We start from the raw sequence: 121,896 nt of genomic DNA, 5'->3' as shown, positions 1-121,896 counted from the left end.
TTGGGACCTGACACTTAAAGTCTCATTTCTAATCGCTATTACATCAGCGAAGAGAGTCTCAGAAATGCAAGCCTTGCTAGTCAAAGAGCCGTACCTGATGATCTACCCGGACAGGCTAACCCTAAAGCCTTCGGATCGATTTATCCCAAAAGTCTCCTCTTCATTTCACTTTAACCAGGAGATTGACCTCCCGGCCCTTGTCACGGATCAGGGCGCTCCTCATCCACTGGATGTCAGGGGTAATGTTTTGCAGTACCTCTCAATAACCAAGCAGTTCAGAAAATCTGAAAACCTTCTAATCATCCCACACGGGTTTAGAAAAGGCCAAGTGGCATCTGCCCGTACCATCGCCTCATGGCTGGTGAAAATTATCAATAAGCCCTACTCCTTGAGCACCTTGCAAATTCCAGAAGGCTTAAGAGCACATTCTACCAGGGCAATGGCTACTTCATGAGCAGCTTACTGCAGAGTCCCAGCGGAAACCATTTGTAGAGCGGCCACCTGGTCCTCCAGAAACACCTTCATATCCCATTATAAAGTGGATGCTGCACGCTTATCAGCAGTAGAATTCGGGAAGGCCGTTATACAGGCCAACTCTTCTATTTCTTGTCAATAAACTTACTTTGCATTCCCACCCAGTCTGGCGAGTTACTCCCCAACGTGTATTCTGCCATGATGCGACAGAAAAATGGAAATTTGTATACTCACCTTTCCGTAATTTTCCTTTCCTGTCGCATCTTCATGGCAGCATACAATCGCCCACCCTTCTGAGGTGACTTATATATACAGAGAATACTGGGGCGGGTGCCTACTAATTAATTTATAGCTATGTGGTCCTATCAGGTTGTGGAGGCGGAGTCACAACCCAACGTGTATGCTGCCATGAAGATGCGACAGGAAAGGAAAATTACGGAAAGGTGAGTATACAATTTTCCGTTTTTTTCCATAACCAAGGTATTTCCCATGTGTGCTATCCAGGATGCCACTGAGGGCGAGGAGACCGATTTCCAGCCAATCAAAATAATTTTGAGTGCCTGGAACAGTGCACTGGAGAGTGCTATTCTAGTCACCTCCTCTGGGACAACTTCCTCCAGGACCTCTAGTATGCAATGAATTGGATCTAAGGGGACAGTAGTCTGGAACACTTGATTAAGCATCCCAAGCACCTCGCTCCAATACCTATGGAGTTTTGGGCATCTCCAGAGTAAGTGAATGAGATCACCTTGGTTTCCCTCGCATCTGCTACATAGAGAATCCGACCGCCTACCCATTTTATATAATCTAAGTGGGGTGTAGTGTACTCTAAGTATTAAATATAATTGAGAGATCTTTTGAGCCACGTTGAGAGAGCATATATTGATTGATTGCATGACTTCCTCCCATTGGTCTCCTGTAAGTGGACCTACATCGTTCTCCCATAGGGCTGGTGCCCTAGTTGGGTGACCTTTAAATAAAGCATCAATAGCATCTGGTAGCAATGTGAGATAATCCCTTTAGTTTCCGCGCTGGTCTGCAATAAATGAAAGATGGGGGTGCTCGACATAGTCCATTGGGTAGCGCTTCCCTGTGCACCCACCGCATGTCGGAGCTGGAGATAAGGGCAGTACATAGTAGGAGGTAGATTAAACCTGGCTTGTAATTCAGGGAATGACAGTAACTTGCTGTTCTGGAATATATGCCATAATAGAGTCACACCAAAGGGGCGCCATCTAGGTCCCTGTTTAAGTTTTGATAGTTCGAAATAAGAGAAATTCCCCCTTATCAGACTATACTCCGTGAATCCAGTCACCTCTTGTAATTGTCTACCCAAATTTTCTGGATTAAAGTGAAGGTGGGTGTCAGTTTGTTAGACTTGTGAAACATCTGAGCCTCCAGGCCCATAGGAATAGTCTCCACTCCAGACCCAATCAGCTGCAGCCGCACCGACGAGCCAGCTGGATCCTGAGCCATGGAACCAATCAGGTGCTGCATTTGGGCCATGATATAGTACAGCCAAGGGTTGGGCACTGCCAGTCCTCCACAGTCTTTAGGGTTCTGCAGCTGTTCTAATTTAATTCTGGGGGGGCCTGTGTTCCGCAATAGACGTCTAAAGAGGGTGTTGACCACCCTAAAGATTTTTAGATGAATCACAACTGGTGAGTTGTGTAGGAAGTATAGTAGCTGTGGCACCAGTCTCATTTTTATTAAATGTGCCTTACCCGCCAGCGAGAGTTTAAGATTGTTCCAAGTGTTAATTTTGTCTCTAAATGTAGACAGTAAGGGGTGTATATTTAAGTGGCAATATTCCGCAAGTTTAGGTGATATTTGTATTCCCAGGTATTTGAATGAGGTCACCACTGGGATTGGGCAGGAATCTGGTAGATGCACTGTTTGTTCCCCATCTAACACCATCAGGGCTGACTTAGACCAGTTGATCGTCAGGCCAGAAAAGTGCCCGAATCCTGAAATAATGGAGATCACCTCAGCCAACGAGGTGGTGGTGTCCCCCAGGAAAAGCATCATTTCGTCGGCATATAACATAATCTTCTCATGAAGGTCACCAAATTTAAATCCTGTAATCCCTTGACTTGCCCTCACCACCGCCGCTAGCGGCTCAATAGCGATGGCAAAGAGCAGGGGGGACAGGGGACAGCCCTGTCTTGTGCCCCTGCCCAAAGCGAATGCATGAGACATCCTGACGGACATCCGGATAGTCGCCTGCGGGGAGGCATATAACAGATTAACCCAGGCAATGAATCGGTCTCCAAACCCAAACCTGGACAGCACCGCCCATAGGTATCGCCAGCTAACACTGTCAAATGCCTTATTGGCGTCTAGGGACAGCAAAGCCCTGTTTCCCCCATTGTCTGCCTGCAGCTGCATGTTTAAAAACAGGCGCCTAAGATTAGTGGCCGTGGATTTTTGCGGCATAAAGCCTGCCTGGTCAGGGTGTATGACAGAAGCTATGATCCAGTTGACCCGTAGCGCCAAGACCTTAGCCAGGATTTTAACATCACTCTGAAGAAGAGATATAGGCCTATAGGAACCTGGGTCAACCGGATCCTTCCCGGGTTTCAACAACAGAATTATATTAGCTCTAGTCATTGAAGGCGGCAGACGTCCCTCCTCAAGGGAGGCATTAAGTACTTCTAGTAAATGAGGCATTATCTGTTCACCATATTGAGTAAGGACCTCCATGGGGATGCCATCCTCCCCCGGGCGCTTTACACGTGGGAAAGGAGCATGCCGCACTTTGTAGCTCCTCCAGGGTCAGAGGGGCCTCCAGCTGCTGCCTGGCCTCTTCCGACAGAGAGGGCAACTCAATCCCTGACAGATAGGTTTCAAGATCAGTATCCAAGTAGCAATCCCTCTCCCCGTAGAGGTCTTTGTAGAAGGATGCCAGCTCAGATATAATGTGTTCTGGGTCATTAACCACCCTGCCACTGGCAGCACGGATCGCTCCAACTGCCGGGGATTGTTGTTGTGACCTAGCTATTTTTGCCAGTAGGAGTCCCGTTTTCTCCCCTTCCTCATAAAATCCCAACTTGGTAAAAAACCGCTTGTGTTCTGCAGCGGGGGATCTCAAGCGGTCCAGAGAATCCTGGGCCGATATCCATGCCTCCCTTGCAGAATCTGTAGGATCCATGACATAAAACAATTCCTGCTGACGCACCTGGTCCCCCACCTGCTCCAGTAGAGCTGAGAAGTTTCTTTTAACTGTAGCTATCTCTGCAATAAACACCCCCCTGAGATAGGCCTTGAAAGTCTCCCATTTTTGGATTTTATCCATACAGTGACTGTGTGATTGAAAGAATCGATCAATTTGGGTTGCTATGCGCTCAGTGGAGGAGAAAAATTTGAGCCAGAATGCATTAAGTTTCCAAGGTGCCTTGGGTAACAAGGTGGGGGGTTGGGTATTCAACCAGAGAACCACCGGCGAGTGAACAGATACTCCACGGGGAAAATACTCCACCCTGGAAGTGTCAACTATATTGGGCGTGCCTATACTAAGGTCAATACGTGACAGTGATCCATGGGTCTTGGAAAAACATGAAAACTGTTTCGTGCCTGGGTTACAAATTCGCCATATGTCTGTCCAGCCCACCTCCGCCAGTAAGCAGCTCAACGCAGTACCCCTGCTACCCCTAGGGAGAGAAACCAGGGGATGTCTATCCAATTTAGGGTCTAGATAGCAATTGAAATCCCCCATAATCAGCACTGGGACACCAGGCTTACCTGCCAGGTACGTCAGCAACAACTGTAACACATCCCGTGAAAACAGGGGTGGGATATATATAAAAGCTATCAGCAGTGTTAAAGTATATAATTTACAGTAAATAAAGACAAATCTACCAGAAGCATCCACCATCGAATCAAGTTCCTGGTATACCAATGCTTTGTGTATCAATACACTCACCCCACGGGAATACGCGGAGTGAGTGGAGTGATATGACTTGCCAACCCAGGCGTATTGCAAACACCCCACATTGTCTCTGAGGAGATGAGTCTCCTGAAGGCCAATGATGGCAGGGTGGAATTTGCGCAAACATGAGGAGATCATGGTCCTCTTCAGGGGGTCATTCACTCCCCGGACATTCCACAAAACAATAGGTGTGGACAACATTGCAAATAGTTAGAAATATATTGAGAAAGGAACCCTTTGTAAGCCAACCAACTCTAATGACCCGTACACACGATCGGACATTGATCGGACATTCCAACAACAAAATCCATGGATTTTTTCCGACAGATGTTGGCTCAAACTTGTTTTGCGTACACACGGTCGCACAAAGTTGTCGGAATTTCCGATCGCCAAGAACGCGGTGACGTACACCACGTACGACGAGACTAGAAAAGGCCAGTTCAGAACCAAGCGCTGCACCCTTTGGGCTCCTTTTGCTAATCTCGTGTTAGTAAAAGTTTGGTGAGAGACGATTCGCGCTTTTTCAGACTCGTGGTTTTCAGATCGTTTTCTGCTGTTCAGTTTGTGCTTGTGGGTTTGTATCTGCTCTTCAGTGCGTGCAGCAAGTGATGCGTGACTCTTGTCATTCTGTTCTTGTTCGTTCGTTACTGTTTTTCAGGTCGCTCTTCACAGGCCGTGCTGTTCTTCAGTGCGTTCTGTTACTTCGTTCTGAGCAGCCGACCGTTTTCTAGCCATGTTGCGTATACGTACTCCTCGTAGAGTTCGTGCTGTGCGGGGGCTTGGTGTTGGGGTCCTGACCTTGACACAAGTCCAGTCCATGAACAGGGTGGGGAGGAGTTCATGGACCAAGAATTGGTTGCTTCAGCGTGACCAGTTCTGTCATATGCCTTTGCTCCCTGAGATTCGTGAGAATAATCCTGATGATTTCAGGAACTTTCTCTGGATGACGGACCCCGTATTTCACCGTTTGTTGGCTTTGCTGACCCCCTATATCAGCAGGCAGGATACCTGCATGAGGCAAGCCATCACTCCAGAGCAGAGGCTCGTCGCCACCCTGCGGTACTTGGCGACGGGGAGAAGCCTGCAGGACCTCAAGTTCTCAACAGGCATCTCCCCCCAGGCTGTGGGTATCATTATCCCAGAGACCTGTTCTGCCATCATCCAGGTCCTGCAGAAGGAGTATATTAAGGTAAGATTTTTATCCTTTAATATCACATTTTATTGTATATGTTTGATAACATATTGTATTTCTTTCCTCATTCCCTAATTACCATGATTGCAATATGCTGTGAATGTCCCCTTTGTCCTCATGCATGCTTGATATTTTTGTAATTATTTTTGTTGTCCTTCATACATATTTGCCTTCACTTACCTCCCCAGCATGCTCTCCTGGCCCTACATTCACCTCATGTAGTCACTTAACAATGTATTTTATCAGCTCCATAGTAGTGCTTTACCCCAAACACCCCTAAAATGTTTTGAAATGTGATGTGTGCTTTAAATTCAGGCAGAGTGCCAGAGGCTTTTTTTGGGGGGTCCCCAAATCATTTGGAACCCTCCCTTCCCCCAACTGCTAAGTCAGCTGATACCAATTCTCTATCTATCCTCAATCATCTATCTGCTGACTTTGCCAAACCCATACACACTATACCCATCTCTTTTGTTGTCAGATGTATGGATGAATTCCCCAAAGCATGTAGTGCAAGGGCCTGCCTGTATACTTTCAAATGGAACTGTTTAAAGTTTTTGTATCCTATTATTATCTTGATAGGTAATAGCAGAATGTCCAAATGTGCTCAAATGTGTACAGTGTGTATTTATATCTTTGTATTATGACACTTCTTACCTGTCCAGTGGGCTGCCAATAGTGTAACTAAGGAGGGGCTGTTCAAAGTAATACCCATTATTTAGGCATTCATCTCTCAATGAAGTGGAGAGGGTTACCTGTCCAAGAGTTCCCCCCCCCCCTATAATGTTAGAAATGGCCCATGAGAGGGGGGGGGGAATATGATCGGTGTACCTTATACTTTGGTCTTTAAAAATTCCCATAAATAAATGTTATCTTGATGTTGGCCAAGAATGTTTGTGTCTAATCTGCTTTCCATGTTTATGTGCAAAAAGACTAATATTTTTTTTGTTTTACTCCACAGTTTCCTTCCACGCCACAGGAATGGCAGACTGTGGCCTCCCACTTTGCCCAGCGGTGGGACTTTCCTAACTGCGGAGGGGCAATTGATGGGAAACACGTCCACATCATCCCACCACCCAACTCGGGGTCGTACTATTATAATTATAAGGGGTTCAATAGTATTGTGATGTTGGCGGTGGTGTCGGCTACTTATGATTTTCTGTATGTGGACACGGGGAAGAATGGCCAGATGTCCGATGGTGGAGTTATCGCCCAGACGGAGTTCTACAGGCATCTCCAGAATGGCAGCTTGGACTTGCCACCTCCAGAAGACAATGTGGAAGGACTCCCATTCGTCTTCGTTGTGGATGAAGCTTTTGCGCTGGGGGACCATCTTATGCGGCGATTCCCGATGAGGACCCTCACCCCGGACCAGAGGGTTTTTAATTACCGGCTGGTCAGAGCCAGAATAGTGGTGGAGAACACGTTTGGAATCATGGCCAGCCGGTTCCGCCTATTTCTTACACCCATACATATGGCGGAGTACAAACTGAATCACATTATCCTGGCGTGCTGTGTTCTACACAACTTTTTACGGCAACATTCTGCCAACTATGCTGGCTCAGTTGGGCCTGAGGCCAGAATTCAAAATGAACCAACCCTGACGGCGCTTGAAAGTGGCCGTCCTGGCTTGCCCCCCCTGAGTGCCCGTGATGTCCGGCTACGATACCTTGAATTCTTTGCGGGTAGGGGCTATCAATATGCCCGACAATGTGTAAAACCTTTTTCAAATAAAAAAAAAAAAAAAAAATGAGCAAATCTTTGGTGACATTTCCTGCTTGTGTTTGTTTTAGCTGACCCTGACAGAAATGTGGTGAGTCCTGAAAATGGCGTGATTGTGTAACCTTACAAAGCACTGTTGGGTGTTATTTACTAAAGGCAAAGACACTTTGCACTACAAGTGCACTTGAAACTGCACTTGTAGTGCAAAGTGGATTTGCCCTTAGGAAATAACACCCATTGTCACAGAAAGCAGCAATTAGAGCACCCCAAAAGTGTTGTAGCGTTGAAACAATAATCCACACATTCTTGATTAACAATCTAATTTAATACCTGCACAATCACATGTGCATTTAGAAAAGGTTTTTTAAAACAAACCAACATGTTTGTTGTATAACAATTTTTGGGGTCACATTAGAAAAAGTAGAAATGTCCATTTAGGATAAAACAGGCATGTTTAAAACCAAGAAAGACACAAATCTTGAACTTACAAAGTTCACATTTGGTAGAAATTGAAGGCAATATCAGACATGAGTATTTAGAAACTGTGTTTGATATTGCGTTCAGATGGGGTGAATCACCCCCGGAAAAGCCAAATTTTGAAGATGCACACAAATAGCCGAATGTCAACATGTGCTAGCTGTCATCATGGGGGATCAAGGGACGTGTTTTGGGGGAGCAAGCCCTTCCTCTCAGCTACTTTATTGAGGAAGGGGTTGCACCCCCAAAACGCGTCCATTGATCTCCCGTGATGGCAGATAGCACATGTTGACACACTGTGTGCCTCAAAATTTCAAAATTTGGCTTTTCTCCAATTTGACAAAAAAATTGTAGCACACCATAAAACAAAGGGGTTTGGAAGGGTTTTAAACTCTACCCAAAACTTCAATGATGTTCTTATTTTTTTGAAGAACATTATTGATGTTTTTCTTGATGTTTTCCAAGTCCCTATTACACCCCATGATCTCCCCAATCAGGATCTGTGCACTTTCCGAGGTGAAAGGATCTGGATCCACAACATCACGATCACCTAAAAAGATAGAAACCAAAAAAAAACAAGTATTATAAATATGCCGGCATCCACCTCTTACCTGAGCCTGTGGTCACAGACACTCACCTGTTGTGGTGCCAATTTCCACCACGTCTTCCTCCTCCTGCTCTGCTTGTCTTGGTTGGATTTCCCCTTCTTCCAGAGGTGGGGGGTCTCTGGTCTCCTTAAGGGGTGTCCTCCGAGTCTTTTCTCCCCTATGTAAAAAAAAAAAAAATGGTATACTTAGCACACAGATATTTGAGGGAAGAACTATAAATATGAAACATTGCTTGGAAGTGGGGTACAATTGTCTGTTTTGGCAGAGTTCCAAGATTTAGAATTTTTAGTGTCCTTTGTTAAGCTTCAATACTTTACCTGTTTTGTGCAAGCTTCACAGATGGAGACACCCCTATAGTATACACTGGAGCACCTGTGTGGGCCCCCTAATAAAAAGGGTGTTCTTGTGTCCCACACTAGTGCTCCAATGTCCAGATATCTAAACAGCTGCTGAGTGTCCTCTCCTTACGCAGAATCTAGTTTGTACTTCATTTTATTAACAAACCCATCTACACAACCAAATTATTTTCAGACAAGTAGGCCCTAAAAAATGTGGGCAAATGCATATGGCCAAAACAATGGTGTTTTCTAGGCCGAAAGAAAAATGTTTGATACGAATGAATAATGTGCCCATGAACATGAAAGTTGACATTTTAAACTGGATAACAGTTAAGAAAAGCACATGTCATCTGCTGCTTTCCGGATCTCTGGGACTTCTGGACCAGACTGCACTCCCTTAGATATGGACTCCTCAGCCCACCAATTTTGCAGGAAAAGATTTGATGTGTGCCCTGGGGGTCCAAGGCTTCGCCAATCTCTGATGTTTCTCCAGCGTTGCCTCCCTCTTTGTTTGGTTCTGAGCCCTTAATAAAGGATTTTTTGTTTCAATTATACTCGCCTATGTGTGTTTTCCTTAAAAAAGGACTGTTTGTTTGTGAGGATTCAGGTACATTTCAAAAATACAATGTGAAATTAACAAAGGACACCAACACCAAGCAACCTTCTTGAGATTAAATAATACAAGATAATAATGGTGTTGTGGTAACTTGAGACACAAAACACACACAAAAATATTATGGAGTAAAACTAAAAATAAAATAAAACAAAGATCAGCCTTGAAAAAAATACAAACCCCCAAAAAATAAAAAAAAAAACAGCCTTGAAAAACAAAAACAAATGAAACAACAAAAAATACATTTTGTCAGATGTGACAAATCTAAATATATTAAGGGAATCACGATAAATAATAAAGAAAGAAGTTTTTGAGAAGTCTGTGTGAATATGAGCAGCAAAACTACTTCATTCTTCTCACATTATAAAGAAGAAGAGAGTGCGCTGTATTAAACCATTTTTTACATTGCAGCGTGACGAAGGTGCTGTACCCATTGCAAACGCTAATTTTACCAGACCGAGCTGTTCCGTCTCGGAATTTCTTCTGAGCATGCGTGGCACTTTGTGCGTCGGAACTGGCCACACACGGTCGGAATTGACGCAATCAGATTTTTTATAGCCTGCTCTCAAACTTTGTGTGTTGGAAAATCCGATGGAAAATGTCCGATGGAGCCCACACACGGTCGGAATGTCCGACAACACGCTCCGATCGCACATTTTCCGTCGGAAAATCTGACCGTGTGTACGGGGCATAAAAGAACAGATTGACTTGGACTGTACAACAGCTCAGGTGTAATGAATCATTTTGCATCAAAAAGTATTTGCCCTGCATGGGGGCTGCGCATTGGAAACACAGTGTTCGTAAAAAATGAAAAGTCTTGCGCAACTGCGCGGCAAAACAGGTGAAAACAAAACAAACTGAAAGAAATGAAGGCCTTGGGTCTATCCATGATTAAACGCACATAACCAGAACCGTACAGGGGCTGTAGGGTATGCGATCCGTTCTGTCCTTTTATGCCAACTGGGCATTGAAACAGTAGCCATATAACCAAGGCCTTCACATAACTCACAAGCACCTTACACGGTAACATCGCCCGTGTGGGCCATTGCTAGTGGTGAAGATAGTAAACAATGAGAAAAAATAATAAAGATAAATAAAAGATATTTTTTGGGCGTTAGTCACTCGCTGTGCGATTAACATGTAAAGTTCCTCTTCAGAATGGTGAACAAAAAGAAAAAAGGGAACTTAGTGCCCCATACTTTCCATTATGTCAACTGCCATACAAGGTCTATCCTGCTCCATTTTCTCGGTCTTGGCAACGGAGATCCTGCTCATTGCAATCAAGCCAGGCCGCTGCTTCTTGTGCATTTTCAAAGAATTGGTGTTGTCCTCCGGCCGTCACCCTAAGCTTTGCTGGAAACATCATTGCATATGTTAATTGCAGCTTTTGTAGCCTTTTCTTGACATCAGCAAATTTTGATCGCCGGCATTGCACTTCCGCGGAGAAGTCCGGATAAAATGAGATTTTGGCTCCATTATGTGTGACATTGCCCTTTTCTCTAGCCAGACGTAGCACCACCTCCCTATCCTTATAATTCAGGAGTCTGGCCAGTATCAATCGTGGAGGGTTGCCAGGCGGAAGGGGTCGCGGGTGCACCCTGTGTGCCCTTTCTACAGTGTAGATGGGGGAAAAAGCTTCTTTGCCAAAAACTTCTTGCAACCATCCTTCAATAAATGTTGTAGGATCTTGGCCTTCCACCTTTTCAGGGAGCCCCACTATACGCACATCGTTGCGTCTCAGACGGTTCTCGATGTCGTCTGTTTTACTGAGAGCTTGGAAGGCGTTTTGAGCGGCCATTCTGACATCCCTGTGAAGGGGGGGCAACTGGTCCTCCACATCGCTCACCCTTCCCTCCACAGCCGTGGTTCTCTCCCTGATCTTTTGAAGATCTTGACGCATGAGAGATACTGTTTCCCTCAGACCTCCAAATTTCTCCTTTAAATCTTCCACAGAGGCAGTGCACTTATGCACAGCGTGCAGGATCTCACTCAGAGAGGGTTGAACACTATCATCAGAAGGGGAATCAAATGGGTCAGACAGGAGATCATGCTGCATGTCTAATGGCACTGTATCATCCAGCATGCTTGTGTCTTCCCTGCTCTCCAGCTCAGAGGAGCATAAGGGCTAATGGTGAGACATGCAGGGGGGAGTCAGAGCGCCCAGCCAGCTTTTGAGTGTAATACAGCATGTCCCTGGGTTGCTCTTTAGATTTCAGAGGCTTGTGTGACTTACCCCCTGCTCACCGTTTTTCTCCAGGCCGCGCTCTGGTTTAGGAGGATGAGACTGTCTGGCGCCATCTTGGCCAGCTTGGGGCTCCAAGGCCGTGGCCTCTGCTCAATTCCCCCCTCGATTCCCCCGGGTCATCATCCACACGGATCCAACGGCCAGCAGTACTGGACACTTCCAGGAGGTAACAGGCATCTGTGTTAGGCAAAAACAGGCAAAATCTATTGCAAGGAAAGGATGAAATGCAGGATCATCAGCGGGAGCTCTGTGCAGCAGGTCCGCTCACATGCCTCATCAGGCCACGCCCCCCAACTGGGTCCTTGAACACAGAATCATCCTGTACAGGGGCTGCAAGCATCTTGTTAACCAATTTCAACCTAAGCCAATTCTGGCATTTCTGTCCTATATGTAAAAAATCATCATTTTTGTTGCTAGAAAATGACTCGGAACCCCAAAACATGATTGTGTGTATATATACACAGACATATACACACACTGTATATACAGTGGGGATGGAAAGTTTTTTTTTTTCCATTCAAGAACAGTCACAGAGTTGTTGTGAAGCCACTCCTTTGTTATTTTAGCTGTGTGCTTAGGGTCATTGTCTTGTTGGAAGGTAAACCTTCGGCCCAGTCTGAGGTCCTGAGCACTCTGGAGAAGGTATTCGTCCAGGATATCCCTGTACTTGGCTGCATTCATCTTTCCCTCGATTGCAACCAGTCATCCTGTCCCTGCAGCTGAAAAACACCCCCACAGCATGATGCTGCCACCACCATGCTTCACTGTTTGAACTGTATTGGACAGGTGATAAGCAGTGCTTAGTTTTCTCCACACATATCACTTAGAATTAAGTTCTAAGTTCTTAAAAAGTTCTATCTTGGTCTCATCAGACCAAAGAATCTTATTTCTTACCATCTTGGAGTCCTTCAGGTGTTTTTTTTAGCAAACTCCATGCGGGCTTTCATGTGTCTTGCACTGAGGAGAGGCTTCCGTCGGGCAACTCTGCCATAAAGCCCCGACTGGTGGAGGGCTGCAGTGATGGTTGACTTTCTACAACTTTCTCCCGTCTCCCAACTGCATCTCTGGAGCTCAGCCACAGTGATCTTTGGGTTCTTCTTTACCTCTCTCACCAAGGCTCTTCTCCCCCAATAGCTCAGTTTGGCCAAACGGACAGCTCTAGGAAGGGTTCTGGTCGTCCCAAACATCTTCCATTTAAGGATTATGGAGGCCACTGTGCTCTTAGGAACCTTAAGTACAGCAGAAATTTTTTGGTAACCTTGGCCAGATCTGTGCCTTGCCACGATTCTGTCTCTGAGCTCTTCAGGCAGTTCCTTTGACCTCATGATTCTCATTTGCTCTGACATGCACTGTGAGCTGTAAGGTCTTATATAGACAGGTGTGTGGCTTTCCTAATCAAGTCCAATCATTATAATCAAACACAACTGGACTCAAATGAAGGTGTAGAACCATCTCAAGGATGATCGGAAGAAATGAACAGCACCTGAGTTAAATATATGAGTGTCACAGCAAAGGGTCTGAATACGTAGGACCATGTGATATTTCAGTTTTTCTTTTTTAATAAATCTGCAAAAATGTCAACAATTCTGTGTTTTTCTGTCAATATGGGGTGCTGTGTGTACATTAATGAGGAAAAAATGAACTTAAATGATTTTAGCAAATGGCTGCAATATAACAAAGAGTGAAAAAATTAAGGAGGTCTGAATACTTTCCGTCCCCACTATATATACTGAAGCACCTTTGATTTTATTACAGCACTCTGTCTTTTTGGGTATGAGTCTATTAGCATGGCATATCTTGACTTGACAATATTTGCCGACTCTTCTTTGCAAAAACACTCCAAATCTGTCATATTGCGAGGGCATCTCCTGTGCGCAGCCCTCTTCAGATCACCCCACAGATTTTCAATGGGATTCAGGCCTGGGCCATTCCAAAACTTTAATCGTCTTCTGGTGAAGCCATTCGTTTTTTTTTATTTGGATGTATGCTTTGGGTCGTTATGCTGAAACATGAAGTTCCTCTTCATGTTCAGCTTTTTAGCAGAAGCCTGAAGGTTTTGTGCCAATATTGACTGGTATTTGGAACTATACATAATTCCCTCTACCTTGACTAAGGCCCCTGTTCCAGCTGAAGAAAAACAGCTTCAAAGCATGATGCTGCCGCCACAATGCTTCATGGTGGGTATGGTGTTATTTTGGTGATGTGCAGTGTTTTTGCGCCAAACATATCTTTTAGCATTATGGCCAAAAAAGTTCAACCTTGGTTTCATCAGACCATAACACATTTTCCCACATGCTTTTCGGTGACTTTAGATGTGTTTTTGCAACATTTAGCCAGGTTGGATGTTGTTCTTTGTAAGAAAAGAATTCCGTATTGCCAATCTACCCCATAGCCCAGACATATGAAGAATACAAGAGATTGTTGTCAGATGTACCACAAAGCCAGTACTTGCCAGATATTCCTGCAGCTCCTTTAATGTTGCTGTAGGCCTCTTGGCAGCCTCCCTGACCAGTTTATTTCTCTTCTTTTCATCAATTTTGGGGGGACATTCAGTTCTTCATGATGTCACTGTTGTGCCATTTTTTCTCCACTTGATGATGACTGTCTGTTCCATGGTATATCTAAAGCCTTGGAATTTTTTTGTACCCTTCTCCTGACTGATTACTTTTAACAATGAGATCCCTCTGGTTTTTTTGGAAGTTCTCTGTGGACCATTGCATTTGCTGTAGGATGCGACTAAGAAAATCTCAGGAAAGACCTACTAGAACAGCTGAACTTTATTTGGGGTTAATCAGAGAAACTTTAAATGATGGCAGGTGTGTACCGACTCCTATTTAACATGAGTTTAAATGTGATTTCTTAATTCTGAACACAGCTACATCCCCAGTTATAAGAGGGTGTGCACACTTATCCAACTGTCAGGGCTGGGCTCAGCCCTTCCTTCTCTAAGCTGGCCGCTCAGCTGTCCGCTAATTGCCAGCTTCTATCTCTCCACAGTGACTCACCTGTTGGTGATATCCTGCTTGTCAGTCCTGCCTACTTAAGCTGTCCAGTCCAGATGATCTCTGCCTTCGCCTTGGTCACATTTCTAGAGAGTCCTGTGTTCCTGTCAAAGACTTGCTTGGCTGACATTCCTTCTGGCTCCAGATCCTGCTTGCTGTTCTACTACGCTCATCTCTGGCTTCCTGATGTTTTGGCTTGTCTGACTATCGGTTTCAGTTCCTGAACTCTGGCTATGTTTTGACTAAAATTTCTCTGTTTACCCTTTTTAAATTATTATTAAACAAGTGTGATTTAACTGTACTTCTGTCTCAGTCTGATTCATGGTTTCTTATCGCAACCACATCATTTTAGTTTTTTATTTTTACTTCCCCCTCCTAAATGATTTCAGTTTGTTTTTCAATTGAGTTGTACAGTTTATATGTCACATAAAAGGTGGAAAAAGTTCAGAAACTATTTATCTTTGTCTTTTCAACACAGAAACCTGACATTTTAACAGAGGTGTGTAGCAGAGACCCTAGGGAATAAAATGCCGGTCGGTGCCATTTTTTACGTCACACAGTATTTGCGCAGTTATTTTTCAAATGCAATTTAAGAAAAAAAAAAAAAAATACACCTTAATGAACTTTAAGAAACCACAATAGACAACCAAATTTTTAGGTAAAATATAAAGGATGATGTTACGCCGAGTAAATAGATACCAAACATGCAACGCTTTAAAATTGAGCACACACGAGGAATGGCGCCAAACTACAGTACTTAAAAATCCCCATAGGCGATGTTTTACATTTTTTTACAGGTTACCAGTTTCCAGTGACTGTGGAAACTTCACACTGGACATCATGCAACTTCTGTGCCTTTCCACTCTTCCTCCAGACTCTGGGTCCTTGATTTCCAAATGAAATGCAACATTTTCCACAGTCCATGATAATTTGGGCAGCCATGTCATCTGCTGGTGTTGGTCCACTGTATTTTATCAAGTCCAAATCCAGCGCAGCCCTGTACCAGGAAATTCTGCTGACCAGCTTTATGGAGATGCCAATTTCATTTTCCAGCAGGACTTGGCATCTGCCCGCACTGCCAAAAGTACCAATACCTGTTTAATGATCATAGTATCATTGTGCTTGATTGGCCAGCAAAATTGCCTGACCTAAACCCCATAGAGAATCTGTGGGGTTATGTCAAGGGGAAGATGAGAGACACCAGACCCAACAATGCAGACGAGCTATGGATGAATTTTCTTTTTTGCACTTATAGCACTTTATTCTCATCAGTGTATGAGCACTACATGATTTTGATTTTAATACGTTTGAGTATATTTACAGCGCAACACATTTTTTTGGTTGCTATGGTAAACCGGCAGTGCCGCCGCTGGATCCATTCTTCGGCTCCCCAAACGCACGGGAGAGCTAGAAGTGGCAGGGGGCGTCCCCTCACACCGCCTGTAAAAAGCAAGCAAGAGGCTAAACAGCTGTCAAGATGGCTTTTACACTGTAGGAATTCGCTGGCTGAAAAAAAAAACAGTATATGGATGATGCCTGCAGCTGCAGGAATCATCCAGATATCTCCAATCAAAGTAAATGACATCATATGATGTCCACCTGGAGGAAGTGGTTAAGACAAGAGATAGCAGGATCCACTGCAGGGATTTTTTTTTTGCATGTAACTGCCCTCAATAGGGTGTTACAAACAGCTTTTTACGGTGACACCAGTCATATAGGATGGGCTCTAACAGCAAAAGGATTAGAAAGATCTAAGGCGGCTAGTTGTACTGCGGCAGAATGGCACGGCTGGGTGAAACAACTTTATGTAACGTCGCTTCGCCCTGTGGCCCCTAGGGGCACGCGCCCCCTGCGCAAATGCGAGTGCCCGGCAGTTGGGATCACCACCGGGCTCCCACGATCGCTCGGGACACACGGAGAACCAGGATCTGTGTGTGTGTAAACACACAGTCTCCGGTTCTCTGAGGGGATAAGTGACAGATCATCTGTTCATACAGAGTATGAACAGCGATCTATCTCTTCCCCTACACAGTCCACTCCCCCCTTCAGTTAGAACACACACTAGGGAACACAATTAATCCCTTGATCACCCCCTAGTGTTAACCTCTTCCCTGCCAGTGACATTTTTACAGTCATCAATGCATTTTTATAGCACTGATCGCTGTAAAAATGCCAATGGTCCCAAAAATGTGTCAAAATTGTCCGACGTGTCCGCCACAATGTCGCAGTCCCGATAAGAAATCGGAGATCGCCGCCATTACTAGTAAAAAAAAAATAATAAAAATGCCATAAAACTACCCCCTATTTTGTAGACGCTATAACTTTTGCGCAAACCAATCAATATACGCTTATTGCGATTTTTTTTACCAAAAATATGTAGAAGAATACATATTGGGCTAAAAGGAGGGAAAAAAAATTGTTTTTTTTATATATTTTTGGGGGTATTTATTATAGCAAAAAATAAAAAATATTGCATTATTTCAAAATTGTCGTTTTTTTTTTGTTTACAGCGCAAAAAATAAAAACCGCAGAGGTGATCAAATACCATCAAAAGAAAGCTCTATTAGTGAGAAAAAAAGGACGTCAATTTTGTTTGGGTGCAACGTCGCATGACGCTCAATTTTCAGTTAAAGTGACGCAGTGCCGAATCGTAAAAAGTGCTCTGGTCAGGAAGGGGGTAAAATCTTCCAGGGCTGAAGCAGTTAATGCTAATTAGGAACACACAGCATCAATAATGGCTTAAGTTTGATTGAAATTTCAGCTGAATGCGACACACCTAGATCTGATTTTTTTTTTAGGAGAATGGGGAGCTTCTTTATGTAACTCCTCAGACAGACCCATTATCTAAGACCTCTAAAAGGACTGAAACTTTGCCTATGATATCAGATGTTGGGTCAGAAAACTCATAATATATATATATATATAGATATATATATATATCTATATATATATATAAATAAAATACACACACGAGGAAGGCTGTGCAGGGAGAGTGAAGTGCCCAAAAGAAGGCATTGAATCAGACTAGGGTAAACAGAAAGTGCTAGGGTCCCGTGGAGAGGCAGCAGGGAATCTTGATAGGAGAATCAGCCTAAAGAGAAAAAAACAAAACAAAAACTCCATAGGAAAGAATGAAATTTATAGCAAAGGTTAGGTTTTTTTTTTGTTTTTTTTATACAACAAACATGGTATACTGCTGTGCTTTGTGCAATGGTTTTGCACAGAGTGGCCCCTATCCTCCTCTTCTACGGTCCCCGCCGGCACTCTAGGTTCCTCTTCTCTTGGGTGTGCTGCCATAGGTCGCACACATGCAGGCTCAATTCTGAGCCAGGCTGTGTGTGTCTATTGCTAAACAAAGTGTGGCTTGGTCCCACCCCCCCTCTCTCCTCACAGGATTTGATTAACAGCAGCGGGAGCCAATGGCTCCCACTGCCGTTTGTCAGTCCATATGAGGAGAGAGAGAGAAGCAGATCAAAAAATCTCTGAAAAAAGACTCTGCTAAAGTATGGGGGGGGGGGGGGGGTTAGAACATGAAAGGCATTACCTTACTGCAGAGAATGTATTACGGTAAAAAAAAAAAAAAAAAAAAAAGTTGGCCTTTACAATTATTTAACCACTTGCCGCCCGCCATATAGCAGAATGACAGCGGCAAAGTGGTTTCAATATCCTGACTGGGCGTCATATGACCCGGGGGCGCGCATCGCAGCGATCGTTGTTGCAGGGTGTCAGTCTGATACCCCACAACACCGATCTAGGTAAAGAGTCTCTGATGGAGACTCTTTACCACGTGATCAGCCATGTCCAATCACGGCTGATCACGATGTAAATAGGAAGAGCCGGTGATCGGCTTTTCCTCACTCGCGTCTGACAGACGCGAGTAGAGGAGAGCCGATCGGCTGCTCTCCTGACAGGGGGGGTCTGTGCTGATTGTTTATCAGCGCAGCCCCCCGTCGGATCCTACCCAGGACCACCAGGGAAGCCGCCCAGGACCACCAGGGAAATCAGCAACACTGGACCACCAGATATGCCCCCTAGACCCCCAGGAAGATACTAATCAGTGCAAAGGCAGCTGCCAATCAATGCCCAGGCAGCTGCCAATCAGTGCCCACTCCAATGCCTACCACTGCCAGTGCCACCAGGGATGCCTATCAGTGCCGCGTATCAGTGCCCATCAGTGCCACGTATCAGTGCCCATCATGCCACATATCAGTGCCCATCAGTGCTGCCTATCAGTGCCCATCAGTGCCGCCTATCAGTGCCCATCAGTGCCGCCTATCAGTGCCCATCAGTGCCACCCATAAGAACCCATCTTTGCAGCCTTTCAGTGCCCATCAGTGTCGCCTATCAGTGCCCACCAGTGCCACCCATGAGTGCCCATCAGTGCCGCCTATCAATGCCCATTAGTGCTGCATATCAGTGCCACCCATCAGTGCCGCCTACCAGTGCCCATCAGTGCCGCATATCAGTGCCCATCGTCAGTGCCCGCTCATTGGTGCCACCTCATCGCTGCGGCCTTATCAGTGCCTGTCAGTGCCATCTTATCAGTGCCCATCAGTGAAAGAGAACTTATTTACAAAATTTTTAAACAGAAACAAAAGCAAAACATATTTTTTTCAAATTTTTTTATTTGTTTCGCAAAAAATAAAAACCGCAGAAGTGATCAAATACCACCAAAAGAAAGCTCTATTTATGGGAACAAAATGATAAAAATTTAGTTTGGGTACAGTGTAGCATGACCGTGCAATTGTTATTCAAACTGCGACAGCACTGAAAGCTGAAAATTGGTCTGGGCAGGAAGGTGTCTAAGTGCCCTGTATTGAAGTGGTTAAGCATCTCTGAGTAGAGAAATCTCTCATAGAGGTCCCCAACTAGGAATGATGCTTTGTTGGACCTGGTAATCTCAAACCATGCAGAGCTTATTACCAATATTCATATAAAAGAACCTCTGGATAGCTGTGACCATAACATGATTTCATTTAATGTTAGCTGTAAACAACAAACATGTATTGGAAAGTTAAAAACTATATGTAAACACAATGCAAAATATATTACCATGGGAAAATGGGAAATACGTTTAAACCACTAAATATAAAACCTATGTGGCTCACAACCAAAGTTTAAAAAGCTATAAATAAGAAAGGAGCTTTTAAAAATAAAAAAGAACACTATCATTGTTTAAATGTTACAAAGAATTTAACAGAATATGTAAAAAGGAAATCAAGGCAGTAAAAATTCAAAATGGACTACAGATTGCAAAAGATTGTAGACAAACTCCCCCCCCCCAAAAAAAAAAAAAAAAAATCTTCAAATATATTAGTGTAGAGTGGGTGACTGGGGACAAAAAGAAGGCACATTTACATTTATTAAATACTTTCTTCAGCTCTGTGCATATAAAAGGAGCATGAGGGAGTTCATGTCCATAACGGGGATGGTATTGACACAGCCCCAAATGAACCGCAATGGCTCAAAATGTATATGGTCCAGAAATATTTAGACAGAATAAAGGTGAATTAAGCACCTGGACCAGATGGCATACACACACGGATTCCAAGGCTCCGTTCACATCTCCGCTTTTCAAATCGTGGGCGGAATCGCGGTCCTGGTGTGTTGCACGTCGATTTCAATAGCACCCCAAATGCGACGCAATTTTCCAGCGATTAGTCGGGCGACAATCACAGTACGCCCAAAAGAAATACAGAAGCTTCTCTTGGGCGATGGGCATCCTGCGATTCTATTGGCACGTTTTTACCACGATTGTCACCCCCATACGCCCAGATGTGAATGGAGCCTAAAATAATTGAGCTTTGTCATTTTAAAGCCAATGTTTCTAATTTTTAGGGACTCTTTAATGACCGGAATAGTACCACTGGATTGGTGTAGGGCCAAAGTGGTGCCTATAATTGAAAATGGATCAAAGTGAAAGATACTGAAATGTTAATAAAAGACCATATAGATGAGTTCTTGTTTTAAAAAAGTATTTTAACCAACAGACAGCATGGGTTCACGAAAGACAGGAGTTGCCAGACAAACCGGATTTCTTTTTATTAGGAGGTAAGTAAAACTCTGGACAGAGGGGTGGCGGTGGACATAGTATACTTAGATTTTGCAAAAAAGTTGGACACCGTTCCCCACACACGGCTAATGTGTAAGGTAAAGTCTACAGGCTTGGAAAGGTCAGTTTGTAAATGGATAGAAAACTGGCTAAAAGACCGAATTCAGAGATTAGTGCTAATGATTCTTACGCTGAATGGTCTAGGGCAGTGGTCTCCAAACTGTGGCCCTTTGGTTGATTTTATGCCCTTGGGGCATTATTGCCCCCACTGTTAGCAACAGTGGGGCATAGTTCCTGCCACTGATGCCAACAATGGGGCCTTCCACTTAAACCAGTGATCTGGACTGTTCCTCCTGACACCAATCATAGGCAGGGCATGATTTCTCCCACTGCCACCAATGATGGGGTGTTTTCTGCCACTGACACCAGGCATTTTTCTATAACCACTAGCCAAAATCTGACCCACCTAAAGTTTGAAAGACAGTAAACTGGCCCTTTGTTTAGAAAGTTTGGAGGCCCCTGGTTAAGGGTTATCAGTGGTGTACCCCAAGGTTCAGTGTTGGCACCCTTACTTTTTAACTTTATAATTGACATAGGGTCTGGGATTTAAAGTACCATTTCAGTCTTTGCTGATACCAAGATATGCAGTGGAACAACATCCTTACAAGAGGTCTCCAACTTGCAAGCCGACCTCAATGCGCTGTTTAATTGGGCAACTATGTGGCAAACGAGGTTTAGGCTGGGTTCTCATTTATTCTGGATAAGGCTCGCACAGCAGGGGTCTGCCACATCCCTGTTTAGTTTCAGGGATGAAACAGGCCAGAATTTTTGTCTGAATTCAGACCTGAAACGGCACCAAAGACACACAGAACCCCTGTGGTATCCGCTCTGCAACCTCCCCGGAAATAAGTGAACCAGCTCCATAGAGCCAGTCACAGTCTCCTGTCATGCAAATTGGATGTGGGGAAACCCTTGTCCAATTCGCATAAGTGTGAACCCAGCCTTAATGTTGATAAATGTAAAGTTATGCACTTCAGGGCTAAGAATGTGCATGCATCATACATACTAGGGGGGAGTATAACGGGGGGATCATTAGTGGAGAAGGATCTGGGGGTTCTGGTAGGTTTCTTCAAAGTAAGAGCTGTGAAAATGCGGAATAAACTCCCTCAAGAGCTGGTTCTGTCCAGCTCAGTAGATTTTTTTTTTTTTAAAGCAAAGACCTGGATTCTTTCCTAAATGTACATAATATAACTGGATACTATCAGTTATAGGTAAAGTTTATCCAGGGAATATCTGATTGCCTCTTGGGGGAATCAGGATTTTTTTTTTCCCTGTGGGAGCAAATAGGATCATGCTTTGCTTGGGTTTTTTGCCTTCCTCTGTATCAACTGTGGGTATAGGATTGTCATTTTTCTTCCCTTTTATTTGTTGAACTAGATGGACTTGTGTCTTTTTTCAGCCAGACTATGTAAAAAGATCCATCACCTAAGGACATAAAAAAGGCTAGCTGAGAATGGGAGGGGTCATGCAGGGAGCCATCCCTACATATTTCTTTTTTGCCAGTGTCCAATCATCTGAATGTAACTACATACAAGCCATGATTAAAGACTAAAGAGTCCTTTGCTGTACCACTAGGAAAATGCATATTCTTGTCAATGTATATTACAGTGGTTGAGGGATACACTCTTTTTTCCAATGGTGTTCTAGTGAGCATATCAAAACAGTCCAATGGTCCCTGTGGTATTTTCCCATAGACATAGTTAGAGGACTATAAAGCAATAACTTGCAGAAGCATTGGAACGTATACGTTTGTTCCAGTGTTTTCTGGAATTTCCTCTGCGACCTCTGCAGACCTCTGCAGGTCTTCAAAATTTTGTAGATTTCTGAATGTTGTTCAACCAAATTTTCACCTTTGAGGAACTTCCCTGTTCACATGATTAAAGGAAATCACCTCTTACAATGCTAGTTGCCTGTCACACTAATTTAAAAGTGGCAGTAAAGACTTTTTTTATTTATTTAATTTATATCTACAGGTAAGCCTATAATGAGGCTTACCTGTAGGTACAGTAAATATCTCCTAAACATACACCACCGATGGTACTGTGCGCATGCCGTCCATAGAGAGCCGTACCGCGGTCATGACTCCCACTCCCAAGTGTGGGAGTGATGACATCGTAGCTCGGCAGAGGCGGCTCTCTAATTAGGCAAATAAGGCGGTGGCCTAAGGCCCCGCGCTCCCAGGGGCCTCGCGGCCGCCTTATTTGCCTGATGTGCGTGTGGAAGAATGGGAGGGGATGTCCCCAGCCAGTGTCCCCAAGGTGGTAGGGTGAGCGGGCCGGGATGGTAAAGCGTCACAGTCTTTAGTATACAGCGCTGCTGCAGACGAATTGTAGAGGAGGCGGAGCCGCCGCCCACTGCTGAACCCACCAGGAGGTAGGGGCGGACTGGGCAGGGGGGCCTCGTAAAAATGGTGCTTGCTCTGCACTGCTGCTAAATCTGCAACAGAGTGGTGCGAGTATGCTATGGGTCCATCCAACTGACACATTAACTTCCCTGTCAGGCGGAGTGATCTCCGCCCGACAGGAGCTTCCTAGTCCCGCCTGGCGTGATGTTATTCACAGGCCGGGAGGCGGGATGAAAAGGCAGAGGAGAGTGCTGCGAGGAGCCAGTGAAGCCCCATGCAACAGTGCAAGTAAGTTTGCAGATGGTATTTGTAATATGCAGCATGGAGGGGGTTAATGCATTACTATACATTAGTGACCAGTGGCAGTTAATGAACCCCTTTGTGCTGCATTAGTGGCAACAGTATCAGTGTTAATTAACCCCTATATGGTGCAGCATGAAAGGGTTCATAAACATTGATACTGTTGCCACTAATGCAGCACAAAGGGGTTCATTAACTGCCACTGGTCACTAATGCATCCGTGGTGTATTTGATACTACCCCCACCATACAATACCTCTCATATACATACTACCCCCCACCATACACCGCTCTCATGTACATACTACCCCCCACCATACACCGCTCTCATGTACATACTACCCCCCACCATACACCCCTCTCATGTACATACTACCCCCACCATACACTCCGCACCCCTCTCATGTACATACTACCCCCATCATACACTCTGCACCCCTCTCATGTCATACTACCCACCATAGACTCCGCAACCCTCTCATGCACATACTACCCACCTCCATACACTCCACACCCCTCTCCTCTACATACTACTTGCCTCCATAGACTCCGCACCCCTCTCATGTACATATTACCCGCCCTCATACCCTCCACTTTCCTCTCCTACTCAAATTTACCGCCATTGCACAGTAGGAGCCTCTACTAGGGAGATGGTTACCCGTGGCATACAGAAAAAAGTTAGTGTGGATAAATTATGCTACCTATTGGGCATGGCTTTTTAGTTTGATTAGAAATTTTAGGGTTTTTTTTTATATTCTTTACAGTTTTTTTTTTTTTACAATCTTTATTTTACGTTTTTTGTGAGACTTTTTGGTTTCTTTGGTGAGATATCAGGGGTCTAAACGGACCCCTGAAGTCTCACTTTTGAGACAGAGAAAGGAATGAGGAAACACATTCTCCATTTCCTTTCTCTATAGCGTCAGCTGCACTGCAGATGAATGAACAGGAGACAGAGGCTCCTGTTAATTCATAAACTAAAGCATAGTATGCTATGAACAGAGTGAGTGATCAATTCCAATCACTCACTGTGTTCTTTTAGAAAAGGTAGGGGATGGTAAATGTAATTTACCAGAGCCTTTTCCCGGCCTCCATCCTGAAGCTCCCCCCCCCCACAGTAGTCAGCTGGAGAGCAGAGGAGGGAAGACGGCAGGGCTGTGGGGGGGCACACTGTTATTTTTTATCGCTTAAATTATTTTTCCCATTATGGGCATGAGTGGGGCTTCATGTCTAAGTTTTGCCTAAGGCCTCACATAGCCTAGAGCCGCCTCTGAGGCTCGGCCATTCAAATGGATTAAGCCCATGAACCCAGAAGGAAGACCAGGTGAAGATGCAAGCCCTGTCAGCAGTGAAAGTGTGCTGCTGGAGGACTTTGTTTTCAGGTAAGTCTTTCATAATGTGCTAGTATGTGATGCACACTAGCACATTATGACATTAATTTTCAGGGATTTTTTTTTTTTTTGCTGTTTACTACTGCATTAAGACAGAGTAACTGATCAAGAACAAGTATGCAAAAACAAACAAGTATAACAGATTTTTTTCAAGTAAAACAGATATCCTTGCACTAAATCAGCGAATCAATGTACTAAAAACTCTAGTCACCGGCCAAGAATTTCACTAGCCTCTGGTCTCTCCAAGTCTAAACATACATTTGCTGCCCTAGAAATGGGCCCAAATGATTAAACAGCTTTCATTTAACTAGTTTTTACTTAGCAATTTATTGGTCATATATACCATGTCTCACTGCAATCCTTAAACAACTGAATGCAGTTTGAAATAAATGGCTTTATATTAGGCTGTATCTGAACTTTAATGTAGCAGTTCTGCATGTACAGTTGGCCCAAAGGGGCATAAATTACCTATTAGTTTGGTTCCACCCACCCTCCTGAAACGAGGAACTCCTTATTTTGGTATATTCTGATGGAATTGAGACATGCAGATGACTTGCGTTTTAAGAAGGCTCTATTTTACTGCTCGCTGTTTCAGTGGAGGGCTTTTTGGTTCCTTTTGGCTAACCTCACCATCAACTGTCTGGTCATACGGTCTCATTGGCCAAACACATTATCCCAAATCCATTAACTAAAATGCATGTTTATACTTCTAGAGAATGCATTCAGAGTTTATGATGAGTGTGCAGTCCATCTAATAAATATTTGTCTTCCTTTTTTGTGTTCCTTTAAATTCCCTTGACATAGAATCCCACCTGACACAGCACAAAGATCAGGAAGCCATCCAATGTCAACATTGCTCTGAGCAGCTTTGGGGCACAGTGACATTCCTGTGCCTAATCTATCCTCTCCATTTAAAGCAAAAGCCGGTTAATATTTAACATTACTGTCAAAGTTTACAAGTAATTTCCGAGAAAGTTCAGGCTATTTTATACATGTAAAGACAGTTCAAGCACTAGACTTAGTAAATCAGCAATGGTTGACTTAAAAATATTAACCACTTTAGCCCTGGAAGATTTTACCATTAATGACCAGGCCATTTTTTGTGATATAGCACTGCGTTACTTTAACTGACAATTGCGCGGTCATGGGACGCTGTACCCAAATAAAATCAATGTCTTTTTTCCCCATAAATAGAGCTTTCTTTTGGTGGTATTTGATCACCTCTGCGGTTTTTATTTTTTGCGCTATAAACAAAATTATATATTTTTTACTTTCTGCTATAATACATAAAAAATAAATAAATAAATAAAATCTCTTCATCAATTAAGGCTAATATGTATTTTTCTACATATTTTTGGTAAAAAAAAAAAATCCCAAGCGTATATTGATTGGTTTGCGCAAAAGTTATAGAATCTACAAACTATGGGATAAATTTATGGACATTGGGTTTTTTTACTGGTAATGACTGCGATCAGTGATTTTTAGCGGTACTCCGACCCTGTGGTGGACAAATCTGACATTAAGTGACACTTGAGGACCAGTGACACCAATACAGTGATCATCAGTGCATTTTTTTTTTAGCACTGATCACTGTATTGGTGTCACTGGCCCCCAACAAGTGTCACTTAGATGTGTCCGCTGCAATGTCACAGTCCCACTTAAATGACACTGGCAGGGAAGGAGCTAACATCAGGGACAATCAAAGGGTTAAGTGTGTTCCCTGGGAAGGTTTTCCTACTGTGTGGGGGATGGACTGACATGAAGAACAGAGATCCCTGTTCCTGCTTACAAGGAACAGAAGATCTGTGTACTTCCCTGTCAGAACGGGGATCTGCCTATGTAAACATCTGCCTCTTTCTGGAATGATCGCAGGTGGCCAGCGGACCCGCTGATAGGCTCCCGCTCCGTACAGCGCACGTGCGCCCACAGTATCTATTGCACGAAATGACATACAGGTACATTGTTTCGCGTAATAGGGCCGCCCTACCACAGTATATATGCGGTGGGCGGTCTAAGTGGTTACAGCAGAACTCAAGCCATAAAAAAATATATATAAAAACAATAGTGTATATATAAAAAAAAAAGTTATACGACAAACATGATTCTGCCTTAAAGTGATTCTAAAGGCATTCTTTTTGAAACAAACATGTGATACTCACCTGCCCTGTGCAGCACTGATGAGAACGGAATTCTGATATATAAGATTTCAAAAGTGTGCCACATCCCATAGAGAACAAAGAAAAAGAGAACACCTGGTTGTGGGATTTTATAGGCACTAAGACAATTCAAGTAAAAATTATAGTTTTAATTCATTATAGAAAAATACATAAAATATTGAACATGGTCATGAATACTGAAGAATCAAGATATGCAAAATGAAGATACAGAATCCTATACCCAACACGTTTCGGAGATGAGTGTTGTCTCCTTCATCAGGGATAACAGGAAAAAAATAATCTATAAAATTCAAATAAAAAAAGAAGTCCGATGGACTCAAGCAGCGCTTATGAGTATGATTGTTCATAAACCATGAGCAGTCAATGTAATATGAGTTCATTCGTTGAAGTCCATAAAATCAATAAAATCAATATAATCAGCACATTAATTGATAAAAACGAAAAACGGGAAAGTCCTTTTGGAAAAAAACCCCTTTGGATGGAAACAGTCTTCTAAAACAAACTTTTCAAGGAGAACAGCTGTTACCAAAAAAGGAGTCCAAAGACCAAACGTGCTCGGATAAAGAGGGGGGGTGTGCAAGAGAACCCCCTCTTAGTGAAACTCTTACCAGACAAGAGCTTGATCTTAGCGTGTATGTCATCCAAATCAGTGGAAATCGCCACGAAGAGAGATCGTTCCAACGTCCATCAGAACCAAGGTTCAAACTTTTGACTTAAAAACAGGAGACTAAAACAAGAGCCTTCTAACCTTGGTTCTGATGGACGTTGGAACGATCTCTCTTCGTGGGGATTTCCACCGATTTGGATGACATACAGGCTAAGATCAAGCTCTTGTCTGGTAAGAGTTTCACTAAGAGGGGTTCTCTTGCACACACCCCCTCTTTATCCGAGCACGTGTGGTCTTTGGACTCCTTTTTTGGTAACAGCTGTTCTCCTTGAAAAGATTGTTTTAGAAGACTGTTTCCTTCCAAAGGGGGTTTTTCCAAAAGGACTTTCCCGTTTTTCATTTTTATCAATTAATGTGCTGATTATATTGATTTTATGGACTTCAACGAATTAACGCATATTACATTGACTGCTCATGGTTTATGAACAATCATACTCATAAGCGCTGCTTGAGTCCCTCAGACTTCTTTTTTTATGTTTATTACTGATTTCTTCCATTTAGATTTTTTTTAGGCAGCAGCTGTTGCCATTCAGTTTAGCTGGTAGAAAATACATTGGTCTTAGATAAGTTTATTTCTCCTAAAGCGCTTGTTGTATAAAGAGACAATAGGCCTAGTCTCATTTATATTTTATTTTATAAAATTCAAATACCAATAATCAACAATAAGTTAGTACATTCATCCCGTAATAAATAGCCAAAGGTCAAAGGTGCTGGTAACTTACATCTTGTTCAACTGCACATACATGGGATCATCCACATTCATTTTAAAAGAAGGACACTGGCACATGGAGTCTTCCAACCGTCCTGCCCACATTATAGCTGCTTAAAGTTAACCTCTATCATAGAGGTATCTCCAGCCCAAAGCATGTAATGGGGAAATATAAGGACTATACCCCAGATCAATAGAAAGGGGTTTTCTCCCTGATTGTAGTGAAGCCACGTGTACTGGGGCCTACAAAACGGGAATCCTAGGGAAAAGCAGATAATGTGATGAAAATATATAAAGTAAAAAATAAAGACATATGAACATGCATCCATGGAACCCAAAACGTACCTAAAATGTGGGGTCATATCAAACACTGGCAGCCAGGCTCAAGAGGACAAAAAGATCAGGAGATGCTGTAGAGTCATCCACTGAGAAAAATCACTATTGTAATTTGGACTGTATAAAGTCCCAAATTAGAAAAACGAAAATAATGCGTGTCAATAGCCACCTCTAAAAGTGGGGTATTTTAACTACAATGGCAATAGAAAGGAGATCAGCAAGATCCCCATATTACTCACTGTGAATGTATTCAATCTCTCGCCAGCATCTCCGTATACGTCTCCCTGGTCGCCATGCCTGTCTGCTTGTGATGCCTGAGTTTTTATACATATATTGAGGTCGGCCGCACCGCCCACCAAATAGGCGACAGTGGCCGGAAATCACCCAGGGCTCCAAAAAGGCCCAGAGTCGTGCTCGCTCCTCCCCACCACACATGTGCGATGTGACGTCATACGCACACACTGCAGAATGATGCATCATGTTCGTGTCCCACTGGCACGGATGTGTCACCAGGACACAGCACAGTCACCCTGGAAACAAATAGGAGTGGCAAGTATAGATGGCAAAACATGTCACTCCTTAAGAGAGCTCAGAAGGGAGCTGGGCACATGTGATTCCGCCACATTGAATGGTAAAAAAATTTAAATAAGTAATAGCCGAGGGCTCATTTTGCAATGGAGAAGGAGGAAATTAAGATGGCGTAAAAAGAGGGGAGATATAAAGCTGAAGCAAGCAATAAAACAGTCGCAAAGTGACCTAAAAGTGACCTAAAAATCCAAGTACTAATAAGGGCATATAACAACCAAAATAAATCGTAGCCAGGATGGTCAAGACTGCATGTGACAGTGTTGACATTGAGAGAGCAGCAAGAGAAAGGCATGTGCAAGGATTAAAATGAAAATGATGAACAAACAAATTCAATACAAATAAATTACAAATCAAAAAACAGTTGAAAGATTGTTGAATTGTTCAAGACCTATGTAGACAAGGGAACAAGAAAAACAGAGAAACAGAAAAACAGAGAAGCAAATGATGTACGAGTTCCACTGTCAATCTCCAGTGATAAGGCCAAATATACGGCTACTTCTCCATCCCTCAAGAAAGGGCTTGAAGCAAAACACCTCATTGAGTCCCAGGGGGAGGTGAGAAGTGTAGATCCAGCGCAATGCAAGTTGGAGGAGACTCTTGTTCCAGTCTCCTCCACTGGGATTAGGGTGGATACGGTCTAAGATTAGAAATGTGATCTTCGGGAATTTACCCTGGTGGACAATGGTGGTATGTATTCCCAGGGGTAGATCAGGATTACATGTCTGCATGCTCCTGATAAGCTCGTTTCCAAAATTTGAGCTTCGTCCTACCAACATAAAAGCAACCACAGTCACATCTTAACATATAAATCACACCAAATGTCCTACAGTTCGCAAAATGTCTAGGTGTGAAAACTATCCGGGAGGACTGTTTTTTTGTTGGTATACATTTATTTATTTATTTATTTCAGGTACTTATATAGCGCCGTCAATTTACGCAGCGCTTTACATATACATTGTACATTCACATCAGTCCCTACCCTCAAGGAGCTTACAATCTAAGGTCCCTAACTCACATTCATACATACTAGGGACAATTTAGACAGGATCAATTAACCTACCAGCATGTCTTTGGAGTGTGGGAGGAAACCGGAGTACCCGGAGGAAACCCACGCAGGCACAGGGAGAACATGCAAACTCCAGGCAGGTAGTGTCGTGGTTGGGATTCGAACCAGCGACCCTTCTTACTGCTAGGTGAGAGTGCTACCCACTACACCACCGTGCCGCCCCATGTACTTGCAAGTAGCCACAAGAGCCACACATATAAGTACCTCTGTATTTGCAATGTTCGACACCCAGGTCACCTTTAAACTCACTTTTAACTAATTTGGAGGCAATGGAGATTGCGCTCCTAAAAGTAAAGAGGGGGGGGGGGGGCTCAGGAATCAAGCAACCCAAAGAAGGGTCCATTGTTAAAACATGGCAAAATGTGGAAATGATTTTCCTGATCTCGACATGCTGGTTGCAATATTTAGTGAGAATTCTCAAAGGGTTATCTTGACCTGGGGGTTTATGAGAATACAGAAGATCCTGCCTCGTACGTGAGGTGGCGCGTCTAGAGGCCTTCTTAAGCAATGTGTGGGAATAGCCCCTCTGCAACAGTCTGTCACGCAATTTACCAGCCTCTGCTACAAAGGTGTTATCATTGGTGCAGTTACGTCTTACTCTGAGGTACTGACTGTAAGGTATAGATCTAACTAAAGTCTGTGGGTGAAAGCTTGGGGCGTGTAATATATTATTGCCAGAGGTGGGCTTACGGTACAGACTGCTGCAGAGGATGCAGTCATTGCCTCTCGATATCTCAACGTCAAGGAAGGTGATCTTGCTGGCATTGGAAGACATGGTAAATGTCAAATTAAATTCATTTCTGTTCATTCTTTCCAGGCATAGACAGTTCCAGAGGGCAATCCCATACGGCAAAAACGTCGATCTATCTAAACCAAATCAAGAAGTGGTCAGTATATATCGACAAGGCCTCGTGAGAAACATGTTCTCCGCCAGGTACAGGTTGGCATACGATGGGGCACAGCATGTCCTCGTCGCTACTCCCTGCACCTGGAGTTAGTGGGAGCCAATAAAAGTAAAAACGTTGCGATGTAAAATATAATCCAGAAGAGACAGGATGAACTCATTGTAGCCCCAATCCTCATCTCCTCTTTGATAAATGATGTTTTACAGCTGCCAGTCCCTTGTCATGAGGAATGGAGCTGTATAAAGCTTCCACATCAATCGTCACAAGATAGGCATTCTCTGGAATTATCAAGTTGTCAATGATCTGAAGGTAATTAATTGTATCTTTCACGTATGTTTGCAAGCATGCAACATGCGGTTTTAAATGCTCGTCAACTAGATGACTGCCATTCTCACTTATTGATCCTCTGCCCAATATACTCAGTCTTCCTGTGGGGTTTGAGGCATCCTTGTGGATTTTTGGGAGAGTGTAGAATGTGGGTACAATTGGAAAATTAGTTATAATGTATTCCCATGTGGTTTTGTTGATCAAATTATTAAAATATGCAAGATCGACTAGTTGATAGTATTCTTGATTCAATTTTTCTACTATATTGGTCGTGATTTTTCTGTACACATTTTTGTTCCTCAAGATTGTATTACACATAGCCGTGTAGTGAATATTGTCCATAAAGACAATATTACCTCCCTTATGCGCTGGCTTGATTGTGATGGTAGAATTGTTAGTCAGTTGTTTAAGGGCCTGCTTTTCTTGAATATTGAGGTTTGTTCGTTTGGGAGAGCAAATTTTCAATCGATCAATTACCCCATTTATCCAACCCCAAAAAGGCAGAGATGTTGGGGTTCCAACTGGGGGCTGGGAACTGGCCCGATTTTTTTTCTTAAGTTTAGATCCAAAAGTTGTGCAGGACTGATCCTCTTCTTTTTGGGGCCTACGATGGCGCTCATGGCTCCTGCCTCCTGCCCCCAGAGCAAGCAGCTTGCATTGGGTCACCCAAGCAATCTTGTTCCCGAGCTGCAGCTCTGAATGGCCATTCACACACAAAGCCATGACTTGCCCCCCTCCCTCATTGGCGATGCATACTAGCTCATTATGCCTTTGCCTTACAGGTTTATAGTTTTTTTTTGGTCGGGCCTACAACTGCTTTAAAGTGATATTTAACGACTTCCCACTTTGAGTTGGGATATCTGAATGATGCCTGCAGCTGCATGTCCATTCATACACAGAGCCACGGCTCCCGCTACTGTCTCAGCCAATGAGGAGGGAAAGTCCCTGGAGAGCAGAGGCTCTCATGCTGGATCAAGATGGGGCTCAGGTAAGTATTAAAGGGGGCTGGTGCAGAGGTTCTTTTACCTTCATGCATAGACTACACGAAGGTATGCCCTTGGAGGACCAGAGTGACATCTGATGTCACTTCTGCATCTCGGTCTCTTTTTTTTTTGGCAAAATGTCGTTTTTGCTTTTAAAGGGTAAATTAAAGACCTGGGGTCTTTTTGACCCCAGATCTCTCAATAAAGGAGGACCTGTCATGCTTAAAAATTAGGGTTGTCCCGATACTAGTATAGGTACCAATACCGAGCATTTGCACGAGTACTTGTACTCACACAAATGCTCCTGATGCCTAATACGATACCTGGGATAGAAGAGAGGCGGCATGCAACAGGAAGTCAGCAGGCGGAGCGGAGAGAGAGTGCTTAAGCAGGTAAGCTGGCAGGGGTGCAGCCGCATCATCCATTGGGATCGGTGACTGGAGCTGTCAAGTCGTTAAATGAAGTGATTGCTCTGTGTTGCCGTCAGTGCTTGAACATCCCGACGCCCATCTTGGTACAACCTGCACTCAGCCACATTAAGTCAGCAGCGGAAATCTTGTTACACTCAGCCCAAACTATATGGGCTGGGTGTAACAAGATGTCCGCTGCTGCTTTTAGGCAGCCGAGTGCAGGGTGTACCAAGATGGGCGTCGCAGGCAGCATAGCAAAAGAGTTTCCTTTTTTTTCCCGCTCATGTCATTTCAGTGCCTGCCCATCAGTGCCAGCCAGCAGTCAGTACACATCCATCAGTGCCAACCAGTGCCCATCAATCAGTCCCAGCCATCAGTCAGTGCTTGTCAATGCCCAGCCAGTCAGTGCTTGTCAATGCCAGCCATCAGCCAGTGCTCAGCAGTATCAGCCAGTGCCAGCCATCAGCCAGTGCTCGACAGTGCCCATCCATCAGTGCCACTACCAGCCCCTCAGTCAGTGCCACCCTATCAGTGCATCACAGGACATAAAAAAAAAAAAAGTATCGGTAATTTGTATCAGCGAGTACTTGAAAAAAAGTATCGGTACTTGGTCTTAAAAAAGTGGTATCAGGACAACCCTAGTAAAAAAAAAAAAAGTTTAAAGTGCCCCGTCCCTCCGTGCATAAGAGGACGCATATGTAAGTCGCACCCACAAAATACACGTGAGGTATCGGCGCGATCGTTAGAGCAATAATGCTAGAACTAGACCTACTCTAGCTGTAATCAGGTAACCTGTAAAAAATGTTAAAGTGTCGCCTATGCAGATTTTTCAGCCCCGTAGTTTGTTGCCTTTCCACGAGCGTGCGTAATTTTAAAAAGCAAGACATGTTACATATCTATTTACGCGGCGTAACATCTTCATTAAAGTGTATTTTGCGTTTGAAAGACCGCTGCTCAAATAAAGTGCGACAAAATATTGCAACGATCACTATTTTAGTCTCTAAAATATATATTTGGGGGTGTTAAGGAATTTTCTAGCAAAAAATACAAAGATTTAAAGTTCCAGAAAAGGCCTGGTCAGCAAGTGGTTAAAATAAGGAATACGAATTATACTGAAAATATTTAAACGTACACATGTAAAAATCCTTTTCTTTGAGTACATCACAGGACACAGAGTGAGGCTATTATTCCTTACTGGGTTATACTTCATCTCCAGGTGAATGGACACTGGTAGACCAAAAGGTCTTTAGGCAGGAAGTGATCCCCTATATAACCCCTCCCATACAGGAAGTACTTCAGTTTTGAAGCAAGCATTTAATCATCAAAAAGAGGGGTGACACCTCTGTGTCCCGTGATGTACTCAAAGAAAAGGATTTTACAGGCAAGTATGATGAAAAAATCCTATTTCCTTTATCATACATCACGGGATACATAGGGTGGCTATTATTCGTTAATTACTAGGACCTCCCAGAGCAATAACCTTGAGGGGAGGGAGACACCCTGCCAAAACAATAGCCATCAGACCTTTACGGCAGCCTGCAGTACACTGCGGCCAAAAGCCGAATCCTCGGCTGCTCGAATATCCACTTGATAAGATTGTGTGACTGTATGCACTGAAGACCAGGAGGTACCTACACCCCTGGTAGAATAAGCTCTCACCCTAAAGGGAGGAGCTCTACGTTTCAGACCATAGACCTGAATATGACCACCTGGTGGACCCAAATGGCAATGGAGGATTTGGGAGCTGCCTGCCCCTTCTTGGGTCCTTCTGGTAAAACAAAAAAAACAAAAACAAAAAAAAGTCTGATCCTCAGATCTCTGCTAGACAAACTGACTGCTCGCACTACATCCAAGGAGTGCAGAGTATTGGTAACTGTAAGCGCAAACACACAAGTCCATATATAACAGGAGATATAAAGGGCTGAGCAACTTAGTCCATAGGGGACAGGCTGGAAGTTCAAGGGTTAAATGGTAACCGGTAATGTAATGTTTAAAGTAGGCTGGTAGGCTAGGTGGCTGCTGTCCTCAGAGAGCTGGCTCTGTGATGGATGAGAGAGGGGTAGAGAAGGAAGCGCCACCTGAGTGTAGTATTAACAAATGATGTTTAATGACACCAGGTAAAAACACACTTACAGGATAAAAACATATAAAAGGCTCATCTGTATAGGTATGTGGTTCTCGGTGTTCCCTCTGATCCTGTGGTGGTGACGCTGCAGGGATGCTGGGCTGCAGAAGGTGGATTACCAGCCGGGAGCTCCTTCTGTGGCCATCAGGAAGAGACTAGGGGCCGGCGTGGAGTGCACGTGGAGCGTGCATGACGTCACAGGTCGTCCGTCTGCTTCTGGGTTCGGTATCCAGGGGAGGGATCGTCCAGGGAGGAGGGCTAGCAGGGAGGTTGAGAGAAGGCTACGCGCTCGGAGCCACTGCTCCTTCAATAGGCCTAATAGGGAGGTGTCTGCAATGTGCTTTTATATGGCAGTGCTGTGGGATAACAGGTCCCAGCGTCTGTCAAAAGAAAGCACAGCGCCACCTGTGGGCGGGAGGGGAACTACAAGGTAACATAATATACACAGAGAAAAAAATGAGGTTATATAATAGTCAGTGTCATGGAAACATATATATATAAAGAAGAATAAATAGAATAAATTTAAATAAATAAAAAAATAAAAATAAATGTGAAAATAAGAACAAAAATATTATAAATATAATAAAAATATTAATATTAATAATTTAAAAAAAATTATATATATATATATATATATATATATATATATATATATATATATATAAATAAATAAATAGGTAGCGAAAGGCAAAAAAATGGTGAAAAAAATTATGGTATAAGAAGTGGACATGGATAAAGCATGCGTATTGGGAAAACACAAGAAACAGGGAAGCACGTATCTGTGCAGGGTTCTTAAAGATATATATATATTGTAGCAAGGCTACATCTGTAGGGGTGGTCTCATGAGGAAACGGGGTGGCTTAAAGTAGTGTGTGCACCTCAATATCCTCGTTCAACCCCCCAGGTGCTAAAGGGCCCAAAGAGTAGATCCAGTAAGTTTCTTGCTGGCAAAGACGTTTATACCGCTCAGCGGCAGGGTATTTGGCCGGGATTGATTCAATGACCCACACACTGAGGCCAGCTGTAGATCGGCCGTGGTGAGTCAGGAAGTGTTTAGGGACGCTGTGGTGGTCACGACCTTTTTCAATAAAAGCGACAGTGCTCCCCAAAACGTGCCCTTAGGGCTCTGATGGTTCTGCCGACATATATTAGGCCACAGGGGCAGGTGAGACAGTATATAACGAAGTCAGTTGAACAGTTGTAGAATTCTTTTAGGGTATAGTTTTTTCCTTTGACAGTGAAGGTTTTCTGACCGTGTTGTATGAACTGGCAGGTTAAGCAGAGGGGTTTATTGCAAATGTGCAACAAATGTGGAAGGAGGGGGGGGGGGGGGGGGGGGGAACATAAAACCAGGGAAAACTGGTTCAATGGAACTACTAGAGCATCTGCTCAGATTGGCAGGGTATCCCTTGTTTAGGACACAAACTGCTGTAAACTTGTTGTTGAACCTGGATGCCAATAGATCAACCTCTGGCCATCCCAAATGCTGGCAGATTTCCCAAAACATTTCTGCCTGGGGACCATTCCCCGCGGGCAGATCTGCTGGCGGCTGAGATAATCTGCCTTACAGTTCTTTACTCCCGGGAAATGGACCGCCGATAGAAACGGCACATGTCCCTCTGCCCAGGTTATTATGTGGTTCACCTCCTCCTGGGTTGAATGGCTCCTGGAACCACCCTGGTGGCTGATATATGCCACTGCAGTGGCATTGTCGGATTGAACCCTGATGGGGCAGTCCTGAAGCTCCACCGTCCAGGACCATAGGACCAGACGTACCACCCATAACTCCAGGATGTTGATGGGCAGGCTCTGCTCTTGACCATGTCCCCTGAGCTGTGAGCCCCTCTAGGGTCCCTCCCCAGCCCAAGAGACTGGCATCTGTGGTCAGTACTCTCCAAGACACCGGGTAGAAGGATCTTCCCTTTTGCAGGTTCCGATCCTGCAACCACCAGCTTAGGCTGGTGGTTGTAGGTTAAGTGTGCCCGGGGAGATAAGGACATAGGGTAATCCAGGGCTTGTCCTGTCCTGTTCCAAGCTGACAAGAGGTCTTGTTGTATAGGCCTAGAATGGAATTGAGCGTAGGGAATAGCCTCAAAGGAAGACACCATCCTTCCCAGAAGACTCAGAGCCGAATAGAGGGTTGCCTGGTGCCCCTTACCTGACGCACCTGATCCTTCAGGGCACAGATCTTTACGGGTGTCAGAAATTCCTTTGCCTGGACTGTATTTAGGATCAGACCTAGATACTTGAAACTCTGAGCTGGTCTCAAGGCTGACTTTTTGGTCTTTATGACCCAGCCCAGGTTTTCCAAATACCGCACTGTGCCAGGGTCTGTAGTGAGTGATCTCTAAGGAGGTCTCCGAGCACCAAGATCCTCTGGGCCCCTAAAAAACCCAGTACAGGTGCTAGGATCTTTGGAAACACCCCAGGTGCTGTGGCAAGCCCGAAGGGCAGAGCCACAAACTGGAAATGACGTTCCTCTACTGCAAATCGCAAGAACCTCTGATGAGGCTGAAAGATAGGCATGTGTAATTACGTGTCCTTGAATCGATGGAAGCTAAGAAGTCTCCCATCTGGAGCGAGGCTACTACCAAGCAGACCGACTCCATCCTGAAAGATTGGTTTAACAGATGTTGGTTCAGGGATCTTGGGTCCAAGATTGGCCTTATGTCCCCATTTGGTTTAAGAACCGTGAACAGGTTCAAATAAAACCCTGTGCCTCTTTCGGACACCGGAACCTGCACGATCACTCCCTGATGGACCAACTGCTCTAGTGCTTGAAACAAGAAGTTTCTTTTTGGAGGATCCACAGGAACATTGGATCTTAAAAACCTCTGAGGAAACCTCCCTAATTACAGCTTGTAACCGCGGTACACTGTTGAGGTGACCCACTCGTCCTGCACCACTCTTCTCCAAATGTCCGCAAATTGGTGCAGCCCTCCCCCCACCCGATAGAGTTGGGGCGTCCCCTTAAAGCAGTGGTTCTCAACCTCACTAGTGCCGTGACCCCTTGATAAAATTTCCCAAGTTGTGAGGACCTCCAACAGTAAAATTTTCGTAGCGTGGGTTGTCAGTACCCAAGACAAGTAATTTGCGCCCCTAACCCACAGACATTTAGGGCTCCGAGTCCCTTCCACCCGTACAGTTTTAAAACCCCTTATGGTACATTTTAAGATGTACCACGCTTTGTTCTCCTTTCTTTCCCTTTTATCTCTATCCTAATTTCTTGTTTTTTTTTCCCCCATCCCTCTCTCTGACTCTTGTTCTCTCATTCTCCCCCTTTTTCTTTGTTCGCCCCCCCCCTCCGTCTTCCATGTTTTCTCTATTTTTATTCCTTCTCTTACTCCTTGGTGGGCGGGTGGGGGGAATAAAATGAGTGGCAGTTCTGGGGGGGACTTCTGATCAGCCAACTTAGGTGCTCTTGATCAAGGTCATCTGCTGATCTGAGAACTGTAGTGGGAACTTTTAATGGCAACTATAATCCCAAGTAGTGTTACCCACTGTGTCTCCGACTTTGTGGTGTCTTGTAGCAGTGACACCTATACCGAAATCAGGAGATAGGGTCTCCTCCAGCCCTCCCACTTCACATTCTTCACCAGTCAGCTGACCTCTAGTCTCTGTCCTCCAGCCATTCCGTGAACTGAATGGGCAGCTGCGAAGAGGTTGAGTGGGCGGCCGCGGGCTCCAGGGACAGCCCAGCTGGGCGGCCGCAAAAAGGCTGGGAGTGGTGCGGGCTGTAGGAACAGCCCATGATTCGGTGACACCTGGCAAATCATTCGACCCCCAGGTTAAGAACCACTGCCTTAAAGGGAGGGCTTGGTGCCAGGTTTAGAAATGTTCTGGAACCAGGGTTTTTTTCTGGCCCCGCGGCTTGCCCCTGGCTCTATCGCCCTGTTGGCTGTGGAACTGCCTTATCGCTGAAATACCTGAGGAAGTCCCCAAGGTTTTAAACAAGGGATGCGTTGTTCTTCCCTTTACAGGAATTAACGAACCCTTTTCTCAGGAAATCTTTTGGATGTACTTGTCCAGATCATCACCAAATGTTCCCCATGGAAGGGGAACTCTGCCAATAACTTATTACAGGGAAGCTCAGCTGACCAGTTCTTAAGCCACACAAGTCTGCGCATGTGTACAGACAGGAGAGCCAGACGAGAGACTTGCTGTATAGAATCCTTTAAGCAATCTACAGCAAAACACAGCGCTCGATGAATATCTGCCCTATTTTCAACAAGGTCATCCTCCTGGTTAGGCCGTCTGACCTGATCCTTTAAGGACTGGCAGACTCCAATTGCTGCAACAGCTGGCTGAATAGCTGAACTGGCCACAAAAAAAAATCCTTTAATAATGACTCCAGTTTCTTGTCACCAGAGTCTTTCAAGCCCTGTGCCTTATCCACTGGACAAGTTAAGTTCTTGTTTTAGAGAGCCGATCGGCTGTTGATTATCGGCACAGTCCCCCTTCGGATCCCACCCAGGACCACCAGGGAAGCCATCCACACTGGACCACCAGGTATGCCCCCTAGACCCCCAGGGAAATACTAATCTGTGCCAAGGCAGCTGCCAATCAGTGCCCACTCACAATGCCTACCAGTGCCACCAGGGATGCCTATCAGTGCCGCATATCAGTGCCGCCTATCAGTGCCACCCATAAGAACCCATGTTTGCAGCCTTTCAGTGCCCATCAGTACCAACCAGTGCCACCCATCAGTGCCGCCTATCAGTGCCCGATCATTGGTGCTGTCTTATCAGTGCCCGTCTGTGCCGCCTTATCAGTGCCCTTCAGTGAAAGAGAAAACGTACTTATTTACAAATTTTTTTTTAACAGAAACAAAAGCAAAACTTTTCAAAATTTTCGGTCTTTTTTTATTTGTTTAGCAAAAAATAAAAACCGCAGAGGTGATCAAATACCACCAAAAGAAAGCTCTATTTGTGGGAACAAATGATAAAAATGTAGTTTGGGTACAGTGTTGGATGACCGCGCAATTGTCATTCAAACTGCGACAGCGCTGAAAGCTGAAAATTGGTCTGGGCAGGAAGGTGTATAAGTGCCCTGTATTGAAGTGGTTAAACTGATTGTGGACCACATCCCCAATACATAGAGTCAAAACATGAATTCCTCAGATTGGGACTCTAAACCGGGCCGCAAACAGTTTGATGGTAAAAAAAATATTCAAAATTTATTACACATGGATAATATATAGCACCATGAACATGGAGATATACATGCAACAAACACATATTGGGAACAGAAATGGAAACCAGCTGCAATGAAAAGCCCAGAGCTTTGTCAGACAGACAGAACGTCCAACGTGTTTCAAAAAACAAAATGCAGATCTTCAGGGACAGAGGGCTTGCGGGTTCCAGATCTGTAGCTTATAGCTATGATAACAGAATGTATAACATCAGGGATATGCAAAAATACATATGCATAAAAACACACATTTTATAAACATTCTAAATATATTAAAAAAATTGAAAAACAGTAAAAACACAGCTGCACATACTGACCCCAAATGTTGATGCTCCATCAATAAAGACAAAGAACATAACTAAAAGAGTTATTGTCTAAAAGACCCCAAATTCCTCCTTTGCACTTAAAAGTAATCAGATCGCCAAAATTGGCGATTCTAAATACTGTCATTTTTTTTTTTTTTTTTTTTTAAATCGGTGCCATTGGCAGCCGAGTAAACCAGAAGTGACGTTGGAGACCCTGGATCACAGCCGAATCCGGCTTTGTTTGGGTCTCAGACACGCCGGCTGGTGGCTCGGGTCTCCCGGTGTGAGAGGAGGCCCATGAAGAGTGGGGGGAGGGGGGTCCCTCCCCCACTCTTCTAAGTGCAATTTCAAGTGCATTTGTGCAAAGTGGATTTGCCTTTCACAAATAACCCCCTTAGTGCTTAAAGTGGATGTAAACCCGATTCATGACATTTGAGCTGGGCACATATATCTGTAGTGTTTTCTTATCTCTCTTCAAAGCACCCCTTGACCTGTCCTTTGACAGCAATAAAAGTGATCAGATTTTTTATTTTTATAATTTTGAAGGGACAATGTTAACCCCTTCAGCCCTGGAAGGATTTACCCCCTTCCTGACCAGAGCACTTTTTACAATTTGGCACTGCGTCGCTTTAACTGCTAATTGCGCGGTCATGCAATGCTGTACCCAAACGAAATTTGCGTCCTTTTGTTCCCACAAATAGAGCTTTCTTTTGATGGTATTTGATCACCTCTGTGGTTTTTATTTTTTGCGCTATAAACGGAAAAAGACCGAAAATTTTGAAAAAAAAAAAACAATATTTTCTACTTTGTTATAAAAAAAATCCAATAAACTCAATTTTAGTCATACATTTAGTCCAAAATGTATTCAGCCACATGTGTTTGGTAAAAAAAATGTCAATAAGCGTATATTTATTGGTTTGCGCAAAAGTTATAGCGTCTACAAACTAGGGTACATTTTCTGGAATTTACACAGCTTTTATGACTGCCTATTTCATTTCTTGAGGTGCTAAAATGGCAGGGCAGTACAACCCCCCCCCCAAATGACCCCATTTTGGAAAGTAGACACTCCAAGGATTTGCTGAGAGGCATGTTGAGCCCATTGATTATTCATTTTTTTTGTCCCAAGTGATTGAATGACAAAAAAAAAAAAAAAATTTACAAAAAGTTGTCACTAAACGATATATATTGCTCACACAGGCCATGGGCATATGTGAAATTGCACCCCAAAATACATTTTGCTGCTTCTCCCGAGTATGCTGATACCACATGTGTGGCACTTCTTGGGAGCCTAGCCGCGTACAGGGCCCCGAAAACCAATCACCGCTCTCAGGATTTCTAAGGGCGTAAATTTTTGATTTCACTCCTCACTACCTATCACAGTTTTGAAGGCCATAAAATGCCAGGACGGTTCAAACCCCCCCCCCCCCCCCCCCAAATGACCCCATTTTGGAAGGTAGACACACCAAGCATGTTGTGTTGAGTCCATGGAATATTTTATATTTTGCCACAAGTTGCGGGAAAATGACAAACTTTTTTTTTTTTTTTTGCACAAAGTTGTCACTAAATGATATATTGCTCAAACATGCCATGGGCATATGTGGAATTACACCCCAAAATACATTCTGCTGCTTCTCCCGAGTATGGAGATACCACATGTGTGGGACTTTTTGGGAGCCTAGCAGCGTACGGGGCCCCGAAAACCAATCACCGCCTTCAGGATTTCTAAGGGCGTAAATTTTTTATATTTCATTCCTCACTACCTATCACAGTTTCGAAGGCCATAAAATGCCAAGATAGCATAAAACCCCCCCAAATGACCCCATTTTGGAAAGTAGACACCCCAAGCTATTTGCTGAGAGGCATGGTGAGCATTTTGCAGCTCTCATTTGTTTTTGAAAAAGAAAGAAAGAAAAGAAAAATGTATTTTTTTTTTTCTTTTTTCAAAACTTTGTGACAAAAAGCGAGGTCTGCAAAATACTCACCATACCTCTCAGCAAATAGCTTGGGGTGTCTACTTTACAAAATGGGGTCATTTGGGGGGGTAGGGGGTTGTGCCATCTGGTCTGGACATTCCATGGCCTCCAAAACTGTGATAAGGCAGTGAGGAGTGAAATCAAAAATTTACACCCTTAGAAACCCTGAAAGCGGTGCTTGGGTTTTGGGGTCCCGTATGCGGCTAGGCTCCCAAAAAGTCTCACATGTGGTATCTCCGTACTCAAGAGAAGCAACAGAATGTATTTTGGGGTGTAATTTCACATATTCCTATGGCATGTTTGAGCAATATATCGTTTAGTGACAACTTTGTGCAAAAAAAAAATGTGTCTTTTCCCCCGCAACTTTAGTCACAATATAAAATATTCCATGGACTCGACATGCCTCTAAGCAAATAGCTTGGGGTGTCTACTTTCCAAAATTGGGTCATTTGGGGGGGGGGTTTTGAACTGTCCTGGCATTTTATGCATAACATTTAGAAGCTTATGTCACACATCACCCACTCTAACCACTTGAAGACAAAGCCCTTTCTGACACTATCAGTTAACATGAAAAAATATTTTTTTTTTTTGCAAGAAAATTACTTTGAACCCCAAACATTATATATTTTTTTTAAAGCAAAGGCCCTACAGATTAAAATGGTGGGTGTTTTATTTTTTTCCACACAGTATTTGCGCAGCGATTTTTCAAATGCATTTTTTGGGGAAAACACACACTTTTTTAAATTTTAATGCACTAAAACACACTATATTGCCCAAATGTTTGATGAAATAAAGATGATCTTAGGCCGAGTACATGGATACCAAACATGACATGCTTTAAAATTGTGCAGAAATGTGCAGTAGCGACAAACTACATACATTTTTAAAAGCCTTTACAGGTTACCACTTTAGATAAAATTATTGCCCTCGATCTGACCTTCGTGGTGATACCTCACATGCATGGTGCAATTGCTGTTTACATTTGATGCCAGACCAATGCTTGCGTTCACCTTTGCGCGAGAGCAGGGGGGGGACAGGGGTGCTTTTTTTTTTTTTTTATTTTGCTTATTTTTAAACTGTTCCTTTCATTCTTTCATTTTTTTTTTTAATCATTTTTATGTCAGGGAATGTAAACATCCCCTATGATAGCAATAGGTAGTGACAGGTACTCTTTTTTTTTTTAAAAATGGAGTTTATTAGACCCTAGATCTCTCCTCTGCCCTCAAAGCATCTGACCACACCAAGATCAGTGTGATAAAATGCTTTCCCAATGGTGCTGTTTACATCCGGCGAAATCTAAGTCATGAAATGCTCGTAGTTTCCGTTTTCTTAGGCCATAGAGATGATTGAAGCCACTCTGGTCTCTGATCAGCTCTATGGTCAGCTGGCCGAATCACCGGCTGCATTCTCAGGTTCTCTGTTGGGACAGGAGAGCCAGAGAAAAACATGGAAGACGGTTGGGGGGGGGGGCATTCCCTCCCACTGCTTGTAAAAGCAGTCTAGAGGCCAATTAGCCACTAGGATTGCTTTTACATGAAAGCCGACCGCTGGCTGAAAAGAATGAAACCAAGATGATACCTAAACCTGCAGGCATCATTCTGGTATAACCACTCAAAAGTCCAGCAACATACCAGTATGTTGCTGGTCCTTGTTGGGCATATATTGTAATTTTTTTTTCATGCAGCCTGTGGGCTGAACGAAAAAAAGATTGATTGGTGGGTATGCCCACCATTAGAATACCTCCCTCCATCCACTTCTAATGAAGGGCATACATGTAACATTTATATATGCTGAAGCATGGGGGCATCCGCCCCAAAAGTTAGGAGCAAATCGCTCCTCCGCCCCTGCTGCCCCCATGCTTCGGCATATATCACCTCCGTCAGCGCTGGAGTCACGGCTTTATGTATCGTGGGAGCAAACGCTGTTGCTATCAAGATAAATAAATCCGCGCTGCAGCTGAATGGCGTACCTGAAGACAAAAAAATGGTTAACAATAAAACACAGTAAACAGTAAAGTATAAAAAATTGCATACCTGAAAAGCAAACATGATAAAACAAACAAAACATTGCAGAATAGAATACAGTAAAAAAGAGCAGAACAATAGAGAGAGAAGAGAGAGAATAAAATGACAACTATTTTTGTTTTTTTTTTATTTTATTTTATGTTTTTTTTTTTTTTTTTTTTTACACTTTTTTTGTAACTAACATTTATAACTGTAACCGGTTCGGGTCTCTCAAAATGCGATGGCATCTTGGGAGACCCTGTGAAAGTGTGTCTAGTCTGTGCAATGCTGTACTCTACGCTAATACCAAACTAGTGTATGGTAGAGTTCAAAACATTCACCAATGCAAAGACCAGGATTGTCAGGACAGGAGGACAATAATAGCGGGTGTCACGCCTATATCCACGCTTGCTGCAGACACGACATCTTTTTTTGGGGGGGGGGGGGGGTAGGGGTACTCGGGAGGACAAAGAAAATGCCTCTCATGCAGCCGACTGCATTTGGTTGGGGATGTGAATGGGGGAAGTACAGGTGCTGCAGAAGTGGTGGGTTCCCAAGTAGGATTGGCGAATGCAGCAGGAAGGACATTATGGGCACGACGGGCCTGGGTTCATCTTCTTCTTGGTGGCAGCGGGACACTACTTGTGCTTGCCACCTCACCAGCTTGAACTGCACTTATGGGACTCGCCACGTCACCAAGTGTTACTGCAGTGCTGGTTTGACTACGACCGGGGTGCACTAGGCCGCTGGTGCTTGCCAGTTCACCAAAACGCTACCAAAAAAACAGTTAGCGATCGCATTGATCAGGCCTGACTCTGTGAACGCTGCAGTTATGTGTTTAGTGTTTTGTAAGTGACAGTGATCGATCGATACTGCACTTGGGTGGGCTGGGCGGAAGGGGCAAAACGCAGGTGCTAGCAGGTATCTGGGCTGATCCCGCTAACACTGCGTTTTTGGGAACCCTAAACTGCTGGGGACGCAGATATTGATCCGTTCAGATACTATACCACTAAGGGAGGTGTATGGTGCGTGCGTGGGTGTTAGCGTTACTGGCACTAACCTGACGCTGCCTAGGGCGACGCAGACCCTATCTGACCCTAAAGCCTAACTTATATCACTGCCGGGGCGATTAGGGGGCTAAACCTTTATTAGGTAATAAACGGCGGGTGCCCTGACACTATAAAGAACAAACTAACCAGCGTCACCCTTAAAAGTTATACAGTGATCACTGGTGAAAGGGTTAACTAGGGGGCAATCAAGGGGTTAAAACCTTTATTAGGTAGTATATGGGGGTCCCTGATGCTATAAAACGCCGACGGCGAACCTATATATTTACCTAACTAGCATCATCAGTAACACTAATACAGCGATCAGAAAAAGATCACTTAGTGACACTGGCGATGGGGGGTGATCAAAGGGTTAAAACTTTATTAGGGGGGGTACCCTAGACCTAAAGGGGGCTAGCACTAACTGCCCTACCACTTCTAACTGTCACAAACTGACACCAATGCAGTAATCAAAAAAAAACTGCTATTGGTGTCACTGTGACAGGGGGGGGGCTGATTAGGGGTGTAAAGTGTGCCTGGTGTGTTTTACTGTAAGTGTATGTGTTGTGCACTTACTCAGATGTCTTCTCTCCTCTGTGCCGGAACGGAAATTACCGACCCGAGGAGAGATGACATCACTTCCTCTGCCGCTGTTTACTATACAGCAGCAGAGGAAGATTCTCATTCGTTGGGAGCGATTGCGAGGGGGTGGCCACGAATGAGTGGTCTCCCCCTCAGCCTGGATCGCTCCCCTAACGATGCCGACCGCCTCGGGCACGGGGGGGGGAGGCAGATCACGTACCAGGTACGTGATTTTGCCTGCCCGTGCCATTCTGCCGCAGTATATCTGCGTTAGGTGGTCGGCAAGTGGTTTAAAAAAAACAAAAAAAAAAGTTTTAATTGCACCCGTCCCTGCGCAAGAAAGAAAGTGTATACGCAAGTCACACTCGCAAAATGTAAACGAGGTTCAAATCACACATGTGAGGTATCTCCATGATTGTTAGTGTGAGCAATAATTCTAGCAAAAGACCTCTAACTCTAACCTGGCAATCGTTAAATTTTTTTTTTAAAGCGTCGCCTATGGAGATTTTCTTTTTTTTTTTTTTTTTTTTTTTTTTTTTTAGGTACCAAAGTTTGTCGCCATGCCACGAGTGTGCGCAATTTCAAAGAATGACATGTAGGGTATCTATTTACCCTGTGCAACATCTTTCACATTATACAAAAATTGGGACAACTTTACGGTTTTGTTTTTAATTCATAAAAAGGTGTCTTTCCACAAAAAAATGCATTTGAAAGACCGCTACGCAAATACTGTGACACATAAGATATTGCAACGATCACCATTTTATTCTCTACAGTCACTGCTAAATATCTCAATTTTATCCCAAATTTCTTGCTTCAGGTCCTCTCTCCCCTTCTTCTCAAACAGGGGAGTGGACGGATGTTGTACTTGAATTCAGCTATAGAGCTACATGCCCATAAGATTTTGATATAAGTTACTCTTTATGTGACCCTGGATGGGGTTAGAACCATTTGCTTGATTTCGCGGTGTGATAGACATTTTGTTGTTAATCACTTCTTTGAATATTTTATACCTATGATTGTTACTTTGTACACTTTGGTAATGGAAAGTAAAGTACTGTTGTATTTTCTTCTTTTGGTGAAAAACAAAACAACTGAATAAGACCTTTAACACCGAGGTGCCTTTTTAGGCATTTAAGCACTGTATACAGCGCTCCTACTTCACCCCTGCCGCAACATGGGAGCTTTTAACCCCTCCTTCGGACACTAGTGGGGGTTAAAAGCGCCCCAATGGCCAAAAAACACCACTAAAACTAGCTGCGCTTTACCACTAACGGACCCACCGCCCCAGTGTGAAAGGGGTCTTAGAAAACCCAACATTAAACAGAATGGGGAAGGTCATAACCCACTGTCTCCATTGAGAGATTTCCTCTCAAAACTAAACTGTGTGCCAAGCTGTGACAATCAACCAGCTCTGGAGGTGGGGGTCAATCTCTCCATTGTGGATACAGAAGGTTGTTCTATCCAGGGGAAAAAAAAAAAGTCACAAAATAATAAGCAGCATATAAAAAACAAAAAAAAAGAAAAACAGACCACACACCGTCCTTGCTTTAGCAGCATTTTTATTTACAAACAAACAGCAATCCCCATTGACTTCATACCATTTAAAAAAAGCAATTATACAAGCCATAAGTCATCTGACCAAAATTAAGCAGCACTGAGTCATATCACAAATCTAAAAAAATAAAATAAAATCAAAACAAAAAAACAATACAAGAGTAAAATATCATTTGAATAAATATGTTTAATCATGCTATAAAATAATCCTTAAATGGCAAGTTATTAGTTGTTACAGCATATTTTTTTTTTCTTGTTTAGCTAGCTAGGTACTTCATACAGAAGTGTGGAGTTATGAGGTTACTGGTTTATATTGCAAGTTAACACCTCTACGTGCTTGGTATGGAACACCAGACACCAAGGCATTAATAACACCGGAGCCATTCAGAAGGTTTGATTCTCTTACAGAAAAAAAAAAAAAAAAAAAGGAAGGAGCAGATCTATATTTTATCACCCCATCAAAATGGTAAGGGCCATGCTGTTAAATTTATTTAATTTATTGCACAGTACTTTTTTTTTGGCATATACTTTACTGAAATGGTTTAGACAAGAAGGGTTTTTAAATTCCCATTTCAACTAAAGAAAGTGTTAATTCAGATTGAATTGTCTTCCTGCACGTAGTGCACTTGATATTCACACTGTACAATTTAACTGCTAAATCTTTTAGCATTTTGTTTTTCATTTTAAATGGGTTCTAGGTTTTAATGTTTTTCCCCCCTTTTTGGATAAACTGGTTAAAATATTCATAACCTGTACATCTTGTCAATGCCTGTTAATGTTTAAAAAGTAGTATGTGCCACATCAGTACTCGGATGAGGCAACATAAGTTACATAAAATGACTATAAAGGAACTACTCAAACGGTGAAAAATATTTTCCCCCGAAAATATATAAAAAGTTTAAAACATTTCACTTAACAAATGTCTACGTTTGCTGCACAATTTAAATAGCTTAGAAACACTGTAGAATCATCAAAAGAAAAAAAAAAAAAAAGTTCTGTAAACTTTACAATTCAGCTTGTAGCCTATAAAATCTTATCTATTCAGACTGTTCTGTTGTAAAAAAAGGCTTTTTGCACATAATATATATTAACAGGTTATATTTTGAGTCCATTTTACAGCAGCGCAAGCAGTCGTAAGAAAAATGTAAACCAAATGTTAATTTTGGTTATATCCCATTCCTTGTACAGATTACTGTTTAGGGCTTATGCATACAGAAAAACACACAAATGTTTAGCACCCTGTGTCTCAATCTTACTTACAATGGAATATGCAAATGCAGTTTTAAGTCATACACCCATGTACAGAACGTTGCACTTTATTACAGCTCCTTACATTGGGGTGGGGTGGGGGTGTGGGGGGGGGGGGGGGGAATCAAACATTCTGAACGACCTAACACCAAACATTTGTTCGGTCACTGAGATATATGAAATATATTTTTTTTTCCAACTGACAATTGTTATATAAAGAATTTACACAAGTAAAATCTCCAAATACTTTTTTTTAATATAGATATATATATATATAAAATTTAATAAATAATCCTGACCAGTCAAAAGAGCACCATTAAAAGGGCAAGAGTCCCTTAGAAAATAGTTTAGGGGTTGCATATTTTAGTCCCTTTCAGTGGAGGTTTTTTGTTTGAGAGAAGAAAAAAAAAAAAAAAAAAAAAAAAAGCACACACACCTCTTAAAAAATATTGACACAAAACTATATCACAGTCAATATACAGATTAAAAAAAAACAAAAACAAAATTAAATGTGTTTTAAGTAAAGCTTGTGTGATATAGCTTTATCCCAGCCCTTGGATACTATAAGTGTATAGTTTTTTTTAACCCTTGTTAAAAGTTTCATCCACCCAAAAGGGATACATTTAAATTGTAGATGGTATCTGGTGGGCTAGTCACCTGCAATCTTCTTACATCTCTGGTGGAATCTAGCAGCAAGACCTCCCTGCAACAGTTTCCACCCACCAGTTTTCCCACTCCTCCTGTTACAATCTCCATAATATAGAATAAGTTAAAAGGCAGGGAGAGTGGGAATTCCTTGTAAATGGCCAGCTGGCCAGACCTCGGAACTAAAGTGCAGAGACCTCACTCCCAGAGTCGGAGAAATATCAGCAATTAGATGGTTTAACTCTCCAGCATCTACCAAACACTGAAGTATCCGCTTTAGATGGAGTGGCCTTTTGCAAATACAATGAACCATGACTTTAAAAACCTGTAGCAAAGTATTACATTTTGGCTTATTTTAAAAGACAGGCTCAACTTTAAGCAGGCTTGTTGCAAAGGTGACGCCACCCTCATTACACAGCGGTCTCCACAGAAGCAGGCTATGCCAGACGGCTGGTTTATGCACCCCGGGAGAGTGTCAAGAGGTTTAAAACGGAAATAGTGTATATACAGCACTGCACTACCTATATACAGAGAAGTAGTAAGTTGTCTAAGATTGAACAGTTTAGGAAAACTAGAAACCGTTTGAAAACCAAACACTATATAGTAAAACAGTATAAAATGTCCAATTTCACAGTCTGTCATTACAGGTTAAGCAGATCCAAGAAAGAAGGAAAAAAAGAAGAAGAAAGAAAATTCACATTTCTCTAAACCAGAGACGATAAAGTATAAAACTATGCTCATAAGTTAACAAGCTGCATAAAAAAGTCCTTAACTGAAAAAAGTTCGGTCCTGCCCATGTTTGTAAAAATGTAACAGTACTGTACCCAAGTTTTAACACTGTAAAGAAATGATGTGTACCAAGAGAGTTTTTCTGTTAAATTGTAAAGTTATAGCATGAAACGGAAAGAAAGAAAAAGTGAAATACATGCTTACAGCTGAGGCAGCTTGCTTGATAGTTGGTTGTAAAAAGCTCCCATGAGAATGCAGCCAGTTTACAGGATACTCAAGGCATCGCTGAGCAAGAAATAAGGATCTAACCAACAGTGGCCATCTGAACTCAGGAGACAGTGTTCTACACAGTTTAGAACAGAAGCACACCATGGTGTGTTTAATATGGCAAGGCACAATTTTATATATTGGCCACAATTGGAGAGGTTCAACCATGTCATTGTACTCATTAGGAATTTGGGTAATGTCTTAGGAAGAAGCCATTACACAAAAAAGTGCTTCTCCATGCACAGCAGTTTGAGCAAGGAAAAGCTCTTTAAAAAGTAAAAGGATTAAAGAATTACATTATGGCTTGAACTTAGTTTTTAAACTTTGTTAGAAACCTTGAAAGTGGTTGTAAACCCTAGGACAAAAAAACAAAAGCAAAAAAAAACCTGCAAGACAAAGGCATAATGAGCTAGTATGCATAGCATACCAGCTCATTATGAATTACTTACCTGAGATCGAAGCCCCTGCAGCCATCCTCGTATACTGCTCCGGCAGCCGTCATCGCTCCCGGAGTTACTTCCGGGTATCGGGGGCTACTGCGCTGCGATTGGCCAGAGCCACAATGACGTCACCGCCGCCGGTAAAAGCACACTCACTGAAGCAACGAACGTACGCGCCTGTTGCTTCAGTGCGCATGTGCCAATGACGTCGGCACATGCAAATACAGGGGATCTCTCCTAAACCGTTCAGGAGATATCCAGGGTAGCTACAGGTAAGCTTTGTTATAGGCTTACCTGTAGCAAAAAGTGTGTTGTAAGGGTTTACAACCACTTTAAAGGCAACTCCTCTCACAACAGACATGTTTGGTTAGAAATTAATAGGATAAATCCTCTCCCAGCTCCTTAGATCTCTGAAGGACTCCAACAAAGAATTGATCTTCAATAGTTTGCATCTCCATCCCCTTAGAATCACAAAACCTTTGTAGCTGCAGTATTAAGATATATCTTTCTTTAGAATTACAAACACTCAGAGAAGTGCAACACCCTCACCTGGCCCTGTACTCACTGCAGCAGGTGGGAAATGTTGGAGGGGGAGAATACTAGGGCATGGCAGTTCATTTTTACTCCTTAGATAGGGATTATTCATTTTAAGTTGCTGGCAATCATGCAAAACTGAAATGACACTTCTGAGTGAACTCCAGGCACAAAGTAATGCAGTTATGTATTCATTAGAACTATAATGTAATTTTTAAATAGCACTAGTCTAAGCACCTGCATTTGTGTTGATATCAGTGGCTTGTAATCCCCTGCACATTTTAACACAGACTAGGAGATTCAGGCTTCTGCAGAACCAACAGCTGTACACAGGGGCCTAAAAGTTGGATGGTTTCTACTGAATCAGCCAATTTCCTCAGATTTTTGGCCCGTGTGTACAAGGCTTTACTACAGGATTACAAACCCTGTGGTAGATATAACCGTATGAATTTGCCGCTTGCTCAAAATGCCTCTTCAAATTTTGGCTTGCAAAATGAGCAGTAATGTGCAAGTCACCCAGCTTTCAACACTAATCTAACAAGATGAAAGATTTTTTGTTCAGCTACTTGTACCAAGGACTAAATGTTAAGCCTCATTTTAATAGCATGCCACAGACCTAGATTATGGGGTAAAAAGCAATATTTCTTTCAGATTTTCCATAACATAAAGTGGCCATAATAAGAGCATGGACAGATTATCTCATAAAAAAAAAAATTTTGTTCAACTTTGGATGCTTACAGGCCTCAACATTTGAGACCAATAGATGCCCTTAACAGTTAAAACAGAAAAGCTTTTTCAACTAGCATGTGTACATCTCCTGTACCCTGTGTGATCTGAACGATCAACCTAGCTTCCAAATGTCCCCGTTAGACAAGCACAACTAGTAACATGGGTGAGCATCTGGTGCTGAAATGTCCACCAGTGAACAAAAGCCAGACGCTCGATTGCCCATGTATATGCATGGCAGATTCACAGTCATAATTGGAGCTTGCATTCTGCAAGTACATAATTGTAGGGAACAAACACCCATTGAGGATACACTAATGAGAAATCAAAAGATTAAAGCTGGACTTCAGAGATCTTAAAAAAAAAAAAAAAAAGCCCCACACACAATTCATGCTTTTTATGAATACGTTTTTCTATAGACCTAGAGTCGAATCTAACTTGATGTATACCTATTGTAATTCTCTGCAGAGCAGGAGAGACAAAGCAATAAAAGTGGCAAAGATTGACAAAGAACACATTACAGAAAGAAGAGCAGAGATGACGACCCCCCCCCCCCCCCCCCCCCCCCGCCTTTATTGTCCAGTCACATTCTGAAGTGGCTCTTGCACAAAGCTTTACTATTTCACTCAGTGTATTTTGCTGAATGTCCAGGAACTAGCTATGCTGTTTGGCAACAGTTAATGGATCACAGGATTGGTTATATAAAATACAAAACCCTTGCCCGGTAAAAGGTAAACCAGTCCATACATGTAATTACACTGTGTACCCAGCAGTCAGTCTGTAGTTTGGCATTAAACAGTCCTCATTATGAACCTACCCATCTACTGCTCACAAAGAAAACCTACAACTTAAAGCAATATCTTGTCATTGTACAGACATGGCTAAACCCAAACATCCTTTGCATGCTCTTTGGTAAAACAAAACAAATCTGCATTGAACAGCTCCCTCTGCCCCCAAAACCACTGACTTGTCTTGGCAAGTTTGGCATATCCTGATACTAAGAGAACACACTGAAAATTGCTCGATGACAAATTTACTGTCTGAAAAAAGTGCCATTAGTATATAGTAAGGTAATGCTGGTACTCAATATCAGGTCTTGGATAAATTTGACCATCAGCCTTATTTCACATTTTGAAGAATAAACTGCTCAAGCTGCCAGAATGGCACAAAGCACCACAAAAATATCCAAAGTACCTACATATTCCAAGGATTATTTTTAAGGGGAAACATGCAGTCCTACTCAAGAACTGACTTGATTGTTGAGGAGCTATATATGTGATTAATGAAAATAAACGGTTTAAAACTCGTTGTTCAACCCCAATCCTGTGTACTACTGTTGGTTCACAGTCCAACTAGAGTTGGCCATTTGGAAGATCCAGAAGAAAACTAAAAAAATAATATGTATAAAGACCTTCTTGCAAACAGTTCAATTGTTTAAGGAAAAAGAAAACCCAAAGCATAACTTATACTATGAAACCTTGCCCAAGAAAACATTTAAGAAATTACTTTATCTCCATAGAAGTTTGATAGCAACAGATCCTCTGAAATTTGCTTAATGACAACATACATGAGAAGATTGATTATGCAGATAAAAAGAAAATCCTAAGGATCAGTGCATTGTTTAGTAAAGAGATGGGACGGACTGAAAAATTAGGAAAGACTCTGCTTTTGTCAACAATGTTAAATACTCATCATCGCAAAATATTATTATTTGCAGTAAAGGAAAGGGTGAAAAGTGCTTATCTAAAAAGACTGAAGTGTTTTGTCAAATGTTGCCTCAGAAGCATTAATGTACAGTAAAGACGAAGCACAGAGAAAAAAAAAACAAAAAAACAGAAAAACCCTCAACTACTGAAAACTATCCCAAAGTTTTTAAAAATGATAACAATTCAGCACCACAAAATCCAGCATGTAGGGAAGATTTAGACATCTGTCAATCTCCCTTGCCTCTGCAGCCCGATCTGCACTCTGAATTCACTCCAGAGGCTACTGACAGGTGGTGAGGAAGCAATGCAACGTTACTCACTGCCCGTTTTACCCCATTTTTGCCAACAAATGTGTCACAACCACATGCATTGTGCGCGGTTGTAGGGCATTTGCGATGTTTCCCCATTGACATGAATGTGTAGCGTTTGCTGAGCTGCTTACCAACAGCTTCAAGTCCAGTCAACTTTGCCGTGGGTGTAAAGCATCGTAGCTGTAGCATGCAAACACCCCCATGCACTACTAATTGCAGCTTAAATGATGGCGATTTGCAGGTGGCAAAACGCAGCTCAACCGCACATTTTTGCTGCCCTCCAACCACAAATCTAAACAAGGCCTAAAACCGGAACATCTAAAGTAATGTTAGCTCATACGTTTGACATCTGGGTAATGGTGTGTGAAGAGAGGCTAAAGAGTGTTTCTGGAGAAAGCAACTCACAGAAAACAAAGCAGCTGCTACTTCAATGGTATTGTAAAACTCCAAAGTAATGAAGTTTGCTAATTTTTTCTGCACACAAGAATTTGATTCATAAACGCTGTCAAAACTGCTACTTCATCTAACATATGCATTTAATAAAAATGTTAAATAACACAACACATATAACCTAAAATATTTTAACTGGAATAATGGAGGTTACAGTCATTCAAAACTAGAATTTAAAAAAAAATTAAAAAAAAAAAAAAAAAGGAGAAAAAGAGAAAGAGAAAGATTTTAAATTATAATGGTTCACTAGAGAATATTACAATATAGTGTATTCGCTCACAATTCTCTCTACATTTAGAAAGATATAGTGGCCAAATTAAAGCAAATGTATAAGCTGAGTAAACTGTCAGAAATTTTGATAAATAAAAATAAATAAGTGTCATAAATGATCAATTGAACAAACATTTTCAATCGATCTAGATGAAAATATCACAGCTCACTGAACAATAAGCTTTAAATAATAAGCAAACGGAAACTTTACAATTGCATTGTAGCGTGTAGGTAACAAAAGGGCAAGAAGTTTCTTTAAAAAAAAAAAAAAAAAATGGGAGTAGTGAAAAATTTTCCTGTCCCTCAACAGGATCTAGTGTAGTCATTCCCCGACTCTGAGGCACACATGCAGTAAACGTGCTGATGTTTTGCATTGAGAGTAGGGAACAATGGGAGAGCAACAACGGAAGAATCTTGGGCTTGGGACATCTGTTTGTTATTATTGCTCTACAGTCTTCCCCTACAACTGCCCAATTATCTCAAGCAATGCCTGACACGTTGCATCACTTGAAGATAATTGGGTGTCTGAAGGAAAGTCAGTTGATTGCTAGATATGGGCTAGTGAAAAAAAAAAAAAAAATAGCCTCCCAAAATCACCTTTCATTTTTTTTTTTTTAACATTTGTTTAAAATGTATATGTCAGGGCAAAAAAAAAAAAAAAAAACACACCCCACACACAGTACATCTCTGGTATGCAATGCAAATGTGTCACATTAAAATAAGCTAGTAAAGAAATATTAAATTGTATTAACTTATTTCTTTATATCCCTAGAGACTCAAAACACTGTCTGCAGTATAGGCATATGGAAAAGCAGCCCTCTTGGGCATGCTCAGTAGAATAGGATCAATTTTACACAGGAGTCAATTAACCTACCAACAAGTGCTAAACACTATTACAGGCACAACCAATGTGTGCAATCATGATTGTATGGCATAAAAATAGACTTGTAGGAAAGAACGGCAAAAAGTATTCCTATTCAAATTATTTTTTTCTGAGGAAAATCAGACAGTTTGCAAGGTCTGCTTCCAGCAGAATATTACCCATTACAGCTTGATAAAAAAATAATGTTCTTTAGCAAGCAACATGCGTTCCTCAATAATTATGCTACAAAAATTAGTGTGTACTGTAAATAGCCAGCACCATGGTTCCTGTTTCTTCTTGCTGGAGGCTGCCATTTTACTGAAGTCCAGAGCCTCTGAATAGCAGTAAAGCGGAACAAAACCCAAAGATTTAACGGTTGCAAAAAATAGTTAAGATTCCTGGAATGCCAGGATTGGTTACAGTTGCTTGTGTTCTCAACCAAAAACTGTCAAATCATCAAATTACTGGTGTCATAACTGATCACATGTGCAGCACCATGGCACTTGCAGATCAAACAGAAGCAGCTTCCTTGGCTGTACAGGATAGGAGGGTTTAATTCTGCTTTAAGGCTATCAGTAGAAGGACCTCTACAAACTCGGCAGTAAATAAAATTGGATTTTAAAACCAGTATGGACATTTTTAATGTTTTACATAGCTACACCTGCAAAAGGAGTCAGCCTGAAGTGATCTAGCACGACTTAATTTTCGGACTAAAGTTCTACTTTAACTAAAAGTTCAATAGGTTTCTTAGTCAAATAATTTACTTAAGATATTGCAATGTCTTAAGACATACGATTTCAAGTATATGAATAGTATTACTCTAGAGCAACTGACATTTGTCGTCTTGACCTTGCCAGATCATTTGTCACAGGGCTAATAACAGTCTCCTCACTGACATACTCAGTGAGAAAAAGTATTTGATCCCCTGCTGATTTTGTACATTTGCCCACTGACAAAGAAATGATCAGTCTATCATTTTAATGGTATGTTTATTTACAGTGAGACAAAACAAGAAAAATATCCAGACTAACGCATTTTAACAAAAGTTAGAAATAGATTTGCATTTTAATGACCAGCCGCTGCAGCTATACTGCGGCAGGTTGGCACAGCTGCGCAAACCGCTGTAGGTGTTCGTCCGTTACCCTTAAGAGGTATAGAGGGCAAGCGCAGAGGCAATCAAATACCACCAAAAGAAAGCTCTATTGGGGGGGGGGGGGGGGGGAGACACGTCAATTTTGTTTGGGAGCCACGTTGCATGACCGTGCAATTGTCAGTTAAAGCAACGCAGTGCCGAATCGCAAAAAGTGCTCTGGTCTTTGGCCAGCAAAATGGTCTGGGGCTTAAGTCGTTAAAAAAAAAGGCACCTGTCCACAGAAGCAATCAGATCTCTCCACCATGGCCAAAGAGCTATCCAAGGATGTCAGGGACAAGGGGACAAGATTGTAGACCTACACAAGGCTGTAATGGGCTACAAGACCACCGCAAAGCATCTTGGTGAGAGGCTGACAACAGTTGGTGCGATTATTCACAAATGGAAGAAACACAAAATAACTGTCAATCTCCCTCAGTCTGGGGCTCCATGAAAGATCTCACCTCGTGGAGTTTCAACTATCATGAAAATGATTAGGAATCAGCCCAGAACTACACGGGAGAATCTTGTCAATGATCTCAAGGCAGCTGGGACCATAGTCACCAAGAAAACAATTGGTAACACACTACGCCGTGAATGACTGAAATCTTGCAGCATCTGCAAAGTCCCCCTGCTCAAGAAAGCACATGTACAGGCCCATCTGAAGTTTGCTAATGAACATCTGAATGATTCAATGATTCAGAGGAGAACTGGGTGAAAGTGTTGTGGTCAGATGGGACCAAAATCAAGCTCTTTGGCATCAACTCAACTCACCCTGTTTGAAGGAGGAGGAATGCTGCCTATGACCAAGAACACCATCCCCATCGTCAAACATGGAGGCAGAAACATTATGTTTTGGGGGTGTTTTTCTACTAAGGGGATGGGACAACTTCACCGCATCAAAAGGGAGATGGACTGGGCCATGTACCGGTAAATCTTGGGTGAGAACCTGCTTCCCTCAGCCAGAGCATTGAAAATGGGTTGTGGATGGGTATTCCAGCAGGACAATGACCCAAAACACACAGCCAAGGCAACAAAGGAGTGGCTCAAGAACCAGCACATTAATGTCCTGGAGTGGCCTAACCCGTTTCCAGACCTTAATCCCATAGAAAATATGTGGAGGGAGGTTTGCGTTACCAAATGTCAGCCTCGAAATCTTACTGATTTGGAGAGGATCTGCAAAGTGGAGTGGACAAAATGCCTCGCAATGTGTGCAAACCTAGTGGTCAACTACAAATTAACGTTTGACTTCCGATTGTCAACAAGGGTTTTGTCACCAAGTACCAAGTCATCTTTTGCAAAGGGGTCAAACACTTTCTCATTAAAATGCGCTTTTCTGGATGTTTTGTTGTTATTCTCTTACTGTTAAAATAAACCTAACATTAAAAATGATAGACTGTTCATTTGTTTGTCAGTGGTCAGATGTACAAAATCAGCAAGGGATCAAATACTTTTTCTCCTCACTGTATTCTCCACTAAATCTAGTTTATCTGGCTTGACAAAATAAGTGACCAAACTGTGTTAGATATTTGCACCATTTTAGTTAATCAAAAAGGTCTAAAACTGAGTTATGAATAAGTATAGAGAATTACCGCGCTAGTAGACTCAAAAAAGCTGCTAGCGCCGTAATTGACAATTGACCAGAATTAACTGAACCAGTTTACTTAAAACAGAAAATTAACCAGTGACAGTTTGCCTACACTGTGAATGAACTAAAAATTGATAAAACTAACATATTTGTTCTTTTGAAGCAACATGTAGACCTGTACATAATATATAAATATTCGAATATATATATATATATATATATATATATATATATATATATATATATATATATATATATATTCAGTATGGTCATGTTGGTATAGAAAGAGTGTTGGGGCAACTTTTGTCATATGTATGTTGCAAATATTAGGTAATGAATGAAAATTCAGCAGCACTAAAAAACAACAATTTCCTATAAAAAAAAAAAAAAAAAAAAAACCCTATTCGATGGGGCATGCCGAGTCATTTAACTCCTTCCCTGCTGCTGGGCTGGTGGTTGCCTACAGATGACCCAAATAAAACATACTGATTTTTAGCGAAGAAAGCAAGTTATGAATTGATGTTCTCCAACCTTACAACCAATTCCAAATCACAAATCTTAACAGTAAACAAACTCAAATCATGGCCTAACCAAACCACAAATGTCCAGCAATAAATGCAAATTGTACAAACTGGCTGAACTAAACTTACAGTAGATTCCTGTAACTTTGCACTGTTCCCATTAGTCAAGACCACTGCTCTATTTATAACCTTACTGCCTTAGCTATTCATAAAATCATTGATATATTGACTTTCTCATATAATAAACACTTTTGTTAGATAAAACAGTTTCATTCACCAAACAATTAAAAACAAAATCTCACTTTTTCACCTCTAACTATATGCTTCTTTAGGAGTGCAATGGTACCCTGTCTCCTTAAAAAAGCAAAATGGACAAAGTATATATTAAAAAACATTTCCAAAGTAAAACAAAGTACATTTAGTGTATCACCCAGTTATCTTAAAACGTCTGAATAATCAAGAAGCATTCTCAAAGAACAAAAGGATTAAGAGTAGCTTTCTCTGAAGTAAAGAGATTACCAAATAAGCAATAAGTAATAAAAATAGGCATTAATCAACATAATGTGTGCTTTTTACAGTGCCCTGGCATGTCGGAGTTAGTCAGGTGCAGTAGTGACTGGGTGAATTTCAATATTGGAGTCCATGGTCACATCTGAAACATTGGTATCATTTTGGTCTACAAATCCCTCCGTTCTTTCTGGCGATTCCATCCGACTCCTCACCTCGGCAACACCAGGATGATTTTTCCGCAAATGTTGATTCAGCGTGCCCTGAAACGGGAAGCACTTGCCACACACCTCACATCGGAAAGGCTTGTCGTCGGTGTGTCCCCGTATGTGATATTCTAGCTGGTCTTTGCGAGTGTATTTCTTCCCACAAAATCTGCACACAAATGGCGTGATTCCCATGTGGAGCCGCATGTGTCGGTCAAGACTACCTTTCTGGTTGAATGTCTTGCCACAGTATATGCAGATGAGTCTTTCACTGTACGGATGCCAATAGCCTCTGGAGGCCCTCTCTTGGGGGCTGCTCTCATAAGATGGTGCGCTTATAACAGTTTCATTTTCAGGGCTTTGGATCGCATTATGAACCTCACTGGTTATATTAGATGCTCGCTTGGAGCGTGCCCGACCACCCCGATAACAACTAAGCATGGACCTGGAAGGGCTTGAGTTGCTGATGCTCTTATAGGGCTCAGACAAATTGGTTGTGTGGGAAGCAGCTTGAGAATAAGAGTATGCATGTTGCAATACAGACCCGTAGGAACCTACATTCAGCATAGTCACTTGCTCGCCATCAACTAGTTCTGTATGGTAGCCATCATCCCCCAAAGAAGAGCTATCGGAGCAGCTTGGCCGGTCAGACTTCTCAGTTTTGACTTTGACTTCTGAGACTTGGTTCTCCCGCACTGTGTCACCATGATCCTGATCACCTTCTATCTGAACTTCATGCTCTGAAATGCTACCATTGCTGCCTCTGTCTGACTGAGCCTCTTCTTGGGGACGGCTTTTTAAACTTTTGCTGGCTATCCCATCCATTTTTAAATCATTGCCTACAATCGATGGTCGCCCTTGCCCAACGTATGATGGAGAGATCTCCAATGGATTAGCAAAGTAGCTATCATCTTTGACTCCATTGTGGTTACTCTGGTTGTCCTCCCCACCCACACCCACTACGCTAATTTTTGAGTGGATGTTTTCCAGGATATGAGTGCACTTGTCGATGACACACTGCATTTGAAGGAAGCTAGCTGCAGTTAGGAAGCTTACAACATCCTTCACTTGAACAGACATTCTTCCAGTGTAGCAAAATGACAGTAACTGTTCAAAGACATTAGGGTTCTTGATAACCGATATGGATAAGCCACTCATGGTGCTCAGTGCTGAATGATCACGAAAGTAAGGGGAGCTGGCAGCGAGGACTGCCTTATGTGCGCGGAACGGCTGGCCCTGAATGTGAACAATGATGTCACATAGCTTTCCTTGCATACGCAACTCATTTAACTGGCTGAGAACTGTGCTGCTGTACTCCGGCACTTCAAACTGGATGAAACTGTTGCTGTCCATCTTGTCTGCTGCACAAGTTTCTGAAATGAAAACGAAAAAACTAATCAAAATCATTGTTTGAGACAAGAGTGCAGTTTCTGAATATAAAGGGATGAAAACAGTGCAATGATCATTTGGTACGACAGCTGGGCTACAAGACCACAGCCGAACAACAGCCCAGAGGCCTTTAAGCGTAGTTCCTGGTTCCCCCCATAATTACTACGTTAAAGTGGATGTAAACCATTTTTTTTTTTTTTATATGTCATAATAGAGAGTATAAGATTTCCTATCATTTGAGCCCAGTCTTGCCACAAAGAGTTAATCCATCTGAGCAATCCTCTTATTGTTCAATGAGATAAATCTTGACAGAGAAAAAAGTCAAATCCTCCCCCTTGCTGTAAATGACAGGCGATTTACATATCTCGTGCACTAGCCTATGCATTATTTTTTAATTCCCTCCCACTGCTTTCTTCTGCTGCTCTGCCAGGATTGGATGTTCCACACCTCAGCATAATTGGGCATGCTGAAGTCATGTGGTTACTTTCCTGTCTTTTCACTGGATGTTAGAGATCATAGCAGAAATTCAGTGTAAGAAATACACAGGAGAAAAATGCATATTGACAAGGGGAGTGTAGAAGTGGGCGGGGAGTCTACTGACATCACGACTCCACCCACCGAGCTCAGGACAACAGACCCACCCACAGAATCTGCAGTTTTTCGGCTCTCATAACAGAGAGAGGGGAGACATTTGACAGGTAAAGATACATGCAGGAGGCATGTATATCCTTATAGATAACCCCTATGGCAGTAGTTTAGAAAGGATGACATTGGGTTTACATCCACTTTAAAGTATAACATGAACAACCCATATACTAGAATAAGTGACTTTTCAGTAAAAGGTATTTAATCCTAGAATAGCATAGATTCAATGACCAAACAAGACAGCATGTCCCCTCAGGTAAAGTCGCAAGCCAAGGGACAAGACAGACAGACCTAATCACAGATAAACCCCCCCCCCCCCAATCGCTTCAGCCCACCACCACAAACCATTGACAAGACCGACCAACACACCCCCTCCCAGTTAGCCCTCTCGCCCGCCAGTCCCACACCTACCCCATGCAGGACTCCCAGCCAATGGGGTCTCAGGACCCGCTTCCCAATTGGCCAGAAGGATTAACAGGAAGACATTAGTGAATATTAATTCACCAATTTCACACAACAGGGTGGGCTCAGTGCTCAGAGCCCACCATTTTTGAAGCCAATTAGAGCCCCAGGCTCTAAATTTTATAATATATAGCTATATATTTAAAGCTCAGAGCCCTGCATGGAGATTAGGGGGGACGGGGCCTATGCGCCCCTGATGAGCAGCCACCACTAGTGCTGTGTGTGAAGAGAGGAGTCCCTTTCCTCCAGTATGCTCTCACACAATATACAAAAGCTCTAACTGCAGCTCCAGTGACAAGCATTTTGTCACTTCCAATTTTGGTTTTGTGTTTCCTGGCCAGTGAAGCAGCTGATCTGTGTCTGATCGCCTGCTTCATAGGCCAGAGGATTCGAAGCAGCACCAGCACCACACAGGTCCGAAAATACACGTCACGAGCCAGCCCATCCATCACACAACTAAATCCAAATGTCCCAAATCATGTATATCACACCTAACCTCAAATAGAAGTGACATCCGCCAGAGGACAGCAATAGTAAATTAAACTTGCATTTAAATTCCTTCTATCAACCCTGATATCTTAAACCAAATTAAGGGTAAATATTAAGCACAAGGCGGACAGAAAACCTTATATCATACAACCAGAAGAGACCCAGCACTGACGCACAAAGATCCGAGGCACAAACAAAAAAAATAAATAAAATGAAGGTGTACAAACTATCCCTTGATATTCCATGATAAAAAACTGGTTATAAAAGGCAATGCAAAGGTCCAATAAGTACGACAAAATCAGTAGAAAAGAGAAGATTTTAGTCATTCAGAAAGGGGCATTGCTTACAAAACCATGCAAACCAGAGGGGCGATTTGCTTTAAGAACAAAAGTCCAGCGTAATTCCGACCGTAAAATGAGATGGTCAAAATCTCCCCCTTGGGGGTACGGATGTATTCCATCAATTGCTATAAAGCGGATGGTGTATCCAAATTGCAGAAACCACATTCATTAAAATGCCTTGTGAAGGGGCTCTCAGGGACACCATTCCTAATATATGTAGGTAAAACCAAACGCATTCTGTAGCATGTAAGTGAAAAGCTTGTGGTAATGAATACATGTGTACGATATATCATCAGGGAATCACCATTTAACACCCATTCCTTCACACTCCTTTTTATCAAATATTTAGAGTTGGTGTTTCCTGGTAGCAGGTAAGCTGTCTGAGCTCGGTGCCTTCACAATACGTTTACTTGAATGTTGTTCATTCAACAACTAATTGATTAATCGATTAATCAACAACTAATCGATTATGAAATTAATCGATTACTATTTTCATAATCGATTAATCGGCCAGTAACATAATGGGGTTGAAAAAAAAACTAAAATTAGCCCTTTGTGGTACAAAAAGAGCAAATAATCGCTACCGCAAATATTACTTTCATAGTTCTACACTAAAAAAAAAATAACCCCTTACAGTAGTGATTATCTGCTTTTTTTTGTACTATAAAGGCCTAATTTTAGTTTTTTCGCCCCATTATGTTACTAAACATCTTAGACCTGGTTCACATCTATGTGTTTTTTGGTGCTTTTTGCAGAAACGCACTACAATTCATTCACGCGGTTTCCTATGGGACACGTTCACGCAAAACGGTGATTTTTTGGTTCAATATACTTCAATGGAGAAGCTGCAGAAAAGCATGTAATGTGTTTTTGCAGCAATATGTGTTTTTTAATCTGCCCAACAACAAATTGGCTAAAACAAATGCAGAAACGCAAATTGCAGCAAAATCACGTGCACAAAAATCAAAACGCACAGCAAAAAGCACTGCAGAAACAGATGAAAAGCAAACTGCATAGGTGTGTACTGAGCCTTATGCTGGCCACATGGATCAATTTTCAGACGAGAATATTCAGACGAAAAATCTTTGTACATTCGCTGAATGAAAGAACGAATGTTCTTAAAATGACATTTTTTTTGAAGGAAGGCATTGTTTTTGTTTTTAATAAAAAAAAAATTTGATCACTGAGTCTGAGGATATTTACCAGATTCACCCTCTAATAGTATATACAGTATATCTCTCCTCTAATAGTATATACAGTATATCTCTCCTCTAATAGTATATACAGTATATCTCTCCTCTAATAGTATATACAGTATATCTCTCCGCTAATAGTATATACAGTATATCTCTCCGCTAATAGTATATACAGTATATCTCTCCTCTAATAGTATATACAGTATATGTCTTCTGTCTGTTATGCTCAGAGTGGATTCGATATTTTGCTCCCTAACTATATAGTTGGTTATTTATATTTACCACTGTATAGAGATATTTAAGAATAAATTACCTTTTTTAAAACTGTACACATTAACTAAATTATATACCACACTTTTTTTTAAGGTTATTAACCGAATAATCGAAACAATAATCGGCCAACTAATCGATTATGAAAATAATCGTTAGTTGCAGCCCTAATTCATTCCTTGTGATAGCAAGAAAAAAAAAAAAAAAAATGAAAAGCCCCTGCTGCCCATGCAAAAGCATGCGCAGTGTGTGTTTGCATCACACATGTGCGGTTACATCGTTAATCTGCTTGAAAAAAAAAAGTCCATCCAGTTCAACATTGAGAACAAAACAAAAAACATACACGCACACAATACCACACCCCCCTTCATATACACAAGCGTTTCTCAATTTTTTTTTTACTTGCGGCACACGAAAAAAAAAAAAAAAAAGGACCTGAAGATTTGCACACCCCACCTGAAAAGATTTAACAATTTTTGTGGTGAAGAACTTAAATTTTTACATATACAGTGCCTTGCAAAAGTATTCACCCCCCTTGGCATTTTTCGTGTTTTGTTGCCTCACAACCTGGAATTAACATGGATTGTTTGAGGATTTGCATCATTTAATTTACAGAACATGCCCACAACTTTGAAGATTTTTTTTTTTTTAATATTGTGAAGCAAACAACAAATAGGCCAAAATAACAGAAAAAGTCAACGTGCATAACTATTCACCCCCCTAAAGTCAATACTTTGTAGAGCCACGTTTTGCGGCTATCACAGCTCCAAGTCTCTTTGGATAAGTCTCTATGAGCTTGCCACATCTTAGCAATGGGATTTTTGTCCATTCCTCTTTGCAAAACTGCTCCAGCTCCTTCAAGTTGGATGGTTTGCACTTGTGAACAGCAATCTTTAAGTCTGACCACAGATTTTCTATTGGATTGAGGTCTGGGCTTTGACTAGGCCATTCCAACACATTTACATGTTTCCCCTTAAACCACTCAAGTGTTGCTTCAGCAGTGTGTTTGGGGTCATTGTCCTGCTGGAAGGTGAACCTCCGTCCTAGCCTCAAATCACACACAGAGTGGTAACAGGTTTTGCACAAGAATATCCCTGTATTTTGTGCGGCCGTCTCTTGGTAGGTTTGCTGTTGTGCCATGTTCTTTCCATTTGGTTATGATAGATTTGATGGTGCTCCTAGGGATCAAAGATTTGGATATTTTTTTTTTTTTATAACCTAACCCTGACTTGTACTTAACAACATTGTCCCTTACTTGTTTGGGGAGTTCCTTGGTCTTCATGGCAGTGTTTGGTTAGTGGTCCCTCTTGCTTAGGTGTTGTAGCCTCTGGGGCCTTTCAAAAAGGTGTGTATATGTAATGACAGATCATGTGACACTTAGATTGCACACAGGTGGACATTATTTCACTAAATATGTGACTTCTGAAGGTAATTGGTTGCACCAGAGCTTTTTATGGGCTTCATAACAAAGGGGGTGAATACATACGCACATGCCAATTATCAGTTTTTATTTCTGAAAAATAATTTTATGTATATAATTTTCTAATTTTACTTCGCCAACTTAGACTATTGTTTTCTGATCCATCACATATAATTCAGATTAAAAAAAACATTGAACTAAAGGTTGTAATTAACTAGATAAGCCAAGGGGGTGAATACTTTTGCAAGGCACTGTATATTTAATTTTTAAAGTAAAGGATGTGCCTGCTTTAGAGAGCAAATTGTAATCTTTTACTTTCTTTCCTTATTTATAAGCAAAGTTGGAATAGAACAGTCTCTATTATTATTAACCACTTACCAACCGGCCCATAGCCGAATGACAGCTGCAGGGCGGTTGAATAACTCTGGGAGGGCGTACTATGACGTCCTCCCAGAATTCCCCTCTCGCACGCCCCCTGGGGCGCGCACCCGAACACATCCATGACCGCCGGGTCCTCACGGATCCCGGTAAATGGCCGCTGATCGCGGCCGTTTACCATGTGATCGCGCCGTCAAATGACAGCGCGATCACATGTAAACAGACCAGCATCATCTGATGACGCCGGTTCCTCTCCTCCCCTCCTGTGTACCGATCGGTACACTGTGAGCGGAGAGGGGGATGGATGGATGGCTGCAGCGCTGTGGGCTGGATGTGTAGTGCCCACAGCACTGCACAGAGACATCCAGCCATCCATCCATCCATCCATGCTCAGCCATCCCCACTACTCTGCAATGCTGTGCAATACTCTGCAATACCCCGACATACCCCCGCATTACCCCGACATACCCCCGCATTACCCTGCCATGCTGAGCCATGCTTGGCTGTACTCGGCTGTACTCGGCCTCTGTATGTGGAAGTCTCACACATGTGGTATTGCCGTACTCAGGAGGAGTAGGAGAATCTTTTTTGGGGTGTCATTTTTGGTATGTACATGTTATGTGGTAGAAATATTGTATAAATGGACAACTTTGTGTTAAAAAAAAAAAAAAAAAAAAAAATGCGTTTTAACCACTTCCCGCCCGCCGGCCGTCATACAACGTCCTTGACTTTGTGCAGGGATATCTGAATGATGCCTGCAGCTACAGACATCATTCAGATATCAGCTTTTTCGCTTGGCGATTCCCTACACCATAAGAACGATCATAGCGGCTGTTCCACTGCTTGATCGTTCTTACGGGAGGCGAGAGGGGATTGTCCCCCCCCTCCCGCGCTTCTACCGACTCACCGCTACGATCGAAGCCAGGATCGTTTTTTTTTTTTTTTTTATTTCAGGATTCCCAGCCTAGAGGGGAGATGTGGGGTCTTATTGACCCCATATCTCACTGTAAAGAGGACCTGTCATGCCATATTCCTATTACAAGGATGTTTACATTCCTTGTAATAGGAATAAAAGTGGTCAAAAAATTTTTTTTTGGGAAAAAAGCATCAAACTAAAATAAATAAAGTAAAATGAACAATAAAAAAAAAAAAAAAAAAAATTTTTAAAGCGCCCCTGTCCCTGTGTGCTCGCATGCAGAAGCGAACGCATACGTAAGTCCCGCCCACATATGAAAACGGTGTTCAAACCACACATGTGAGGTATCGCTGCGATCGGTAGAGCGAGAGCAATAATTTTGGCCCTAGACCTCCTCTGTAACTCTAAACATGTAACCAGTAAAAAATTTTAAAGCGTCGCCTATGGGGATTTTTGAGTAGCAAAGTTTGGCGCCATTCCACAAGCGCGTGCAATTTTGAAAGGTGACATGTTGGGTATCTATTTACTCGGCGTAACTTCATCTTTCACATTATGTAAAAACATTGGGCTAACTTTACTGTTTTGGTTTTTGTAAAGCACAAAACAGTTTTTTTTCCAAAAAAAACGCATTAAAAAAATTGCTGTGCAAATACCGTGCGAGATAAAAAGTTGCAACGACCGCCATTGTATTCTCTAGGGTCTTTGCTAAAAAAACATATATAATGTTTTGGGGTTCTATGTAATTTTCTAGCTAATAAATGATGATTTTTACATGTAGGAGAGAAATGTCAGAATTGGCCTGGGTTCTCCAGAACGCCTGAAGGTGCTCCCCTGCATGTTGGGCCTCTGTATGTGGTCATGCTGTGTAAAAGTCTCACACATGTGGTATCGCCATACTCGGGAGTAATAGCAGAATGTGTTTTGGGGTGTAATTTGTGGTATGCATATGCGGTGTGTGAGAAATAACCTGCTAATATGACAATTTTGTGGAAAAAAAAAAAAAAAAGTAAAAAAAAAAAAAAACCTTGATTTTGCAAAGAATTGTGGGAAAAAATGACAACTTCAAAAAACTCACCATACATCTTTCTAAATACCTTGGAATGTCTTCTTTCCAAAAAGGGGCCATTTGGGGGGTATTTGTACTTTTCTGGCATGTTAGGGTCTCAAGAAATTAGATAGGCCGTCAGTAATTCAGGTGTGATCAATTTTCAGATATTCGCACCATAGCTTTTGGACTCTAACTTTCAAAAAGACCAAATAATATCCACCGATTTGGGTTATTTTTACCAAAGATATGTAGCGGTATAAATTTTGGCCAAAATATATGAAGAAAAATTACTAATTTGCAAAATATTATAACAGAAATGAAGAAAAATTAATTTTTTTACAGATTTTTCGGTCTTTTTTTCTTTTACGGCGCAAAAAATAAAGAACCCAGTGGTGATTAAATACCACCAAAAGAAAGCTCCATTTGTGTGAAAAAAAGGACAAAAATTTCATATAGATACAGCGTTGCATGACTGAGTAATTGTCATTCAAAATGTGAGAGCACCAAAAGCTGAAAATTGGTCTGGTTAGGAAGGGGGTTTAAGTGCCCAATTGTGGTTAATATAATATAATTAGAGCAACCAAGTTCTCCTGAGATCTCGCACAAGTCTCGCGTTACGAAAAGAACCAATGAATGACAGACTGACAGACATTGCGTTTTTATAGATGTTACTTTTTTTACTTTTGCGACATTGATTTACTATTTCATTTTTTGATATGTTCAAGGTTTCAAAACACTAGCGGCACAGTTTGAGCAATCACCGATATACACCATCCTGTACCCAGGAACATCAACATGTGTTAATAAAGAATGTCAAATCTAGTCAAACTGGATATGTGTCCATTAAGGCAAAAAGAAAAGTTATATATAAATAAAATCTCCAGTACTGAACGTCCCTTTAAATAAGAACTGTTAGGCTATGGTACCACTAATAAGTTGTTTATGGTCTGAGGTAATCAACAAATGCTCATACTTCTGCAATATACAAAGATGACTTCCTTAAAGGGGTTGTAAACCTACGTGTTTTTTCACCTTAATGCATCCTATGCATGTCGATTCCTCAATCACCTTTGGGTGCAGACACCAGCATCTCTAATAAGGGAAACAGGAAGTGAAGCCGTGCGGCTATACAGCCGGTTTCCTACTGCGCATGTGCAAGCTGCGCCTTGTAAATGGTGCTGTACTCTTCTGGGACCTATGATGTGTCCCAGAAGACTAAGAAGGAAGAAAGGGAGGCCGAACCTCTGGCTCAGATCACTGCGGCAATCTGAGCCGGGAGCGGGTACCTGTCAAAACCAGGTACTCGTCCGTCCCCCCCAGTGCAAAATTTGGCAGTGGAGGGGGGTGACGTTCTGCTTTACAGACACCCATCTTTCAATCTTTCAAGAAATACAATGGACACAAAAAAAAAAAAAAAGTAGTTGTACAAATATGGGGGAAAAAAATCTTGCTTTAGCACATAACAGCAAGTGATTGATACCCATGTATCTTTGCATTACAAACAGAAAAACAATTATTGTACTTGAACTTTTGGAAAAAAAATATAAATATATATAATGTCTCGTGTTGGAAACATTAAAGGGGTTGTAAAGGTAAAAATTTTTTCACCTTAATGCATTCTATGCATTAAGGTGAAAAAACTTCTGACAGAACCGCCGCCCCCAGGCCCCCCGTTTTACTTACCTGACGCCTCGAAAGTCAGCTTCGCGTTCCCGACATCTGTTCCTCCGCTCACCCTGGCCGCTGATTGGCTGCAGTGGATGGATTGAAAGCAGCGCAGCCATTGGCTCGCGCTGCTGTCAATCACATCCGATGACGCGACGGGGGGCGGGGCCGAGTGATACAGCGAGCGGCTATAGCCGCCGGCTGTATCACGGGAGCGCGCCCGCAAGCACTCACCACCGTGCGAGGGAGCTCGCATTAAGGTGGTGAATGCTTGCGGGGAGGAGCTGAAACAGCCGCCGAGGGACCCCAGAAGACCAGGTTCGGGGCCACTCTGTGCAGAACGAGCTGCACAGTGAAGGTAAGTATAACATGTTTGTTATTTTAAAAAAAAAAAAAACACCTTTACAACCGCTTTAAGACTCAAGCAAGACATTTAATCAAAATGTACCACAGTTTTTCCTGAACTATTTTTTTTTCAGCAAAATATAAAGAAATAAAATATATATAATTGCCCTTGGGAATTATAACCAAGACAAGAGCTTAAAAATCAAATCCACCGACATGGGCAGGGAAAGTCAGGATTGAACAGAAAAGTAGGTTAGCCTTGTGAAGAGGTGTGTTTTGCACATACCACTAAACTGAAATTGATATTCACTGCCAACACATTAAAATTCAGATATTCTCACTGCATTAATGCATTTGCATACATCAGAAAGGTATTGTTCATCTACACTGTATTTTAAAAAAGTAACTGGTTTCTGCAAATGCATTAAAACTAAGGGCGTGGACTTATACAAGGTCCACACACAAAGCCCTGTATAGAATTCAGCATCTTCACCCCATGCAATAAACTACATGAAGCCATTGCCTATGTCTACCATCCCAAAAAAGCCCGTAAGATGCCAAAATACATAGAGGTATTGCTATTGTGCAAGGTACAAACCAAAAAAAAAAAACTGCATGGACTGTCTATGCATGACTGATCAATAGCTAAGTGCAACCAATCCTTGAAATGTTCTTGTATATCTATAATTAGCGAAGTGATGGGTGCAGTGGTAAGTGAATGAATGATCACAGGCAAGCTTTGGTTGTTTGACTCATGCAATGTAACAATCTCTGGTGTTTAAACTCTTGGGAGGTATCTGCCCATGTCTGTTCCTTCTATCATGGACAGATTACCATTTGTAGAAAATATATTAAAGCTGAACATTGAAAATAAATATCCTAAAAATAAATTACACATACTAAGGATCGACCGATATAGTTTTTTCAGGTGCCGATACAATGCCAATATTTCGGCCATCTCTCCTGCCGATATTTTGTACATTTAAAAGAAAAAACAAAATGACCTGTATTCATGCACTCTGCATGCTTTGCAGACTATCCTCTGCTCATTCCTTTGGTTTCATTTCATTCTAAGTTTCCAAGGCTGGCAACGTTGCAGAAAGAACCAAGCACATCTGACTGCATTAACAGCCTAAAAAGGAGTTGTAAAGTCTTCAGGTTTTTCATCTTAAGGCATTCTATGCCTTAAGGTGAAAAACCTTCTGTGCTGCAGCTGCCCCCCTTTTTCTTAACTGAACCCGATCATTCCATCGACTAGCATGAGCCCAGCACCTTTAGTCGCTGTCTCGGGTCCTTGGATCGATTGATTGCAGCAGAAGCCACTGGCCCCTGCTGCTGTCTATCAAATCCAGTGACACAGGAGCGGAGCCCAAATCCTGCTGTCTGTGTCAATGGACACAGCAGCAGGACTTAGCATCGAGGAGGAGCCAGGAGCGCCACCGGGGGACCCCAGAAAAGGAGGATTGGGGCCACTCTGTGCAAAACCCTTGCACAGAGCAGGTAAGTATGACACAACCTTTACAATCACTTTAAACAGGCCCCTTTCAAACGAACGGACCGTTCAGGTCCGCCTGTCAGTTTTGTCAGCGGACCTGAACGGGCACTCCATGTAAGGCTATGGAGCGATGGATGTCAGCAGTGACATGTCTGCTGACATCCGACCAGGTCCGATCCGCCAAAATCAGACGGATGGCCCTACGTTCACATCCGTCCCTGGCAGATCGGATGAGATCTGATGAAAACAAACCTGCTGTCCGTTTGCGTCCGATCTCTCCATAGCAACCAGCGGCACTCGACAAGCCCCTCCCCACTCAGTGAACAGAGAGGGACCGGTCATCCGCCGGCTCAGCGGAGATCAATGGAGAGATCTCCCGCTGAGCCAGCGGACTTCGTGGCAGCGGATCTGCCTTGTCTGAATGAGGGCTTACTTTGAATAGTTTTTGAAAAAGAAAAAAAAAGTGGATACACCACAATATTCAGAAGTAGAAGGTACAGATTTTTACTGACTTGACAAAGTAAATGTAGTACCATTAAGCTACATATGATGAAAAATAAGCCCAATATTCTTAAAACTTTGATAATATGTAGTAAATAAAAACGTGCACATGGGGCAGATATATCTGGTCGTAACAAGGGCAAGCTCTGCTTTCTGTTTGGTCGTGCTGCAAGTAAGCTACTGTAGCACTAACTCACGGTGGAGCTGCTGGTTTAAGCGGGTCTGTTACCTTCACTTTGCTTCCCTCGGTTTCACCGCCACCGGGTCTAGGGTTCCGTTGAGTTTACTCCTGGACAACACACGCACCAACACTGGAGTACGTTTTCAATGCTTTATTAAACAAACGACTTAGGAAGTAGCAGGAAAGAGGTAGAAAGGAAACTTGCAGAAGAAACTCAAATATTCTCTGGTAGGGTTCTCTTGACAAAATGTCCTGGTAGAATTCAAATACTATTTGAAATGCGCTCCCCTCGTGGGACACACGCCTTGCTCGTCTGGATAGGCCTCTCTCACCAGTCTAGCAGCCAGCACGCAGCACGAATCAAAGTCTCTGCCACAGACTTGTTTGGGAACAAAATCCGTACAATCCTCTGCCACAGGATGTATAGGTTTTTCTATAGTGAAAGTCAGTCACAGTGCTTGAACCTTTAAGCCGAGCCGGCAACACTATGCTGTATAGTTACTTTTGGATACGTCTTCCAACCGAGTCACCAGGCTCCTCTATAGACCAGCACGCTGCGTGATCTCTCCAAGACGGGTCCTCCCCTGGGATCTCCTCGGCTGTCCAGCTTCGTCACACAGGACCGACAGCTCAGGACCATTCCTCGGCCGCGGTGGTAGGCTTCAGACAAGCCTCTGGATCCACCCCTGCGCCGCTGTATCGTGGGCCTCCCGAACGGAGGACCATGAGATAGCTCCTTAACGCATTCCTGTCGGCCAGGAGGGCCAGCAGGTGGCTGTAACACGAACCCCAAAATATGGCGTCTGTCCCATAAATACCCTCGCCCAGAATGCAACTCGGAGGACCACCTCCACCAAGCGTGCCTCTGGGACAGAGGAGCATCCATACACTTCAACACATTGCCTTTCCAACCCTGACCAGTGGCAACAGCAACACCCACCGGTCAGCACGGAAACACACACAACGTCAGCCAAGCTGGAACAGAGGCAAACTTTAACCTTCCTAACGCACAATTTACTAAATTTACCTAACATGCGGTAGAGTGCAAATCTACCAGGGCTACACTACCTATGGACATAGGCAGCTTTCTGAAGAAACACGTAAACTCAAGATTGTTCATACAAAATATCTAGAGCATCATCAGAAAATGTGACAGTTAAAACCATAATTTTATACTGGGGGAAACCCCATTCCCTGTTCCTAGAAACACTGCAACATTTACCACTACCAAAACTGCTCCACAAAAAAAATATTCATAGAATATTTTATAGAAAATGATTGTTTCCAAGTATGGTACACACTGTCTTTAGGTAGCCTTAAAGTGTTACTAAACCCAGTAATATGAAAATTGCCCCCCCCCCCCCCTCCCCGCCCACAGCTTATAAATCATCTTTTTACATTAAAATATTGCCACTATATACCTTTTTGGCTTTTCTGTATACCACTGTCAGTGATAAACTGCATAGTTTCTGAGAGTGCTGAGAGTTCAGGAAGGTGGAGATTTTGACTGCAGCCTGTATACACGCCCACATGTGTGATGCCAATATCATGTGACCTGGCTAGCTCTGATCAACAATTATTCTCTCCGGCATAAAAGACAACTGAGCATGACCTCAGTGGTTGGCTATTCTGCCTCTGTTAGCTGTCTTTCCCCAAATATACAGTGCAGGAGGGAAGGATCTATGCATACAAGATAGAACAGCCTTTTAACACAATGCAGAGGATTAACCCCTTAAGTTCCACAGTGAGTATAACAAGCATGCTATGCTGCATATATAGATTTTACTGTTGTGGGTTTAGTAACACGTTAAACTGGGGAAAGATCTACCTTTTTCTCTCTTGCATTGGGATCTGCTGCCATTTCTCATGCAACTTACCAAGCGGACAGAAGCAGAACACAGTTTACACCTTTTCTTCTTTCAAAAAGCTATAAACACCCGCACGTGATAAGACGCAATGTTAGAATAGAAAATAAACACTATGTGTTGCAGTGTGGCTGAGCCTTTCTTATAGCAGCTCTAAATGATCCGAAGGGCCTTCACGTTGAGGGCAGGATCGGTTTTGTTTATGGCCACTTTTGCCATTTTTCTTGGTCCTATTACATGGTGAGGGGAGAGAAATTGTAGACCCCTTTACTTTTAGCAGAAACAGGACTGTCTGGCTTAGTTATACAGGCTGCCAACAAACATGCAGTCAATAATGGGATTTAGTTAGAAGCTACTTTTCTGCTATTTACCTTAGGAATTGGCAGCACGTTGCTGAATTCACAGGCTAGCATCCGCATATGAAGCAATGAACAAAGGTCACAATGGCACATTTGATGGTTACCCGCTCCCACTTCCAGGTCAGATCGCCGCAGTGATCTACGAGGATCTTCGGCCCCTCTACCGCCCCCCCCCCCAGCCCTCTGAGACACACACACACAAGTCCCAGAAGACTGCGGAACCATTCACAAAGCACAGCGCGACTCACACAAGTACAGTAGGAAACTGGCTAGGTGGACAGAAGGCTTCACTGCTGTTTTCCCTTACCCAAGATATCGACGCCTTCACCTGAAGCCAACTGAAGAATCAGCTTGGGTGCCGACATCGCTGAATCCCTGGACAGATAAGTGTCCTTATATTAAAAGTCAGCTGCTACAGTATTTGTAGCTGCTGATTAAATTTTTTTGGCCCAGACTGGAGCTCCACTAAGTTTTTCATTTCCTAGACCAGAGGCCTCCAAAGTTTCTAAACAAAGGGCCAGTTTACTGTCCTTCAGGCTTTGGGGGGAGATATGGCCAGTGGAAGTAGAAACATCTCTGGTCTCAGCATCAGTAAACATCCCATAATTCATTTTAGAGGGAGGAATAGTGCCCGTCATTGGTGTCTGTGGGAGTAATAGTGAACCAAGGGCCAGATAAAGGCAAGCAAATTGCCACATCTGGCCCCTTTGCCGCAAACGCACGGGCGGCTCCAGTGTGAAAGGGCTCTAATATAGTTTGTCCTATTATGTCATAAAACAGTCATGTCAATATTTTCATATATAAAAAAAAAAAAAGTGATTTTAGTTATAGGTGGAACCTGTGAGCTCGAAATTAGCCCCTGGCTTTTTATGTCCTGGATGCTCCAACATCTTCTAGTCTTAATGTTATTTCTGTACACCTAAAGATTTTGGGGGTTCCTGCCCATCTTGGGGTATGCCAACTCCTTGTTACAATTTCCATCAATTTGCAATTTTTTTCATGAAGGAGTTACCCTTTACTATCCAGTTCACACTGGTGTGTTTTACCACACGTGTGTTGAACATGCATTATTCCATATTTTACGTGCACCGCATTAAGAAGCCTATTAATTTTGAGTGGGCCATGACACACCTTAAAATGATGCAAGCTACAATTTCCTGTTTACATCTCTGCGCTATGGTGCATTACAAAGTACATTTGCTGCAGTTCCTTTTGGTGATATGAATGGCACCACTGTATAAGTGTTACTGTGCATTTTTGTTACATGGTAAAATTCACAGGGACTGGGATGATCCTTTAAGCCTCCTCCACAAAGGCTTACTTAAAAACATGTAGACACTAAATTAACACACTGTGATTCAGCTGCAAACGTCACAAGAAAAACCACTTTGCTTTGTTGAAGGCACTGGTCTAAAGCCCAATCATTCATCAGTTTGGTTGTCCTAAAAATTCTACCCAGCCTAATGTCCATGACTAGCGTTTGGCATGAAGTGGGTTTAAGCCACACCTGAAGATAAAAGGTGTTGGCAAACTTACTGGGGGAGGGGGTTCTGGGGACGCCCAGCAGGAAGGGTGTGATAATTGTCCTACACAAGTTTCCTCTTTCAAGAGGAGGATCAAACAGTCACCTAAAAAAATAAACACACACAAAACAATTTATATGCAAGTATGCAATCCAAGACATGGTCATGCCAGTACGCCATTCCTAGGACTGCTTGAAGCATCAATGTTGCTGAACGGGTTACCAATTCTCAGCACACATTGAAAGAATGTGTTACACTTCAATAAATGTTCAACAGATGTGGTTAAAGCAACTGCAGCATTAGGTAACAGCATCTATCCATAAGAGCCGTAACAATTTTGAAGTAGAAGATAAACTGCAATGGCCAGATGTACTAGAAATCCCAGAGGAACTGCACCAGAAAGTGGTGATATTTATGTCTCCCAAGATATCACTCTACAAGATTAATGTCAGAACAGCCATCTTTCACCAAGAAGGCAATTATGTATTTTTGTGTGATAAAATGTTCTTCTATGGCAATAATGGACAACGGCAGCCATATTCATCACCAGTCGCTAGTTGCACACAATGCTGCTATACATTAAAGAAATCCTGTACAGTAGTAGGTACAGGACCTGCAATTTCTGGCCTGCTTTCCCTCCAGAAAATACTAGTTCCCTGGTTACTTGGTAAAGGGATTCTAAAGTTAAAGTGATTATAAAGTCCAATTAAAAAAAAACAAACATGTTATATACCTCCTCTGTACAGTTGGTTTTGCACTGAGTAGCCTGGTCTAGCCTAGTCTTCTTGGGTCCCTCTTTGCTGCTCCTGGCCACTCACTCCTATCGAGTGCACCCCTCAGCCAGCAGCTCTCTATGGGGGGCACCGAGCGTCCATTAAGACACGGAGCCCTGACCTGGCACTGCCCTCTCGCTCAAGAGCTGAAATTCCTCGTAGTAGGTCACTATGTTCGTGTTTGTTGCACAACTGTGTGCCGTTAGTATGCAAGACAAGATCCTGGCACACACCCTTAAGACAAAAATCAGATGCTCGGTTGGCCAACAATTGTACCATGTGAACGAGGCTTTAGTGTGAGGAGGAACGGCAAGCAGTAAAGATGAAAGTGAAACGTAGCTTATAAACCTTGTGATCTTTCTGCACATAGCTTAAAGTGCTTTATTCCTCCCTTAAAAAGCAAAATGGAAGCAGGCTGTAAGAGACCCAGTTTGGGAATATTTACTAACCTGACAGCTTATTATTTTAAATAGAAAACCTTAATTTTGTTTGCAAATAGTAAAGATTCTAACTACCAGTAAGAATGAGTCCTTACATTTAAAGAGCACCTGTCATTTCAGATCCTTCATGGCAGCGCATGTTGGTGGGCATCCACTCACCTGCTGCTGCCACGTCCCTCACCTTGATGATTAAGCACCAGTAAGAGTGGTGTGAAATGCGTTAGCTGCAGTACATTTTTATTCTGTTTGTAAGGACATTTTCGTCAATAAAAACATTTTCTTGGAGTGCGGCTATCCAAATATTTTTTGCTCACACGTCCCTTACCTTGTTGTGTCACTACCACATCACCAGCCATCCCATTAAAGTGAATGGGACTATCGGTGAGTCAACAGCAGGTCAGAGGAGGAACCGCTGTGGGACAGCGATGACAGTTGCTCTTTAAAAATTAATTGAAATGTATGTAGGAATAGGAGGTGGCTCTGTGATTGGTAGAGAGGGGTGTATGTAGGAATAGAAGGAGGCTCTGTGATTGGTAGAGAGAGGGGTATGTAGGAATAGGAGGCGGCTCTGTGATTGCTAGAGAGGGTGTATGTAGGAATAGAAGGCGGCTCTGTGACTGGTAGAGAGGGGGGTATGTAGGAATAGAAGGAGGCTCTGTGACTGGTAGAGAGGGGGGTATGTAGGAATAGAAGGAGGCTCTGTGACTGGTAGAGAGGGGGGTATGTAGGAATAGAAGGAGGCTCTGTGACTGGTAGAGAGGGGGGTATGTAGGAATAGAAGGAGGCTCTGTGACTGGTAGAGAGGGGGGTATGTAGGAATAGAAGGAGGCTCTGTGACTGGTAGAGAGGGGGGTATGTAGGAATAGAAGGAGGCTCTGTGACTGGTAGAGAGGGGGGTATGTAGGAATAGAAGGAGGCTCTGTGATTGGTAGAGAGGGGGGTATGTAGGAATAGTAGGAGGCTCTGTGATTGGTAGAGAGGCTGTATGTAGGAATAGAAGGAGGCTCTGTGATTGCTAGAGAGGGTGTATGTAGGAATAGAAGGAGGCTCTGTGATTGGTAGAGAGGGGGGGGGTATGTAGGAATAGAAGGAGGCTCTGTGATTGGTAGAGAGGGGGGGGGTATGTAGGAATAGAAGGAGGCTCTGTGATTGGTAGAGAGGGGGGGTATGTAGGAATAGAAGGAGGCTCTGTGATTGGTAGAGAGGGGTGTATGTAGGAATAGAAGGAGGCTCTGTGATTGGTAGAGAGGGGTGTATGTAGGAATAGGAGGCGGCTCTGTGATTGGTAGAGAGGGGGTTATGTAGGAATAGGAGGCGGCTCTGTGATTGGTAGAGAGGGGGGTATGTAGAAATAGGAGGCGGCTCTGTGATTGGTAGAGAGGGGGGTATGTAGGAATAGAAGGAGGCTCTGTGATTGGTAGAGAGGGGGGTATGTAGGAATAGAAGGAGGCTCTGTGATTGGTAGAGAGGGGGGTATGTAGGAATAGAAGGAGGCTGTGATTGGTAGAGAGGGTGTATGTAGGAATAGGGGCTCAGTAATGATTAGTATATACTGTGACTAGTTGGGAAGGGGGTGTATTATAGACAGTGATGGGGGGTCATTATGAGCAGAGTAAGGAGGATGGGAGAGGCAGGTAATAGGGGCTCCTGGTAAGCCCCTGTGCTGGGTGGGGAGGGCCGGGACTCCCAGGCAGTGACGTTGGGCACAGGACCCCCAGGAATGCGCTCTGGTATGTGGTGGGGGGGGGGTGTTCGATGCTAAGGCCAGAATGGGGGGGGGGGATCGGGGAAGCCCGTTGAGCAATGGACACTCTGGCAGGGTCTCCACCATTGGGGGGCGCTGCTCGTTGTGTCGCCGCTGACGTGTATGAGCGGTTTTCGAGGAATGTGAATTGAGTAGAGTATCCCATCTCCTCACACACACTCCGGTGCTCGAACCCTCACCTGCCGGGAATGAGCCGCCCCACTCCTCCTCACATCGCTCCGAACACCTCGGCCGTGCCCAGCGCGCTCCGCTCTCCTCAGCTGCCGGAAACACTCTCAGGCCTCGCCCCGCACACACTTCCGGGTCGGCGTCCCTCCTGCCAACCCCACCCATCGCGTCACGCAACTTCCGCTCCGACAAGGGGGCGCGTCTTTATTACCTTATTTCAGTCAACTTTATTGAAAACCTTCTGTATACAGAGGCGCTTGTACACTTATCAATTAGCAGCTTCCCTTTCTGCTCAAAGCTGTTAAATGTCTCTGATTTCCAGGGACAGTCCCCGATCCTGAGGGTTACCCTTGGAATGGTCCCTGATTTAACCACTTAAGTCCATAGCCAGTGGCGTCACAAGGGTTGGTGTCACCCCCCCGCCCTCCACCAAATATAGTCCCCCCTCAGTACAGACCCCCCTCTGCTAACTAAAGATCCTGCAGCATAGATCCCCCTCCCTCAGTATAGATGACCCTCACTAAGAACAGACCTCCACCCTCAGTGCAGACCCCCCCATCAGTACAGACCTCCACCCTCAGTGCAGACCCCCCCATCAGTACAGACCTCCACCCTCAGTGCAGACCCCCCCATCAGTACAGACCTCCACCCTCAGTGCAGACCCCCCCATCAGTACAGACCTCCACCCTCTGTGCAGACCCCCCCATCAGTGTAGAATCCCCCTTAGTGCAGACCCCCCCAATCAGTACAGACCTCCACTCTCAGTGTAGAATCCCCCTTAGTGCAGACCCCCACAGTTTAGACAACCCCCTTTAGTGCAGACCCCCCATCAGTATAGAATCACCCCTTAGCGCAGACCCCCATCAATATAGACACCACCTCTTAGTGCAGACCCCCCATCAGTATAGAATCCCCTTAGTGTGGACCCTCATCACTATAGAATTCCCCTTAGTGCAGACCCCCCATCAGTATAGAATCCCCCTTAGTGCAGACCCCCCATCAGTATAGAATCCCCCTTAGTACAGACCCCCCATCAGTATAGAATCCCCCTTAGTACAGACCCCCCATCAGTATAGAATTCCCCTTAGTGCAGACCCCCCATCAGTATAGAATCCCCCTTAGTGCAGACCCCCCATCAGTATAGAATTCCCCTTAGTGCAGACCCCCCATCAGTATAGAATCCCCCTTAGTGCAGACCCCCATCAGTATAGAATCCCCCTTAGTGTAGACCCCCCATCAGTATAGAATTCCCCTTAGTGCAGACCCCCCATCAGTATAGAATCCCCCTTAATGCAGACCCCCATCAGTATAGAATCCCCCTTAGTGTAGACCCCCCATCAGTATAGAATTCCCCTTAGTGCAGACCCCCCATCAGTATAGAATCCCCTTAGTGCAGACCCCCATCAGTGTAGAATTCCCTTAGTGCAGACCCCCATCAGTATAGAATCCCCTTAGTGCAGACTCCCACAGTTTAGACACCCCCCTTTAGTGCAGACCCCCATCAGTATAGAATCTACCTAGTGCAGACCCCCCATCAGTATAAGCACCCCTCTCCCCTCCCATAGCGCCCCCCCTGCACATGTTTATCTACTTAGAGTGTAAAGACCTCAGTACAGTGTGGCCGCGGACGTATACACACAGAGGTGTGTGTCACTCGGGCTCCTCCTCCTCACTGGATGTAAATAGAGGAGGAGGCCGCTTCAGTCCGCTCCACGAGGACACAAAGTGACCAAGACAAGAGGCACAGGGCAGCAGGTGGTGTCAGCGGTTCTGCTATACATGGGTGTCACCCCTCTGGTGGTCCAGAGAAATGTAATTTCTCATACACATGTTAAGGCTGTGTTCACATATAAGCCGCATGCGGCTCACAGCAGGAGTCCGGGGCTTCCGGGTTCACCGTTTCAGGTCTGATTTCAGCCCGAATTTTGGTCTGAATTCGGACCGGAAACAGACCAAAAGACGCACATCGTTTTTATGCAAAACGCACCAGACCCGCTGCGGAGATATGTGAACTTGCTCCATAGAGAGCCGGTCAAAATCTCCTGCTATTGCGAATTGGATGCAGTGATTCCACATCCAATTCGCAATGGTGTGAACCCAGCCAGAAATCAACAATTGTTTGCTAGAAAATTACTTAGAACTAGGGTTGCACTGATAGATACCCTTTTTTAAGACCGAGTACAAGTACTGATACTTTTTTTTCCAAGTACTCGCCGATACCGATTACAGATACTGACAGTGGCACTGATGAAGCATGGACTGTGTCAGTGTGTTTTTTATTTTTTTAAATTATTTTTACAATTTAACCTTTTAAATATTTATTTATTACAATTATTATTATTTTTTATCAGCCCTGGGGGGGTGGGGGTTTGGTGTGATCCCCATCTCCCTTTTGAGACAGAGAAAGGAACTAAGGACAGAGATTTCCCAGTCCCTGTAGCCTCAGCTGCACTGAAGATGAATGAAGAGACAGCAACTCCTCTCCATTCATAAACTAAAGCACTGTAAACACAGTTTACAGCTGTTGCAATTTTTTTATGTCACACGATATCTGCGCAGCCATTTATCAAATTAAAATTTTCAGGAAAAAATACACAAATACATTTTAATGCATACAAACACAGTATAATACTCAATTGTTTGGTAAAATATAAAATATGATGTTGTGCCAAATAAATAGAAGCTTAAAACGTGAAGATTTAAAATTGCACACACCTGTTAAATGGCAATAACTGGTACCTAAAAATTTCCATACACCACGCTTTATCCACTTGCACACCATGCTAAACCTGATATACCAAATTGTGCTAAACCATGTTGTGTCAACAATTAAATGCAATCATTTGATTAACCATTAATTCATACAATAAAGTGCAAATGCATAATTAAGTGGTCTTGCATAGAAAGACTTACTGTTATTTCACAGATTTATTATTAAGTGTTCTTGCAGAGCAAGACCAGTTACTGTTATCTCACATATATATATTATTCTTATTATAACCAAATTTACCACCCTAACTCCTCCCACAGCTTTTACACTACATAGACAGTAATATACTGAAACGTGCGGATTGTTCCCGATTGGTGTGCTATTATTATGTGGAACGTTTCGCCAAATGGTTTACGAAATATCGTCGTTTTTGTGGCGAAATTGGACCCATAGGAATGAATGGTGAAATTATCATCAAACAGATAGCACACCTTCACCTCCATTCTACGTCAAGATGCTGAGACCCCCCAAATGCATGTGGTCACACCTTCATCTGCTAGGCTTGATAATGCTGCTAATGTTTTTATAAATGTATGTTTTAATGTAACTGTGAAGCACTTTGGGCAACAACGTTGCAATTAAATGTGCTATATAAATAAATAAAAGTTAAAATGCATTTCTTACTGTATCAAACTTGTCATGTGCACTTTTTAAATTTGATTAATCAATTGGTTAGTGTAATGTTTACTATCTTTACTCACTCCAAACACTCCACACAGTTACTCTGCCCACTCCATAAAGTTACTCTGCCCAGTCCAACCTTTCCACAGTTACTCCAGCCATTCCAACCACACAAGAGTTACTCAAACCACTCCTCCCAGTTACTCCGCCCACTCCAGTTGTAGACTGCTGGTGGAGGCACGAGCACTTCACACAATTTCCCCAGAAATTGTAGCTTTTCTAGTTAGTGAATAAATATCCAAATGCAAATATCCAAATGAGTGTCGAAACAATAAAGTGATAAAAAGTGTTAAAAAGTGAATCTTCGTGATCCTGGCAGAAGCAATTAGAAGTGACTGTCTTCCTTCACCAACACCTGTCAATCATCCTACTCAGCAAAACGCCATGACACCCATTACAGGTAGTCAAATGCGCAGAAGAATCAACTAAAGTGAGAAAAGGTCCTTCCAGACTCGGATTGTGCTTAGGTTAATGAAAAGAAGAAATGGGCTCCCATAGTGAAGTTCGTCATGACTTTATTAAAAAATAAAAAATTCCTTTGCAACATGCGATGCAAGCAAATTAGAAGCAGGGATGCCGTGTGTGCTCTATCTGCGTCTCAAAAGGCCGGAAGTGACATATCAAGCTCAAAGCACTCAATGTGTTTTGTCAGCACGTTCTGACATCATCAGGAAAGACCTTTTCTCACTTTGGTTGATTCTTCTGCGCATTTGACTACCTGTAATGGGTGTCATGGCGTTTTGGTGAGTAGGATGTTTGACAGGTATTGTTGAAGGAAGACGCACATTCACTTCTAATTGCTTCTACCAGGATCACGAAGATTCACTTTTTATCACTTTATTGTTTGAACACTCATTATTTTGGATATTGCATTTGGACTTTTATTCACTAATTATGCATTTGCACTTTATTGTATGAATTAACGCTTAATTAACTGATTGCATTTAATTCTTGGCACAACGTGGTTTAGCACAATTTGGTGCAATTATGGTTTAGCATTTGCACACTTTAGAGAGCGCGGTTCAAATTAATTTTATTAATTTCTTTTTAACATTTTATGGCTATTTGCCCACAACGAGCAGCTCTCAGAACAATTTGATTTTTATAACTATTTACCACCATCTGAGCAGTGCAGGGTATTTTTATACCGTCTCCTCATTCTATTAAGCCTGACATACGACTAGGGATGCACCGAAATTTCGGCGGCCGAAGAAAAACTGCAGAAGATGGTGTTTTCGACACATTGCCGAAAGGAAAATATTGGCGATAATGAAGCCGAAATTGGGGCGGGGACCTGCCCTGGTGCCGCCCATTGCGGGGGGGGGGGGGGGGGGATCCTGGCTCGCCCCAGTCCTCCCTCCCACAGAGCGGTGATCTCTGTGTGTCACAGAGCTGAATTGCACAGGCCGCAGTAACAATGTCCCGCCTCCTGTGACAGACGGCACACTGATCCAATGGTGGGACATTTAATCAGCTTGACATGAACCCTGGGATGGGACATTGTTACTGCGGCCCGGGCAATTCAAATACAGCTCTATGACACACGGAAATCGCCGCTCTGATCCGGGCACTGTTAGGCTGCATGACAGGCACTGGTGAGGCTGCACCCACAGACACTGGCAGGCTGCATATGACGGGCAAGGAAGGCTGCATATGATGGGCACAGGCAGGCTGCATATGACGGGCACAGGCAGGCTGCATCTGACGGGCACAGGCAGGCTGCATCTGACGGGCACAGGCAGGCTGCATCTGATGGGCACTGACAGGCACTGGCAGGCTGCATATGATGGGCACTGGCAGGCTGCATATGACGGGCACAGGCAGGCTGCATATGATGGGCACAGGCAGGCTGCATCTGATGGGCACTGACAGGCTGCATCTGACGGGCACAGGCAGGCTGCATATGATGAGCACTGGCAGGCTGCATATGACGGGCACTGGCAGGCTGCATCTGATGGGTACAGACAGGCTGCATCTGATGGACACTGGTGAGGCTGCATTGATCTTGTGTACCATGTCTGCAGTCTCTGACCATCTCCTGTATCATGTCTGCAGTCTCTGATCATCTTCTGTATCAGATGGTTAGAGACCGTGGACATGACACAAGAGATGATTAGAGACTGCAGACTGCATTTTTCTTGCACTAAAGGTGCCAATAATGGTCAACAATAAATTAATATTATTTCAATTGATATTAAAGTCGAATACAATACAATTGTATATAAAAATATAAATATTTTTTAAAAACTGTCATTTTCGGTATCGGTTTTTGGCCTAGTGCGTACTTCATTTTCGGTTTTGGTACTAAAATTTCCATTCGGTGCACCCCTATATACGACTACAGCGAAGCTCTCCAGTACTGGGAGGGCGTCCCTGGATAGTCCCCTCATCAGTGCAGGTTATCAGTGTCCATCAGTGCCGCCTCAGCAGTGTGCTTCAGTGAAGAACAAAAATAACTTATTTGCAAAATGTTATAACGGAAACCAAGAAAAACATTTATTTTCAAAATGTTGGCCTGTTTTAATTTATTTAGCAAAAAAAAAAAACCCCAGCGGTGATTAAATACAATCAAAAGAAGGCTCCATCTGTATCAAAAATGTCATATGGGTACATTGTTGCACAACTGAGTAATTTGTCATTCAAAGTATGACAGTGCTGAAAACTGAAAAATGGCCTGGGCAGGAAGGGGGTGAAAGTGACCAGTATTGAAGTGGTTAAAGACCTTTACAGGTTACCAGTTTAGAGTTAAAAATTAGCTATGGTGCTAGAATTATTGCTCTCACTGACCTTTGCAGCAATACCTCACATGATTAGTGCCATCACCGCAAGACCTACATGTGAGTTTGATAAACAGAGGGGGACAGGGGTGCTTTACATTTTTTCTTAATTTTATTTAAAGCGGACCTTCAGTTATTTTTTCAATTTTCCATCTATTAAATATTCTGCCCTTCTTGTTTTAACTTTGAATAGTAAAACTTTTTTTTCTGCCAGTAAATACCTTATACAGCCCACTTTCTGTTTCTTGTCTGATAGAAAGCCTAGGCTTATGACATGATGCACAGCTCTCTCTCTCTCTCTCAGTCTTCTGAGAGTTTTCCAGGAAGGGAGGGGGGATGAGTCATAAGAGGGCCAATGAGAGCCGCAGGGTTGCAGAGCTGGAGGTGTGTATCTGTGTAAATCCAGGAAGTGAACAGACAGCAGCTTCAGCTGCCCACAGTAAAAATGGATGCAGCCAGACTTCGTGGAGGGAGATTTCTGCAGCATATTTGGCAAGTACAGCATCACTTTATATACAAAATAAGATGGAAAGTGGTTAGAGGGAAGCTTCAGAATGGCAAAGATGTTTTCATTACAAATTATGTGAGCAGACTGCAGTTCCTCTTTAATTTTTTTTTTTTCATTTATTGTTGACACACGGGATAAAAAAACATCCCTTGTGATAGTTTGGGCATTGGCAGGTGCTCTTTATGGAGAGATCTGGCGAGGAGTCTTTAAGACCCTTGATTCTCCCTCTGTCCTTCAAGGAAACCAAACCAAAATTGGCTTTATAGGCTGCTTCCTGGGCTGGCACTGGCTAGGTACACACTGAACCAAAAACATAAGTGACAAAATCCTTGTCGATTCCACCTTCATTTGTCACAGAGGAAAGGGAGGAATGGATGTTTTTCCTTCTCCTCTGTGGGCAGCCAACCTGACCACCTCAGTGTTACCAACCTACCAGATTTATATTTACTGACAAAACACCCAAAACTTACTGGCACAGCCACGTTTTTACTGGCATTTCCAATTGTTACAAAATTAAAGTTTGCAAATTTCTATATTTAGGCTGCAAACAAGTACAGTATGAAATTAGCAATGTGATTAAAAATTAGGGGAGGTCTAGGAGTACCTGACTTGATTAAATACTATCATGCTACGCAGCTGGCCCAATTGAACCGAGTCCAAACACAACAGTCCAGGCCACTCTGGATGTCGTTGGAGTCTTCCCTATACCCTAATAAAGAGATTAGCCACTTAATGTGGATGAGAGGGGAAAGATAGGCCGGTAATGCTATGCCTGACTTTATCAATTTCCTTACACCTGTGGGACAGGCTGCTGGCTATGCATGGATTTAAATCCCTACACATCCCATTGGCTCCCATGTTTGATAATCCTTCGTTTACCCCGGGTCCCTATCCCCATAATTTTGCATGGTGGACTAACAAGGGTTTGTTAGAAATAGCAGATTTCTGTGACCATAGAGGTGTTTTGTCTAAACAAGTCCTTCAGGAGAAGTATCATCTCCCCAATTCAGAACTATATTCCTACACTCAGAGCACTTCTTGGCGACATTGAACCAGACCTCTGAATTGACCACATCCACCTCAATGAAATATCTCTGCAGGCCTTTCAACAAACACACTGGCCATATATCAAAATATTATGGTATTTTGTCCTCTACTAATGCAGTTATCCTATATGCAAAAATGGGAGCAAGATTTAGAAACCAGTTTGGAAGTTGAAGAGTGGAAAAAACTGGTACAGTTTGCATTCAGATCTTATATCAATGCCTCATTGATAGAGGCAAATTATAAGGTCTTGTTGCGGTGGTACATGGTACCAGTGAGGGTGGCAACCTATGTCCCTGGGCCCCCCAGTGCTTCAGGGGGTGCAGTATGGATGGCACCATGTTCCATATATTGTGGACATGCCCAAAAGTGCAGAGGTTCTGGATACGCACGTATAACTTTATATACTCACTAACTCAAGTGAACCTCATTAAATCACCTCTGCAGGCACCGTTGGGGCGCTCGGCGGAGGGGAATCCAAAACATATGAGGAGACTTATAGCCTTCATATTTGTAGCAGCAAGAATATTCATAGCCAGATCTTGGAAGTTCCCTAGTGTCACTTTCCACCTGATGAAATCTAAACTATCATGGATAATGGTAAATGAACGCCTGTCGGCAATTTTGAACAATCAAATTGCTCTGTTCGACAAAACATGGGACCCTTGGATTAAATACCTTTCGGATGCATTATGAGATGGGATTGGCTCTGGAGTGCACTTCTTCAGGGCTAGAGTGCACCCCTTTTCTCTGCTCTCTATTTCCTCTTTCTGTCATCTCCTTTCCCTTTCTATCTTCCTTCGATCTAAATTTGCCTTTCGATGGACCCTCGGGCCAATTGTGGTCTTCTGGGCTACACAGGAGATAAGTTTGTAGTTGCATCAAGCAGATGTAGTGGAGGGGGAAGGGGGTACACCTCTCAGTGTTTTCCTTATTATGCATTAGGATACATCTGTGAAGTACAGAGAGCGAGAAGAGTAACCCTTGGAATTAAGACTATATTATGTATGCATTTCCCTCACAAGTTTTGTATATATCGCTAGTGGGATGAGAGGGGAGGGAATGAAATAATGGGTAAAATCATCGCTTGATGCTTCTTATACTGTATATTTTATAAGTTATATAGTGTTTCTTTATGGTTTATTTTTCATTCTTTGATTTTCTCACATAAGTCTAATTAATGTGGATGATGATAAGTCTAATATCAACATATACTCTTCTGCGACATAAACAAATCATATACGGTTTTAGAATGAGCAATTACTCTTCGTTACAACCGCAAATGCTGATTTTGTTCAAAATTTTCTGAATAAAAATATTGAAAAGAAATTAACAAATGATTTTATTTTCGTTATAGTAAAAGTAAGTAGCTCAAGGACAGGTCTCAGGAGGGCATGAAATTAGAATGGGCAGGCGCACACACACACATGACATTGACTCTCACAGTGACACTGACAGAAGTGTGCAGCAGCACAGATGATGACACCTCACCGACACGTCCTCTCCTGAGTCACAGTGACAGTTTCTCTCCACACCAGGTGGTTCCTTCAGTCCACAAAGCACTGAAGTCCCGCTCCTGGTTTGCACTGCTCCCGTGCCGCAGACCCACATATGAGGTTCTGGCCACTCTGCTGGGCTCCCCTGCACCATGACATCACACAACACACTCAACCACCGCCTCTGCCAGACCTGCCCCTGCCCAAACACCCTGTAGCAGGCACTCGGAGAGTCTCAGCCTGCTTCAGGCTGGAACTGTGCGTCACAGCCATATTATTAACTGATGGTTGGCAACACTGGACCACCTGCAGCAGTCACAGGCTCTCCAGTGGAACAGGGGAGCCCGGGAACGCCCACGGGAGAGGGGCCACTGTAATGCCCTGTAAAAGCTCAGATCACTTTCACCCAAAAGCTGGTCGCCGGCTCTGAAAGATGCAGCTGCAGCCATGATCCTGGTATAACCACTTTCTTCCAAGGATGTACTACATATATACATCCTCTTGGCTGGAACAGGTTAAATAATTCCGATCTCTACAATGCAATGCCTATATTTGTATACATGTGTTTGTTACAGTTGGAAGCTTACATTGCAGCCAGGGTTGTCACTTTTGTCACTGAGGCCCCATTAACATATTTACGTTAGAACAAGCTAAAGCCTCCTGCACATGGATAGATGAATACCAGTTCCTGTATGCTGAGGTGTAAAATCACCAGTGCTTTCTGGTGCCCAGGGAGCAACATGTGCCACGTACAACCAACAATACAACTAAGTTCTACAAAGAGTGTGTGTGTATGAGGCCTAAAACACATATGTCATCAAAGGCAATGTCATAGACAGAGCCTGCTCACATCTGTGCACTGTGTTCCAGTGTGTTTTTGAAAATAGTTTATTTTTTTGTGAAAACAAAAAGGTGTGATCATAGCCTGAGTGAAAAATGCATGGGAGGAAGCAGCAGATTGCAGTGTGTATAGTGTGCTGCTGCAAAATGTGGGAGTTGTTTATTATTGGGTGGGTGCAGCTTATTAGAATTGGGCATGGATCAAAATACAGTGCCTTGAAAAAGTATTCATACCCCTTGAAAGTTTCCACATTTTTTCATATTACAACCAAAAACGTAAATTTATTTTATTGGGATTTTATGTGATAGACTATCACAAAGTGGCACATAATTGTGAAGTGGAAGGAAAATGATAAATGGTTTTCAAATTTTTTTACAAATAAATATGTGAAAAGTGTGGCGTGCATTTGTATTCAGCCCCCTGCGACGCTCACAGGGAATGGAGCCTGGCACAGAGAGGCTCGGGCAGAGGACGAAGCCCGCAGACAGCGCGGGGGGACATTGCAGGATCCTGGGGACAAGGTAAGTAACCTGCACCAGGATCCTGAGATGTAATCCCGAGTGTGGTTCGGGGTTACCACTAATGGAGCTGAAATTTAACCCCGAGGCACACTCGGGAATACCGTCAGGGAGGCTATGCATTAACTTGAGCCAGATCTCAATTCAGCGCTGTGCCCATCTGCAGCAGCTCTTCTCTGCTCTCTCGCTTCTCATAGGAGACTCAACAGCAGCCAGAGAAATTGGCTCCTGCTGCTGTCAGTCAAACCCTGGAGGAGGGAGCAGGGGGGGCCAGGGCCAAGCTGTCTGTAGACACACACAGCCCAACACAGGATCAAGCCCGCACAAGTCCTACAATAGCAAGCAGCTTGCTATGAGGGCACTCTGAGAAGAGGAGGAGCCAAAATCAGTGATTGGGGACCCCGGAGAAGGAGGTTCGGGGCCACTCTGTGTAAAACCACTGCAAAGAGCATGTAAGTATGACATGTTATTTTAAAAAAACCTTTACAATCACTTTAAAGAAGACCTTATTAAAACAATTGGTCTATGTAACATGCAACATAGTGAATAGAGTGCAGGGATAAGCGTAAGTATGGGTTCACACTATTGCGAACTGGATGCAGATTCCCTGAATCCAATTTGCAATAGCAGGAGATTTTGACCGGCTCTCTATGGAGCTGGTTCACATATCTCTGCTGCAGCTCTGGTGCGAATTTGCACAGGAGCCCTGTGCGTCTTTTGGTCTGTTTCAGGTACAAATTCAGCCAAAAATTTGGGCTGAATTCAGACCTGAAACGGTGAACGGGGATTCACCGGACCCCTGCTGTGAGCCGCATGCGAAGATCGTGTGAACCCAGCCTTATGTAATGTAATTGTAATGCTTACTCCTGGAGGGGCATAAAACCCAGGTCTCCCTTACTAGTGTAAAAGGAAAGCACACCACACCCACGTGCTATCAGTCTGCTTACCAGAAAGATATAAAAAATAGGCGATGTACTCATATATTGCAGAGAGTCAGCAGCAAATCCAAATGGCACACTCCATCATGGGCAGGCACAGCATGGAAACAATCAGGTCACCACATATCAGAAAGCTCAGGACTCGTATTAACGATGGACAGGTTGGTGCAGTCATCAGCAGGAACAAACCAGCAAACAGAAAGCAACAAATAGTGAAGCCCGTAAGGTAAAACAGTAGTAGTTTATTGTAGTCTACTTACAGGTATGAAGTAAAAATCATCACAGAAAACAGGAACAATCCGCGGTTCTCAGCGTACTTGCATTGACCAGCCTGACATGTTTCATCCTATGTGGATATCATCAGAGGCGTGGCCAATGATGCAAGCACGCTCAAATATATAGTGCACTTCTTAAGTCATGCTGACCCCTGATAGGACAGCATGACACATACAACAGCTGTTTTTAATAGCACATTCCGGCAGCACCTGCGCACTACGGCCGTGCTGTCTTTAAACTAGGAAGTGCCAGGACAGTCACGATCGGCAGCACCTGCGCACTATGGCCGTGCTGTCTTTAAACTAGGAAGTGCCAGGACAGTCACGATCGGCTGCACATGCGCAGTACGGCCGTGCGTTCCAGCGTGGCAGGAAAACAAAACCAGCCAGCCGCACATGCGCAGTACGGCCGCGTGTCCCAGCGCAACAGGAAGACAAAACCAGCCAGCACATCCATTCATTATAAAGGATGGGAAGACCTGATTAATGCCGTCCTTGCTGGTTGGTATGAACGACTCGACCGCGCATGCGCGGTACGATCTTACTAACCAGGAGTTATTTCATGCATGGAGCAATAGAACCAGGGGGAAAAAAAAAAAAAGGAAGGGGAAGGAGAAAATAAAACATGAACCATATATGTGAAATTAAGCTGTGCAAGGCAAAAAACAACAGCCTAAACCAGCCCAAATGTGTTCTCCCCATGATGGGCGGAACAAAGTCACCGCCAGCCAAAAGGGGAAAAAACAATAAGGGACTGCACATGTGCCGTAACAGCATCCGGAAGGTGAGTGACACCCGAACCGGAAATAGCTATCAAGGCACATACGTGTAACACATCAGCAGCTACATAACTATAAAATGATTAATCAAATGTTATTATACATCAACAATATAAAAACCTTCATAGACCAATACAAAATATAAAATTTAAAAAGAATATATCGGATATTACAGAGAAAAAAGGAGGAAGTTCTCAGTCTAATATAGCGATAATATAAACCCTGAAAAATATGTGCATATAACCAGGGTGAAATAATGAATAAAAATAATAATAAAATGAATGAAAAATAATAAAAAATAATAAAAAATATAAAAAATAATAGCAATATAAATATGGACACTGCCCCCAAGTGTCAAAACATATACATGTATAAACAAAAATACATGTACTAAAAAAAAGTATATATTAGCTATTATTAATAAAACAATTTACATCCCAGTCGACGTTCATGCCGAAAGGGGTATAGCATTTTAAGTCGTATATCCAGCGGGTCTCTAATTTGGAAATTTCCCGTTTGGACGAACTCCCACGCCAGTGAGGGTTAAACCTATCGATGGCCACAAAGGTCGTTCCCATAGGGTTCTTATTGTGGTATTCCAAGTAGTGCCGGGAGACAGTGTGTTTCGGGAATCCCTTCTTAATATTGGCGATGTGCTCATTTACCCTAACATGCATAGCCCGTGTTGTACGGCCCACATATTGTATACCGCAGGGGCAAATCAATAAGTATACCACGTTAAGCGAGGTGCAAGTAATGAAGGTGTTAACATCAAAGACTCTACCCGTGGCATGAGATTTAAACTGGCATATTTTCCTGCTCTTGTTCTTATTGATAGCACAAACGTTACAACAGCGGCAAGGATGATAGCCTTTAGATTTTTGAAAAAAGGACACTCTATTAGGGGCGTCTAAAATGTTGGGTGCTACTTGGAGTTTAAGAGGGGGAACACCTTTAAATATGACTTGTGGCCGATCAGGAAGTACCGGACCCAACACCTTATCATTTTTGAGGACTCCCCAATGTTTAGTTAGAATCTTTTTAATCTCAGAGTGTTGCTGAGAATAGGTCGTGACCATTGAAAAATTATAATCAATCTCACTTGACGAGGATTTTTCTTTGATCTGTAAGATCGAAGCTCGATCTGTAGCGCCCACCTCATTGATAACTGTACTCAACTCATCAGGTGAATACCCCTTTTCAATGAACCTTTCTTTCAAAGTGGCAGCCTGTATAAAAAAGTCTTCTTTAAGGGTACAGTTCCGCCGTATACGGAGGAATTGACTCCTAGGTACCGATTTGAGCCACGAAGGGTGATGACAGCTACCCTGCCCAATATATCCGTTCCTATCGGTACTCTTAAAAAAGGTAGACATATTAAATGCACCATCTTTGACTTGTATAGTTAGGTCCAAGAAATTAATTCTGCTGGTGCTGCTCTCAAACTGTAAAACAATACCCAATGGATTATCATTGAGTTGATGCATGAAGGTAGTAAGCGACGTCATGTCGCCATCCCACAGGAGGAGGATGTCGTCTATATATCTCCCCCAGAAGATCAATTCCGATCGTCTGTTGGAATAGACGACATCCTCCTCCCATTTAGCCATGAACAGATTGGCCATGCTTGGTGCAAATTTTGCACCCATGGCAACACCTCTGTTCTGGAGGTAGTGAACTCCTCCAAACCAGAAATAGTTATGAGTCATGGCGTATCTCAGTAAATCCAGGATAAAATCCCGTTGGGCAGGGATCAATTCAGCATCTCTATTCAAAAACTGTTCCACCGCTTCTAGCCCGTCTAGATGGGAGATAATGGTGTAGAGGGATGCCACATCAGCAGTGGCCATGATGTATCCCTCTTTCCATTCTAAATTTTCAAAAGTGCGAACTACTTGTGCAGAATCTTTAATGTAGGAAGGGGTGCCAGATACAAGAGGTTGTAGAAAACCATCGATATATTTACCGATTCTGGAGGTAATAGAGTCCAACCCGCTTATGATGGGCCTTCCCGGAGGGTTAACCAGACATTTATGTACCTTCGGCAAAAAATATATAATTGGTTTCCTAGGCGCCAGTGGGATCAAAAAATCTTTTTCCTTCTTGTTAAGCAGTTTGTTACGGAAACCTACTTCAATAAGCCCAGTGAGTTCCTTTTTGTATTTAAAGATGGGATCATGGCTTAATGGTATGTAAGTATCAGTGTCGGACAAGATTCTATTCATTTCTGAAACATATGAACTCTTGTCCATCACCACTATTCCTCCCCCTTTATCCGCGGGCCGGATAATAATATCACTCCTCTGTTTCAAGGATTCTAACCCTTCATGGAACCTCGTATCTTTATAATACTTCCTTATCTTTAACTTATCAAGATCTTTTAAAACTAGTTCCTTAAATACGGATATAGAGGGTGGCATAAACCCTGGCGGGTTGAAAAGAGAGGCATTCCTAAGGCCGGAGTGTCTTACTCCATCAGTCTCTATAAGAGAGGTGGTGGTAGCTTGAGACAAAAAATATCTTTTAATATTGACCTTTCTGATGTATTTTTGTACATCCATAAAGGCTCCAAATTTGCTCAGGGGTTTATCCGGGGCAAACTTGAGTCCATGGTCAAGGACAAATTTCTCGTTGTCTGTGAGTGTGCTACTACTGAGATTAAAAATCCCAGCATCTCTTACACTCTTCGCCTTTTTCGATCGGTTCCTCCTCCCCCCTCTGGTCCCTCTCTTGGTTCTCCCCCCCTCTTGTTTTTCTGTGGGGCCTTGGGAAAAAAAAGAGGAGGCGGAGGTAGATGGGCCAGAGTGGTGCGGAGGGCCTTGATTATAGTACTGGGATCTTCTCGGGGGATAGAATCCAGGACTGTCCCAACCTGATCGTCCATACTCCTGATAAGCATTACCTGGAGTAGAGAGAGATGGATGTTGGACAATATATCTATCATCGTAGCCACGATCATTATACTCTCTATAACCATCATGGTGTTCTTCAAGGGGTGCATAGCGATTATACACAGGGATGTCCTCCGGTTGTGCATAAGATGGGTGGTCATATTGTGCATAATCACTATTATTCTGTTTTTTATGGGGTGCCCCCTTATATTGAGGGTTCCTGGAAGGAGGGGGTTTTTTATTGTTTACAACCCTCCTCCAACCTCCTTTGGGAGTATGGGCATTATTGGTTTCTCTATTATTGCCCTGAATGGTAGGTGGGACCGAGGACTTTATTCTTGTGGCTGGCCCGGGGGGAGGCACCGTTCCTCCTTCAACGGGAGTCGCCCACCTGACCTGCCATTTGAACACCTGGTTAGATTTATAGTCCTCCATGTCCCTCATATATTTTTTCTTCTTTTTAACTTTCTGGTCTAAGTCCTCTTTCTCAAGGGTTTTTCTAAGGTTGTCAGATTTGTTCTTATATTCTTCTGACTCTCTATATAGTGTTAGTTTTTCTTTAACTTCTGATATTTCCTCATCAAGTTTATTTAGTTTGCGCCTTTTTCTGGCAATCAAAAATCGCAGCAAATCAAGACCTACATCATTGAAGTATTTATACCAACCTGGGAGGTCAATTTCGTCTTCCTGAGGAGTGATCTCAAATCTTAGGCTCCTCGGTACCATGTTATCATCTAGATACTTCTCTAACAGAGCAATATCCCAATGTCCATGGACTTCAGCAACCATTAGATTTTTTAATCGCACGAAAAGACCTCCCATATCTAGGTTCTGCTGAACCTCCACACTACTGAAAGCATCTTTAAGGTTCAAAGATCGTGATTTGCGAAAATCAAAAACATCCATAATAGTGCAAAAAGTGAATAATAAAAAAAATGAATAAAAAGTAAATAAACGAATAAAGAGTAAGCAGCTGATATTAGGCAAATCAAATAATACACAGTGAAAAAACAAGTAAATATCTGCGCTAACTGAAAAGAACACAAAAAGCAGCTAGCATAGTTTGTAGATTGCATCAAACATAAGTATAAAAGTCCAAATGCAGCGCTAAAATAAAATAAATGTCCAAATAATGATAATAGTCCATAGAACTCAATCAGCAATAAAAGATGATGTGAAACCTCCACCAAGCTTCAGTGTGTAAAAGGAAAGCACACCACACCCACGTGCTATCAGTCTGCTTACCAGAAAGATATAAAAAATAGGCGATGTACTCATATATTGCAGAGAGTCAGCAGCAAATCCAAATGGCACACTCCATCATGGGCAGGCACAGCATGGAAACAATCAGGTCACCACATATCAGAAAGCTCAGGACTCGTATTAACGATGGACAGGTTGGTGCAGTCATCAGCAGGAACAAACCAGCAAACAGAAAGCAACAAATAGTGAAGCCCGTAAGGTAAAACAGTAGTAGTTTATTGTAGTCTACTTACAGGTATGAAGTAAAAATCATCACAGAAAACAGGAACAATCCGCGGTTCTCAGCGTACTTGCATTGACCAGCCTGACATGTTTCATCCTATGTGGATATCATCAGAGGCGTGGCCAATGATGCAAGCACGCTCAAATATATAGTGCACTTCTTAAGTCATGCTGACCCCTGATAGGACAGCATGACACATACAACAGCTGTTTTTAATAGCACATTCCGGCAGCACCTGCGCACTACGGCCGTGCTGTCTTTAAACTAGGAAGTGCCAGGACAGTCACGATCGGCAGCACCTGCGCACTATGGCCGTGCTGTCTTTAAACTAGGAAGTGCCAGGACAGTCACGATCGGCTGCACATGCGCAGTACGGCCGTGCGTTCCAGCGTGGCAGGAAAACAAAACCAGCCAGCCGCACATGCGCAGTACGGCCGCGTGTCCCAGCGCAACAGGAAGACAAAACCAGCCAGCACATCCATTCATTATAAAGGATGGGAAGACCTGATTAATGCCGTCCTTGCTGGTTGGTATGAACGACTCGACCGCGCATGCGCGGTACGATCTTACTAACCAGGAGTTATTTCATGCATGGAGCAATAGAACCAGGGGGAAAAAAAAAGGAAGGGGAAGGAGAAAATAAAACATGAACCATATATGTGAAATTAAGCTGTGCAAGGCAAAAAACAACAGCCTAAACCAGCCCAAATGTGTTCTCCCCATGATGGGCGGAACAAAGTCACCGCCAGCCAAAAGGGGAAAAAACAATAAGGGACTGCACATGTGCCGTAACAGCATCCGGAAGGTGAGTGACACCCGAACCGGAAATAGCTATCAAGGCACATACGTGTAACACATCAGCAGCTACATAACTATAAAATGATTAATCAAATGTTATTATACATCAACAATATAAAAACCTTCATAGACCAATACAAAATATAAAATTTAAAAAGAATATATCGGATATTACAGAGAAAAAAGGAGGAAGTTCTCAGTCTAATATAGCGATAATATAAACCCTGAAAAATATGTGCATATAACCAGGGTGAAATAATGAATAAAAATAATAATAAAATGAATGAAAAATAATAAAAAATAATAAAAAATATAAAAAATAATAGCAATATAAATATGGACACTGCCCCCAAGTGTCAAAACATATACATGTATAAACAAAAATACATGTACTAAAAAAAAGTATATATTAGCTATTATTAATAAAACAATTTACATCCCAGTCGACGTTCATGCCGAAAGGGGTATAGCATTTTAAGTCGTATATCCAGCGGGTCTCTAATTTGGAAATTTCCCGTTTGGACGAACTCCCACGCCAGTGAGGGTTAAACCTATCGATGGCCACAAAGGTCGTTCCCATAGGGTTCTTATTGTGGTATTCCAAGTAGTGCCGGGAGACAGTGTGTTTCGGGAATCCCTTCTTAATATTGGCGATGTGCTCATTTACCCTAACATGCATAGCCCGTGTTGTACGGCCCACATATTGTATACCGCAGGGGCAAATCAATAAGTATACCACGTTAAGCGAGGTGCAAGTAATGAAGGTGTTAACATCAAAGACTCTACCCGTGGCATGAGATTTAAACTGGCATATTTTCCTGCTCTTGTTCTTATTGATAGCACAAACGTTACAACAGCGGCAAGGATGATAGCCTTTAGATTTTTGAAAAAAGGACACTCTATTAGGGGCGTCTAAAATGTTGGGTGCTACTTGGAGTTTAAGAGGGGGAACACCTTTAAATATGACTTGTGGCCGATCAGGAAGTACCGGACCCAACACCTTATCATTTTTGAGGACTCCCCAATGTTTAGTTAGAATCTTTTTAATCTCAGAGTGTTGCTGAGAATAGGTCGTGACCATTGAAAAATTATAATCAATCTCACTTGACGAGGATTTTTCTTTGATCTGTAAGATCGAAGCTCGATCTGTAGCGCCCACCTCATTGATAACTGTACTCAACTCATCAGGTGAATACCCCTTTTCAATGAACCTTTCTTTCAAAGTGGCAGCCTGTATAAAAAAGTCTTCTTTAAGGGTACAGTTCCGCCGTATACGGAGGAATTGACTCCTAGGTACCGATTTGAGCCACGAAGGGTGATGACAGCTACCCTGCCCAATATATCCGTTCCTATCGGTACTCTTAAAAAAGGTAGACATATTAAATGCACCATCTTTGACTTGTATAGTTAGGTCCAAGAAATTAATTCTGCTGGTGCTGCTCTCAAACTGTAAAACAATACCCAATGGATTATCATTGAGTTGATGCATGAAGGTAGTAAGCGACGTCATGTCGCCATCCCACAGGAGGAGGATGACGTCTATATATCTCCCCCAGAAGATCAATTCCGATCGTCTGTTGGAATAGACGACATCCTCCTCCCATTTAGCCATGAACAGATTGGCCATGCTTGGTGCAAATTTTGCACCCATGGCAACACCTCTGTTCTGGAGGTAGTGAACTCCTCCAAACCAGAAATAGTTATGAGTCATGGCGTATCTCAGTAAATCCAGGATAAAATCCCGTTGGGCAGGGATCAATTCAGCATCTCTATTCAAAAACTGTTCCACCGCTTCTAGCCCGTCTAGATGGGAGATAATGGTGTAGAGGGATGCCACATCAGCAGTGGCCATGATGTATCCCTCTTTCCATTCTAAATTTTCAAAAGTGCGAACTACTTGTGCAGAATCTTTAATGTAGGAAGGGGTGCCAGATACAAGAGGTTGTAGAAAACCATCGATATATTTACCGATTCTGGAGGAATAGTGGTGATGGACAAGAGTTCATATGTTTCAGAAATGAATAGAATCTTGTCCGACACTGATACTTACATACCATTAAGCCATGATCCCATCTTTAAATACAAAAAGGAACTCACTGGGCTTATTGAAGTAGGTTTCCGTAACAAACTGCTTAACAAGAAGGAAAAAGATTTTTTGATCCCACTGGCGCCTAGGAAACCAATTATATATTTTTTGCCGAAGGTACATAAATGTCTGGTTAACCCTCCGGGAAGGCCCATCATAAGCGGGTTGGACTCTATTACCTCCAGAATCGGTAAATATATCGATGGTTTTCTACAACCTCTTGTATCTGGCACCCCTTCCTACATTAAAGATTCTGCACAAGTAGTTCGCACTTTTGAAAATTTAGAATGGAAAGAGGGATACATCATGGCCACTGCTGATGTGGCATCCCTCTACACCATTATCTCCCATCTAGACGGGCTAGAAGCGGTGGAACAGTTTTTGAATAGAGATGCTGAATTGATCCCTGCCCAACGGGATTTTATCCTGGATTTACTGAGATACGCCATGACTCATAACTATTTCTGGTTTGGAGGAGTTCACTACCTCCAGAACAGAGGTGTTGCCATGGGTGCAAAATTTGCACCAAGCATGGCCAATCTGTTCATGGCTAAATGGGAGGAGGATGTCGTCTATTCCAACAGACGATCGGAATTGATCTTCTGGGGGAGATATATAGACGACATCCTCCTCCTGTGGGATGGCGACATGACGTCGCTTACTACCTTCATGCATCAACTCAATGATAATCCATTGGGTATTGTTTTACAGTTTGAGAGCAGCACCAGCAGAATTAATTTCTTGGACCTAACTATACAAGTCAAAGATGGTGCATTTAATATGTCTACCTTTTTTAAGAGTACCGATAGGAACGGATATATTGGGCAGGGTAGCTGTCATCACCCTTCGTGGCTCAAATCGGTACCTAGGAGTCAATTCCTCCGTATACGGCGGAACTGTACCCTTAAAGAAGACTTTTTTATACAGGCTGCCACTTTGAAAGAAAGGTTCATTGAAAAGGGGTATTCACCTGATGAGTTGAGTACAGTTATCAATGAGGTGGGCGCTACAGATCGAGCTTCGATCTTACAGATCAAAGAAAAATCCTCGTCAAGTGAGATTGATTATAATTTTTCAATGGTCACGACCTATTCTCAGCAACACTCTGAGATTAAAAAGATTCTAACTAAACATTGGGGAGTCCTCAAAAATGATAAGGTGTTGGGTCCGGTACTTCCTGATCGGCCACAAGTCATATTTAAAGGTGTTCCCCCTCTTAAACTCCAAGTAGCACCCAACATTTTAGACGCCCCTAATAGAGTGTCCTTTTTTCAAAAATCTAAAGGCTATCATCCTTGCCGCTGTTGTAACGTTTGTGCTATCAATAAGAACAAGAGCAGGAAAATATGCCAGTTTAAATCTCATGCCACGGGTAGAGTCTTTGATGTTAACACCTTCATTACTTGCACCTCGCTTAACGTGGTATACTTATTGATTTGCCCCTGCGGTATACAATATGTGGGCCGTACAACACGGGCTATGCATGTTAGGGTAAATGAGCACATCGCCAATATTAAGAAGGGATTCCCGAAACACACTGTCTCCCGGCACTACTTGGAATACCACAATAAGAACCCTATGGGAACGACCTTTGTGGCCATCGATAGGTTTAACCCTCACTGGCGTGGGAGTTCGTCCAAACGGGAAATTTCCAAATTAGAGACCCGCTGGATATACGACTTAAAATGCTATACCCCTTTCGGCATGAACGTCGACTGGGATGTAAATTGTTTTATTAATAATAGCTAATATATACTTTTTTTTAGTACATGTATTTTTGTTTATACATGTATATGTTTTGACACTTGGGGGCAGTGTCCATATTTATATTGCTATTATTTTTTATATTTTTTATTATTTTTTATTATTTTTCATTCATTTTATTATTATTTTTATTCATTATTTCACCCTGGTTATATGCACATATTTTTCAGGGTTTATATTATCGCTATATTAGACTGAGAACTTCCTCCTTTTTTCTCTGTAATATCCGATATATTCTTTTTAAATTTTATATTTTGTATTGGTCTATGAAGGTTTTTATATTGTTGATGTATAATAACATTTGATTAATCATTTTATAGTTATGTAGCTGCTGATGTGTTACACGTATGTGTCTTGATAGCTATTTCCGGTTCGGGTGTCACTCACCTTCCGGATGCTGTTACGGCACATGTGCAGTCCCTTATTGTTTTTTCCCCTTTTGGCTGGCGGTGACTTTGTTCCGCCCATCATGGGGAGAACACATTTGGGCTGGTTTAGGCTGTTGTTTTTTGCCTTGCACAGCTTAATTTCACATATATGGTTCATGTTTTATTTTCTCCTTCCCCTTCCTTTTTTTTCCCCCTGGTTCTATTGCTCCATGCATGAAATAACTCCTGGTTAGTAAGATCGTACCGCGCATGCGCGGTCGAGTCGTTCATACCAACCAGCAAGGACGGCATTAATCAGGTCTTCCCATCCTTTATAATGAATGGATGTGCTGGCTGGTTTTGTCTTCCTGTTGCGCTGGGACACGCGGCCGTACTGCGCATGTGCGGCTGGCTGGTTTTGTTTTCCTGCCACGCTGGAACGCACGGCCGTACTGCGCATGTGCAGCCGATCGTGACTGTCCTGGCACTTCCTAGTTTAAAGACAGCACGGCCATAGTGCGCAGGTGCTGCCGATCGTGACTGTCCTGGCACTTCCTAGTTTAAAGACAGCACGGCCGTAGTGCGCAGGTGCTGCCGGAATGTGCTATTAAAAACAGCTGTTGTATGTGTCATGCTGTCCTATCAGGGGTCAGCATGACTTAAGAAGTGCACTATATATTTGAGCGTGCTTGCATCATTGGCCACGCCTCTGATGATATCCACATAGGATGAAACATGTCAGGCTGGTCAATGCAAGTACGCTGAGAACCGCGGATTGTTCCTGTTTTCTGTGATGATTTTTACTTCATACCTGTAAGTAGACTACAATAAACTACTACTGTTTTACCTTACGGGCTTCACTATTTGTTGCTTTCTGTTTGCTGGTTTGTTCCTGCTGATGACTGCACCAACCTGTCCATCGTTAATACGAGTCCTGAGCTTTCTGATATGTGGTGACCTGATTGTTTCCATGCTGTGCCTGCCCATGATGGAGTGTGCCATTTGGATTTGCTGCTGACTCTCTGCAATATATGAGTACATCGCCTATTTTTTATATCTTTCTGGTAAGCAGACTGATAGCACGTGGGTGTGGTGTGCTTTCCTTTTACACACTGAAGCTTGGTGGAGGTTTCACATCATCTTTTATTGCTGATTGAGTTCTATGGACTATTATCATTATTTGGACATTTATTTTATTTTAGCGCTGCATTTGGACTTTTATACTTATGTTTGATGCAATCTACAAACTATGCTAGCTGCTTTTTGTGTTCTTTTCAGTTAGCGCAGATATTTACTTGTTTTTTCACTCCCTTACTAGTACATCCACAAGAACAGTTCCATGCACATCAACAATGCAGGCTCAGTCTAGAGCCAGGTTCGGGAAACCGTCAATCGCAGGATATCTAGTAATATCATGGAATTTTATTGCTTTCTACAAGAGGTCTTTTTTTTCTTTTTTTTTTAAGTAAATCTGTCAAAACTGATGTGAGACTCTGCAGATGGAAGCTACCATTTTTTGACTCCTGCTTGTATGCTAGTGCCAAGCAGAGAAGCATGACAGATTTGCCTTCAGATTGCCTTTTTCAGCTTCCCAGCTTTAATTAGGATTAACAGTTGGTAAGGATTTAATATGAAATGCAGAAAAACAGGAAATTACAGTACAAAATGGTTCACATTGAGAAGGTGGATATTTTCACAGACACATTCTGGGTATGTCTTTGGAAATCAGGGACAGTTGGTAAGTATACGCTACTCCAGGGTTGCACACAGTCACTCTAATGCCCTGTACACACGATAGGATTTTCCGATAGAAAATGTGTGATAGGACCTAGTTGACGGAAATTCCGACCGTGTGTTCCATTTTCCATAGGAATTTCCGACACACAAAATTTGAGAGCTTGCTATAAAATTTTCCGACAACAAAATCCGTTGTCGGAAATTCCGATCGTGTGTACACAAATCCGGCACACAAAGTGCCACGCATGCTCAGAATAAATTAAGAGACAAAAGCTATTGGCTACTGCCCCATTTATAGTCCCGACGTACACGTTTTACGTCACCACGTTCAGGACGATCGAATTTTCCGATAACTTTGTGTGTCCTCGTGTATGCAAGACAAGTTTGAGCCAACATCCGTCGGATAAAATCCATGGATTTTGTTGTCGAAATGTCCGATCAATGTCCGACCGTGTTTACGGGGTACTTGGTTCTTTAGATTGCCTCTACAATACATATTTGATTAATTACCCATATAAACTGTATATACATTATGGGAATGGAAACAATCACAGCCATGATTATCCTGCAGGTGGATAAAACTTGTGAACTGTCAAGGCTGCTTTGTCAGCATATTACCCATAATCCCTTGCTGGTTCCATGCTTAAATGGAAATTAATTCTGGCTGCCTTGCCCGGTACCAATAAAACAAAATTAAAATACAGGCGCTGGACTTTGAATGCAAATTGATCATGGTTCTTGTTCAGTGGATCCAACCCACTCAGAAAACATAAAGTTGGGGGAATTGTTCCACGGGAATAGGACACCTGACTAGAGAAGATAACGTGAACAGAAGAAACAAAGTGCTAAAAAGTCCATATAACCTTTATTTTTGAGAATGATGTCACAACAGTAGTCAACGCACTTCAGGAGCCAAAATACCCCTCTATCAGGGCTGAAATTTGATTGCTGGGGTTCCTCATATAGACTCTATCAAAATCTCCCAAACAAATATCTCATTGAAAGCATGCAGGGCTCAATGGCTGTATGATGCAAGAACCCAAGCAATCAAATATGGGTCATTATCAAGAATAAAGATTATATGGACTTTTGAACTGATCATTTGGTGCACCGTCTCCTCCATTCCTGTCCCCTGTTCTGAAGGCACAGAAGCATTTGGCAACACATATATTAGCTATGCAAGATCTCGGTAATATGTTTTTCAGGGCTGTTTTGCAGTATGCCCTATATACTTCCTGGTCTGTATAATCTAAGGGAACAGAGTACACTGCAGCGTCAGCAAGACTTCACCTTTGGACAGCATTCTAATGCCATTTAAGTACACTTGTACTCAACAGAGAGATGAAAGTGGTGCTGTGACACTGCCAGTGCAGCAAACATTGGGGATACAGTGAGTGAGAAGTCATTCCTGCTGGTTATACATTCCAGGAAGTTACTTTATATTTGGACCCAATGGTACCTATGTGTTTTCTGCAAACTTTTACCCAATATGTAAGTACATTTAAAATCCCACACTCCTATTTGAAAATGCCACCACTGTAGTGGCAGCAAAATGGTCCAAACTCCTGTATGTATAGTGCACCCTCTTAGGTTGCCTTTTCACAAAACTGAAACAGTACTTTAAAGTCTGTACACTCTAATGGATGAGCAAAAACATAGCAAACGGCCCAAAGAAAACAATAGTCAACAGATCCCAAAAATTCAGATGACAGTTTGAAGCACCCTTGTGGCCAAAGCTCGCAGCAGCAGAGGCCTGTAGGTCCACTCAGGATTTTGTTTTACAAGGCATTAACAGGAGACCAGGTGGTGGCTTTGCAAATCTGAAAAACAGATGCTTGATGAAAAGCCTATGAAACTCGACAGGCCTCATGGAATAACTCTGATAGGGAAGGGGGGAACCCTTTCCTTGAGGACATAAACTCTGGAAATTAGCTGCCTGAGCCACCTAGCAATGGTGAAAGAGGAAGCAGGATGTCCCTTCTTGGGACTTTCAGGGAGGATAAAGAGCGAGAAGGAAGATTTTCTGAAGGAAGATGCTTGAGCAAGGTAGAATCCAACTGCTCTGATGATATCCATGCAGTAGAGTGAAATCTCCTTGGAAGCAGAAAGTTGTCTCCTGAAAAATACTGAGATAATAATGCTGAATCTGTCCTCTCACTAGGTGGTCAGCATTTCACTGTAAGTTCACCTTTTTTTTTCTAAATTACAGCTCCTCTATGTACCAATATAGCATTAATGCACTTTTTTTTGCAAAAATATCAAAGCTTTCCATTAAATCTACAGACACTTACTTCACTTGTCCTCATCAATGTTTCCAAAGTATCTATTAGTTTTGCCTTACTTCCTGGTCAGACTTTAGGTCATGACACAGGAAGGAGTTGACCAGCTGACCTCATTAGCACACACCCTGCACCATCCACACTCCTACCCCCCCCCCCCCCCCCCATTCCCAGCTGCACATTTTTTAAATGAAATGCAACCAATCAGTGATTACACTTACTTTACTGTCCTCATGGATGTCTATACAATCAGATTGTATAGTGTATGGCCATCTTTATGTCAGAACAATGTCAAAACATTTAAAAACAGAATCACTGAGTTGGAAAAAAGATCACCCCCTTGTGCCAGTATTTTGTTGAACCACCTTTTGCTTTAATTACAGCTTTTAGTCTATTGGGATAGGTCTCTACTAACTTTGCACATCTAGACTATACAATATTTGCCCATTCTTCTTTGCAGAACTACTCATGTTCAGTTAAATGTGATGGTGACTGTTTGTGGACCGCAGTCTTCAAATCATTCCACAGATTTTTGATGTGGTTTAAGTCTGGGCTCTAACTAGGCTATGCAAGGACATTCACCGTTTTCTCCTTCAACCACTGTGTGGTCATTTTTGCTGTGTGTTTTGGGTCATTGTCATGTTGGAAGGTAAACCTTCCCATTAACAACTTTCTGGCAGAGGGCAACAGATTTTCCTCAAGAATTTGACGGTATTTTGCCTCATCCATTTTTCCTTCTATCCTGACAAGTGCTCCAGTCCTTGCTGCAAAGCAACACCCCCAAAACAGGATATTACCATCTCCATGCTTTACTGTAGGAATGGTGTTATTTGGCTGGTGAGCTGTATTCGACTTCCGCCAGCCATATTGTTTGGTGTTGAGGCCAAATAATTCAATTTTAGTCTCATCTGACCATAACAACTTTTTCCATGTGGCCTTAGAGTCTTTAAGGTGCGTTTGGGCAAAGCTCAGTCGTGACTGCATGTGGCTTTTCTTGAGGAGTGGCTTTTTTCTTCCAACCCTCCCATACAAGCCACATTTGTGGAAAATTTGTGATATTGTTGTTATACAATGAGCACTCTTTTTCATAAATTCCTGCAACTGACCACTTTAAACGCACCTTGAAGATTCTGAGGCTATGTGGAAAAAGGTGTTATGGTCAGATGAGACTAAAATTTAATTATTTGGCCTCAACACCAAACTGTCTGTGTTGATGGTGGAACCGAGTGAATTTCTTTCCTGCACAACCTATGGTTGAAGGAAAAAAAATTGCTCCATCTATGGCCGGCCAAAATAGCATCCCCTAAAAATCCAAAAGTGGATTTGTAGGGGACGCTATCAGGCAGAAGCTAATGGTCCCCTGACGCAATTCTCTGATGGTCTAGGTGACAGGGGAAGTACACTGAGTGACTAGGCCTGAGGACAGGGGGAAATCATGCACTGCAATAATAGAAATGGGAACACTACATGGTAACAAGAAGAATCTGAAAGCACCTCACAAGACCCTTACCACTAATGTTATTAGTCAAACCTGGGTCTAAGATAGCTGATAGGTAGGTAGTGGGTAACAGAATCCAAGATGAACCGGGCTGGAACTAACAATTTGTTTTGGTTCTAAACTAATACTGGGTTGCCTTATATCATTGTTTCTCAACCTTCTTTCAATTTGTCCTGGTTCTGGACTGATATTGATTTGTCTGAGTGTTTCTCAACCTTTTTTCAGTCAAGGCAAAAAAACTAAACTAAAAGTTTTACATAACGCAGCAACATCCACGCACATTGGACACTCAACATTAGACATGATTCATTCTTCCAAAGCAAATACACCTTTGCACACTGGTATTGGCTAGTATGCCAGCATTTCTGTTCTCCCTCACTTAGCTAATGTGTCCCACCTCAGTACCGATGGAGGGGGGCAGGAGAGAGACAAACAAGGATGCTGTAAAGGAGCCTGATGTCCTCTTGATCGACTGATGACATCATTGGTTGTTAGGACGCTGGCAGCTGGAAGGTTTTAATGGAGCACAATGAAAATCTGTGGCTTTGAGTAATTATAAAGCAGGCTTAATCCATTTGCTGGCTTGTATACCATTTTTAGGGAAGTTTTTAGGCATTTTGCCAAGGCATACCTGAAGAGCCCTGAAAGCACCTTGGTTGAAAAAAGCTGGTCTAAAAAAACAGACCCGATCTTCTCTAGACTTTGGTGTTTTCAAATTTGTTAGGGCATCAAGCATTAAAATAGCCTTGGTCACCACAAAAACTGCAGAGTCCCTGTATCCTTCTTCTTCCTTTCTCCTCCAGGGAAAGCAGAGTGGCTCCTACCTGCATCAATTCCTCCTGGCACTCAGCTTCTGGGTAATATTGAAGTATTTATGGGATTTTTAAAGTGCAAAGACTAGTAAGTAGATCCAAAGACATACAAAAAGATTTTTTTTATTTTAATTTAACATTGGTTAAAAAATGTTTAAAAACAGTTTTACAGCAAGTACATGTAGTACAGTCCTTATGGATACAGCGAGATTTGTGTGGTTCCCAACATGTTTCACCCTAAACCTGGGCTTCCTCAGGGGATGCTGTCCACTTGGAAACAAAAGCCTTCTAATATAAAAACATATACAGTATAAACTAGTATCAATATAAGGCATTTTAGCAAAACAAAAAACAACCAAATCAATAAAGTATACAGATAATTAGATAAATAAACATACATGTGCATATTCAGCTCAGAGATGTCCCTACTCACCCCAGGATCTAAGATAGATATATCAAACTGCAATCAATGGAGATTCAGCAATTCAAACTCCACAGCAAGCCAAAGACTGCAGGTGACCATAGGAGGCATTTAAAGTGGAACTTTAGTCATTATTTTAACTTTCCATCTATTAAATCTTTGGCCCTTGTTGTTTTAACTTTGGATAGTAAAACATTTTTTTCTGCCAGGAAATACCTTATACAGCCCACTTCCTGTTTCTTGTCCGGTCATTAGTGTAGGCTTATGACATCATGCACAGCTCTCTCTCACTCTTGTGAGAGTTTGCCAAGAAGGGAAGGGGGATGAGTCATAAGAGGGCCAATGAAAGCTGCAGGGCTGCAGAGCTAGAGGTGTGTGTCTGTGTAAATCCAGGAAGTGAACAAGCAGCAGCTTTAGCTGCCCACAGTTAAAATGGCTGCAGCCAGACTCAGTGGAGGGAGATTAATGCAGCATATTTGGCAAGTACAGAATCACAGTATATATAAAATAATATGTAAAGTGGTTGGAGGGAAGCTTTAGAATGGCAAAGATGTATTTATTACAAATTATGTGAGCAGACTGCAGTTCCTCTTTAAGGACCAACTAAATGAATAGTAAAAAATATTGGAAGCCAAAATATATAATAAAGAAAAAATGGACAAACATCTCCAAAAAATGGACTTACAAAATATGCTTTGCAGAACAGCGAAAAACCCAGAGACAAAGAATTTCCAGAGCAGGATACTCATATATGGAGCTAAGCAGTCAGATAGAAAAAGACTTAATTTGTATATGCTGGTAAAATAAACCAATATCCAAACATTTGAAGCAGGTGCTTCATACTGAAACAAGTTAATCCCCAAAAAACAAGGGATAGCAGTGAAAAAATGCTGTATCATTAACATGCAATATATAAAGAATCTCTATTTAGGAAGCTAATGCCTGAAGTCCTGCAGTGTGTGAGCGTGTCCCTGTGGATCCGGCAGTTGTAATAGCCAAAACAAGCGGCCTTAAAGTGGATGTAAACCCGAAATTTTTTTTTTAATATATATATATATATATATATATATATATATATATATATACTGTATATATATATATATCATACTGTAGAGTGTACGATTTCCTATCATTTGAGCCCAGTCTTGCCACACAGAGTTAATCCATCTCTAAGCAATCCTCTTTTATTGTTCAGTGAGAAAATTCTTGACAAACTGAGAAAAACTTTGTCAAATACTCCCCCTTGCTGTGAGTGACAGGTGATTTACATCTCGCGCACCAGTCTAAGACACGGGCATTATTTTTTAATTCCCTCTCCCACTCCTTTCTTCAGCAGCTCTGCAAGGATTGGCTGTCCCACACCTCAGCATGATTTGGCATGCTGAAGTCATGTGTTTACTTTCCTGTCTTTTCACTGGATGTTAGAGATCATAGCAGAAGTTCAGTGTAAGAAATACACAGGAGAAAATGCATATTGACAAGGGGAGTGTAGAGGTGGGCAGGGAGTCTACTGACATCACGACTCCACCGAGCTCCAGACAACAGAACCACCCACAGAATATGCAGTATTTCGGGTCTCATAACAGACAGAGGGGAGACATTTAACAGGTAAAGATACATGCAGGAGGCATGTATATCCTTATAGATAACCCCTATGGCAGTAGTTTAGAAAGAATGACATTGGGTTTACATCCACTTTAAATACCCCCCATCCGACCAGTAACCAGCGCAGCCGGGTGCGGACAAAAGGACCGCAACGCGCATGCGTCACTCAACAGGAGCGGGCCCTATCTTGGGGGAGAAAATTCCTCCAGATAAGACGCCCTGGGCGTCCGTATGGACACCCAATTGGTCCAAAGCGAGTGGGCATGAATGCAGAATCCCTATATATGTACAATAAACCAAAGTAAAAAATAAATCAATCAAAATATATTTTTTCAAAATGACAGGGAAAACAGGGAAGACAAAAGGGGGTGAGAGGGGAGCCAAGGCGATGAGCATGCACATATATTTACATATTTTTTCTTTCTGGGTTCTATTAGAGGAAGGGGTGCTATAAAGACACTGGGGGATTGGGATTGGGAAACCACTTTCTCAGAATGTCTCTACCGCAGATGTCTGTCTACCCTGATAGCTGGCTGCAAGGCCTCTTCCAGGGTCTTGGGCACTGGGTAGTGCACCAGGGAGTCTTTAATTGCATTGGCCATCCGCAAGTCTGACCCCTTATGGCTGGGTCATTCCACCTGGAGTAGGGAGGAGTCTGCCATGCTTTTTCCTTGCCACAGGGCTCTGATGGAGGACATGGCCATGCAAGTACAGTCGGGTCATCATGAAAGAGACCAAGGGCTTTAAAAAAAAACAATCAATTGAGGTGACAGCAGGGTTCTCCAAAGTAAAACTGAAATCACAGGACTGGGGGTCCCTCGACAACAAGGATATGATTACTGCTTCTGGTTGGCCTCAGAGCCAGTAGAGCATTGCTTAAACTGGAACTACACCTTACAACTATGGACAAAGTTGGAAAACAAGTGATGGCCCCCAGAAAAAGTAGTCAGGGGGCCACAGCTTGTTGAAGATAACTCCTGGACTGGGCAAGTCAATTGACACAGGTGGTGTTAAAGTGGGCTTATGATAAGGTAACACACAGCCTGATGCCTTGGTCATGCTTGCCTAGCTAGCAAGCATTTCTTCTGCCTATTGTAGTCCTCATTCCCTTAAGGCAAGTGGGCCTTCCAGTAAGGCCTTCCCAGCTCTTAATACACAATGTTATAGTTCCTGGTCATACAACACTAGGACTGAATGAAAATAACAGGAAAGGGTACCTGTAGTCTAGAGGCAGATCAGGCTGGGCCTGTGGCACCACTGGTGACAAACCAAGGTCAGGGCAGGTTGTGGACAAGCGTGACCAAGTACACGGCTCAGAGGACAGGGGTGGTAGTAGGCAAGCACAATGCAGAAGATGGTTCCAGGCTTGTGATGCTTAAATCCAGGACCAGAGGGGTGCAGCCAATCAGAACATGGCAGCCAGGGATAGTGGTGTGTGGCCGCTGGGCAATCCATCAGAGGAGAAAGACTTGGCAAACAAAGCTACCTGATGGCTAGCAATGAGGACAACCAGCAGGGGCTTGCCACTGCCAGCAAACAGTGCAGAGCAGACACTGTCCTTGTTGCTTGGCAATAAGGATGCAAGCAGCAGCAGTAGTGGCTGAATGGTGCCAGAGGTAGGACCGTTGAGACTCACTCATCCTTCTAACACCTCGCAGTGGAAAAACAATTATATCAGAGTACTTAATACCCTTGAAAATGTTATCGATAATGTTATCTTTGTATCAACTGTCTCCTCTATACCATGCTGATGTACAATTGGGAATACAAGGTTCACAGGAGCAGGCTCGGTGTCAAAGGCAGGCTAATGTACACAGCGATAACAAAGCTGGGATGAGTGATGACACTAGTAAACGCTGGGACCTCAGACACACATAGGAACTGGATACAGGTTCAATGGACACTGGGAATGCTCTAGGTTACAGAGACTATAGTGGAAGACACTGAAAAAACACTAGGCAAGTCTCTTAGGAATGCAGGGAATCAGTCTGCAAGCATTTGGACATGTTGTTTGAGCAGTGAACAACCCGCATAATAGCCCTTTAAGTCTGTGCCCTCTTCTGTGATTGGCTGGAAGAAAAGGTTGCACACAGTGGGAAAGACCTGCTGGAGTGTGAAACAGGTGAGTGCGACAGTTCCAGCTCTTCCTGTTAGATTTTCCATTGTGTCAAAAAGAATTAGAAATCCAGCAGGAATTGCAGGAGCCCCTCATAACAACCACTTCAGATGTGCAAACCCGAGAACTCAAGTATCTCAGCAAACAGTCTCAAGAAACAGAAGAAACTGTCAGCTTAATTTAGAGCTCTAGGAACTACCAAAGACTGGATGGCAGTGGAAAGTTCCAATATGACAGACCCTGACAAGATTAGATGTGTACACAAAGATATGCATTAAGAACTGGCAAAATGTCAGGAACATCATGTCAATTGTCAGAGAAATCATGCGAGCTAGAAGTCTCATGTACATGTGCATAAATATGTACATGTTTTCGGCATAGGAGCCTAACAAAGTGGGAAGCGATGCGCATGCATACATCTAGCACAAATACTGGCACTTAGTGGCCTATTTAAATCAGGGCCATTTATCATTGCTAAATGGTCTTTCAGCTTGAGTTCCTGATATCCTTAATCTGCTTGACCCGGTTATTAACCTGGCTTTCGTCTGACCTGCTTCTGAGTACCCTTTTCTGTTTTCTGCCTACTTTTGTTACCATCCTCAGTCTGGACACTTGACCAAGATTTTGCCTAACGATTCGGTATCTAGCTGCCTGCTTTACTGTTACCAAACTTGGCAAGACTGGACATGGTGAATTTTGAGTGCCCTCTTTGTTGTGTTTCTGCTCACCTGGTACCAGCACTCCGAAGTTCAAATTTTGGATTCAAGCTTTCTGGCACCTACACCCTTCCATTCCCCCAGCAGCCCCCGTCCCAACTTCCAGGGGTGCTTGGACAGGAATTGTGAAAGAGGCCACCCTCTTTCAAACTCCTCATACTAGTGCATGAAACAAAAATACAAACATTTAATGCAGAAAAGGAGCAGGGTGCATACAGATGTATGATATTCAAAGATGAATATGGTAGGCCCTTAGCATTGAAAAAAGGCAAAGCAATGAGTCTACATGTGAAAATGTAGGACACTCGGTGATAGTACAGAGATAATTGGACCAGCCTAATTTATGTTTCCCTAACAAAAACCTATGCAATAACTATAGCAATCAGAAACATTCTTATAAAAAACTAAATATAAATATATATATATACACACACACACATATATATATTTATAAATATATATATATATATATATATATATATATATATATATATATATATATATGTATAATTTGTCACAAGAGCAATGCAAATTTGCACAAGGGAATTCCTTATATGCTACATCTCTCAATGTAAGGGCTAAGCCAATTTACAATCTGCTTTGGAGGATTCTTTAGCTATAATCTCACTAAAGAGGGATAATCTATCCTTTCCGGTTCCTAGACATACTGGGCCTAATGCACACCAATTGTCACAAGTTGCAGAGTTTCTTTTCATAAGAATGTTAGACCAGTCAGCCAGCTGAAATACTGTATGTGGGATTAAAGCCCAGCCCCAGCCAAAAGTTAAAACACCTGAACCCATCACAAGAAAAAGGTAAAATATACTTACCTTACACCCTGGTTTCTCCCCGCTTCACAATGACCACAGCACTGGTGCACCTTCTCATTATCCTCAGCTTTCCCAGGACCCCCCCTGTGTTGTCATCAGCAGCTGGAAGCTGTGGTGTAATGTAAATATCTTTTAACAAGTGTTTTTACATGATGGTGGAGCTACTGAATTGCGGTACCTTGAACATTGTAATTCATTACTTTTATCAATGCAGTTCTGATTGGTCCAGAAAGGATCCCTTCTTTCTCTTACATGATGAAGGCAGTTTGTTTTTCCTCATTAATTAAGCATTTAGTGTTGGTATTATTGCTGGGAAAGTACTTGCTTTTTTTAAAAATCCTTGATATCTGATTTTTATGCTCTATTAAAGAGTCACAAAACAATAAACAATCTTCCTGGTCCGACAGCTGTAGTTCCCTACTTCCCTTGGGCCTACTAAATTAAGGTTGGTCAATTTCTTCAACCTCACATTTTCTTTTTACTGTTGTTTCTTTTTATTGACTTTACTCAGTCACAAGCTGTCTTCTCCTGGTATTTAATTGAAATGTATGAATGTGCAGTGTATACATTGTTGTGGTTTGCGGGCTGAAAATGCATTCCTTCAAGAACAATGGTGTCTTTTTTTCTGATCATCAGCATGAAACGTCATGAATAGTGTTTTAAACATGATGCGGGTACATTGATGATATATCTTTTTTTTCTGGCTGGTTTTGAAGTTATTTGTGCAATCTTGACTGAAAAGGGAGACAGTTGTGACAATGAACCATTAGGTTTGTATTTGTACTGTATGATACTGCAAACCTGCTTCCTCCAATCATTTGTTATGGGCTGCTAGTTTTCATCTTAAACGTGAAGGCATGTAATATTCCTGTGGACAATTCAAGGGCAAGAAGTAACTATGAACTATCTGAAGATTTTCAGAGAGGGTTGAGGATCAATGTTCATGTTTTTTAGATCAAGATTATTAACCAAGAGTTTTGCCATTGGCATATGAAGATGCGTTGTCATGTCCCTATTTTTCCCTATCAAATGAGAAAGTAGAATGCTGTGGAGATTTGTGTCTATTTCTTATAACAGATTTAAATAAATGAAATCAAATTTTATGGGGAGTAGTCCCAACACTGATTTTACAGGTAGTTCCAAATTGCCAGAAGGACCCTTGTGTTAAAAGTGACACTTTCTCAGGAAGTAAAAAAAAAAGAACAGTCAAAGCTTGTAGTCACTGCTCTATGTGTCAACATATTTTGCAAGATTAGGAAGGCTGTCTTTGGTGATGTGCAACTTGGTTCCTTTTATGTGGGCAAACCGGTATGTGCATTAAAAGCATTAATGATTGTGTGTATGATTATGTCATTTTCGGTCTCCATTTTGGATGTCATGTTTAAACACGACAACTCTTTGGACCATATTAAACTTTGGGCAGTTGAAAAGGTCCTCCAGAACCCCTGAGATGGAAATTTTGGTAAGATATTGTCTATATACAGTCAGGTCCATAAATATTGGGACATCGACACAATTCTAATCTTTTTGTCTCTATACTCCACCACAATAGATTTGAAATGAAACAAACAAGATGTGCTTTTACTGCAGACTTAATGCTTTAATTTGAGGGTATTTACATCCAAATCAGGTGAACAGTGTAGGAATTACAACAGTTTGTATATGTGTCTCCCACTTTTTAAGGGACCAAAAGTAATGGGACAACTGGCTGCTCAGCTGTTCCATTGCCAGGTGTGTGTTATTCCCTCATTATCCCATTTGCAAGGGGCAGATAAAAGGTCCAGAGTTCATTTCAAGTGTGCTATTTGCATTTGGAATCTGTTGCTGTCAACTCTCAATATGAGTTTCAAAGAGCTGTCACTATCAGTGAAGCAAGCCATCGTTAGGCTGAAAAAAACAAAACAAACCCATCAGAGAGATAGCAAAAACATTAGGTGTGGCCAAATCAACTGTTTGGAACATCCTTAAAAAGAAAGAATGCACCGGTGAGTTCAGCAACATCAAAAGACCCGGAAGACTACAGAAAACAACTGTGCTGGATGACAGAAGAATTCTTTCCCTGGTGAAGAAAACACCCTTCACAACAGTTGGCCAGATCAAGAACACTCTCCAGGAGGTAGGTGTATGTGTGTCAAAGTCAACAATCAAGAGAAGACTTCACCAGAGTGAATACAGAGTGTTGGCCACAAGATCTAAACCATTGGTGGGCCTCAAAAACAGGAAGGCCGGATTAGAGTTTGTCAAATAACATCTACAAAAGCCTTCACAGTTCTGGAACAACATCCTATGGACAGATGAGACCAAGATCTACTTGTATCACAGTGATGGGAAGAGAAGAGTATGGAGAAGGAAAGGAACTGCTCATGATCCAAAGCATACCACCTCATCAGTGAAGCATGGTGGTGGTAGTGTCATGGCGTGGGCATGTATGGCTGCCAATGGAACTGGTTCTCTTGTATTTATTGATGATGTGACTGCTGACAAAAGCAGCAGGATGAATTCTGAAGTGTTTTGGGCAATATTATCTGCTCATATTCAGCAAAATGCTTCAGAACTCATTGGATGGCGCTTCACAGTGCAGATGTACAATGACCCGAAGCATACTGCGAAAGCAACCAAAGACTTTTTTTAAGGGAAAGAAGTCGAATGTTATGCAATGGCCAAGTCAATCACCTGACCTGAATCCGATTGAGCATGCATTTCACTTGCTGAAGACAAAACTGAAGGGAAAATGCCCCAAGAACAAGCAGTAACTGAAGACAGTTACAGTAGAGGCCTGGCAGAGCATCACCAGGGATGAAACCCAGCATCTGGTGATGTCTATGCGTTCCAGACTTCAGGCTGTAGTTGACTGCAAAGGATTTGCAACCAAGTATTAAAAAGTGAAAGTTTGATGGATGATTGTTAATCTGTCCCATTACTTTTGGTCCCTTAAAAAGTGGGAGGCACATATACAAACTGTTGTAATTCCTACACCATTCACCTGATTTGGAATATTTTTGATTTTTGATTTGTAAATACCCTCAAATTAAAGCTGAAAGTTTGCAGTTGAAGCACATCTTGTTCGTTTAATTTCAAATCCATTGTGGTGGTGTATAGAGCCAAAAAGATTAGAATTGTGTCGATGTCCCAATATTTATGGACCTGACTGTAGATAGCTTCGCAAATTAAATATTTACTGTCTTTAAGTTTGCTTTCTTTTTGGTAGACTGAGTGTATACATCACATATTCTGTATTCTGTGTACATTATTGGTGTATGCAGTGCATCCGGAAAGTATTCACAGCACTTCAATTTTCCACATTTTGTTATGGATTTTGAATGGATTAAATTCATTATTTTTCATTTTTTTCTCAAAATTCTACAAACAATACCATATAATGACAACATGAAAGAAGTTTGAGATCCTTGCAAAATTAAAAATGATAAAAATCACATGTACATATGTATTCACAGCCTTTGCCGTGACACTCAAAATTGAGCTCAGGTGCATCCTGTTTCCACGCATCATCCCTGAGATGTTTCTACAACTTGATTGGAGTCCACCTGTGGTAAATTCAGTTGATTGGACATGATTTGGAAAGGCACACACCTATCTATATAAGGTCCCACAGTTAACAGTGCATGTCAGAGCACAAACCAAGCCATGACGTCCAAGGAATTGTCTGTAGACCTCAGAGACAGGATTGTATTAAGGCACAGATCTGCGGAAGGGTGCAGAACAATTTCTGCAGCATTGAAGGTCCCAATGAGCACAGTTGACTCCATAATCCGTAAATGGAAGAAGTTTAGAACCACCAAGACTTCTCCTAGGGTGGGCCGCCCTGCCAAAATGAGCGATCAGAGGAGAAGGGGTCTTATTCAGGGAGGTGACCAAGAACCCGATGGTCACTCTGACAGAGCTCCAGCGTTTCTCTGTGGAGAGAGGAGAACCTTCCAGAAGAACAACCATCTCTGCAGTACTCCATCAATCAGGCCTGTATGGTAGAGTGGCCAGACGGAAGCCACTCCTCAGTAAACGGCACATGACAGCCCGCCTGGAGTTTGCCAAAAGGCACCTGAAGGACTCTCAGACCATGAGAAACAAAACTCTCTTGACTGATGAAACAAGGATTGAACTCTTTGGCCTGAATGGCAAGCGTCATGTCTGGAGGAAACCAGGCACCGCTCATTACCTGGCCAATACCATCCCTACAGTGAAGCATGGTGGTGGCAGCATCATGCTGTTGGGATGTTTTTTTAGTGACAGGAACTGGGAGACTGAGGATTGAGAGAAAGATAAATCCAGCAATGTACAGAGACATACTTGATGAAAACCTGCTCCAGAACGCTCTGGACCTCAGACTGGAGCAAAGGTTCATCTTCCAACAGGGCAACAACCCTAAACACACAGCCAAGATAACAAAGGAATGGCTATGGCCCTTCCTGGGCTCAGCCCATCCTTCTTAGAGCTGGCTGCTCAGATGTCAGCTAATTGCCAGCTCCTATCTATCCACAGTTACTCAGCTGTTCCTGCTCGTCAGTCCTGCCTACTTAAGCCGTTTAGCCCAGTTGATCTCTGCCTTCTACTTAGTCAACATCACAGAGTCTATCTCCTGCATTCCTGTTAAAAGACTTGCTTGGCTGACATCCCTTCTGGCTCCAGATCCTGCTTGCTGTTTTACTATGCTCATCTCTGTCTTCCTGATGTTTGGCTTGTCTGACTATCCGTTCTGGTTACGGAACTCTGGCTATGTTTTGACTACGTTTGTTCTATTTACTTTTATTATTAAACAAGTGTGATTTAACTGTACTTCTGTCTCGGTCTGATTTCATGGTTTCTGACAGTAGGCGAAGGCCATGAATTCAGAAGATACAGTCAATCCAATTGTTGGTAATATTTTTTCCAGACTGAATGAGCAAGATCACCGCATGGATTAGTTTGCCATGGAGTTACAAACGCTCCTGAGTCACACAGCTCACCTGGAATCTCCCACTGTGGCTGCTCTGGTACAACCTGTTTTGCAGACCGTCCCTGCTGCTGCTCCAGTCTCTGTGCAGGCACCGGCCTCGAGTATTACCTCTATAAGAGGCATGTCTGGTTCCGCCCCGCCTCCCCAGCGATTTGGGGGCGATCTAGTCCAATGCTGAGGGTTTCTCAACCAGGTTGAGATATACTTTGAGATTCTGCCCCAGGCGTTTACCACGGATAGAAGCAAAGTAGGTTTCATGTTATCTTTGCTTTCTGAGAGAGCCTTGGCCTGGGCAAACCCTCTGTGGGAGACACAAAAACCTGTTGTCTTGAGTTATTGAGTTTGTGGCCTCCTTAAAATTATATTTGACGTTCCCGCATGCTCCGCTTCTGCTGCCTCATGTCCATCAGAGTACGAGAACTGTTGCCATCTACGCCATTGAATTCCGAGCTTTGCAGTCCCACCCGTGCCTCGCTCACCTCCCATGCCTCCTGATACCGAGTCGGTCAGTGAAGATGAACCCATGCACTTGGGCTTCACGCATCTCTCTGCACGTGAGAGAACCTTTAGGAGGAGGGAGAGATTGTGCCTTTATTGTGGCCAGGCAGGTCACTTTTTGAAGTCTTGCCCTACTCGTCCAGTGAACGCCCGAACCTTGAGGTCCTGTCACTGACAGACTTTAGGTGGCGTTGTTTCATCCCCAGTTATCCAGAAGGATAAGCCCCTGGTTTTGGTCACCCTTTCTTGGGCTGAGTTGTCCGTTGAGATACAGGCTCTAATTGACTCTGAGGCTGCAGGCCTGTTCATTGATGCTGCCTTTGTATCGAAGCACTCGATTCCACTGCAGCTGCGTGACACTCCACTTACCATGGAGGCTCTTGCACGGAAACCCCTACAGCCTGCCCATGTGACTCATGAGACGGTTCCATTGTCCATGGCCGTAGGGGCTCTTCACCATGAGATAATCCAATTCCAAGTTATTTCCTCACCTAAGTTTCTGTTGGTTATTGGTTATCCTTGGTTACAGAGGCACAATCCCTCTTTTGATTGGCTCCGTGCTGAGGTTCTCTCATGGTCGCCACAATGCAATGAGACATGCTTCCAGAAGGTAGCCAGGGTCCTGTGCACCTCTTCACTCTCCTCCCTGCTGGAGGAGTGCCGCAAGTTTAGCGGTGTCTTTGACAAAGTTCAAGCTGGTAGTTTGCCTCCACACCGTCCGTATGACCAATTGACCTTAAACCTGGTGCCATACCCCCTCGTGGCCGGGTTCACCCTTTGTCGGTCTTGGAGGATAAGGTCATGGAGGAGTATGTTGCAGATGCACTTTCTCGAGGTTTCATCCGCAAATCCTCGTCCCCTGCTGGTGCTGGTTTCTTCTTTGTGAAGAAGAAGAGTGGTGAACTGAGACCTTGTATTGATTATAGGGGTCCCAATTGTTTCACGATTAAGAATGCCTATCCAATTCCGTTGATTACGGAGTTATTTGACCGCCTCAAGGGAGCAACGGTTTTCACGAAGCTTGATTTGAGGGAAGCATACAATCTTGTGAGGATCAAGGACTGCGACAAGTGGAAAACTGCATTTAATACCAGAACAGGTCATTATGAGTACCTCGTAATGCCTTTTGACCTTTTAACGCCCCAGCAGTTTTCCAGGAATTCATTAACGATGTCCTCAAAGATTTGTTGCAGTTATGTGTGGTGGTTTATCTCGATGATATCCTCATATTTTGCAAGTCCCTGGAGAGCCACCACACAGATGTCTGTCATGTGCTTCAGAAACTAAGATAGAATAATCTCTATTGTAAATTGGAGAAGTGTGAGTTCCATAGTGAACATGTTAAATTCCTGGGTTATGTCATTTCCACTGCTGGTTTTTCGATGGACCCAGAGAAACTTTCAGCAGTCCTACAGTGGCCCCGACCCATGGGTTTATGTCCTTTGCAGAGTTTCCTTGGCTTTGCCAACTATTATCGGAAGTTTATTCGTAACTTCTCATCTCTGGTCAAGCCCCTGACTGATATGATCAGAAAGGACGGTAACCCACAGAGTTGGTTTCCAGAGTCCGTTAAGGCCTTGAGAGTCTTAAGGCTGTCTTTGTTTCTGCTCCTGTGTTGGCTCATCCTGAACCTAGGTTACCTTTTATCCTTGAGGTTGATGCTTATGGTGTTGGCGCCCTTCTGTCACAAGGTCCTACCTCTGAGAGCACTTTGCATCCTTGTGGCTATTTCTCCAAGAAATTTTCACCTGCGGAGTATAATTACGAGATTGATGACAGAGACCTGTTGGTGATCATTTTAGCCCTGAAAGAATGGAGGCATCTTCTCGAAAGTACCACTGTGCCAGTTCTCATTCTTACTGACCATAAGAATCTCACATTCTTGTCTGAGACTAAACGCCTCTCTCCCAGAAGGGCGCGATGGGCTCTTTTCTTGTCAAGTTTCAATTACTTTGTCTCATTCTTACCCGGTACTAAGAATGTAAGGGCTGATGCCTTGTCACAAGAATTTTCCTCCACTTCCAAGTCGGAGTCAGTTCCGGTTCCTGTTATTCCTCCTGATCGTATTCTGGCTACGGTTCGCACCCGTCTCACTTCTCCTTTGCATGACAAAATACTTGCTGCTCAGGTCCATGCTCCTCCTGAGAAACCTTGTGATCGCTGCTTTGTCCCAGAGAGTCTCCGTACTGCCGTGCTCCAGACTTACCATTCTCCCAAGGCTGCTGGCCACCCTGGTAAGAATCAACTCTTTTGGGCCATTTACCAACAATTCTGGTGGCCTAGTCTACGTGCTGATGTAACCGCCTTCGTAGCTGCCTGTTCCGTGTGTGCTTAGAGTAAGACTCCACGACACCTTCCAGTGGGCCTGCTACAACCCATACCCAATGGAGAGAAGCCCTGGACCCACCTGTCTATGGATTTCATTGTGGAGTTACCCAACTCCCAGGGCAACACAGTTATCCTTATGGTGGTTGACCGGTTCTCAAAGATGTGTCATTGTATTCCACTAAAGAAGTTGTCCACTTCTAAGGAACTGGCTTCCATTTTTTCTCGGGGGATCTTTCGCTTACATGGGCTACCCAAGGTGATTGTCTCGGACAGGGGTTGTCAGTTTGTGTCCTGGTTCTGGCGAGCCTTTTGTGCACTGTTGTGAGTTCAGCTTGCTTTCCCTTCTGCATATCACCCGCAGTCTAATGGTGCCACAGAACGAGCCAATCAGTTCTTGGAGCAATTCCTATCTTGCTATATTTCTGACCATCATAACAACTGGTCAGACCTATTACCGTAGGCAGAGTTTGCTCACAACAGTGCCTTGAATTCCTGCCTGCCTGCGCCTTCCTACCAGGTTGGGGACAGGGCCTGGCTGTCATCTTGCAACCTCTGACTTAGTTTTCCCTCACTGAAGTTCGCACCTCGGTTTATTGGACTAACATAGTGGCTTACACATTAGAC

General features: G+C 42.8%; 1 protein-coding gene across 2 annotated transcripts; it reads right to left on the bottom strand.

The window, feature by feature from the left end:
• Positions 1–7,720: 7,720 nt before the first annotated feature.
• Positions 7,721–79,612, bottom strand: ZBTB34 (zinc finger and BTB domain containing 34). Of its 2 annotated transcripts, XR_012236046.1 has the most exons (3): positions 79,473–79,599; positions 8,428–8,555; positions 7,721–8,340 (listed from the first exon to the last, which is right to left on the bottom strand). XR_012236046.1 is itself a non-coding variant. In XM_073599733.1 (2 exons), exon 2 carries the CDS (start codon positions 61,178–61,180, stop codon positions 59,711–59,713), a length of 1,470 nt encoding a protein of 489 aa, XP_073455834.1. In that variant the 5' UTR covers positions 61,181–61,200; positions 79,473–79,612; the 3' UTR covers positions 58,895–59,710. The 2 variants fall into 2 exon arrangements, 1 of the variants encoding a protein (XP_073455834.1); XM_073599733.1 differs by lacking the exons at positions 7,721–8,340; positions 8,428–8,555 and adding an exon at positions 58,895–61,200 and having other exon boundaries at positions 79,473–79,612.
• Positions 79,613–121,896: the final 42,284 nt, after the last annotated feature.

This window comes from Aquarana catesbeiana, linkage group LG09, assembly GCF_042186555.1.
Source record: "Aquarana catesbeiana isolate 2022-GZ linkage group LG09, ASM4218655v1, whole genome shotgun sequence".
NCBI classification, from domain to species: Eukaryota; Metazoa; Chordata; class Amphibia; order Anura; family Ranidae; genus Aquarana; species Aquarana catesbeiana.
This window is presented reverse-complemented; position numbering and strand designations above follow the sequence as displayed.

Excerpts from the sequence above, each read along its gene's own strand:
- ZBTB34 (XM_073599733.1), bottom strand. The coding sequence starts at position 61,180 with ATGGACAGCAACAGTTTCATCCAGTTTGAAGTGCCGGAGTACAGCAGC.